The sequence below is a fragment of the Phyllostomus discolor genome, chromosome 3 (assembly GCF_004126475.2).
Source record: "Phyllostomus discolor isolate MPI-MPIP mPhyDis1 chromosome 3, mPhyDis1.pri.v3, whole genome shotgun sequence".
NCBI classification, from domain to species: domain Eukaryota; kingdom Metazoa; phylum Chordata; class Mammalia; order Chiroptera; family Phyllostomidae; genus Phyllostomus; species Phyllostomus discolor.
Window position 1 is genome coordinate 98960010 of NC_040905.2, and position 142228 is coordinate 99102237.

The following is a 142228-nucleotide window of genomic DNA, read 5'->3' on the forward strand; positions in this document are numbered from 1 at the left end:
CATTTCTTTTACAGCTAGTAAAATTGAACATCTTCTCATATATCTGTTGTCTTCTTAGGAAAAGTATCTGTTTAGGTCCCCTGCCCATTTTTAATTGTATTGTTCACTTTTTGTTGCTCAGTTGTATGCTTTTTATATATATTTTGAATGTAAGCTCCTTATGCAGGTATTTTTTGCAAATATATTCTTCCATTTGACTGATTGTCTTTTTGTTTTGTTGATGTTTTGGGGGGGTCTTGTTTTCTGGGGTTTGGGAGTCTTTTTGTTGTTGCTGTTTTTGCTGTACACAACCTTTTTAATTGATACAATCCCATAGATCTACTTTTGCTCTTCCTTCCTTTAACTTTGGGGGCCAGATCGATCAAATCTTCTGTCCGTAAGTTTAGTACCTATATTTTTTTATGTATTTTATTGATTCAGGTCTTATATTTATTTTTAATCCATTTTGAGTTAATTTTTTAAACATTTTATTGATTATGCTATTACAGCTGTCCCATTACCCCCCTTCACTCTCCTCCACCTTGCACACCCTCTCCCACCCACGTTCTTCCCCTCTAGTTCATGTCCATGTGTCATAAGTTCTTTAGCTTCTACATTTCCCATGCTATTCTTGCCCTTCCCCTGTCTATTTTCTACCTACCATCTATGCTACTTATTCTCCATACCTTTCCCCCCTCTTCTCCTCCCCCTCCCCTGTTGCTAACCCTCCATGTGTTCTCCATTTCTGTGGTTCTGTTCCTGTTCTACTTGTTTGCTTGGTTTGTTTTTGTTTTAGGTATGGTTGTTAATAATTGTGAGTTTGCTGTCATTTTACTACACGTTTTTTATCTTCTTTTTCTTAGATAAGTCCCTTTAACATTCCACATAATAAGGGATTGGTGATGATGAACTCCTTTAACTTGACCTTATCTGAGAAGCACTTTATCTGCCCTTCCATTCTAAATGAAAGCTTTGCTGATAAAGCAATCTGGGATGTAGGTCCTTGCCTTTCATGACTTGGAATACTTCCTTCCAGCCCCGTCTTGCCTGCAAGGTTTCTTTTGAGAAATCAGCTGACAGCCTGATGGGAACTCCTTTGTAGGTTACTGTCTCTTTATCTCTTGCTGCTTCTAGGATTCTCTCCTTCATTTTTACCTTGACTAATGTAATTATGATGTGCCTTGGTGTGTTCCTCCTTGGATCCAACTTCTTTGGGACTCTCTGAGCTTCCTGGACTTCCTGGAAGTCTATTTCCTTTGCCAGATTGGGGAAGTTCTCCTTCATTATTTGTTCAAATAAGTTTTCAATTCCTTACTCTTCCTCTTCTCCTTCTGGTACCCCTATAATTCTAATGTTGGAATGTTTAAAGATGTCCCAGAGGTTCCTAAACCTCTCCTCATTTTTATGAATTCTTATTTCTTCATTCTTTTCTGTGTGGTTGTTTCTTTCTTCCTTCTGGTCCACTCCATTGATGTGAGACTGAGCTTTCTTTCCATCACTATCAATTCCCTGTGCATTTTTCTTCATTTCACTTATTGTAGCCTTCATTTTTTTAATCTAATTTGCAACCAAAATCAACCAGTTCTGTGAGCATCCTGATCACCAGTGTTTTGAACTGTGCATCTGATAGGTTGGCTATCTCCTGGTTGTTTAAAAGGATGGGTTCTGGGGCTTTCATTTGTTCTTCTGTTTCAGCCATCTTTTTTTTTTTTTTTTTTTGTCTGGTTGCACCTGTTGTGTATGAGGGGTGGAGCCTTAGGTGTTCACCAGGGTGGGGCAACCCAGTGGCTGGGTCATGACATTATATGTGGGGATGGGGTCTGAGAGGGAATGATGGCACTTGCTCCACACTCTGCTGATTTCAGTCCCTTCCACCGCTTCCCCCAAGCAAGCTGGACCTTTCTGGTGCTGATTCCTGTGTGGGTGGGCTTGTGCACCCTGTGGGACCTTCCAACGACCTCTCCTGTGAGGCTGGGAGTCTCTCGCTGTGCCTCAATCCCCACAGGTATTTTCAGTCAGTGCCCCGAGGCTCTATTTCCCAGCACTGGGACCCTGGGTTGCTTCACAATTCCCACCTTGTTGGGTCTGCCAGTTGCCACCCTTTGGCCGGGGTTTGCCAGCCGCCGCTTGTGCACCCAAGTCCACCTGCTGTGGTCTTACGCGCCTGGGATGCCTTACCCCAGTCCCAAAGCTCTTTGTTCTGAGACCCCTCTCTGCCCAGCTTCCCAACTCCACCCCTCCTACTGGTCTGGATGAACATGTCTATTTTAACTCCTTGGTTGTCCAACTTCCATACAGTTAAATTTTCTGTCAGTTCTAGTTGTTATTCTGTTTCTAAATTATTGTTGTCCCTATCTTGGTTCTGCGAGGAGGTACAGTGTCTACCTATGCCTCCATCTTGGCCGAAAGTCTCGAGTTAATATTTTTATATGGTGACAAATAGTTGGTTTTACTCATTTGCATGTAGCTTTCCAATTTTCTTAGCATTATTTATTGAAAAGACTTTCTTTTCTCAATTGTATGTTCTTGGCTCTTTTGTCAAAAATTATTTGTCGATAAATATGTGTATGTATTTCTAGGCACTGAATTCCGTTGCTTTGGTTTGTGTGTCTTCTTTTCTGCCCATATCATACTGTTTTGATTATTGTCACTTCATACTAGATTTAGATGCCAGGAAGTGTGAAACTTCCACCTTTGTTCTTTTTTCTCAGGATTGCTTTGCCTATTCAGGGTCATTTGTGGTTCCATACAAATTTGATTATTTTTTTTCCATATCTTAAAAAATGCCATTGGGATTTTGATGGAGATTGCATTAAAGCTGTAAAATGCTTTGGGAATTATGGCCATTTTAACTATGTCAATTCTTCCAATGTATAAACACATACTATCTATTTCCTGGCATCTAATTTATTTTAATAACATCTTGTAGTTTTCAGTGTACAGGCCCTTCATGTACTTTATTAAGTTTATTTAAGGTATTTTATTCTTTTTGTTGTAATTCCAAATGGAATTGATTTTTCTTTTCATTTCTTTTTCTAAAATTTCATTATCAGTATACAAAACTACAATGGATTTTTGTACATTGATTTTGTATCCAGCAACTTTACTGTACTTTTGTATTGTTTTTAATAGTTTTGGGTGGAGTTTTTGTGGCTTTCTGTATAAAGAATCATGTCATCTGCCAAAAGTAACAGTTTTACTTCTTCATTCCCAATTCTAAGCCTTTTATTTAATCCTCTTTTCTGATTGCTCTGGGTAAGACTCTAGTACTATGTTGAACAATGGTGGTGAGAGAAGGGATCCTTGTCTTGTTCCTAATCTTGTAGGAAAAGTTTTCAGTTTTTTAGCCATTGAGTAGTATATTAGCTGAGGGTTTGTCATACATGGCCTTATCATGTTGAGATATAGTCCTTCTATACCCATTTTTTTAAGTATTTTTATCTTAAATGTTGTACCTTGTCAAATGTTTTCCTATATTTATTAATATTATCATATAACTTTTATATTTTATTTTGTTAATTTTGGGTATCACATTGATTGGTGTATGTTGAACCAGACTTGCACCCCTGAAATGAACCTCACTTGATCATGATGTATTATGTTTTTAATGTATTATTGTATTTGCTTTGCTAGTATTTTGTTTAGGATTTTTATACCTATATTCATCAGAGATATTGGTCTGTAATTTTATTTTGTTGCATTATCCCTGCCAGATTTTGGTATCAGAGTAATGTTGACCTCATGAAATGAGTTAGGAAGTACTATCTTTTCTTTAATATTTTGGAGAAGTTTGAGAAGGATAGGTATTAGACCTTCTTTAAATGTTTGGTAGAATTTACTAGTGAATTTGTCTGATCTTGGACTTTTGGTTTTTTGGAGGTTTTAGAGGACTGTTTCAATTTCCTTACTGCTGGTCAGTCTATTTAGATTTTCAGTTCTTCATGATTCAGCCTGAGAAGGTTATGTATTTCTAAGAGTTTATTTATTTCTTCTAGGTTATCAAATTGGATGGCATATAGGCTTTCATAGTATTTGTATATAAACATTTATATTTTTGCCCTGGCTGGTGTAGCTCAGTGGATTGAGCTCGGGCTGTGAACCAAAGTGTCGCAGGTTCGATTCCCAGCCAGGGTACATGCCTGGGTTGCCGGCCATGACCCCCAGCAACCGCATATTGATGTTTCTCTCTCTCTTTATCTCTCTCTCTCTCTCTCTCCCTCCCTCCCTCCCTTCCCTCTCTAAAAAATAAATAAATAAAATCTTTTAAAAAATAAATAAACATTTATATTTTTGTAGTGTCTCTTGTAATTTCTCCTCTTTTATTTCTGATTTTGTTTAAGTCTTTTCTCTTTTTTCCTTAGTGATTCTAACCAGTGGTTTTCAATTTTATTAATCTTTTCACAGAACCAGCTTTTTGTTGAATTATTTTTTCTATTATCTTTTGTTTTCTATTTTGTTTAATTGTGCTCTAATTTTTATTAAAGTGAAACCTTGGTTCTCAAACTTAATTTGTTCCAAAGGCTGTTCAAGAAGCAATTTGTTCAAAAACCAAATCTCCTTTGTTTGTCTCCTGAGATATGAAAGACTGATCATAGAGATGTCAACAAGAAAGTGTTGTCAGGTCAAGAACTGAAGTGATTTTCCACAGCTGAGACATTGTTTTCATGAACAACTTGGTTGAGATGGGAGACATTCCAGAACCAGGGTTTTACTGTATTTCTTTTCATCTACTAATATTGGGCTTCATTTTGGGGGACCGGGTATAGTGAATTTTATTGAAGGTGCATGACAAGATAGGGCTCCCTAAGCACCTCCCCTTCTTCAGGGGATCTGGGATAGAAACTGTGAAGTCAGGAGATTTTCAGTGTTGGGGAATTGACTTGGGACAAGGACTCCCCAACAGCTGAGGGCCTGTCTTCCTCTCACTGTGGCTGATGGTCCATGATACTCTTACTCCTTGGAGGCCTTGTGGACCATAATGTCCACCATTCTGTTGCGGTAGCCAAATTCATTGTCATACCAGGAAACGAGCTTGACAAAGTGGTCATTGAGGGTAATGCCCACCCCAGCATCAAAGGTGAAAGAGTCGGTGTCACTGTTAAAGTTGCAGGAGACAACCTAATCCTCAGTATATCCCAGGATGCCCTTGAGGGGGCCCTCTGATCCTCCTTCACCACCTTCTTGACATCATTGTATTTGCATCTTTCTCCAGGGCCAGGCCAGATCCACAATGGACACATTCAGGGTGGGGACATGGAAGGCCATGCTAGTGAGCTTCCCATTCAGCTTAGGGATGACCTTGCCCACAGTCTTGGCAGCACCAGTAGAAGCAGGGGTGATGTTCTGGACAGCCCCTTGGCCATCACACCACAGCTTCCCAGGGGGGCCATCCACAGTCTGCTGGGTGGCAGTGATGACATGGACTGTGGTAATGAGTCCCTCCATGATGCCAAAGTTGTCATGGATGACGTTAGTCAGGGAAGCCAAGCAGTTGGCAGTACAAGAGGCATTGCCGACAATTTTGAGGGAATTGTCATACTTGTCATGGTCCACATCTATCACAAACATAGGAGCATCTGCAGAAGGGGCAGAGATGATGACCTTCTTGGCTCCAACCTTCAAGTGAGCCCCAAACCTTCTCCAAGGTACTGAAGAATACCAGTGGGCTCCACAACATATTCAGCACCAGCATCTCTGCATTTGATGTTGACAGGATCTCACTCCTGGAAGATGGACTTTATACTGATGATACATTTCGTGTTCTTAGCCTTGACTCTGCCTTTGAACTTGCCATAAGTAGAATCATACTAGAACATGCAGACCATGCAATTGAGGTCAATGGAGGGGCCATTGATGGTGACAATATCCACTTCGCTAGAGTTAAAAGCAGCTCTAGTGACCAGGCACCCAATACAGCCAAATCTGTTCATCCTGAACCTTCACCATGGAGTCTCAGGGTTGTGGCTGGCACTGTGTGGGAAGACGCGCCTGTCTGTCGAACAGGAGGAGCAGAACCTTCTTTGTTCTTTTTCTAGTTCTTTAAAGTAAAAGGTTAGGTTGTTGCCCTGGCTGGTGTAACTTAGTGGATTGAATGTAGGCTCCAAACCAAAGGGTTGAGGGTTCAATTCCCAATCAGGGCACATACATGGGTTGCAGGCCAGGACTCCAGTAGGGGATGCATGAGAGGCAACCACACATTGATGTTTCTCTCCCTCTCTTTTTCCTTTCTTTCCCTTCTCTCTAAAAATAAAAATAAAGGCACTGGCTAGTGTGGCTCAGTAGACTGAGCACAGGCCTACAAACCAAAGTGTTGCCGGTTTGATTCCCAGTCAGGGTACATGCCTGGGTTGCAGGCCAGGTCCCCAATAGGGGGCATGTGAGAGGCAACCACACATTGATGTTTCACTCCCCCTCTTTCTCCCTCCCTTCCCCTCTCCCTAAAAATAAATAAAATCTTTAAAAATAAAAATAAAATAACTTACAGCCTGAATCACACTTTAAAAAAGTAAAATAAAATAAAATAAAGTAAAATGTTAGGTTATTTTGAGATTTTCTTGTTTCTTAGAGTAGACCTGTAATGGTATCAACTCTGGTATTACTGTTTTTGTTGTATCCCCAGAATTTTGATATGTTATATTGTCATTCTCATTTGTTTCTGTGTGCTTTTGATTTCTTTTTTATTTTCTCTCTGACCCAGTCTTTGTTCAGTGGCATGTTGCTTAATCTTCACTGAGGGGAGACCCAAAAATACCGAGGATTTACTTATTAAACAATTGTGTATTTATTCTTACATGTTTAAACTTTAGTCATCTTCAAAGTACTCTCCATTTGATGCAATATACCTATTGAGATCTTTTTTCCACTGCTCAAAACAGTTTTTAAACTTGTCAATTTTGATTCCTTTTTGTGCTGCCATTTTTTGTTTCACCTCTTCCACATCAGCAAAATGTTTCGCTCTAAGGACTTTTTCATCCAGGGAAACAAAGTTATTCAGTGTGAGATTGGGTAAATAGGGAGGGTGGGGCATGGGAATTAGGCCGTTTTTGTCAAAAACTGCTGAATACTCGGCATGGTGTAGACAGGTGTGCTCGTGAATCATACATCATGAAATGGGCAAATGCGCTGAAAGTGTTCAAAAAAATTCACTGAAGTGAAACACAGCATCTCACAACAACATAAGCTGGTACACTGATACAGATGGATTCCTAGAACACTCACTTAGTGGGGGAAGCCTGTACTACCAGGGTCCCATCATCCAGAAGATAATTCTATTTTTTGGGTCCCCCCAAAAGGTAACAAGAGACAGAGATGGGATTCTATAATGATAAATGGGCTGATGTGGCTCAGTTGGTTGGAATGTCATCAAAAAGGTTGAGGGTTTAATTCCCAGTCAGGGTGCATAACCTAGGTTTCAGGTTTGATCTTTGGGTCTGTATGGGTACAGGAGGCAACCAATTGATATTTCTCACATCAATATTTCTCTTTCTCTCTCTCTCTTCCCCTCCCCCTTGCTCTCTAAAAGCAATGAAAAAATGTCTTCATGTGAGGATTAAAAAAAGAAGACATAACACATTCATATATATGTGCCCAATCTGGGAGCACCAAAATATGTAATGCAACTACTAACAGAAGCAAAGGGAGAAACTGACAGAAATACAATTATAGGGGACCTAAATACCTTATTGACAGCTATAGATAGATCATCCAAAAGCACAGTAAGAAAATGTCAGCCTTAAGTCACACATTAAACCAAATGAATATACTCAATATCTACAGAGCCTTTCATCTCAGCACCAGATTATACATTCCTCTCTGGTGCACATGAAATATTCTCAAGGATACACCATATGTTGGGACACAAAACTAGCCTCAACAATTTAAGATTAAAATCACACCAAGTATATTCTCTGACCACAATACTTTTAAAATTTGAAATCAACTGCAAAAAGAAAGTGAACTCCCACATACACACACAAATATGAGGGGGGACTCTCCAAAAACAAGAATTATTTTCTGGAGGGCAAGCGCCTTGTAGTACAGGCTTCCCCCATTAGATAAGTGTTCTAGGAACCCATCTGTATCAGTGTACCAGCTCGTGTTGTGAGTTGCTGTGTTTCACTTCAGTGAATGTTTCTTGAAGACTCTTTCAATGTGTTTGCCCATTTCATGATGGGAGATTTACAAGTACACCTGTCTACACCATGCCGAGTATTCAGCAGTTTTTGACAAAAAACGGCCTAATTCCCATGCCCCACCCTCCCTATTTACCCAATCTCACACTGAACAACGTTTTCTGTTTCCCTGGATTAAAAAAGTCCTTAAAGGGAAACATTTTGCTGATGTGGAAGAGGTGAAACAAAAAACGGCAGCACAAAAAGGAATCAAAATTGACAAGTTTAAAAACTGTTTTGAGCAGTGGAAAAAAGATCTCAATAGGTATATTGCATCAAATGGAGAGTACTTTGAAGATGACTAAAGTTTAAACATGTAAGGAAAAATACACAATTTTTTATAAATAAATTCTGGGTTTTTTGAGTCCCCTCTCACATAGATATGACTACACCTACTTTACTCTGGATGCCATTTGCTTGAAGGATCATTTTCCACACCTTCACTTTGAGTCTCTGTTTATCCTTACGGCTGATATATATCTCCTGAAGCAGCATATAGTTGGGGTTTTTGATCCAACCCACTACTCTGTGCCATTTTATTGGTAAGTTCAGTCCATTTATGTTAAGGTGATTGTTATATGAAGATTTCCTATAGCCATTTTATCTTTTGTTTTCTGATAGCTCTGTTTCTCTTTTGTTTCTTTTCATTTATGTTTCTGTTATTTTCGTATGGTTTTATTCTATGATTGTTTTTCTGCCCTTTACTCTCTTTTTATGTTATGTGTCTCAGTTCTTGATTTATTTTTAGTTCACAGGCCGGTGTTCAATCCACTGAGCTACACCAGCCAGGGCAGTTCTTGATTTATTTTTATTGTGGTTACCATTAGGTTTATGCGAAAGAAAGTAGTCCTTTTTCTCCTGATTGCATCTATTTTTCACTCTCCTGTGCAAGTTCTATCCTTCCCACACCCCTTTTATGTTTTTGTTGTCACAATTATCTCTTTTTATGCAATGAGTTATATTTCCAAATTGCAGGACCTATTGTCTTCTTCTTGTTTTTAAAAATGTTTTATTTCCTTTAACCTTATCTTATATTTACATTTATATTACTCTATCTAAAGGAGGATTGCCATTTTCTGCTTCTCTCTGTTAGTCATCATACTCATAGTCCTTTTTTAATTTTGTTTTAGGTAGAAATCCTTCAATATTTCCTGTAATGCAGGTCTTGTGGTGCTAAATTTTTTCAGCTTCTGTGTGTTTGGAAGTCTTCATTTCTTATTCATATCTAAAGCATAACTTTGCTGGATATATTAATCTTGGATGGTGATTTCTTTCTTTCTATAATTTGATTTTTTTTCAACTCTCCTGGCTTGAGGATTTCTGCTGAAAAATCCAATTATAATCTAATGGGATTTCCTTTATAGGTTACTGTCTTCTTTTCCCTAGCTGCCTTGAGGATTTTTTTGTTATTCATTTTTAACAATTTCTTTATAATGTGTCTTGAAGAAGGCCTTTTTGGATTGAGATAATTATGTGTTCTATTTGCTTCTTGGAATTGAGAATCCAGTTCTTTCCACAGGTTTGGGGAAGTTCTGCCTGATTATTTCTTTGAATAAGCTCTATTCCCTTTTCTCCCTTCTCTCCTTCTGTTATATCTGTTTTTATGTTGTTCTCTTTGATGAAGTCAGCTCTCAAAGAGTTCTTTTGTTTTTTTACTCTCAAGTCTCTTTTCTTATATCTGCATCATTTCTAGATTTCTATCTTCAATAACACTATTTTTACTTCCATCTGGTCAGCCATATATTTCTAATCTAATTCATTCTCTATGTCTTTCATTGAGTTCTTCAACTCCAGAATTTATAGTTGGCTCTTCTTCATAGTTTCAATTTCTTTGGTAAATTAGTCCTTTTGCTCATTAATTTTATTTCTGAGTTCATTCAATTGCCTTTTGAGTTTTCTCATATCTTGTTGAGTTTTTCAGGCCTACAATCTTGACTGTCATTTATCAATAATCACATATTTCCCTGTCTTTAAGTTTATTTTATGGAGATTGTTCATACTCTTTCTGAGATACCTTATCTTGGTATTTATTTATTTATTTATTTATTTTTCCTGTGTCTGTCACACACATGCCCACTTTCTGCTTTGCTAAGAAAGAGGTGTTTAACTGTGTAACAATTTGCTTCCCACAGAGGAATGTCACAGCTGCCACCATCAGAACAGCTGCAGACCAGTAGCTGTGGAAGGTATTTTTTATTTTTAATATATTGATTTTATTGATTAAGCTATTGAAGTTGCTCATCCCCCCCTTTATTCCCCTCTGCCCTGCACACCCCCTCCCACCCCATGATATTTGATGGATTATTTCTCTGCCTAGGCATTTATGGGAATGAAGTTTGTTTTTTTAAAGAGTAATACTTTTCTATTTAGTAGGTCAATAAGGAGTCATGTTCCTTTTTTTAAGATTTTATTCATTTATTCTTAGAGACAGGGGAAGGGAAGGAGGACAAGAGAGAGAGAAAAACATTGATGTGTGAAAGAAACATCAGTCAGTTGCTTTTTGCACGCACCCCAGCCAGGGACCAGGCCTACAACCCAGGCATGTGCCCTGACCAGGAAATGAACTGGTGACCTTTTGCAATGCAGGATGACACCCAATCAACTCAGCCATGCAGGTCAGGCCAGGAGAGGTGTTTCTTTTGTTTTCTAGTAATTGGCACTGAAGCACAAGTTTTTTGTTTCTTTTTTTGTTTCTTTTGTTTCTTTTTTTTTATTATTTATTTTGGGACAAAAAAACACTTCACACCTGTCAGAATGGCCATCATAAACAATTCAACAAACAAGAAGCACTAGTGAGGTTATGGAGAAAAGGGAACCCTAGTACACTGTTGGTGGGCATGCAGACTGGTGTGGCCACTGTGGAAAACAGTATGGAATTTCTTCAGAAAACTAAAAACGGAACTGCCTTTTGACGCAGCAATTCCACTTTGGGATTATACCCTACGAATCCTGAAACACCAATTCAAAAGAGCCTATTCACCACAATGTTCATAGCAGTGTTATTTACAATAGCAAGTGATGGAAACAGTGTAAGTGACCATCAGTAAACGAGTGGATTAAAAAAAACAACTGTGGCACAATTACACAGTAGAATACTATGCAGCAGAAAGAAGGAACTCCTACACTTTATGACAGCATGGATGGAACTGAAGAGCATTAAGCTAAGTGAAATAAGCCAGTTAGTGAAAGTAAATACCATATGATCTCACCTATAAGTGGAACCTAATCAACAAAACAAACAAGCAAGCAAAATAGAACCAGAGACATGAAAATAAAGAACTGACAGTAACCAGAGGGGAGGGGTGAGGGGGATAAAAGGGGAAAGAAGGGGAAGGGTCATCAAGGAACATGTATAAAGGACCTGCGGACAACGTGGGAGGATTGAATGTGGGAGGTGGAGGTGGGTCAGGCAGGGAAGAGCAATGGGGGGAAATGGGAACAACTGTAATTGAACAATAATAAAAATATTTTTAAAAATATTTCTAGTAAGTCCAGTGCATGTGCTTCTTTAGGGATGGTTTCTGCCAATTTACCTTCATTTGAATGGGCTATTTTTCACTATTTCTTTGTTTGCCTTGTAATTTTGTTGTTGAAAATTGGGCATTTGAAAGAATCTATCTCTCCTAGTCTTTACAGACTAGCTCTTTGCTGAGCAGTCCTTCACTAGTTTGCTGGGTCTTCTGAGTCTTGGGGGCTCTAGGTGAAAGCTTAAGGTCTTCCCAAGTCTTTTTCTGAGTGAGAATCTTCCCTGAGCTTGTGTGGCTTTATCAGTTTCCCGTTATACATAGCACCTTTTGAATATCTTAATGTTCCAGAGTCTTATCCAGCTTCTCCTTGGTGCCTTAGTTGGTCTATTGTATGTCTCCACCTGTAATCGCTTGCTCCAGGAATCTGTGGGTCTGTTTCCCCCCTGCAACTCTCCTGAGCAGTGTCCACTTGTTGGGAGCCACCCTGCCTGGTTTCAGGAGCTGTAACCCCCCATGGCTAAGGCTGAGTGAGAGACCTCCAGACCAGGAGACACTAAGGAAACAAGCTTATCTCCCTGGCAAGAGCACTGCCTGCTCCTTGCCTGGCCCCCATTGCTTGGTCAGTTAGCCAATGATGGGTAAGGTTCCTCAGAGGAGGATGGACCCAAGACAGGCAGGGCAGGAAATGAATTTAGCCCCCTTAGTTCTATAGTTTTTTAGGTAATAAGTCCCCAACACAGTGTGAGCCCTTTTTAGCTCTTTGAACATTACCTATTTGTTTGATCCTCACCACCAGACAATGGTTAATAAGCTGTATCCATATTCCTACCCAAAACTACCTATTAAAAGCCTGTTCAGGCAAGATGGCAGGGCACTCTCCTTTGAGAGAGTGGCCAGGCCACTCTGAGGCACCCTCCCCTTGAGAGGGTAGCTGTGCCATCCCTATTCCTCCACAGGACTCGGTAGTCCGTGTGTATTTTTCTTATATCTTGATCATCCACAGCGGCCGCAGATACTGCTGGCCAGTATCTGCATCATCAACCACTTTTCACCTGAGCTTCAAGAGATACAAAACATATAGCAGTCCTTCAGCTCCAAACAGGTTAGAATGTTATAAATAAGGCCAGCTCTGCTCCCTCTGGTTCAAGAGAGAAAATTAGGAACTAGGCTACTGCCTCCTTCAAACCAAGACCATTACTGTGTATGGAAGAGGATGGTCAAGAGCAAATAAAAACAGCACAAAACTTCCTACTGTTTTGAATGGAACCTTTTCCTGAGTGCATACTTGCTTAGTTGCTGTAGACTTCTGACTGTTTTCCAGAGCTCCTATAGGGTTCCTTTCTGAGGTTTTTATGTTGTGTGTGGGGAAAAAAGGCTTAGAGATTCCTCACCATTTTGCTCATGTCACATCTGCTCTCTACATTTAGACTGTTCAAATGCTACCTCCTCAAAATGACCTTCCAACCCATGTGTCTGAAATATTAACTTGTGACATTCCCTGCTTCATATTTCTTAATTTCACTTACCACCAAAAGAGCTCATATATTACATACTTTTATTGTCTGTCTCCTCCCACTAAATATAAACTGCATGAGATCAGAGAACTTTATCCAATAAAGTCTAAAACAATATCTGGACATGGTTCATATTCAATACATTATTTTGAATAATGAATGAGGCTTAAAGAGCTATACAAATGTTGGGCTTCCAGCCAAGATGGACATGTAGGTAGATAACCTTTGCTTCCTCACTCAACCAAAAGAAGGATAACAACCAATTTAAAAACAAATAACAACAAGAACTGTCAGAAAATCAAACTGTATGGAAGTCCAACAACCAAGGAGTTAAAGAAGAAACATTCATCCAGACTGGTAGGAGGGGCAGAGTTGGAAAGCTGGGGCAGAGAGGACATGAGGCAAGGAAGCAGCTGGTGAACTGGGCAGGTGAAGCAGTGGCTAGCAGACCAGGTAGTCTCACATTTGCATGTGGATAACCTAGGAGGAACAACTGGGTAGAGAGACCACACAACGCACAGTTCCAGCACAGGAAATGAAAGCTTCAAAACCTCTGGCTGTAAAAACCTGTGGGGGTTGCAGTGGTAGGAAAAATTCCCAGTCTCACAGGAGAGTTCATTGGAGAGACCCACAGGGTCCTAGAACGTACACAAAACCACCCACCTGAGAATCAGCACCAGAAGGGTGCAATTTACTTGTGGGTAGCAGGGGAAGTAACTGAAAGGGGCCAGAGCCAAGCAAGTGGCATTGTTCTTTCTCTGACCCCTCCCCCACATACAGCACCACAATGCAGCAAAGTTGGTTGCCATGACCTGCAGAATGCCTAAGGCTGCGATCCTTATAACATAACAAGTGTGCAAAGACAAAGAAATATGGCCCAAGTAAAGAACAGATCAAAACTCCAGAAAAAGAACTAAACTACATGGAGATAGCCAATGTTTATCAGATGTGGAGTTCAAAGTATCAGTAATCAGTATGCTCACAGAAATGATTGAATACAGACACAGAAGGAAGAAGTGAAGGCTATACAATGTGAAATAAAGAAAAATACACATGGAACCAACAGTGAAGGGAAGGAAACCGGGACTCAAATCAAGAATTTGTAATGAAAGGAAGAAATAAACATTCGACCAGAACAAAATGAAGAAACAACAATTCAAAAAAAATGAGGAGAGGTTTAGGAACCTCCAGGACAACTTTAAATGTTCCAATATCCAAATCATAGGGGTGCCAGAAGAAGAAGAAGAGTAAGAAATTGAAAACTTATTTGAAAACACAATGAAGAACTTCCCCAATCTGGTAAAGGAAATAGACTTCCAGGAAGTCTGGGAAGTTCAGAGAGTCCCAAAGAAGTTGGACCCAAGGAAGCACACACCAAGACACATCATAATTATATTACCGAAGATTAAAGAGAAGGAGAGAATCTTAAAAGCAGTAAGAGAAAAAGAGATAGGGACCTACAGAGGAGTTCCCATAAGACTATTGGCTGATTTCTCAAAAAAAATCTTGTAAGCAAGAAGGAGCTGGAAAGTATTCCAAGTCATGAAAGGCAAGGACCTACTTCTAACATTGCTCTATCCAGCAAAACTATCTTTTAGAATGGAAGGGCAGAGAAAGAGCTTCCCAGATGAGGTAAACTTAAAAGAGTTCATCACCAAGCCTTTACTATATGAAATGTTAAAGGAACTTATCTAAGAAAACGAAGAAGATCAGAACTGTGAACAGTAAAATGACAACAAACTCACAACTAGCAACAACTGAGCCTAAAACAAAAACAAACTAAGCAAACAACTAGAACAGGAACAGAATCACAGAAATGAAGATCATATGGAGGGATATCAGCAAGGAGGTGGAGGGGGAGAAAGGGCAAAAGGGTACAGGGAATAAGAAGCATAAATGATAGGTACAAAATAGACAGGGGGAGGTTAAGAATAGTATAGGAAATGGAGAAGCCAAAGAACTTTTATGTATGACCCATGGACATGAGCTAATGGGGGGAATGCTTGAGGGAAAGGGGGTACATGGCCATGTGGGATAAAGGGGAGAAAAAAATGGGACAGTTGTAATAGCATAATTAATAAAATATAATTAAAAATAAAAATAAAATAATTACTGTTAAGGAAAAAAGGGCTATACAAGTGTTTATTCTCATTAATAATTTTAATGGTTTGGTTCTTTATATCCATACATGTATTTATTTAACAAAAAGTTATTTTACATCTACTGTGAGCTGGAGATGAAGGGGCAAAGGTGTGTTTGATCTTAAAAGGAACTAGACAAATACCCAGATAATGCAAAAGCATGAGTAAATGGGGAAGAGAGAGAGGTGTTGAATGTAAACTATAGCTAGGCCTGAGTTTGAAAATGAATATTATTCATCTTCTAATATGAAGGACCTCAGAAATAGCAACAAGTTCTGCTAAGGCCCAAATGCAGACACAGGAAATCACTGCACCATGGACCTTGGGCAAGCCATATGACCTAAATGAGTCTCCATTTCTTTTCCCATTACCTCATGAGTTAGTTGCAATGATTCATTAAGAAAGTAATAAGACAGAACTTTATAATCTGTGTGTAGCTATGCTAATACAAAGAGTTAAAGTCTACTTCTGAAGAATGATTGCTATTTGTTTATCCTGATTCTAGAGTTAAGAAACCACGAAACAAAATGCAAAGTCCATCTTAAAAATCTTATTACAGTGGACTTCCAGTTATCAAATGGCAGATAAAGAGCTTCCCAGACAACAAAAACTAAAGGAGTTCATCATCAACAAACCACTATTATATAAAATGATAAAGGGACTTTAAGAAAAAGATCAAAACTATGAACAATAAAATGGCAATAAAAACATACCTACTGACAATTGAAAAACTTAGCAAACAAGAACAGACAGAATCATGGATACAGAGAGCATTTTGATGGTCGCTAAATGCAAGGGGGCATGGGGGGATAGGTGAAGAGGTGAGGGGAGTAAGAAGTACAAATTGGGCCCTGGCTGGTGTGGCTCAGTGGACTGAGTGCGGGCCTGCAAACCAAAGGGTGGAAGATTCTATTCCTAGTCAGGGCACATGCCTGGGTTGCGAGCCAGGTCCCCAGTAGGGAGTGCATGAGGGGCAACCACATGTTGATGTTTCTCTCCCTCTCTTTCTCCCTTCCTTCCCCTCTCTCTAAAAATAAATAAAATCTTTTTTTTTAAGAAGCACAAATTTCACCCTGGCTGGCGTAGCTCAGTGGATTGAGTGGGGCTGTGAACCAAAGCACCACAGGTTCGATTCCCAGTCAGGGCACATGCCTGGGTTGCAGGCCATGACCCCCAGCAACTGCATATTGACGTTTCTCTCTCTCTCTCTCTTTCTTTCTCCCTCCCTTCCCTCTCTAAAAATAAATAAAATCTTTAAAAAAAAAGAAGCACAAATTGGTTGTCACAGAATAGCCATGGGGATGTAAAGCACAGTACAGGAAAAGTAGTAGCCAAAGCACTTATACACATGACCCATGGACACAAACAAAGGAGTGGGGATTGCCTGAGGGAGTGGGCAAGTGCTTGCTGTGAGGGCAGAGGGGGAAAATTGGGACAACTGTAATGATCAAAAAATATAATTTAAAATAAAAAATATAATAAAATTTTTTAAAAATCTTATTACAGTGACTCATTGGCATTAGCTTAGAGTCTTCAGGTAGGAAAGCAAGACAGATAGCAGCACCTGCTTTTAAATATCACCTCAGAAGCCTGAATGTCAGGTATGTTTAGCAATCTGTCTATGAACTGAAAAGTAATGAGTTCATACCAAGAAGCACAGTAAAATGGAAGAAACATTACCTAGGTGTCAGATCTCACTCAGTCTAGCTCTGCTTTTTATGTCATATAACCTTGAGAAAGCTGTGAAACTTTTCCTCATCTAGAAAATTGGAACAGTACTATCTCATAGGGTTCTTGTAAAGAGCAAGGAACATAATACACTCAGCATTAACATTGTTGTCTCTAAATCAATTTTCCACACTAAAAAGATCAAGGACTCCTTGGAGAAATGGCTGATTCCAGATCTGGGGCATAAGATGTACAGGATGAGCCTGGACATCTTAATTTACCAGAATACATTCTCCAACACTACTAGCTTAATGCCAAACGTACAGAAGAATCATATGAAGGAGCTCCCATGCCAAAAATGGAAAAATTGGAGAGTTAAAAAAGAATAAAAATGAATGAAATTTATTGAAACACATGGACTGTGTTTTTAAAAGGTCCATGAGTTCATAATGATTCTTAAGAAAAAAAGTTAAGTCCATTGGAACCCCTGGAAACCCATCTTTAAATGAAAAGAATTAAGCATTTGCCTTGCTTTTTCTTGTCAAAATGTATTTCATGAGGGAAAGAATTCTAGCTAATAAATGTGAAAGGAATGATTGAATTAGAAAACTACTATTTTACAACCCCTGGCAAAAAAATAGCAAATGAATATAATAGCACATAAAGTAATGAAATACAAATGAAACCATAAGAAAAAAGTTTAATGTGAAACTTTACAATTACAGGGACATGTTGTCACCACCTGAGTCCAATGATTAGGCATTACTAAAACTGGGACAATGAGCCATTGTAAGTCTTCTGGTGTGCTGCCAAAACTCACCACTTTCTAGGAAGTTTTCTTGGCCCCAAAACTGAACCTGAGTATAAACAAGCTTCTAGATCAAACTTCAATTTACAGGAAATATGGGAGAGAAAGGAATAAGTTAAATGACACCACAGGAAGCAGAACAATCCACATTTTACATGAAAATTGACCCAGTTTCTGCTAATAGGCAATGACAGAAAACTGAAAAAGGCAGGGGGACTGCTCTGACATCAGCGACTTAAAAGCCATACAAGCAAATTTCATGTGTAGATTTTGTAAGCATTCTAACTTGTATGTATTTCAATGACTGTTTGACAAATTTGATTTGGGCTGGGTGTTAGATAATAACAGGAACAGTTGATTTTTTTAATCGGGTATTAAAATGGCATTGCAGTTATATAAGAAATGTCTAGTGTTTTTAGAGCTGTATGTTGAGACATACTCAAATACGGGTGAAATGACATAAGGTCTGCAATTTGATCTAAAATGCTGAAGCAGAGGAAAACAGAATGTGGTACATAAAGCAAATGTGACAGGATCTTCATAACTGCTGAATCCTTGTGATGGGATATGGGAGTTCACTGTTCTTTTCACCTTTGAGAATGTCTGAATATTTCCATAAGGACAAATTCTAAAGAGATTTTTTTAAAAGAGATAATGTATGGGAGAGTTACTTAGGGATAAATATTAGTTTCTCTTTTTCCCAGCAGCAGATGTAAGACATGTGGGTGTAAGAGAAAATCCCCTCTGGTGTTTAATTAAAAACATTCTCCTGAGACTTGTTCCTTTAAGGTACCACCAAAAGTGCCCTCAGAGTGAGGTATGTAGGCCATGCCCCACCAGGAATAAGGCTTCATAATGAAGAAGAAAAACTCAAATCAGCAACTTGGTCACAGACAAACTCAGCAAGATCAAATACCTGGGAAGTTCTTTTCTTTTTTAATTAGAGAATTATTTTTAATCTATTAAAAAGAAAATCCCCAAAGGGGTGACTATAATTTGGTGGCAGTTGTCAATGTAAGAAAATTCCAAACCAGTAAAGAATGTTTATATGAGTTTATTTGAGACAAACAGACATCTGCCAGGGAGCAAGATTTTAAATGCTCTGGAGAATAACAGTTTTGCAGATTATTTTATGCATTTGAAATTAAGGAGTGAATTTAAGGAAGATTACATGGAGGTGGGAGAAGCAAGGCTCTCTTGCTTCTCATGTGCCCTCTTTAGGATGGTTACAATTTATTTCAAAGGTATGTTAACTAATCCAAATGCACAGAAACAATGGACCTGGCTTCTTTAAAACAAAGATAAGTTTTGTACTAAAAAGTTGTAAGCATGACTATCCACCATGACCTGCCCATTCAGGAAAGTAACCTCGTACTTTTTTTGTCCACATAGTTAAACCAAACCAAAACAAAACAAAGGCCTTCTTCCCAGTAACTAACTCTCAGCATTTACTGTTCTCAGTTCACCTGACTAGAGTCCTCTAGCCTCTCATGCTTTCTGGAGCACCCTCCGAAACGCTGCAGCTCAGGAATCTCAGCCCTCACTCCAAGTTGCCAACAGATCAAGTCATCAAACTTAGCACACCTGGGATGTTGGCACCTGAGGATAACCCGAAATTGTGCAGGTTCTGGGCCTTGCAGCAGGCAGAGTGCTTTTCCTTCTAATCACTCTCTTAATACAATTAACTCTTACTCTTCAAAAATATAGATTTGAGGAAAGGAAAAAGAACTTATAACCCTACCCAGTCAGAAATACTTTTAGCATTTTGATGAATTTCCTTTCAGTCTTTTATAGACAGATGTTTTAAAAATACGTTCTTGGGATACTGGAGGCATTTATTTCTTCAGAAGATTGTTTTTCACTTATCATTATTGAGCGCTTTCTGCTGACATCAAATAGCCTAACAAAATGTTTATTACTGATAAGCTCCCTCCGGGGGAATACGTAGGCCACATTTTCTTTAAGCAGTCCCTTTGGACACTTGGATAGTTTACTTTTTTTTTCTTAAACAACAGAAATTTGTCTCACACTTGTAAAGGCTGGAAGTCTACGATGTCAGCAGGGTTTGCTTCTCCTGAGGCCTGTCTTGCAGATGGCCACATTCTTGCTGTGTCCCCACGCAGCCTTTCCTGTCTGCATGTTAGTTTACCATTTTTTGACCAACACAAAAGAAATGCTCAGTCGGATTTTGCCAACCACCCCTTCTTGAGTCATGGTACACAGACCTGGGAACCGGAAAGGGTCAGGGAGAGTTTCCCCTACTGGAGCGCAGAGATCCAGAAGAGCGCACAAGCCGCGCTCTGTGAGGTCACGTCTAGGCTCCGCCTCTTAGGCGGAGCCAATCGCGGCTGGGGAGGGGCCTCCAAAGGGGCGCGCCTGCGCGCGGCCAGGCGGCGCGATGGACCCAGTCCATCCCAGTCCCCCTACTCAGGCGCCGCCGCCACCGCCACCGCCACCGCCAGTGGTGAGGCCGCGGGTGAATTCTGAGGAGGAGCTCTACGACTGCCTTGATTACTACTACCTGCGCGACTTCCCGGCTAGTGGGGCCGGGCACTCCAAGGGTCGGACGCGGCGCGAGCGGGAGCTGCGCACTAATTGGCCAGTGCCTGGTGGCCACGAGCGCAAAGTCACACAGAAGATCCTCAACGGCCAGCGCAAGCGTCGCCAGTGCAAGCTGCTGCCCCGGCCGCGGACTCGCCTCACCTGTGCGTAGTGGCTGCGACTGATCAGGGTCCAGGGAAGTCCCGTTAGCGCGCACGCGGGCCAAGTCAGTTGGTCCCCTACGACTCGACCCGGGCGACTCGACCCGGGCGTAGTCTCCCCTTTCTGAGGCGGTCCCGCGTTAGCGAGTGTTAGGTGGCCCCCTTTAGCCCTCAGGTTATCTTCTGACTGCAGTTGGACTGGTGGAAGAGGTTAGGAAACGTAGAAAACATCTTTTTAAAAAATTAAGTGAGGGGTTAACAAATGAGGGATTTATTTCCAGTGCTGATACTCGGGCTAAAGAAAATAATTGATTTTTGTTTTTTGTCTGATTTTCTGCAGGATACCGAAAGACCTGATAAAAGTATTTTCTCTGACTCCAGCTGTAACTGTGGTCCTAAGCGGGAGAGAGAATCCATGTTGGTCAACAGATTTGTTTCCGACATCGCTTAAGTTTAATGCTTCAGTATCTTTTCCTTACTGGTAGTTAATTAAGTGACATCCAAGTGGGTATGCCTTTTTAGGGTTTTTAATTAAAAGAGCAGCAGCAAGAGTGGCATTTTAACTCTTGGGGAGGGGGTTGGTTGCTATGGCAACTCGTTTCACGTCTAAAAATATTTGCGTTCTGTGTAAAGAAAAGATCACAAACATGAAAGGTGGGAGGAGAACAAAGATAGGCATTTGTGCAAGATTTCAACTCAAGTATCAAAGGCTACTGTGCATGTCTAATATTTGTTTTCCAAGAAAAGAGTATTTTCAATTGTAATAGTGTCTGTTGAACTTAGTTGCTAGGTTCTCTGCACTGCAGATCCCACAACAATCCTTTGAGGTAGACGCTGTTATTTCCATTTTATTTTATAGAGAGGAATCTTTTTTAAAAGATTTTACTTATTTTAGAGAGGGGAAGGGAAGGAGAGAAGGAAACATCAGTGTGGTTGCCTCTCCAGCGCCCCCTACTGGGGACCTGGCCTGCACCCCAGGTATGTGACCTGACTGGGAATCAAACCAGTGACACTTTGGTTGGAAGGCCGGCACTCAATGCACTGAGCCACATCAGCCACGGCTATAGAGAGGATTCTTGAGGATCAGAAGTTCTCACAACTTTCCAGAGATCACACAGCTGGTTAGAAAGAAGATGGATATAACATACTTTTGCATCACAATTTTCCTCAACTGCATACAATCTTCTGTGGTTCAGAACCACCCACAAATTCCAACTCCAAGGATAAGAGCTGAGTTTTAGTTTTAAAATTATGCAGAATATAGCAGGGTAGCTTTCCTTTTATCTTCAGTCCGCCTACAGTCAGGCCTCTGCACCCAGTTTTGAGTCCTTGGAGAGGAGAGAATAGTGTGAAATGGCAGGAGCAACCTTAGTATTAATCCCAACTATGACTGACCACCGCACTGGTGGTCAGCAAACTTCTGAGTGGCAACTCCTTTCAAGTTTCACCAAACTTCAGGTTTCTCATTTGTAAAATGGGAGTAATATTGGATTACCTTGCCAAACTGGATTATAGATAAAATATAGGAAACATCCAACAGAGTTGAGGGTCTGACACATAATAGGTGCACAGTAAGTGGTAATTATTTTTAAGTTTACAGAACACAATCCCTCTTCCTTTCTCTGTGGGCACAGCCTTACATTATTTCATTCACTACATTAATTCTTTTAAAACATCTCCAACATCAGGCAGTACGGTATGGTAGGAATCCTGGCTTTGGAGTAAACTACTGACGGGCAAGTTGCTTAAACTTGGATCTACCTGAAGACCGTTTTAATCATATAAAATCATCAACCTAACAGGATAAAAGGCCTAGATTCTCACATTGTGCTGGAATTTCTTAAAATTTGATCCACAATTTCCAAAAACACTGACCCTTAACATATCCGTCCTCACCATAATTCTGATTTTTTCATTTAAATCTGTGCTGTCCTATTTAGCATGCCCTTCCCCCTTTACAATTTTAATCCTGAAACTAATTTCACCTATATTTATTTAAATGGCGCTTTTTTCCTGAAGTTTTCACCACATTGAAAGTCCATTCCTTTCAAATTCTATAGTACTTCATGTAAGCACCATTTAACTACTTTTTCATATAGTATTTTGTATTTTTAGGTGAACAGTTAAAAAATGCATTCATTCTTTTTGTCTGATATGTGCAAGGCACTGTATATAAGTATGTCTTAGTTATTTAAAAAAATCTACCTTTAGAGTATAATATTTCAAACATTCTCAGTTCCTATACAATTCCTGCTGTGTAGCACACCCAGACAGACATAAGCCATGTTAAAGCAACCCTAATGTGTTCTATTGGGTTGGCCAAAAAGTCTATTTAGCTTTCTCCATAAAGACATGTTTTTCATTTTCTCCAATAACTTGATTGATTTGGGTATTTTTAGTATGTCAGCCATCTCTCCCACATGGTATGACATTGACTGTTCTCAATTAATGTCTCAATTTGATCACTATCAACTTTGACTGGTCTACTTGACTGTGGAACATCGTCCAGCAAGAAAGCTCCAGCACAAAACTTTGCAAACCACTTTTGACACATTTCAATAAGTCACAGCACCTTCTCCATACATTGCACAAATCTTTCTTTGCATTTCAGTTGCACTTTTACCTTTTTTGAAATAATAAAGCATAATACACCAAAAATGTTGCTTATTCTATTTTTAATATTAAAATGGCTACACAAAAAGTCACCAATTTGGTTTTTTTTAATGCATTCTGATATGAAAGCTGTCACAATCCAACCTAACAATTGTTTCAAATGAAGTTAAAGACAACTAAGTGCTACTAGAGCCATCTGATGGAAAAAAACAAACTTTTTGGCCAGCCTATCAATTTTTCTCATTTTTAGATACTATAATGTTTACAATTTAAATATGGTAACTAGAAATTGTGAGTTAGTTATTTATTGCTGTGTAATAAATTATTCCAAAACCTACTGGCTTAAAAGAAAGAATAATTAACGCAGTTTCTGTGGGACAAGGATTCAAAGTAGCTTAATTGGGTGGTCCTAACTCAGCCATGAGGTTGCAGTCAAACTGAGACCAGTCATCAGAAGGCTGCTTCCAAGTTTGCTTACTCACGTGGTTGTTGGCAGAAGGTCTCACTTCCTAGCTACATGAGACTCCATAGGCTGCTTGAGTGTCCTCACATGTGACAGCTGGCTTTCCCCAGAGTTAAGTGATCTGAGTGAACAGAGGAAGCCACAATATCTTTTAAGACCTAGTCTCCAAAGTTGCATACCATCACTTTTGCTTTTTTTTAAAGATTTTATTTATTTTAGAAAGACAGGAAGGGAGGGAGAAGGAAGGGGAGAGAAACATCGTGCAAGAGATACAACCAACTGGGAACCCGGCCTGCAACCCAGGCATGGCCCCTGAGTGAGAATTGAACTGGCAATCCTTTAGTTTACAGGCCAGCACTCAATCTCCTGAGCCACACCAGCCAGAGCCACTTTTGCTTTTTTCTATCCATTCAAAGTGAGTCACTAAATCCAGCTCACACTTAAGGAGAAAGGTGTTGGGGACCGCTCTGTGTGGTTTCGGGGATTGTAGCCCCTGGAAAGCAAGCTCTGAAAGGGGCTGGTAAGTCTCCCTGGAAAACCAGGTCATAATGCAGGTGGCAGGCATGACTCAATTCTAACACTGAGGGTCCCATGGGAATCGGGCCAGAAATGTACATTTTTGTCCTCTGAAGCAGGTTCTATGCAGTGATAAGCCCTGTTACTATAACCTGGATGCTTGAGTTCAAGGCATAAGGAGTGAAACTCCCTACTTCATGATACACGCCTATACAGCTATCTAGCACCTGCATGTCTCACAAACCCCAACCTGAAAAGATTTCTGTGTTTCTCTAGTTGTTATCTATAGATAGTGTTAGTTTTTTATGACTATAGCCTGTTAGACACTGATTGATAAGCTATGCACTATGCTGTATCCCTCTGCACTTCCCAACCCTAATAAAAGCTGTGTAAGAGAAGGTCTGGGGCATTCTCCACTAGAGGCAATCACCACCCCTTTTCCAGCAGGAGCAACAAGACTGCATCCAGGATGACTCTATTTCCATCTGCGGCAGCCCCTGGGAATCTTGAGGGCTGAAGTTCCCCTCAGAAAGGAGTCAGGCTCCACCTTTTTAAAAAAGGATTTGATTTTATTTTTAAACAGAGGGGAAGGGAGAGAGAAAGAGGGAGAGAAAAACATCAATGTGTGCTTGCCTCTCAAGCACCCCCTACTGGGGACCTGGCTGTCAACCCAGGCATGTGCCCTGACTGGGAATGGAACTAGAAAACCTTTGGTTTGCAGGCCAGTGCTCAATCCACTCAGCCACACCAGACACAGCAGTCTCCACCTTTTGAAAGAAATAATCAATTTGTGGATATTTTAAGCCACCATGGTATGTTTAATATAGATATATTCATTGAAGAAAAATTGGAAAATATGGACAAAAATACAGGAAGAAATCACTACCCAATGGATAATGTCACTCCTTGGTTGTATATAATGCCAGTTATTTAAAATATATAAATTTTCTCAAAATATAAATATACTATGTATACTATTTTGTAAACTGCTTTCACTTAACATATTGTGAAGATACCTTTCATGTCAAATATTCTTTCACAACATTTGAAATGGCTGCATAGCACCTTACATATATGTATAATTTATTTAATTCTATATTATAGGACACTTAAGTTGTTTACAGGTTTTTCCTATTTTACATATTTTGTTAAATGTCCTTATAACTAATTTCTTTTCACATATGACTATTTTTCTTTCTTTTTTTTACTGCTGTTTCTTACATTCCTAGACATGAAATTTCTGGAACAGAGTTTTCACTATTTTATTTCATTTTACAGGGGAGGGAATGCACAATTTCAAAACTTATGTTATCTACTGCTTAATTTGAGTAGAATTTTTGCTGCAATCATTGAGTCCATTCAGCCAAATGTCTGTCAAATATCTGTAATGTCTATAAGAGTTCTTTGTTCAAATTATGGTCACCATAAAAGAATTTGCTGAGACTGATTGAAATCACTATGAAATAAGAAGTTGTTACATAAACTTTACTAAAGACTGTACTTGACCACATCTCTCCAGCAAACTACAAGTGATATGTGGCAGAATTCCAGTATTTATTTTCAATTTCTGCTTTTTTAAACTAGCTTTAATTAACTTCTGGCAGGTTTTTGTTTTTTGAATAGAGGGAATACATTAATTATTCCCTTTATTCAAACAGAAACCCAAAGGATAGAAAATGTTAACAGTAAAAGTTCTACACCTGTGCCACAGATACCCAGTCCTATTGCCTGAAGGCAAGCAGCATTAACAGCTGCAGACATTTTATGCATATGCAATATGGTCTTTTCCATTTTACACAAACTATACTATACTTAATCCTGCCCCTTGCTTTTTTTTTCCCCTTGGTAGTTTATCTTGGAAATCATATCAATAGAGAAGCTTCTTTATTATTTTTTATATTGTGTGAATGCCATAATTTTTTAAGATTTTTATTTTTAGAGAGGGGAAGGGAGGGAGAGAGGGAGAGAAACATCAGTGTGTGGTTGCCTCTCACACACCTCCTACTGGGGACCTGGCCTGCCACCCAGGCATGTGCTCTGACTGGGAATCAAACCCATTGGTCTGCAGGTCAGCACTCAATCCACTGAGCCACACCAGCCAGGGCTGTGCCATGATTTTTGTATCCATAATTCTAACAGGATTATTAGGTTGTTTCCAGTTTTTTTTTTTTTAGATTTTATTTATTTTTAGAGAGGGAAGGGAGGGAGCTAGAGAGAGAGAGAGAGAAACATAAATGTGCGGTTGTTGGGGGTCATGGCCTGCAACCTAGGCATGTACCCTGACTGGGAATCGAACCTGAGACACTTTGGTTTGCAGCCCGCGCTCAACCCACTGAGCTCCGCCAGCCTGGGCTGTTTCCAGTTTTCTACTATCATAAAATAACCTTGTACAAACATTTAATATTCTCTCTTCAATTTGAATTAATGCTTAGTCAAGATATTAAAATTGCCTGTCTGTCTTAATTACCCAAAGTTCTCCCTGTAAGTTCTTGTGCCAGGGCGTCCTTTATTAAGTTCCTTTTCTCTGTCTCTGCATATGAATTATCCAAAGGCAACTACAAAGTCTTGCCATTTAGAAAGCTTTAATTTCTTTAGGAAGTCCTATGAAAATAGAACTTTTTCATGAAAAGGTTTTGCATGTACCCCTTGGTTCCACAAACATCCTGCTATTGCTGGAAAGGTTGTGTTAAACTCCATTACCTCCAGTAAAAGGGGAAATTTCTGGTGGACATCCAGTAGAAACGGAGATTCCACCTCAGTTTTCTCCACAAATCCCATCCCAGCTCCAAAGACCTTCCCATGAAATGTCACTAGTCCGCTTTCCCCCTACTGCAGAGGCTCTAAACTGTTATTGTTAAAAGCATTTCACATCAACTACTACTAAAGCACAGACCCTTGGGACCTGTGCAATTGCTCTTCCCTCTGCCTGGAATGCTCTTACCCTTCATAAACACATGGCTTGCTCCCCCACTTCAAGGACTCTGTTCAAATATTGCAGTCTTCAAAGAATTCAGTCCTCTTCAACATAAATCTCTCTTACCCTGCTTTTACTTCATGTCACCAACACCTGAGTTATATAGGTGTTTGTGCCTCCCTCCCTAAACTTGTAACCGGAAAAGACACCAGCGCTTGAGCTGCCTGTCATTACCAAATCCAATAAGCAATGACAGGGATTGAATCTTTTATGAGCACTTTATTTAGATGGCCGGCAATCCAAGCAGATGGTAGGTTCATAACCTAACAAACCATCTTCCATTCTCTTTCCTGGCCAGATCTTTTATAAGGGGGTGGGGGAGGACAAACAAGGTGCGGTGAGGGCTTTGAAATTCAGAAGCTGCAACATTCCTGTCGTGGGCAGTTAGCTGTTCCCAAGGGGTGGGGGTTGGTCACACAAAAGGTCCAGATGCCTCCAACATGTCCCCAGGCAGTAATCTCTATCTAGCCAATGCCCCAGGAGGTCAGCTGCTTTTCCCAGGAGCCAGGGTGGGCTTTAACTGTAGTTTCTGAAACAAAAGCTTAACATACACATTACTTGCTAGACTTAACAGCTTTTTACCTTAAGCTAAAATCTTCCAAGTTTTGAGTGCCCTATCAAACTGAGCTAGCTGGCATTTGATCAGAACATGTTTACCAGTGAATACTATCCCAATTACGGCCACAAATTGCAAAACACGAAACAGGGGTTGAAAGTGTATAGTATACATAATGTAAGGCACTATTACAGTCTGAAGCTAGCTTTTGTTGACTGGATCCACAGACAAAAGAAATGCACTCTGTACTGTCGATTCCTGCCTAAAGTTCAACTTCCTTCACTTCATATTACGGCCCCACTGTGCCTCAAAAAATATTATCCGAATCATGCTAAGAAAGGTTAAGTAATTCGCCCAAGGTCCAGTGATAGTCCCGACAGAGATCTCTCAAGGTTGGATTTGACGTACCACGTTAATAAAACAAATGTTTGAAGGAAGCAGCAATGGTCCTTATGCTAGAAGCAAACGTGCCAGCCCTTCTGACTCAGGCTAGGCTGGGACAGAAGGTTAACCCAGCAGTCACAGGCACTTCCGGTTTTCTAATCAGTCCCGGCGTCCAGCTCCTGACGCCACCGCGTGCAACGGAGACGCCACGCATCCTCCTGTTCTTCCAGTGACCTTCAGGACCGACAGAGACGTCGGCAACGGAAGAGCTCTGCCTGTTTGATGATTGGTTGCGCGCGGACAGCCCGCCTCCTGTTTTCCGTTCTTGGGCTCCAGAAGGCACCGGGGTCTTCTCCGAGTTTCGAGTTTCGCACTTGTAGACGCCGAGCCGCAGCGCAGTAGCGATGCCGCGTGGAAGCCGAAGTCGCACTTCCCGCGTGGCCCCTCCGGCCAGGTGAGGCCACTGTGGGGTTTTGGGCCCTGCGGACGCTGTGACGCAGAGGCAGGCAGCGCTAGGCCTTGGCGGGGCAGGCGGAGGCTAGCGAAGGCTGCTGCTGGGTGGGCCCGAACCCGCCCGTCGCAAGCTGGCAGTAAATAGGCTTTGGCTAGATTTTCTGTTAGTGGCAAATGCTCGTGAAGTGTTTAAAACACCTGATAACTCGTTTTAATTGAAAACAGAAGTTGTAAAAAGAAATGGACATTTGTAAGTGTCAACAGGCTGAAATGTCAGAGGCAAAAAAAAATGTAGAAGAAAGATAATATAATCGGGAAAGTGATCGAGTTTCAATTCAATGAATAGTCTTTGAGCACCTGTCTTAAGCAGTGAGCGATTTAGGGTCTCAGCCTAATTGGGGACGCAGTCATTAAGGCCCTCAACGTTTACATGACATTTTCTAGTTAATAACATAGCTGAAATATGTACTGCCAATGACACCTCATGGTTAACTCTAGAGATCGATGTTATTTCTACTTCAAGGAAATTAGGAAACAGAATAAATGACTTTTCCAAGGTCATACCTCCAGTAAGTAGGCAAGCCAGGTCTCAGACCCTGGCTTCCAGTGACTAATTTAGGACATTTATCACAGTTCCATCTTGCTTCACTGGATTACAATCATACAGTGTGCTAGGAGTGTAGGGGAGCAGTTCACTTAGGAAAAGAAACTTCTATCCAAAGGACAAGTAACCACATTTTTATGAAGTGAAATCATAAACTTTTGACCTGGCCTTATTTGGGGGAAGAACACCCAAGGAAACAATCTAAAAATGGGTAGAGAGAGTATAATATATGTGAAGATTTTTAAAGCAGCCTGGGACATATAAGTTAAATTATTGGAAGTGTCCAAACGTCCTACAGGTGAGAAATAGTTGAAATTAATTTTGGTATAACAGTTCAGGCAAGTCACTTCCAGTCAGTGGGCTTCAGTGTTCTAGTCGGAATTAAATTAGATTATTCCCCCAGATGACTACCTCCCTTGGCAATCCTTAAATTACAACATCCCACAACAGGCTCTTCTTCTCTTGATATTTTTGTTTTCTAACACGTGATGAATTCTGTGAGGATATTTTAAACTTGTAATATTTTCTAATTTTTATGAAGTATTGAGATAACTTATTTAAAGATACTGTGGGCTATGTGACTACATGGAGATGGTTGCCAAAAAGCAGAAAGAAAATAGTTTATAGCTGGTGATTACAACCTTAACCAAAGGTTAAAGAGAAAAAATGTAATGAAATAATTTAGGAAATTGTGTTCTGTGAAGTTTTTTTTGTGAATGTATATAGTATTTATGTTTAATAATTTAAAATGAAAATCTTGATACTTACTTTAATGCACAAGTTTTTTTTTAAGTTGACAATTTCCAAACCTGGTTGGAAGTAAAAACTGCATATTTTTTGTTTTTTTGCAGCCGGGCACCTCAGATGAGAGCTGCACCCAGGCCAGCTCCAGCAGCTCAGCCACCAGCGCCAGCTCCACCATCTGCTGTGGGCTCACCTGCTGCCGCCCCCAGGCAGCCAGGTCTCATGGCCCAGATGGCAACCACAGCAGCTGGTGTGGCTGTGGGCTCTGCTGTCGGCCACACGATAGGTCATGCCATTACTGGGGGCTTCAGTGGAGGAAGCAATGCTGAGACCTCAAGGCCTGACATCACTTACCAGGTAAGATTTTGGGCAGTGTTACCCTTCAGTGGTATAATTTATGAGAAAACCTAGTTTTTTGGTACGTTTCTTATGTGTAAGAACTGTTTATCCACAGTGCTGCTAACAAAAAAATGTTTTATCAAAAGCCACATTTGGCAGCTGAATTAGTGCCTTAGGCCAGCATCAGCAAGTACTATACAAATTGTATTTCTTCCCAAGGAGTAGAATTGTAGTAGTTTGACCTGATTCAGTGTAAAGCAGCCATTTTTCCTTATTTTAAATATTTTTGTCTTGGTTACCCTTAACTAATTCAGTCTCAATCTTAGTTAAGTATTTTTTAAAATCTCTTGAATAGCTATCTGCTCTCTGATCTCTTTTATCTGCCCCTCCTGAGGTATGTGAATTTTGCCTGAAGAGCATGGGTGTATACTGTTTTATTTTACTTTATAATAGTCCCATTTATTTACTCCATGAAACTTCACTAAACCACTGGTCATTAAATGTTCAGGTAGCCATTTCACTTTATTTGTACCTTTATTCTTGAGTCTTTGTGATTACAACTGGAATTCTGCTAAAGTTCATTTTCTGCCTTGAAAATATTTTACTTTCCATGTTATTAGATGGAATCTTCAGTTTGCCACTAGGTTAGTTCTGTTTGCCCAGTTAACCTCAAAGACAGTGGATGCTGCTCTTGTTCAATTGTGAATCTGATTTCCTTCCTAAACCTTCCTGAATGTTATGTCTTTGCAGGAGCCTCAGGGAACTCAGCCGGAATACCAGCAGCAGCAGTTTGGTCCATGCCACTATGAGATGAAACAGTTTTTGGAGTGTGCACAGAACCAGAGTGACCTTAAGCTTTGTGAGGGTTTCAGCGAGGTGCTGAAACAGTGCAGATTTGCAAATGGTAGGTGATACATCATTCCATGATTGAACTTGGCATGTGCTCGATTTGTTCAGTGGTGGTGCTCCTGGACCCTGTGAAACTTAGGGAATCGGTGTTTAATAAATTAAACCAACAAATTAGAGAAGATTTTGTTAAAATTACTCTAAAAATGAGCTAACTTCTAACTAGGAGCTGGTCCAGAGGTCATTTCCAGTCATTATCTTAATCTTTTACCAGTTATGTTTTGAATCTGATTCTTCCTTAAACAAGTATAGATTAGTGCGTCAGATCTTACTGTGGTTAATTGCATGTGAGTGATCTCAACTTAAGGCTATGAATACAAAATTCTATTTCACCAGAGTCCCAGGAATGCACATAAAGACTCTGATATTGCCATTCTACATGCCTCATCTGAGAGAGATAAGCTTATTAAATCATTCAGTGGAGCTGAGATTTAGGCTTTCTGGAATGTCATCTGGTTGTCATTTAATTTCCTTCTATCAACCTAAGAATTCACTATCTATTAAAATGCTATTTTCATTTTCCCACCTTCATTTTGGTAGGGCATAAGGGAGAAGTTACCCCTTTCAGGTGGTTGAACTATGGAAGTAGGAAGAGACTGTGTGTCCACTTTTATCAGAATTCTCTGGAGAAGCTACATCTAGCATCACAGTGGCTAAATGTCTGCTTCAGGACTCTGTCCCCAGAAGCACAGGTGCCCTGTCTCCTCAGTTGTGAATGCAGAGTTGAGGTTTTGTTGGTTTCAGGATACCTTCAGTAACTTACGAAAGAAACCTGGGTTTTGGGGAGGGCTTCTGTTAAGAATGTACAGCAAGTGCTCTTCTAATGTACTTTTTTTTTGTTTGCAGGATTAGCCTAATCGAGTTCATATTGAAGAAATGGAAAATCATCTCTCATGACCCAAGTTAATTTAGTATAAAGATATAATTGATAGTGAAAGTATAAGTGTACCAGTTAAACCTCTCCTATCATTAATAGTTTCCTTGCCTCAGAATTGCAGTGGAAGAGTGTTCTTACTATATAGAAGCTCCCTGAGGTGGTATTGAGTCTGGGGCTGGGCAAATATTTGCGTGGCCTCCTAAAACCAACTTTTGTGATGTTACTGTTTGTGAATCAATTAGAATAAAGTGAATTTCTTCCAAAATGGTGTCTGATAAATGTAAGTTATGGTATATGCATGTGGAATGTAAGTATTTTGCAGAAGAACTTAATTGTCTCAACATGTATTTAACTTTATCTAGTTTATAGTCTCTGGACAGTAAAGGAGCATACACCCAGAGGATCTGGTAGAGCTTCCTGAGGAACTTTTGTGGAGAAATAGTTACATAAGGAGTAGTTCACTAGCAAACACGCTGCTCATTAAAAAGGTTCCCATCACTCTTAGTCTTGGGAGTCAGTGTTCAATAAACTGAGCAGTAACAAGAAACTGTTTAAAATAATTGTTCCAATCAGGTGAATGATCGATAAATGGGTTCTCTGCAGCCAGGTCAACACTACATGTCACTGTTACCCTAGAACACCCAATTAGCTAGCCAGAGATGAAAACCATTCTATTAATGCAGGCAGTTCCTCTGCAAATGTTTTTCTAATGTTTGAGGCACATCATTTTTTTTTAAATGAACCAAGCTCCAAACCTCAAAAGAACTAAACATTTTATTCACTTAGGAATTGGCCTCTAAGCCTACATCTCGCTTCTGCACTTTTCCAACTTTAAAATGTAACTTTCAGAGGTTCTGTTTCCTGATTCTGCCCCCTGCCCCACCGCCAAGTCTTAAGAGACCTTTACAAGGTGAGTGGGTTGATGTTGGATGAGGGAATTACCGAGTTGCCTCCTATTCTCAACTGTTGTTAGAGTGCCATATTCCACCAAATCATCCAGTTCCAAAGAGGGGCCAAGACTTCCTTGACCTGAGCATCTGAATGACCACAGACAATTCACTCTTAGTGAGTGTTCCAGCATATACCCGCCTGGGTTTATGAGGAAGCTCCTTTGCCTGTTTTCTTGGAGGCTCAGGACCTCTAAATTCATAGTGTTAATGCCCTTAAGTCCAAGGTGTGATGGTGTGTAGTGAGTACCCAAATATTACCAGTGAACTTGTGAATCAAAGGAAGCTGAATCACTGACATCATTAAAGTGCAAGGGTCTGGCTGGCCTGGCCTCCCTGGTAGGAACCATGGGTCCACTGAAAAGGGCACAGGATAATCCTCTAGGTGCAGTGTCCTTTTGCCCTTAGGTCAGAAGGGAGTTTCTCATGCACTGAAAACAAACTAGCATGAGTCAAGTCTTACTAGCTTAGAATCAGGAAAAAAAAAAAAACAACTGACAGGAAGTAAAAGAAGGAGATGGAGATGTTTTCATCCCACATATTTTATCTCAAGCTGAAGACCTTTATGCATAAAGCTCATACCCTGAAGTCATTTTCAGTTTCTTTCTGTGTAGCAATATAGTGAAGTATTTCCTGAGTGAAAATTAGATGGTCAGCATGACAGAACACAGAGCACTTGGACCCACGTCTGGGGTTAACCTAAGTCCTCATTTAGTTTTTGATGGTGAACAAGTCACATTCTCCGGAAATTGGCTAGTTCCAGAGTTCTGAGGTCCAAGATAAGTGCTTTGTGAGATGCTAGTCAAATGGGTGATTATGAGCTCAGCTCATGAAGCACTGTATTGCCCCTCTTTTCATTTTGTATATTAGAATGGTTTGAAGAAATACTGCTTTAGAAATAGGGAGAGCAATAAACAAGTGTCTACTGTGTGCCAGCATGTTTCATACACTATTTTCAATTCTGTCAGCCTCTTAAGACTAGAGTCATACTGATGAGGACCCTCACCCAAAGATCCCAAATCACACAGCCCGTATGCTTTTGCTAGCACACAGAACTCTCTCCAGAAGATACTGCAAGCTGAAAACAAAATGAATCAAGGGTGAAATCATGGAGTCAGATCAGAGGCCAACTCCTGAAGGAGATGTTCCCTAATCTCTAAGGTTTGCAGTTTGTCAGGCAGCCGCACAAACTGTCCCTGAGCAGATCCTGATGAGCGGGTCTGAACACAGCAGTGTGGGTGCACCAGTGTGCTGTTTTCCTGATCACCGAAAACACAGAAATTGCTCCCAGAGAAGCAGGTTGGCTTTGTTATATTCTCTTGCAGCGAGACATTTCACATGGAGACCAGAGGACAGTTATTTTGTAGAAATTTATTTATAAGGCCAATTAGTTACCTGCGCAGGGGCGGACTCTTCCAAACGTGCCAGAGGCACTCAGCTCCTAAGAGCCACAACCGAGAGTCGCGCCCTACATCTGTTTCACCGGATTTTTATAGAGAAAGCGAGCAAGCAAGCCTGGTACAGAAGCTGAGGTGGCATTTAGCAATTGGCTACATTTGTACAATGCGGCATACAATCATTGGTTACTTCAGTATCAGCACCTGTAGGCAAAATTTCCTCTTGGTGGGCAAAGATGAGCAGCATTCATGCAATTAACTCTAATGCAATTTCCTAATTTCCTGAGATAATGCAATTTCCTAATTTCCTGAGATATTCTTGGCTCCCGACCAGGACCCATGCAATTTCACTGTTTAACTCTAACAGCTTTATATCCTCTGGGTCTGGAGGCAAAAAGAGCTCCAGAGGGAAGATTGGTCACCTCATGCTGCCATGCCTGGTCCCAAGTCACCCGAACTTCCCTCACCCTCCGCCAGAGGTCACCCCTGGTGAGACTTGGCCTGCATCCTGGGTTTGCAGTTGTGATTTATTTTTGGCACCTCAGCCTTGCCTCATCAAGTAGCAAAGCACGAAGGAGGAGCAGCAAAATATCCTGCTCCGGCCACGAGTGTCTCCTTGGGACACACTTCAGTCCTGTTGTCCCCTCTCCTCAAGGGGCTCTGGGACCTTTGTGATTCCCATCAAGTTCACTCAAGGGCCTGCAAGGACCTAACGGTGAGTAGCTGGTGCAGTGGTGGACAAAAGCCAGGTGACAGACAGGGAGCGGGAGAGGCTGTGGGGCAGAGAAGATAGAGACCCCAAAAACCATTAGCCCCACTCACCCTTCTGAAGGCAGATGGACAGAAGAGAGACAGCACTGGCTGTTGAAGCTCCCTCCAAAGGAATTTATCTATAGAAAGTGGGCCCCTGTGACTGTGTATTCAGACTCTGAGTCTGGGGGAGGGATGTTACTCCAGAAAGGACTAAACCCATTTGTCGACCGTTTTCAAAGGGGTCTAGGGAAGAGTGTGAGGGGAGCAGGTGGGGACAGTGAACGGAGGCACAAAATCAGCCCCAAGTTAGGCCTAGAGCAAGGGCAGGAGGCAAGAGAAACGTCCCCACCCCCACTCCCAGGAGAGAGAATGCAGTCAGAATTCACTGCACCTGGTTAATCTTGGAGCCTGATGGCCTGATGTCCCGGCTGTGGAATGGATCCCCCAGCCAGGATGGCATCCTGTGGTGGGTTCAGATAGACCCTCTGTCCATGGAGCAATGGGGAAAGGGAAAGAGCTGGTGCTACCCAGCTTTGGGAACTTAACAGGACCTGCCAGGAAATCAATCAACTTGTTTTTATGGAGAGAGGCTCGCCTGTGCTCAGCTGAAGTTGCTGATAGGGCAGAGGCAGCCTGTGAACAGCCCAGGCACCTGCTGCTGGCAGAAGAGACTGTTATTCCTATCCTTCTTCTCACAACCAGACACCCAGCAGTGGGGACACCAGGCTTCCTGGAACAGCCAGCCAGGGCTGCAGCTTGGCTGGTCAGCAGATTGGCCCCTCTGCCAGGCCAGGCCTTGCTGGGCCCTGAAAGGGCAGTAGAAGTGGGGCTAGAGGCAGTTTTGGCCCTGCTGAGTGGTAACTTGTGTCCATTGTTTCTGTCTGCTCTTCTTCCTATTGGTAGATGACTCTTTCCATTCCTCAAATCCTTCATCTGAGGTCAGTACACCAGGGGCCTCTACATAGCAAAGCAAAGCTGGCTGGCTCAGCTCCTCTGTGTCCAGGGCTGAGTGTCCTAGCTCTGTACACCTCACACTGTGGCAGGACCCCTTGGGGCTCGCTGGCCATTGTTAGGTAGGATGGGGGCTTTCTGGAGACAGGACCGACCGTGGATGAAAGGGATACCTCCAACAATCAACTCTCCTCTAGGGAGCCACACCTGCTACATGCCTGCACTGGACACCGAGGGGTGGGGTGGCTGGGGTGGGACACCCTAGAGAAGACCACAGTGTAATGGGGGAGATGACAGCACACACCAACAAGTGGTACCAGAGGCCGGGACCAGGATTTCCGCATCAAGCTCTGCATCCCTCAGAGCATCTGGCACAGTGATTTGCAAAGAGCATAGAAGAATGAATGGACAAGAGAGTAATTTGAAAGTCCAGGTTAAGGACAAAGTGAGTGAGGAAAGAGCACTGGGAAGGTCTGGAAGCATGTTCTGAAAGAAGGGGTGTTTTCAGATTCAGACAGTTAGGACAGGGGTAGGTAAAGGGAGGCTGTAAGAGCTGCTTATTAAGAAGAAATTGTGCTCTAGCCAGGTGGCTCAGTTGGTTGGAGCATCATTCCATACGCCAAAAGGTTGTGGGTTCCATTCCTGTTTGGGGTGTGTATGGGAGGCAACTGATCAATGTTTCTCTCTCTCATTCTCTCTCTTTCTCAAATCAATAAACATCTTTAGGTGAGGATTTTTAAAAAATAAAAGAAGGTGAAATTATGAAGCTTTTTGCCTTTTCCACTAGTGCAGAGAGCAGGCAGAGAAAGAGAAGCATTAGCCTCATCTCCTCACAGGGGAAAGGAAACAGCACTTTAGTTTGTCCTCTGAAGAGTTTCTCTGTGTTTTTTTCTAAAATCAAGGGTATGCCTGCTTCCTCAAGGCTAACCGTGGGGCCTGATTGCCTGATGTTCTGTCACAGCCCTGGGTCAGGGCCTGGGCCTGGCTGACTCTTGGTCTCTCTCCTACAAGGGGGCAGCAGCTTTCAGTGAGAATGTGCAGGGAGACACAGTCGCCTGGGCTCACAAGAGTTTACAGCCAGTGCGAAGACCAATGCTGGGCTCTTTTCAGAATGTTTTTCCAACTCAAAGTCATTTATTTTTAATATTCACAATAGGCCAGGCCTGTGCCAAGAAAGACAAAGATGGGTGAAAAACGGTTCCAGCCCTCAATGACTGCTTCTTTCTGTTCCCCTCTCAGAGCCCTTCAGGATCACCTCCACGGAGCTGAGCATGACACGGGACGAGGCACTGCCGGACTCACATTCCGCACAGGGTTTCTATGAGAACTATGAGACCAAAGAGATCCTGGGCAGGTAAGGCCCAGACTTTCCGAGGGAAATGCTGTCCTAGGCTCCAGCCAGCTCTGCAGGGTGGGCCAATCTCTGCTTGCCCCTGAGCACAGAGCCCATTTCCATCCCCAAAGCACCATGCACTTGGAGAATCCCTCAGTTGGGTTCTTTCCTGAACAGGACAGATAAGGGGGTATAAGGGTATGCAAATCAGAGACGTCTCCTGGCAAAGAGCTTCCCACAACCCTGACAGGTGCTGATGACAAGCAGGTGCAAAGTCAGCTTTGGGCCAGGGTCAGGAGCTGGGGGTCAGAGGAAGCTTTGGCCAATGTGTGAAAGAACACTAAACTGGGAATTAAGAGGCCTGACACCAGGCTTGTTACTCATCAGCTCTGGGCCAATTACCATCTCTGTGCCTTCTCACCTTACCGCCCCTAAGGCTCACAGGGAGTTTGGGGACAAAGCAGGACATCTCTGCTGGGGCCTGGACTTGGGACAAACCCTGGAGTGAGGGACCCAGGGACCATCTGTCCTCTGCACCTCCCAGGGGAGTTAGCAGTGTCGTCAGGCGCTGTATCCACAAGCCCACGTGCCAGGAGTACGCCGTGAAGATCATTGACATCACCGGCGGGGGCAGCTTCAGCGCCAAGGAGGTGCAGGAGCTGCGACAGGCCACGCTGAAGGAGGTGGACATCCTGCGCAAGGTGTCAGGGTACCCCAACATAAGTGAGTGATGGCTCCAAGCCACAGCCGGGTGCTCTGCCATTGCTCCTACCCTGATAACCCAAGTCAGGGAGTGCAGCCCCACTGTGCGGCTCTCCAGAACAGTTCAGAGTGCCTCCTGCACCCTGAGGCCCCACCAGCCCCATGCCCTGAGGCCTGAGGTTCCCAGCTCCAACCTCCAGGAAGACTTCTCTGGGATTCGCTCTCAGCCCCCTCTTGCAGCCAGACAAAAGGGGTCACGGGCAGGGCTGGGGCTGGAGGAGGGTGGGGGAATGGGGTGTGAAGTCCCTGAGCCTATCCCCTTGCCCCCATGGGCCTCCTTTGAGTGCCTTCCAGATACCCCCTCCACTTTTGAAGCCAGCTCCAGCAGCTTTAATCCCCCTGCCCCACTGCCTCTGCCCAGGCTCCTCTGCTCCCTGAGACAAGCCAGCCATTTCCATTTCAGTACAGCTGAAGGACACTTATGAGAACAACACTTTCTTCTTCTTGGTGTTTGATCTGTAAGTACCCAGCCCTGGTGCCAGCCATACCCTGAGGGCATAGCATTGTGGTCCCCCATTCAGGGCTTCCTGAGGACCAGCAGCCAGTCTGCTACACTGTGGATGACGAATAGGATCACAAATGCTTTAGGCAGATCAGGCCCTGGGGTCAGTCTGCCAGGTTTTACATCCTGGCTCCACTTATGCACTGGGTGTTTTAAGCACCAGTTTTCTTTCTCATCAGTATTGTGGGAGTAATAACAGCACAGTTCCTGACACCATGTAAATGCTAATAACTATTAGCTTCAACAATGATATGGTGGTCATTCAATACTTTTCTAGACATTGAGGATACAGCAATGAACAAGATAGATAAGGTTCCTGACTTCATGCAATAATTTTCCCAGGCAGTGAACAGAAAGCATCAAGCCACAATTCATACACGTAGTTATGTACATATATAATACATGAAGGTGAACTGCAGTTAGAAAGAGGCAGGGCTTCTTTTCTTTAGATGACATGGTCAGGGAAGGTTCTTCAACCTGCGTAGAGACCTGGATGAAGTGAGGGAGGACTCTGACCAAGGCCTGGAGAGGGAGCCTTCCAGTGGACAGAGTCAGAGCAGGGGCCCTGCAGCAAGGGGTCGTTGTGTTGGAGGGCTGGAGAGGAAGCCAGGGTTGGGGGAGTGGAGCAAGCTCGCGCTGATGGCAGGATGCAAGATCAGTCAGCACCACAGACCTGATTCAGCATGCCTTTTAGCCATGGTAAGGACTTTGGAGGGGGATATCAGGAGGGTAATGGGAGCTGATTCACTTTTGGAAAAGGTCCCACTGACTCTCAGGAGGCCAGAGTGGAAAGGAGGAGGCAGCAATATTGAGGCAAGAGACCCACCAGGGAGGCAGAGATTGTATTTGGGGTGCAGTTCTCAGACAGACCTCAGGGTCCTCTTCAGTGTCCCTGGTCCCCGGCTGCTGCACCAGCAGGGCTACTGACATGAGCTCCTCTGTTTTCTCAAGAAAGGACCAATGATACTGACCACTCTGCCTAGGTCACCAGTCTCTAAGCATCCAAGTTGAGCAACATGAAGTGCTCTGTGAATGGTGCATTCAATCATTATTACTGTTTTGTTAGGAAAGGGTCCCGAGGAAAGGAGCTCTCTGGCTCCTTCTTCCTCACTCCACTGAGTCCTCCCTAAAGAACAGAACTCTCTGCTGTGTGATTCACTGTTAAAGGATGTCTTGATCTCTCCAAACATAACAGCTAGTTTAGGGCTTTGATTTCCTGGGAAATTATTCAAGTAGATTTTGTACTGTTGTAACACTCTATGAGGTAGCCATGCCGAATGTAAGCAGTATTATTTTACCTGGAGAAACAATTTAACTTGGCATGTGTATACAATTAACCCACCAGCGCCAGGAAGGCAGGAGCCTGCTGATGCATAGTCCCCAGTACTTACAGGTAAATCTTTTTGCTGCTGCTGCTGCTATTGCTAATAGTGAGTCCTCCTAGTGTCTTTAAAGTGGAATTAAAATGACAAAAACTGGATTCACATGTTGCTTTTCAGGAACACAGTACAGGTATTGATTGTATAAAACAAGGCTCACCTCTGTCAATTCTAGGTTGTTTCCTCAAACAGAGCCCCCCTCCCTGCTCTAGCAGCTAAGCTCAATGGTTTCCTTGCCTCTGTGTAACACTGGCAAAGTCCCTTGTGCCCTAGGAATCTTTTGCTGGAGTGTGGGTGGGCAAGAGGGGGCAGGGTGCACCTTCCTGTTTATCCCTGGAAGACTTTCCCAGGGCCCTTCAGACTGGCCTGGCCTCAGCTGTCCCAGCTCTGCTCAGTGGCACTGTCCTTGGGGGCAGCTCAGATGTCTCTAACCTTTGAAGAAGTTGCTTGGGGAATCTATTTTTAATGCTGCCCCAAGTTGCCCTCCATGTTATAATGAGATTGTTCTAGCAGAGACCTCTTTATATATCATCCCAAGAAGTGAGAAGATTGAACTGCAATTCTTAATCCTAAAACAGACCAAACTGCTCCTCCAACACCTGTACTGCCACTTCTGTTTGTTCCTGAAAAAAGTCAGGATACTCCTGTCCTTCTGATTTGGGTCTGGGCCCTTGGGCCAGGGGGACCTTGGGCCAGTGTTTCACCTCCCAGTCCTGATACACCCCAGTCCACGCCGTCACTTCCACAGATGGGGGGAAACCCTCACACTGGGCCATCCCACCCCTCCAGCCTCCCTCATGCTTCTTCCAGTCTTCCCAGACAACCTGTCCACTCACTCCCCGCTGCTCCCTGCAGACCTTGGTCCTTTGCCTCTGGAGGTATTACGGTGAGAAAACAGCTCTCGGGAAGCAGGGTAAGAGGGAGTGGTCTTGGGACCAATCCAGCTACAAACCCTCTGTCCCCACAGGATGAAGAGAGGGGAGCTCTTTGATTACCTCACTGAGAAGGTCACCCTGAGTGAGAAGGAAACCAGGTGAGGATCCATTTGCCCCTCTCCCCCATCCCTGCCCGAGTCCTAGTGCCACAGGCACCAAGGGCTTAGAGGGGGAATGGAGTGCATGTGTCTGGGTGGGGGTGTGCACCACTGGCTTTTGTGACCTCCCTCCCTCCTTGGCTCAGCCTAGACTGTCCCAGGCTATCCTGAGTCCTCTCTCACGTGCAGTCTGGCTGGTATGTGGGCTTTGGTCTCCCGGCCTGCTACCTGACCCTGTAGAGTAGGAGATAACATGTGCCTGTCCTACCCCAGGAAGATTATGAGGTCCCTGCTGGAGGTGATCTGCACCTTGCACAAACTCAACATCGTACATCGGGATCTGAAGCCCGAGAACATCCTCTTGGATGATGACATGAACATCAAGCTCACAGACTTTGGCTTTTCCTGCCAGCTGGAGCCAGGACAGAAGCTACGAGGTCTGGTAACGTGGCCTTGGCCCATGCCAGGGGCTCAGGCTTTCTCATCAACTTTCCCAGGAACAGAGATTGCCCAGGTTTCTCCCCTACTTCCTCCTCCGACCCTCAGAATAAAAATCCTATCATTTCAAGGCTGGGTGTCTTTTCAGGCAGGACCTCTTCTTGGGACTGAGCTGAGCCATGTTCTCACTTCCTGAGTTCTAGGCCAGAATGGCTAGATGTAATCAGGGAACTGACAGGTCCCAAGTGGGTGGCCCTATGAGCCACCCCTGGTCCCTCCCCTTGGCCCTGAAGTTGGCCAGTGCTAGGAGAGTCCCAGCCCAAACACCATTTTGGTTCCATCTTATTTCTTTGCATCTCCTTCTTCCAAGTGCCCTGGCTGACCTATCTTGACGGTAACTATTTCCACAGAGATCTGTGGCACTCCCAGTTACCTGGCCCCTGAGATCATTGAGTGCTCCATGAACGATGACCACCCAGGCTACGGGAAGGAGGCGGATATGTGAGTGTGTTTGGGGAGGGGAAGGGATGCCATCATGACCAGAAACCCTGACTGTGGAGGGGGAGAATTGGCTGGGGCTACAGCCAGCCCTCCTGCCTTCCTCCCCACCCACCTGGTGCCAGGTGGAGCACAGGGGTCATCATGTACACCCTGCTGGCCGGCTCCCCGCCCTTCTGGCACCGGAAGCAGATGCTGATGCTGAGGATGATCATGAGTGGCAACTACCAGTTTGGCTCACCTGAGTGGGATGACTACTCCGACACCGTGAAAGACTTGGTGAGGGGCCAGGCCTGCTGGCTCCCGGGCTCAGGCAAAGGGGGAGATCTACCATGGCGGGAGGAAAGTATGAGAGTCTGCTAGGAGGCACCCTCTGTCTTCTGAAGTGCTACAGGGGATCCTGCCTTGATGTTTTCAGTCCCCGCCCACTTGTTCTCTCAGGTTTCCCGCTTCTTGGTGGTGAACCCTCAGAGCCGCCTTTCAGCAGAAGAGGCCTTAGCGCATCCCTTCTTCCAGCAGTATGATGTGGAAGAAGTGCGCCACTTCAGCCCCAAGGGGAAGTTCAAGGTACTGAGGCTCCCTTCCCACCCTTGGGCACTGGGGCCACTGCTGCTGCCTCCTCAAGTCCAAGCCTCCTCCAAGTCCTCTTCTTTCCCCCCAGGGACTAGTATGTACACTCCTGGGGTTTCCAAGGCATCCGCCCTTGCCCTCTCATCTACTCAGAATGGTTCTGGGAAATTTTTCTGGCTTTGGGGAAGACAGATGTCACCTGACTGGCTGATGGGGTAGTAATGGCAGTAACACTTGGAGGGGCCCAGCTGAAGCCACCCCAGCCTTCAAGGCAAACAAACTCAGGGCTTGCCTGCACTGGAGCGGGAGGAGACAGGCCTGCAGGGGCTGGCGCAGGCTCTCAGTCCTGGCCCTCCACAGGTGATCGCTCTGACAGTGCTGGCTTCAGTGAGGATCTACTACCAGTACCACCGGGTGAAGCCTGTGACCCGGGAGATCGTCATTCGTAACCCCTATGCCCTCCGGCCTCTGCGCCGACTCATCGATGCCTACGCTTTCCGAATCTATGGCCACTGGGTGAAGAAGGGCCAGCAGCAGAACCGGGCTGCCCTCTTTGAGAACACACCCAAGGCCGTGCTCCTCTCCCTGGCTGAGGAGGACTACTGAAGTGCTGGTGGCAGGGCTGGGGGAGTAAGGGGCAGGCAGGGAGGGGAAGCCACAGAAATGTTAGTCAAAGGGGTGAGATTGTGTGCTGGCCTCTCTGCTGAGGGCAGACTTGGTCCTAACGAGGCCTCCTGGGACTGGGACATTACCCCTCTCAGAGGCTCTGCAGGAGAGCAGGGCACCCCCATCACACAATGGGAAGTGCAGTTGGGGCCAGGCCGGGGACCAGATGTGGTCCGACTGCCAGGCGCCTTCCTGCTCCTCTTCTTGCCAGTTGTGCCACTGCCTCAGCTTCTCCTCACGGGAGGCCCAGAGCTACTGACACCAGGATGAACTTCCCTCAGGGTCCCAGAATGAGGATGAAGGCCAGGCAACAGTCTGAGATGCACCATCATGGGAGACTTTACTGGCCTCACAACGTCCATGGGAGCAGGTTCTTCTCAAGGGGACAGTTTTCTAGAAGCATATAGAAGCCCTTACGTAATTAACAATAGAAAGGGAAACATCTCACATTTGTCTTTCTGGAAGACTATTACTTTGTGACTTCACGATTCACAATTTGGCCTCCTGGCCCTTTAAAGACTGATGCTGTGCCTTAAAGAGTCCATGTTACTGCATTTCACATACAGCTAGTGGGAATCGGGTTCCTTCAGAAGCACATAAAGCACTATAAATGAGACAAATGAAGGAAGCATTTTTTTTTCTACAGCAATTTGCTGGGAAAACAGAGAACTGGGGAAATTCTACCCTGAGAAAATACCACCAGATCCCTGAATCAGACACTGAGATAGGGGGAGGGAACAGATTTAAATTTTTTTAACAAACTACTTTTAGGAGTACTCTGCCTCACTTGTTAAAGAATTTGGCCCCTATATGTTTAATATTTGACCTCTAAGAGAAACACCCAGCTCCCTGCCACAATCAGTGAGTTGGGCCCCTTCACCAAGAGACAGTGGCCTCCTCTGAGGTCAGAGGTCTCTCCTGCCCCATAAGAGGTATCTGTCACAAAGGGATGGGGGAAGGGAAGGCAGTCACTCCTGAGGCTGAGGGTGAAGAGCTTGAGTTTGGCTATCTTTGGAATGTGGCCAGGGAGCAGCACAGGTACCCCGGGGTGGGGGGGTCTTCTCCTTGGCTCTGCATGGCTGCTCACAGCTCCCCAGGCAGTCGGCCTATACCGGAAGCACAGCGGAAGCCTAGGTTGTCTGAGGCTGAATCTGGAGTGTTGCCCATCCTGCCACCAAAGGAGAGGAGAGTGAACATTTGTTGAGAAAGGGGCCTTGGGCCTTACCCAACTTTCCTGTTGCACCACCCAGGGCCTGCAGTGGTCTGGGATGCCTGAGGACTGCGAAGGGCATGGTCTGGAAAACAGCCTGGTCTGAGGGTGCCCCTGGGGACATGAAGTGGTGCTGAAACAGGGTGGAGAAAGTGAGAATAGTCCTGGGAGATTGTACTGGAGGGTAGGAAAGTCCATGACTAATAACTTTGACTGTTGGTAGTTAGGAATAACTCAGCCAAAGAAACCTGTCCACAAGAAGTAAGAATATCATAGGTCCTGGCCAGGTAACTCAGTTGGTTCGAGTGTCATCCTGATATGCTAAGGTTGTGAGTTCGATCCCCAGTCATGGCACATATAAGAATCAACCAGTGAATGCATTAATAAGTGGAACAACAAATCGGTGTCTTCCTCTCTTTTTCTCTCCCTTCTCCCTCTACCTACAATCAATAAATTCTTTTTAAAGTGAGAATATCATAGTGCCAGTCAGTTCTGCATGCTTTTCAAGAAATTTCACATATATTCCCTTATTTCCTATTTTCTAACTGCTCTGGCAAGCAGGATTTGTTCACCATTTTATAGACTAAGGATCGGACACTAGAAAGAGTTCAATTTTTTGCCCAAGGCCAACCACTGCTTCAGTGGCACATCATCAATGTCAAACCCAGTTTCCTGGTTTCTGGGCCAGTGCTTTTTCTACTTCTTTGTCCTTAACAAGGATGTGAGAGAATACAGGTGCCTCTATGGGTCAAAGAAACAAACACCTGCAAATCTGATATCCTGAGAATACAGAAATAGTGGCCTCTACAGTCTTTATGGAACTGAGGAGGAGGAGGAGGAGTTGCAGGGAGGTCAAATGAAATAAATCTACATATCAATGAAGTAGAAAGTTCTAGGAGACCAGGAGCCTGGGACTCTACCACTTAGGTGCCACCACTAACCATCTGTGTGCAATGAGCAAGTCTTGGGACCCACCTGAGCCCATTTTTAACTCAACTGTAAATCAAAATGTCTGCAGAAAATGATTTTTCATGTGCCCACCAGTCTGCGGCATCAATATTTCCATGACCCATGGCCATGACCTATTGATGTGGCCATTTTACTTCCCTGCCTCTGGACACCTACTTATGAGGACAGGAAGAGAAACTCATGTAATTAAGATGCTGGACACAAAGTCTCCCTTGGTGCTGAGAGCTGAGAGAAGAAAAGGCACAAGTTGTTCTGGACTGTTTTGTTTTTCCTGGCAAGTCTGCCTGTTTTCTTTTCAGTACCCACAACTCCTGGTGGGAGCAGAGGTGCAGAGGCAGTGCCAACAGCAGTTCTGGTGCCACCTGTGCTCTAGGAGCCCACATCCCAGACCTTCAGCCCCCAGCTCCTTACCTGGTGGTGACCCGGGCCCGGTGATTGGCGGAGCCATCAGATGTGTCGATCCAGGATGCCCCCCGCAGGACACGCATGTCCTGGTCAGCACCCTGGTATGGTGAAGCAGTCCACTCCCACACGTTGCCCACGAGGTCATAGAGCCCTGCAGCACAGCAGGTGGGTCAGATCCATGCTGGGAAGCACCACACCCACCCTGCTAGCCAGCAAAGTCCTGGGGAGCAAATGCTTCCATGTGGTGCTTTTGTGGTACTTCTTTCTTTTTCTTAAGTACATTTTATTGATTATGCTATTACAGTTGTCCCATTTGTTTCTCCCCTTTATTCCTCTCCATCCTGTATCCCCTCCTACCTGCACTCTCCATGGGTCATGTCCATGGGTCGTACTTATAAGTTCTTTGGCTTCTTCATTTCCTATACTATTCTTAACCTCCCCCCTATTTTGTACCTACCATTTATGCTTCTTATTCCCTGTACCTTTTCCCTCATTCTCCCTCCTTTCTCCTGCCTCACTGATAACCCTTCATGTGATCTCCATTTCTGTGATTCTGTTCCTGTTCTAGTTGTTTGCTTAGTTTGTTTTTGTTTTTTGTTTTTTAAGTTCAGTTGTTGATAGTTTGTTGTCATTTTACTGTTTGTATTTTTGATCATCTTCTTTTTCTTAGATACATTCCCTTAACATTTCATATAATAAGGGCTTGGTGATGATGAACTTCTTTAATTTTACCTTATCCGGGAAACACTTTATCTGCCCTTCTATTCTAAATGATAGCTTTGCTGGATAAAGTAATCTTGGATACAGGTCCTTCCCTTTCATGACTTGGAATACTTTCCAGCTCCTTCCTGCCTACAAGGTCTCTTTTGAGAAATCAGCTGACAGTCTGATGGGGACTCCTTTGTAGGTAACTGTCTCCTTTTCTCTTGCTGCTTTTAAGATTCTCTCATCTTTAATCTTGGGTAATGTAAATATGATGTGCCTTGGTGTGTTCCTCCTTGGGTTCAACTTCTTTGGACTCTCTGAGCTTCCTGGACTTCCTAAAAGTCTATTTCCTTTGCCAGATTGTGGAAGTTCTCCTTCATTATGTTTTCAAATAAGTTTTCAATTTCTTGCTCTTCCTCTTATCCTTCTGGCACCCCTATGATTTGGATGTTGGAACATTTAAAGATGTCCTGGAGGTTCCTGAGCCTCTCCTCATTTTTTTGAATTCTTGTTTTTTCATTCTGTTCACATTGAATGTTTATTTCTTCCTTCTGTTCCAAATCTTTTATTTGAGTCCTGGTTTCCTTCCCGTCATTGTTGGTTCCCTGTACATTTCCCTTTATTTCACTTTGCACAGGCTTCACTTTGTCCTGTATTATGTGTCCATACTCAACCATTTCTGTGAGCATCCTGATTACCAGTGTTTTGAACTCTGCATGTGATAGATTGGCTATCTCATCATCATTTAGTTGTTTTTGGAGCTTTGATCTGTTCTTTCATTTGGGCCATACTTCTTTGACTCAGTGCACCTGTTACATTGTAAGGGGAAGAACCTTAGGTACCCGCCAGGGTAGGGCAACCCACATCTCTGCACTGCAGTGCTGTATGTGGAGGAGGGGTCTGAGGGGGAATAATGTCTCTTGCTTAGCTCTCAGCTGGCTTTCAGTCACTTCCCCCACTACCCACAAGCAAATTGGGCCCCTCTGGTGCTGATTCCCAGGTGGGTGGGTTTGTGTACATTCTAGGACCCCATGGGTCTCTCCAACAAACTCTCCTGTGAGGCTGGGAGTTTCTCCCACTGCCTTTACCGCCACAGGTTTTTATGGCCAGAGGTTTTAAGGTTTTATTTCCCTGCACTGGAACCCTAGGTTGCGCTGTCTCACTCCCAGTTGTTCCTCCCAGTTTACTCACAGGCAAATGTGGGACCATAAGCCACCACCTTGCTGTGCATCCTCTCTGCCCAGCTTCCTGTCTCCACACCTCCTACCAGTCTGGATGAGTGTTTCTTTAACTCCTTGGTTGTCATAGTTCTATATAATTTGATTTTATGGCAATTCTGGTTGCTTGTTTTTAAATTTGTTGTTGTCCTTTCTTTGGTTGTGCAAGGAGGCAAAGTGTAACTACCTATACCTCCAAACTGGCCGGAAGTCCCTGTGGTGCTTCTTTCTGCCTCATCTATCAGGCAGAATGCTCCCGCCAACCACTTTGTGAATGTTGACAGCAGCCCAATATGCAATCTTACCATAGTTATTCTGTGGGGGGAAGGCATTCACTGGGGAGACTCCATGGAAGCCGTCCTCAGCCTTGTCACCCTTGGGGAACTTGCCCTGAGGGGAAGAAATTTAGGCTAAAAGATTTACCATCCTGTCCCATGGCCTGTATTCTTGCCTGCGCCCAGGAATACCCAGGTCATCTTGCTGTATCATCTGGAATAGGGGAAGGGCATTGGGTAGTGACCCAAGGTTCCCACCCTGAGCTCCCAAACCAGTTGCCTTATGTCCTCCTGGCTGGTTAAGAAGTGTGTGGTTTCCCCTGTGCCTGCAGTGGTCTGTGTCAAGCTCATCCCACTCCCACATTCTCTACTCTCACAGACCTCTGCCCCTCTGCCTCAAACCCCATGTGCTAGACCCCTTGGGAAGAAAGGTTCCTCCTCCCCTTCTCCATGCTGTGCACCCTCCACCTTCTCAGGAACCACCGATGCCTGTCCCATGCTCTCTTGTACCATCTGTTTCTCTTCTACCACCGACAGGTTTAACTTCTCTCATCTACCCAGACTCTCCCTTCCTCGTCTCTTGCTCCTTTACCACCAAAATTCTTGAAAAAGTAACCCATATTTGCAAATACAATTTGTTCAACTTGTTCATTCCTCATTAAAATTGGGCTCAATTGCCATGACTCTATGGAAGTTGCTTTTATGAATGGGAAGATAAAGAGCCTGTAAGTTACTCAATATCTCCTATGTGCTAGAGCTGCTACACTTGTCTTTTAATTGATTTATTTGTTATTCTCACCGGAGAACATGCTTATTCTAGAGAGAGGGGAAGGAGGGGAGAGAGAGAAGGAGAGAAACATTGATGTGAGAACATCAACTGGTTGCAACCTAGGCATGTGCCCTGACCAGGAATTGAACCTGCAACCCTTTGGTTTATGGGACTATGCTCCAACCAGATGAGCCACACTGGCCAGGGCTATATCTTTTGATTTAATATTTGCAAGGCTGTGAGGCAAGTATTTTCTCCCTTTAGAAAACTAGCAACTGTTTCTCAGCCTGTTCCTGCCTGTAAAAGGATTTTGAACCCCAACAGTAATTGGACACATGCCCAGGTTGTGGGTTTGGTCCCCAGTCAAGGGACATCCAAGAAGCAACTGATCGATATTTCTCTCTCACATGGATGTTTCTCTCCCTCTTTCTGCTTCCCTCCCCTTCTTTTTAAAAAAAATAATAAATAAAATCTTTGGGGAAAAAAGATGTTGAGACCCTCTATAACTTCCTAATCAAGTATGAGGTAAATGAAAAGTGTCAAATTAAAATTAAATTTAAAAATGAAAAACTAGCATCTGAGGCTCAAAATGGATAACTCATCAAAGGTCAAACAGTGTACGTCAGAAATCTCTTTCTGTAAAGCTCTGATCCCTAGATCTTCTAAAAGGTTAGTCTCCCCTTCAGGTCCCTTTCAATGCTTCCCTCTAAATTACGGATGCTGTGCTTCCCTCACTCTGCAGTCTCCTAGGGGCAGGAGGTTCATTCCTTCCTAAGGTATATGTTGATGACTCACAAGCCACTTGCTCTGACTCAGACCCTCTGTCCGAAGTTTCAGACTCATATTTCCAACCTCTGACCAAACATATAAATCACCCTAAGGCATCCTAAGCTAAGCTGATCCTACATTGATCAAGTTCTATCCCTCTGTCTCAACAAGAATCTTATCTATTCTGGATGATGGTAGCACCATCACTCTGTTGCCCAAGCTTGGATTCATGCTACAGTCCAACTCTCTTCCATCCCTCCACGTTTGATTAATTAATTACCAAACCCTATCTTTTCAGACATGCCTCTTCCATTTGGTTTCCTCTCTATTCCACTTCTGCTTAATTCAAGTGTTTATAATCATCTAGGCCATTGCCACAGACTCAAATCCAGAGAGCCCCTGCCACCACTGCAGCTCTACTTCATCTAGTCCCACACAAATGAGCAACAATCAGCATGCCTCCAGGTCAGCATCTGATGTGTTACTTCTCTGTTTAAAAACCTCCTTTGGCTCCCCACTGTCTAGAGGGTAAAATCTAAAACCATATCTTGGCACACCTGGTCCTTCAAAATCTGCCTCCAACCCACTGTCTACTTCATCTCCTAACACCCCACCCCCGCCTCTGGTTTGCCTATGCTCCAGCCTCTCTGAATTTGTCATGCTTCCAAACACACAGTGTCCTTTCCTGGTACAATGCCAGCACACTCATGTTGTTTCTGCTGTTAGGCTCAGAGCACCCTTTCCTCCACTTTTCACTTGGCAAACTCCTATCTGATCAGCTCAAATGCCATCCTGTCTATGAAGTTACCCCAGCACTCTCAGGCAATGGACAATGGGCTTACTCCTGCCCACACTCTGCACTGCCACCTAGTCTCCTGCTCCACCCCTTTACCGGTTGCCAGTTCCATCCCCTGGCCTAGCACAATGCCTAGCTTCCAGCAGGTCTCATTGCTTTGAGAAAGGACGAGAGCATGTCTTACCTGCCACAGGTTGGTGCGGTTTGGCTGGAACTGGTTTCCCCAGGGGTAAACCTGACCTGCCAGGAGAGCAAGGAGAGAGCAGGGGAGGGAGAGGTGAAGAGTTGGGAAAGACAGAGTGAGGGAAGCCACAGGAAGTCAGGTGGTGATAAGAAAAGAAGGCGTACTTACGCCCATCCCCTCCACTCCCTGCACTGCCTCAGGAGCCCCGGCCTCCTGTATTACTCCAGGGCAGTGTGATCCTAGGTGTGGTTCTGAGGGGTGCCAGTCTGTGTGTAAACTCTTTGTTACCAGTTCATATTGAGATCAGCACAGAAATTGAGAATAACCACTGAGAAACTTGTCAATTGGACTTAGACTGGCTAAATGAACAAGCAACCTCATTTATTAAATTCATAACTTTGTTGGTATAGCTGCTGTTCATTCAAAGAGTGTGTAGAGGTGTTGAATATGAGGAATTGCTATTTCACTCTCATAACTTTTCTTGTTAGGACTGCAGAACAACAAAGTTATGAGCAAACAGCAATTTTTAAAACATTAACCCCTATACATCTATGGAAAAGGCATGTAGTTTGGATAACTCTTCTCTTTTTTTCTAAGCTATATTGTTCTGATCATATTTTTTGAAATGTAACATGTCTTTGGAATCTGCAATGATAAAAATTTTTTATTATGTGTTTTTTCATTCAATTTTTCCAGTTATTAATTTTTATAGTATTTTACATAGTATTGGTCTGAGGTAGATTAGAAATGAAAATGGCAACAGCAACTGGTCCTTCACCACATGCTTTAAGACACACTACTCTAGGGAGCACGGACCCTTCCCACCCTCTAAAGTCCCCCATGCAGGGTAGGATAGAGAAGAAGAGGAAATCGCCTTGGTATCTCTTTACCCTTCAAGCCCCCTCGGGCTGCAAACTCCCACTCCTCCTCGGTGGGCAGCCGTTTTCCCCGCCAAGCACAGTAGGCACGAGCATCATTCCAGCTCACATGTACCACGGGGAGCTCCAGTCTCTCTCGGATGCCGGAGCCAGGACCTGCAGGCTGACAGCCAGGATGCAGTGAGACAGGCTTCTGGGAGCTCATGGAACTCTGAGGAAGGCTAGCCTTAGGGTACCCAAGTTCGGCATTTACCACTAGATGAAGCAAGGAAGTTGGAAGAGACAGCCTGGTGAGTGAAGAGAGGACCAGAGTCAGAAAGAAGAGACTAGCCCTGGCTGGGTGGCTTGGTTAGCTGGAGCATCGTCCTGTACACCAAAAGGTTGTGGGGTCGATTCCAGGTCAGGGCACATACCTAGGTTGTGGGTTCGATCCCCATTTGGGGCACATATGGGAGACAACCGACTGATGTTTTTCTCTCACATTGGTGTTCCCCTCCCTCTCTCTTTCCCTTCTTCTCTCTCTAAAATCAATAAACATATCCTTGGGTAAGAATTAAAAATAAAAAAAGAAAGAATAGACAACACATGAGACTGAAAAGAAAAATGGGACAGGCAAGGGGAACAAGAGGAAACAGGGTTGCTTGGCTGTTTTCCTGAACCATTCTGCCACCCTTTTAAACTCAGTATTCCTAGATGGGCAAGGGGTGTAGGGAAGTCAGCCTTCCAGAGGTAGAAAACAAGCTGAAGGAACCAACCCTTACCTGTCTCCAGAAAGCCCTTTCCACTGGAAGCCACCAAAGAACAGGCTACAAAGAAGAAAGAGCATGATTAAAAACAGGAGCATGGCTGGTACCTGCCTCCTGACACAGGAGGCAGAGCAGAGACTTTAGGCTGAGACTCTGGTGGTCCAAGTGAGGAATCTTTAAAGCATGACATCTCACAATCCTTATTACAGGTAGGCTTGTCAAGATGTTCTCCTGCTTGTTCAGGATGTATCTTGATCCCTATATGTATCTGGGTCTTTACAGAGTCTGCAAAAACCAGCTCAAAGTTCACTTCCTGGGAGTGTGCATTCATCTGACTCTTCCAAGGGGGGTTTCCCTCACTTCTCTCCTGCCTCCGGCTCTCAGGCTTGATTTCGACTGTGGCCCAGAGGACCCCATATCCCACAGGAGTCCAGGTGCAGGACCCACTCCCATTCCCTCAACCGCAAGCCCAGGTTTTCTCACCTTCATCTGCTGAGTTGCTTTGTTTCTAAGCTCGTCGGAGACAAAGTCCTCGAAGACAAAGCTCCACCCAAACTTCTCAGCCTCTCTCCGGTACTTTTTCTCCCTGACAAACTCCCTGAAAAGAGATATTTCACTTGGGTCAGCTGAAAGGGTTCTGTGCTCCCCGCTCACTGCCCCTGCTTCAGAAAGGCTCATATATCCTTATTCTCTAAGTCACACATCACAGACTTCTCATGAACTCCAAGAAATTAGCCTGAAACCCTGAGCAGATTTTCTTTTCCAGTCTGTTGCTGTATGTGTAATTCACATACAGTAAAATTGTCTTTTTAGTGTATTTTCTGGTGAGTTTTGATAAAGTATATAGTCACTGTCACAATAAAAAAAACAGAACAGTTTCACTAAACACACCCCAAAATTTCCCCATGCCCCTAAAACTATTGATCTGTTTTTCATCTCTTTGGCTTTGCTTTTCCTGGAATATAAATTCACATATGTTAAACCATACACTATGCAGTTTTGTGCTTCTGAAATTCATCCATATTGTTGAAGGTATCAGTAGTTTATTCCTTTTTATTGCTGAGTAGTATTTCATTGCATGGATATACTATATTATGTTTATTCATTTGCCAATGGCAGGTCATTTGGGTTATCTTCAGTTTTTTGAGATTGTAAATAAAGCTGCCAAGAAGATTCAAGCGTGGGGAATGGGTCTGCTTTCTAAAAGGTCTTCCCTACACACCCAATCTCACAACAATCATGGACGGAGGCAGAACAGATGTTATCACCACCCTCTAACAGAGGAAAGAAACTGCATCAAATCAAAATAAGTTGCTGAAAAAACAAAAAAAGAAAAAATGTTTAAAAATAGAAGAAAATTAGTTGCTGAGATTTGAGAATGGATTTTCACATAGTTTGGTACAGTTTAGCAAAAGTCAGCAAGCAGGTTGCTGGGGTAAGTGGATTGTTTTCATTATTGCCCTGTCTGTGCCAGCCCTCTGATACAAAAAGATGTTGTTCATGTATCAGAGGGGTGCTGAGAACAGAGGAGTGGGTTAGATTCAGTAGCAGTAGCTGTTTACCAGCCTCAGAGCATCTGAACAGTTTGAGAATCTTTGACCAGAAAGGCAGACAAATTATGGGTTCTAAGCAAAGTTTAGGGGCTTGCTAGAGGTGATATTATATTTCTATCATATACTAGGTCATAATTTGAAAGATAAAAGATGTGTACTGTGCATCTATTTTGGTTTGTCATGATATGGTACAAGACTCAGAAGTGATTTTTCCTTCAATTTTAATAACTTTCCTGTTAAAAAATACTTTTAAAAAGTATACATAGGCAGTACCCATGGTATTGGAGAATATGGGAAAATACTAGCAGGTAACAATAAAAAATTAAAATAATCCATTATCACATCAACTAAGATATATCACACCATATCTCCCTGCCTTCTGCCACCCCCTCCCCACGCCACCCTGTTTAACAAGGTGCTTCCCTGAAATTATTTTTATTTGGAAGCCACAAAAACATGGGCAAAATCTGTCAACTAATGCACTTCCACTTCTTTTTTATTTATTTTTGAAAGATTTTATTTATTTATTTTTAGAGAGGAGGGAAGGGAAGGAGAAAGAGAAGGAGAGAAAAAACAATGTGTGGTTGCCTCTCACGTGATCCCCATTGGGAACCTGACCCTCAACCCAGGCACGTGCCTTCACTGGGAATCAAACTGGTGACCCTTTGGTTTGCAGCCTGCACTCAGTCCACTGAGCTACACCAGCCAGGGCTCCACTTCTTATTTAATGCACATACATTCAATACACATAGATTTTTTTTAAATGAGCTCACACTGTACATTATTTTGTAAGTTATTTTCCTCACTTAACATTTCGTAACTCTCTTTTTGACAACAAGACTTTATTTGTCTTAAAGATTTGATTTATTTTTACAGAGGAGAAGGGAGGGAGAGAGAGAAAAACCATCAAAGTATGGTTTTCTCTTGCAAGGACCTGGCCCACAACGCAACCACATGCCCTGACTGGGAATTGAAACAGCGACCCCTTGGTTTGCAGGCCAGCACTCAATCTACTCAACCATACCAGCCAGGACAATAAGATGATTTTAAATGGCTGCTAAGTATTTTATTATGTTGATATAGTATGTTTAAATAATCCTTAAATTGTTAATAGTTGTTTATAATATCATCTTTTCAGCTGAGTGTATTGGACAACCTTGATTCTTTCCTTAAGACAAATCCCTAGAGGTAGAATCACTGAGTCAAAGGGCCTGAGGAGTATGTGTCTCCTGAGTCCATTTTCCCCCATCACCTTTTGTCTTGAAAAGCTGCAACTCCACAAATGTAACATTTAAGTCATTTCCCACATTTGCTTTATTATCTTCCTGTTTCGTCCCTTCACTCCCCCACCACCTCTCTATATATTTGCCCCTGTACCACTTAAAGGTAAGTTACAAAATGTATCACCTTGAGGAAACTTAGGCAGCTCAACTTGGCTTCTTAGAATACAGCACTCCTAAAACAAGGCCATTTCCCTCAGTAAATACAAAAGGAATTTAAGACACTGTCAGCTTGTATGACCTTTCTCCCAATCCCTTTTTCCCTGTTAAAGAGGTTTGTGTTGAGTGTCTCACTTTTGCCCACATTTCTTAGTGCTATGTCCAGTATAATGAAAAATCCACTGGCTCAAGAGCCAGGAAATCTGAGTTCCAGGGCCAAGTCTACCACTAACAAAGGGCAAGGTAAACCTCTTTGGACTTTAATTCTTCATCTGAGAAATCTAGGTAACACATCCCACAACATTACTGAAAAGATATGTGATACTAAACAAACAAGTTTCCTTTTAGATATTAAAAATGAAGATTAGAAAGAGCCTTGCCCTGCCTGTCATGCCTCAAGGGACTGGGTGCTGGCCTGTGAACCAAAGTGTCACTGACTCAATTCCTGGTCAGCAAACATGCCTGGGTTGTGGGCCAGGTCCCCAGTGGGGGTACACAAGAGGCAACCACACATTGATGTTTCTCTCCCTCTTTTTCTCTCTCCCTTCCCCTCTCTAAAAAAAAAAAAAAAAAAAAAAAGGGAGAAAGAGCCTTTACTCCTGGAAGAATACCTGATGTACCTGAAATCTTTATTGGTGACAGGAAATATGTCAATGGCAAAAGGTTTTATTGTCACTTCCCGAACAGGTCCTTCACCATCTCTGCCATCTGGTGAATTTGTTCCCATCTGGAATCTCCCACCTGGTAGCTGAACCATGTTAGTCACCTGACCATTCCCTGAAGAGGAAAAAAAAGAGCCATCAGTAATGCATGAATATATAAAAACAAATGGCAATATTTATTTTGGATCATATATAATACTCATAAAAATGAGTATTCATCAACAAAAAATGGAGGCTTAAAATTTTGGCTTTAAATTCTTGTTCTGCCACTTACTTTGCTGGGATGACTTTAGGCAAATTACTTAATCTGAGTTTCAATTTATTCATTTATACGATAGGAATACCATCTATCTCATAGGCATAGCTGTATGAATTCAAATAATGTGTAAAGTGTTGAACACATGGTAGGTTTTCAACAAATGTTTATTTCCTTACCACTTTATTCCTCTATACAACAACCCTTTGTCCCAGCTAGGTAAATCTAGACAGTATCTTCAAATATATCTAGTACCTTTCTACCCATACTTCCGCTCATGCTGACTTTGTCTCCTCTCCATGTTTTGAACTCTTATAAGTTCTTATCATTATATTATGTGCTCCAGAAAAGGAAGGACTACATCTGCTTTGCCAGTGTATCCGTGGCACCTAGCACAAGTGCACACTAATTATTAAATAATTGAATGAGCTCCTTCATACTTGCTGTTTGAGTGCCTCAAAAAATCAGATGAAAAGGATCTTTGGCTCCCTTATTTAACAGGAGGGAAACCAGGACCCCAAAAGAAAGTGACTTAAAGAGCTAGTTAGCAGGTGAAAGGACTAGATCCAGTCTCTTTACTGCCAGACCAGTGCTATCTCCAGCAAGCCATACTTCTTTGGCTTGACGTACAACTTTATGGAGTTATGTTTCTACCTAAGAACCTCAAGTTCCTTAAAGGCAGAGTACATGTCTTTTTATGTTCTTCAAGATCCTATTTTTGGTTCTCTTCTCAACCTCATCCTGATACACTCACACTGATTTCATTCACTTCAAGAGAAAAAAAGTGGAGCAAGTAGGAAAAGCTCAGAAAAGGGAATTAAGAAAAAACAGACAATTACAACATATAACATTTATTTTGACACTAATTCAACAAGTGAAGTACAAATTAAAAACACATTAGGTGAATCTGAGCACTAACTGGATGTTATTTTGTAGGTGGAAAATGTTATGGTATTTTTCTTTTCGTTACTTGACTTTTTGGATATTCAAATTGAATTATTTATTAATAAATTGTGTAATGCTTGGATTCACCTCATTATGACCCCAGGGGAGGGGAAAGTGGGTTACCAAAGCAGCAAGATTGGCCATAAATTTGCAAGTTTAAGCAGAATGATTTGTACATGGGGGTTGTTACAATTATAGACTGCTTTTACGTTCCAAAGATGTCAAAATGGTAATTTAAAAGTAAAAAGGAAGTAAAATACGACAAGAACTGTTAATCGCCTAGCTAGAAAGGCAATCTCTGCGAGGTTCCTCAGGCTATACTCCAATCTGGAGCAAAGGGGCCACGGTATCTTTTCCCACTGGGGCGAAGTGCCCCAGGACCCTTCCAGACGACTCCTGGAATTAATGGTCCCAGATGAAGGTGGACAGGCCCGCAGTCCCGCAGACTGACCTAGCTCGATCCACGGACCGGGAAGGAGCGGCAGCAGGGTCAACAACGGCAGCGAGAATCTCATGGCAGGAACACAAACCACCACAGCAGCAGGAACTCGGTACGCACGCCTAGCTGCCCTACTGCGCATGCGCCCCACAGGCAAAGCAGTCACCACCCTGGGCGCACTGCCCCCTTGCGGTTCTTCTAGTCAACTGAAGGGCGTAGGGAGCCCCGACGCCCGCAATGGGCGGGGACCTGAATTTAACGTGGTAGGAAGATAAGATGCAGCAAATCTCAATTCTCTCAGGGTTAGTGTTGAAAGCCCTATCATTTCAGAATCCCCTTCATAACCTTGTGAACATTTGGACTGGGTTCCTTCTTTTATATTCAATTCAGATTCCTTTTGTGCCTTGGAATACCACTGCAAGATCACAGAAAATGTTTCAAGCTAAACATTTATTGCACACTTACTGTAGGCAACTGCCAAATCCCCAAAATACAAAGTTTAGGAACACAATTTCACCTTCAATGACTGTACAGATACACCAACTGTATAAAAAACCATTTTTGTGGGAACACATAGAATAACTTAAAAAAAAACGACACTGCATATTTTTGGATGGGTATTTCAATATAAGCAAAGGCCCACGTGTGAAAATGTGAACACGGCCTACCTGAAAATCTCTTAACTAAGGCTTCAAGCCATCTTTTTACCTCCTCTATTTTCATTTTTGCCACTTTATAAATGTGTAGCCTTTTCAACTCTCTTGCTTCTAGTTTACCCATCTTTCTACCCACTTCCACTTAACTTTCCTGGGGAGCATTTTAGCAAAGCTACTTCAGTGCATTAAGTCCAATCACTTTACTCATAGCAATTTATACTAAGTGAACAGGGATGCTTTCAAAACCTAAGTTACTTACATGTTATTTATGAACATAAAAATTTTAATCTATTAAGGAAACTACTACATAAATTAAAATACATTAGAAGAAATTATTAAACCATTAAAGTTTGATTTTCAAGGAATATTTAATAAGGTAGTAACATAAGCTTTTCTAACATGTACTTTTACATCACAGAAGCTAAGATAAAACATCTTGTGCATGGGTAAAAACGGCCTGCTTTATGTGTATACACTGAGTGCAATTTAAAAAATACTGTAATTATAATTTCAGGCTTTGGAATTTGTATAGGTGGTGCCAGTGTTCTCCTTTCTTCACAGGGGACAAAAAATTCCTTTGAAAATCATTTGAGGCTAGGACAAAAATTCCATAGCTGTATTCTTAGTATCACTCTGAAGAGTCTTCATGATTCAGATGATAGAAGGGAAGCTTCAATTCAACTTTTTAGAGAAGACATTCCAGCTCGCATGATCTCATCGACCAGGAGAATGTTGGTGGCAATCACAGTGCTGAAAAGGGGGGGAAAGTATCAGATGGCTCAGATTTCAGATATGAGCCCTAATTAAACTCAATATCCAACTAAACCATGTAAATTATATTACTATTAAATGCCCCCCCCCCCCCAATTCAGGTTTTGTTTCTATACTTTCAATTTTTACATTTTTATGGGAGAGGGAAGGGAGAAAGAAATTAAACAGAACACATCAAATTAAAAAAGTATGCTGATTACTTATTTTGGTTTTGGCTTTCCCCAACTTACCAGGAGTGAAGAAGCTGTTTCTTTACACAATAGTTATCCCATATGCCTGCTTCTGCTGCTACCATTGGCTCACCTGACAAGTAAATCCATTAGTCTTAAAATCATATAGAGCAGGCTGTAAGATCAGAATATTGTCTTTTAAAAGAGTAGTTTGTGCTGCTTCGCTTATCACTGATTACTCTTATTTCTCCCAGTATTAACTATGAGAACCCACATTTCTTCAATTAACCCAATTTTGTACCCCAGACCACGATTCCTGTGCAAAGTATTTTTGAGTGACCAATCTCTACATAGAAGACTTCAGTGATAGGAATGATCTACTTGGTCACCAAATGTTTGAACATCGTGTTTTCTTGGACACATTCCTATTTGTCCATATGAAATTACAGCACTTGAACTATAATCTGCCCAAAATGGACTTATTATTTTCCTCATTACAGAAATCTTTTTAATTAACTTAAATATAAATGATGCTGTTGACGTAAGTCTTATACATATCAATTGGATTTATGTCAGTTATCTCTTCCACTCTGTATTTACATAATTTGTGTTCTTACACTGGCCTAAGACCAGGGCTTTAAACATTTCATTATATTTGGTTCCCTCTGCTAGCATTATTTGCTATCCTCAACCTTTTTTCATCAGTGAATATGATCATCTAATGTATTTTATCAAAATCACTGATAGAAAATTGAGTAAACCCAATGCGAAACCTTTCAATATTAACCTGAACCACCACTCAGCAACATCAATAAATCCATTCTCTTTGAAAGTATTCAAATGTATATAATCTATTCCCTTATTTATCTAGTTACTCTATTTCTGTACTGTATTTTAGAACCCAGAGTTTACTTCTAGGATTAATCATAAACTGCAAAGCATCTCCCCAAGATTCCTTTGATTCTTCCTGGCTTTACTTCACCTCTATTATCTAGTTTCTCCCCTACAAATAACTAAATTCTTTTACCTGTGTTCAAGTCCACACCCACAAGTTGACCTGATGCTGAATGTTCTGCTTGAACTTTAACTAGTGTTTCCTGAAGATCAAAACCAGAATTCTGAGCAAGAACCTAAAGCAAGAAAATTTAGTAATTTAAAATACGGGACCTAAGAATGGACAGTTAAGTATACAATAAATGGAACAGTATTTCCGATTAGTAATCAATAGAAAACTGTAATACCAATCATAGTTTAACCTAAACAATAAGCAAGCTTATAGTCAAATGCATCCCTTATATTGCAAAGCCTCTTAAAATAGTTGTCTATGGCCACCTGAAACTTCAGATATTCAAGTTTTTTATCTAGAAGAACCAAATAAATTTGGATGCTCTATTATTAGAGAGAAAACAGATCAAATTATTAAAAATCCACATTATGAAAAAATCTACATTATCAAAAGGCTTTGATGTTCAACAACTGAATCATTTTGATGTATTTTAGAAAATGGACTGTTGAAAGTAGTCGAACCTTGGGAATAATGAGCAATGCATCAGCAAATGCTTGAACTCCAAGCTGGGCCCTGCCCTTGACACTGGGCTTATGTTTAATCAGGGCTTCTGCCATTGCCACTTCCACTGCACCAGCCCCTGGAACTACACAGCCTGTTGGATGAGGTAGGGGAGAAAGACAGAAATGCTAAACTACAAAGAAAACTGTAGAATTACAAGAAAACATATAAATTATGACATATGTAAATGAAAATCATTAATTTCTTTAGAATTCAGTATAACGACAGCAGCTTTGAACAATGCATTTGAAAACAATACAAGCGACATATTGAATAGCATGATTAAATTTAACTAGAACCTGGAAGCTCTTACCAGCTCTTAACTCATTTACTTGTATCCATTTTTCGTAATGATATGCTATAAAGACACTTGGCATACCATCATAGCTACTTTAAAAGGGAAGATTTTTCTTTTGCATGGTGTCTGGCTGTGTAAACTACTGACAAAAAGAACACAGTATTCAGCCATGCCTTTCAGAGTAGCAAAAAGAATAGTTTGAGTAAAGTGAGGATCTTACCATCATCAATAGCATTTTTAACAGCCCTCAAGCCATCTCTTATTGCATCTTTGATTTGAGTGAGTGTGTGCTTATTTGGTCCTTTGATCAATAATGTGACAGAGCGAGGATTGTTACACTTCTCAATAAAGGTGAACTTCTCTTCTCCCTGTGTAGAGAATATTTTAAAAAACAAGACATAGTTGTACAAAGAGTGATCAGAGAATAACTAATAAGTAGTATATTAATAAAAAACAACCAATCGCCTTGAAGAAATTTCTTAAAAAAAAAAAAAAATCTCATGTAGAAGAAACTTGACTTTCCCACTAAAGGAGTATCACTGCTACACATAAACCATCAAAATGTTACGTAAACAAAGCATAAATATGAGCCTGAGTTTGAATGAGCCTTTACTCCTAAAGAATTCATGAACCCAAAAGTATTACCTTTGAAAAGAAAATACACTTACCAATGTGTACTCATAGACAAGTCCTGCATGTCCCAAACAATCAGGATTTAGGTCATCAAAAGAATTTAGAGCTACCCCACCACAAGCAAGAGTCAGCCTGAAATATTGAAGTATATCAAGATAAGTGACTTTTGTTAGTTACATTTAAAGATTAATAATTTTAAATAAACAATTTTCAGTTACTACTAAAATTATAGTTTAAATGAATTTTTTATAACCACATTTTATATTTTTTAAAGATTGTATTTCTTTTTAGACACAGGGGAAGAGGGAGAGAAACATCAACGTGTGGTTGCCTCTCACGCACCCCCTACTGAGGACCCGGCTCACAACCCAGGCATGTGCTCTACCTAGACTAGGAATTGAACCTGTGACCCTTTGATTCACAGGCCAGCACTCAAGCACTGAGCCACACCAGGCAGGCTAAAATGTATTTTAACTTAAGCCTTTCCATTTACCACCAACTAGCTGAAAACTGGTCTTTTCTGTTAACCCTCCATTTAAACCACTCTCCTCACATCAGCAGATACTCCTCTGATATGAAATCTGAAGGTGGAAAAGAGCTCTTTCTTACATTTTCCTGAAATCCTTCGATGCTCTCTTGACACTTAAAAATATGTACAAATCTATATCATAGTTAAAAATAAAACAATGTTTATAGTGGCATTTTCCTAATAGCCAAAAGGTAGAAACCCAAATAAATGTTGAATAACAGTAAATGGATAAAAATGGATATGGTATTATCCATACAATGGAATATTAGTCCTTAAAAAACAAACAAACAAAAAAAGAATGAGCCCTGGTTGGTGTGGCTCAGTGGATTGAGTACTGAGTTGCAAACCAAAAGGTCACCAGGTTCAATTCCCAGTCAGGGCACAGGCCTGGGTTGTGCAGCAGGTCCCCAGTTGGGGATGTATGACAGGCAACCAATCAATGTTATCTCTCACATATTGATGTTTCTCTCCCTACTTTCCTTCCCTCTCTAAAAATACATAAATAAAAAATATATTTAAAAGAATAAAATTCCGATACCTACAACATGGATGAACTTTGAAAAAGTTCATATTATTTTCACTATGCTAAGTGAAACAAGCCAGACCCAAAAGGTCAATTATTGTATGATTGACTTATATGAGGTACCAAATTCATAGACAGAAAGCAGAATAGTTTTGTATGGATAAAGGAGAAATGGAAAGTTAGTGTTTAATAAGTACAGAGTTTCAGTTTGCAATGATGAAAAAGTACTGAAAATTGGTAACTGTGATGGTTGCACAACAATGTAAATGTAACTTAATGGCAGAGTTCTTTTTTTTACACTTTAAAAAATCAGTAAAAAGGTAAAATTGTATTATGTGTATTTTATCACACTATAAAGAAAAAAGAAAAAGCAAAGTCAAGTCGGGGTGGTGAGTGCCAGTTAACTTGCACAAATTCATGTTCACTCAGATAATCTGCTATCCGTACCGTTCCATATTTCTCTTTTTAGCTCTCCGCAGAGCTACTATGCCTTCTTTTGCAAGAGCATCTAAGGAAAATGGGTCAATTCCCTGTAACAAAGAAAAATTAGTTTCTCAATATATTTCACCTGAAAAATAAAAAATGGATACAGACTAGTTTATAAAGCAAAATTCATTCTCACCTTTTGATTAATAACAACAAATCCTTTATCTGTGTCACCACAGACTTTCTTTTTTAGTTCTATTATTTTTTTAACTCTATCTTCAATGAATTTTCTTTCAGCTTTTACTAATTTCTCTCTCTCTTCTGCACTCTTGTAAAAAAAGCCAGAATTCACTTCTCTATTAAAAAAAAAAAAAAGAGTATGGGGGAAAGAATGTTTATTTTTTGAGAAGCCAGCAGTCTCAGAAACTGGGTTATCAATCTTGATTTAACAATTATTCACGTAATTCTGATCCTGCCCCTGGTACATTCAGTTTATTTCACAGAATTCTCCCAAACCCAACTGAGGCATTATAATTGTCCATACAGTGAGAAACTGAGTCTCACAAAGAAGTGACTTGCCCAAAATACCAAGTTCCTCCAATTCCTGATTCCCTTTATAAGAGGATATAAACTCACGTTTTTTCATATTCTAATGACACATTGCATGTGAGAATGTACGCATCTTCTACTCTTTTTTTCATATCAGGATGTCGTGCACCATGGTCCAAAACAAGACCTCTGATTAAGCTGTTAAAGCACATAAAAATTATGGCAATCACTTTGTAAGGTATATAAACATCTAATCACTATGTTACATACCTGAAACTAATACATTATCTGTTAACTATGACTAAAAATTAAACTAAAAGAAAAAGTCTATGTGATTGACTGTCAGATGGGATATAGCATATGCTAACAAAAGTAAAACAATGAATGGAGACCATATGGATAATTTTCACACAATCAGCTTTATTTCTTGAGTTATTTGAACAGGACTTCTGAGTGAAACCTAGGTAGGGTCAATTATGAAAAAGTAATATTCCAGGACATGACAAAAACTTATCTTGTACAGAAAATTCTGCAGAGAAAATTTCTCAACTGGTAGGCTATCAAGGTGTTTTTAACCTTTTTAAAAAAATGTTTTCAAACTAGATCTTTGAAATATATTTTTAAATTCCCCAACAGTCTCCTATTAAGCTTTGTGTCCAACACTTCAATAAATGCCACACAACTGATACAACTCAATTTTCTGAATCATTCTGATTATAAATACATCATACCATTAACTTTAAGAGGAAATATTACTGAATAAACTGCTCACCTAGGCAATATGTATTAATTCAAGGCAAAAAAAATCAGCCAAAATAATGTTATATAAAGCACCTGTAAATTTGTAAACACATTTTCTAAGTATTTTATAGTATTCAACGACTTACCTTGTATCAGTTTCAGATTTATGTTTCATCTCCATGATCTCAACCATGAAGAGGTCAATAGGCTCATCTTGTTTTTTAATGGCCAAAATGGAGTCAACCACAGCCTACAGTAGAGTATACCATTAAATGAGTTACACAAGATACTCATTGTTACTTGTTCTACAGAGAATTTTAGACAGATTTTCAACTTGAAAGTCTTTTGAATTGATCTAAGTCTTTTTCTATGAGCTAACAGAACACATGTGTAAAGGGCTGCAGTCATTTACATTTCTGAAATCTCAATTTGTCAAGTTACTTAAAGAACCACTGAAATCAGTCCTAGCTGTTTGATTTAAAATGTTGACAACAGGAAGCTTTTTAATAATGTAATCTACATTTTATAAACATTTTAATGAAAGCTGATTATACCTTTATAACCTGGTCAGGTATGTGATTATTTTTCTCATTTAACTTTTTTACAGACACATATCAGGTAATCATTGCCACAAAAATAAATCTACTTATTTACAATATGATACTGTGAAGACTTTAGAGAGCATCCTATAATTGAAATCGGTAAGTGTCTAACATCAGGGGTTTTAATTCAACACATACCTCTGTTAAGACATCAGCAAGTTCAGCATGAACTTTAGTACGCAGAGATGTCCTGGCCACATCTATGAGTGTTTCTCTGTCCATCTCTTTGCTGACTTTGACTTGTTCCAAAAACTGAAGTGCCTTTTCCTTTGCAGCTTCAAATCCTTCCGTTACTATTCTGGGATGAAGACCCTATAATAGAGATGATGACAAAACCACCGAGTCTCTCAATTAGATGCAACTACAGTTCACAATAAAGTACATTTTTAGAGATTTATTCTGGGCCATTCATAATCTTTAGTAAAATATAATGTGCTGACTTTCTGAATACATTTAAAAGGATAAATAGTCCTTTCAATGCAGAGGAAAAGGACAGACATTACTCTAGCACAGAGTCAAAGCCAAGGGAACTATAAAGCACACTTGGGTGTTCACTGTGCCAACCATAAGGAATGACAAAAACTTAATGTGTCACAACAACCTACAATTAAAAGGACCATTATATCTTTCCCACAGGTAATCTGAAATAAAATTCACATCATTTACTAATAAAAAGTAGAAAGGAAGACTAAATCTGCCTCCTTTGTCTTCCCAAGAAGTTCTTCCTGGCATCAGATTAGTCTTCATTGAGGTTTGCTTTACTTTCAACCTACTCAGGGATAAAAAAAAAGTTGTAGAACTTTTATTTAAAGTTAAGTTTTTGGTTAGCTTTTTCCTTATAAATATACCTGGCCCCAAACATCCCGGTTTTAGATGTCAATTATTAATCTATATTATAGACAGATATAAATTACATATATGCCACTTAATAAAAAAAAAAAGAAAAGAAAAAGAAAAGAAAATACATTCAGGCCAAGGAGAGTTCTTTAGCTTGTCCAGGATAACAATAAACTTGTGTCAGACCCAAGATAAATACACTGGTTCCCAGGTTTAAGCCCCCTGGCTCTTCAAAATCTATATATGGCCTCAGTTACTATTAACACATTGACATGTAGAAATAAAACTCAGATAATTTCTTATAAACAGTATTACAAATACAAGAATCATGCATACCTCAGAAATGTAGAGATCCGCCTGTTTTAGCAGTTCTCCAATGATTAGGACATTGGAAGTGGTACCATCACCAGTGATGTCATCTTGGGCTGTTGCTACTTTGGCTATTAAGGAGGCTGTCGGGTGCTGAATTTGCTGAAAACAAGAAAAAAACAGCTTAAAAGAATCCAAATATACCTTAAATGTGTGAAACCTTTTCCTTAAAGTGCTATGTACATAAATTGCCAAAGTGTTCAACCACATATTACTTCAATTAAAAACTCACCATTATTTTGCATTAGTTTCTACTGACCAAAACATTGTCATGTGTAAATGTGTATAGTTTTCAAGATTATTTTCAACTTACTGATATGAAAACCTGAGGTTCAATGTTTACTTAAGGGGACAGAGCTAACAAGTAACAGTACCAAATATTTTCAAACCTGTGTATGTCTTCTTATAACAAATCTAGGACATTCTTGAGAATAATCCAGGTACCTTTTAAAATGAAAGCCCAGCAGCCTCCAGTATTACTTGGCACTGACTAAATAAAGTTAAAAAAAAAAAAAAAAAAAAAAGCTCTGATAGCAAAGACCATCAGTGGATGCTAAATCACTGCATGGAAAGGCTTTGGAAGAACAGAGTATTCACCAAGTCTCCACAGTCTAAATTACAAAAGATTCAATGAAGGCCCCCACAATGCTTTTTTAGTTTTTATGTCTCCTTATTCTGCTTTAATCTAGAACAGTTCCCTAGCCTTTATGTCTTTGGGGACACTGCCAGTTTTTCAGAATCCAGCCTAGTCATCTTGCAGACTATCTCATCTAGATTTGCTGATGCTATTTTTGACACTATACAGATGATACTGTATACTTCTCACTTTGTTTTCTTTATAGGTTCTTGTTAAACTGTAATTGTTTAAGGTGCTCCTCTGTGTTTATGCTGCATTTCACAATTTCAACAAATCAAGTGAAAATTAAAGTCATGTAGATTTATTTTTTCTGACATTAAGTTTAAACTGTGACCCCAATTGTTACCAGGTAGCATAGGCCACCATTTAACCCACCAAAAACTAACAAAAACTCTACCTTCTAGGTTAGCTGGTCCTTACTGAAGATATTTACAAACACCTAGATGTTGAAGGCAAGGGACCCTACTATTAAAATCCCAAATTTTATCCTGAACTCAAGACACAGGTAGGTCATTTCCTTTTCCTGGATTTGAACTGCTAGGTTTGGGAAGTTTAAGGATGTGTAAAAAGACGAGCCTTCTCAATAATCTCATATTCTTGGCCACGGGGACTTTTAAAGTGATTAAGGAAGGAGTTTTACCTCCCCTCCAGCTGGAGGTGGAGAGATGAGATGTAACACAAAAATCAAATAGCTGTTTTTTAAAAAAGTGTAAGCAACCTATCTCACTTTACCTGATTGTGTCACTTAGTTTTTCAGATTTTATTAGATTTTAGTAATTACAGTCCTTTAACCCAGGCCTCAAATGTCAGGAGCAGAGACTAAAAAATAAGTATCAAACTCCGGCGATCCTCACTTTACTATCACTACTATTACTGATTACATTTCTTCTCCGCTTCCTCCGTTGAGAGACAACGAATATGATTCCCTCCTACCTTGAAAACAAACAAGGTCTCCCTACAAATTGAGTGTACTATGGAAAACCAAGACGTTTTTGACCGAGTATAGCAGCCTCTCACCATTTCATGAAGCAGCACATTGCCATCTTTAGTAAGCTTGATGTCTCCAGCACCAGAAACAAGCCTGTTCAATGGGCAGAAACGACTTAGTGTGACTTTTTCAACGGAGACCCAACTGATTCCCACTAAAAGCAGTGTCCACCCCCTCCCTTCTGACAGTCTGCTGAGTCCCCAGGTTGCTGAAGCCCCAGAGCACGAGGGAACGCCGCGCACGCGGGCAGCTTTGTTCTCCGCGGAGACTGCACCGACTACAAAAGGAAATGGTCGGGCCAAGAAACATGCCCGACAGCGAAGATCGCGGGAAGAAGAGACGCGGCGGCTTGAGACCACGACTCCCGTAATCAGGCCCGTGGCCGCTCGAGGTGCGTGGTGCCCGGTGCCCGCCCGGCCCTGCCCTCCAGCCCCGCCTTACATCTTCATGGTGCCCTTAGGCCCCAAGTTGGTCCTCAGTACGTCCTGCAGCCCCCGGGCCGCGCTGATGTTGACCGCCAACGCTGCCTGAGCCCGGGCCACCTCAGCTTTGGGGTTCAGGGTCTTCACGGCCGCCATAGCTGCGCCAACAGAAAAAGAAACCCAAAACGAAGAACACCCAAAGCCGGCTCAGCGTGGCCGGGAGGCGCTATCCGGGTATTCTGGAAAAGTCGAGCGCATCCTGCCCGCCTCCAGCGTGCCGACGCGCCGACGCGCCGCGCCATTGGCCGCGCGTCCGCTGGCGCCGCTCATTGGGTCATAGTCCTGAGGCCCCGCCTCTTGCTCTGGGGTTAAGGCGCGGTCGCGCAGGGGAGGAGTCTGTTTCCCGGGCTGTAGGACCTGGCGGGGCTGGGGTTACCGCCCGTTAGGGTCCTTCTTTGGCCAGCTCGATCCGTGGGCGAGGGTGGGCTGTTGGCCCGCATTCCTGCACTTTACTAGGGAGCGGGCGATTCTTCTCGGAGGTCTCTGACATGAGGGTGTAGGGTGGGTTTCCTCCTCTTCCAATCCCTATTTATGCCTGTCACCAGCATTTTCTGGACTATATACTGTGACAATGTTCCAGGTCCTGTGGGGATACTGTAATGAATCTGATTAGGGTCATGTATGAAAAAGGGGCTATGCAATAGACCTCATAAGCATGGGGATGGAGAAGGGGTTGTCACATTGCAGGCCTGACAAGCGCAGTAACCAAAAGTAAGCGCATAGGATGGTCTGATCACAAATTCCTAACTGGGCAGGTCATAGAGGTAGTCACATCCCAGGCCTATAGTTTCCTTAGCAAAGGTCAATCGTTACCTTAAACCTTAAGCGAGCTCTGGCCATTGATCTTATACATCTAGGATAACAGCTTAGAAATGTCTTTTCCTGCCTCTGAAAGACACAACCGCAGGCACTACAGAACCCCTCATTACATTGTTCCCCTGAAAACCATCTTTATGTACTGTAAATGTTAATTGTTAACTATTCCGTATGCACCAATGAAAGAGAAATATGTTTCTCCATTTTGCCTTTTACCCAATCCTAGAAATTTCCCTACTATGCTTTCTCCCGCCTCCTTAGTTTACCACCGACATATTTCACGTAACCCTCCTTACTATCATTTTTTAGATTATAGTGTGTAAAATAAGCTTCAAAACTGCCATTCTCCAAAACCTTTCGCAATCCATTGAGATTTTGCTTCCTGGTATTGTGTTGTCACTGTGGCTTAAATAAACTCATAGAAATTAGTTTTTTTAGGTTTGGACATTTCTTATTTCGACAGGACACTTGCCTAGTATCTTATGTATTTTAGGCCTAGGGAAAATGAAGTGATGTAATGCAAGGTGCAGAGTGTTACATGCCATTAGAAAGCTACAGGACTGGTGTGGTGGCAATTCAATGTTCAGACACAGAAGACACTGCTGAGACCTAAGGCTCTCAAGGCAGGTTTGAAATCTCAGACTTGATTGCAAAATGGTGTCCAGCTTTTTTTTTTTTAATTTTTAAAAAAGATTTTATTTATTTATTTTTAGAGAGGGGAGGGAGGGAGGGAGAGAGAGAAAGAGAAAGAGAAACATCAATGTGCGGTTGCTGGGGGTCATGGCCTGCAACCCAGGAACGTACCCTGGCTGGGAATCGAACCTGGGACACTTTGGTTCCCAGTCCGTGCTCAATCCACTGAGCTATGCCAGCCAGGGTGGTGTCCAGCTTTTGAAAGAACTTTTTCTGTTTAAGACAGAAACATTCTGAAAGATGTCCACAGTTGTTTTCTAGTTATCTAGTATCCTCCCAAATAGTAAAGTTTTATATTTTATTTTTATAAGTAATCATGAAAATTGTTCAGAATTCAAAAGGTGCCAAAGGGTATAACAATAAAAAGTTAAGTTTTCCTCCTCGGGTGCAACTTTCTCCAGACAAGCACAATTACATTTAGATGCTCCAAATTCTCCCAGATGCTTTCTGAATGTATAAATAAATATATAGGTATAAATAAAGATATTTTTCTCCACACAAAATGGCAATTTGTAATACACGCTGTTGGGTGTATCATAAAAGTATCTTGAGATTGTACCATATCAATACAAACAGAATTCCTCATTCTTATTAACAGCAGAATAATACTTTTTTGTAAGAATGACATAATTAAGCATCTACTGGTTGATGTGTAGGTTGTTCTCAATCTTCTGCTCTTAAGGCTGCAGCAAATATCCTGATATATAATGCTTTTATGCGGTTGTGTATATTTGAGAATCACAAGAGAATCTATGTAAGTTTGAGTAATAGCATAAAACAATAGAAGGAGACTCATGATGTTACTTGCTATGCATGCAGATTTATTTAACTACTGTTAGAGACAGTATGTATGGGAAGACATAACAGAGATGAAGTATGTAGAACTTTAGGCATCTGCTTACAGGTAGGGAAAGAGGATATGGACTTTCACTCTCCTGAGGTGCAAAATTTAAGGGGCACTAAAAACTCAGTAGTGGAGATCAGTAATATTTTAATGCAGTATTTTTAAAAAATCAAAATGCATGCAAAAATCCAGTGAATAAATATCGCAATTTGAAATTAGGCATCTCCACTAACATATCAGGCATTAGACAAAGTCAGCAAAAGAGAAGTATCCTCATGATTCCTCTAGAAGCAATCTATTTGCATATATCATTTTACTAGTCTTGGTTATCACACTTTCAAGCAAATTATTTTTCATTATATGATATAAAATAGAGTAGCAAGGGAGTGTCATCTGTGTGCTACTGTATGTATAGAATAGGAGAACTTTAGAATGGCTTTTGAAGAGTTTTAAACAAAATGTTACATTTTGGGAGCAGATCCATTTTAGTTCATGATTGAAAAAATTAAGGTGGCAGCAGGTGTTTAGCTGTTTGATTCAGGAGGGGTGTCAGTAAAGGAGAACATTGTAAGGAAAGAACCCTAATGAGGCAGAGTAGTGTGTTAGAATTCCAGAGTCAAACAATTGGAATTTGAATTCTAATTTTGCAGTGTTTACCACTAGGTGACCCTGGACAAGTTACTTAACTTTTTTAAAAAAAATTTCACTTATTGGCCCTGGCTGGTGTGGCTCGGTGGATTGAGCGTGGGCTGCGAACCAAAGGGTCACTGGTTCGATTCCCAGTCAGGGCACATGCCTAGGTTGTGGGCCAGGTCTCCAGTGGGGGCCACTCGAGATGCACCACACACTGATGTTTCTCTCCCTCCCCTCCCCCCACTCTAAAAATAAAATATTTTTTTAAAAATTTCATTTATTGATTTTTAGAGAGAGAGAAGCGGGGGAGAGAGAGAGAAAGAGAAAGAGAGATTGGTTTGTTGTTCCAATTATTTATATATGCATTGGTTGATTTTTATATGTATTCTGACCAGGGATTGAACCCACAACCTTGTCATATTGGATGAATCTCTAACCTACTGAGCTACCTGGCCAGGGCTAAATTACTTAATTTTTATTTATTTATTTTTTTAATATATTTTATTGATTATGCTATTACAGTTGTCCCATTTCCCCCCTTCTCTCCCCTCCACCCTGTACCCCCTCTCCCACCCACGTTTCCCCCCTTTAGTTCATGTCCATGTGTCATACTTATGAGTTCTTTAGCTTCTACATTTCCCGTACTATTCTTACCCTCCCCCTATCTATTTTCAACCTACATTCTATGCTATTTATTCTCTATACCTTTTCCCCCTCTCTCCTCCTCCCACCCCCCTGCTGCTAACCTTCCATGTGCCCTCCATTTCTGAGGTTCTGTTCCTGTTCTAATTGTTACTTGGTTTCTTTTGGTTTTGCTTTAGGTGTGGTTGTTAATTGTGAGTTACTGTCCTTTTACTATACATGTTTTTTAAAAATCTTCTTAGATAAGTCCCTTTAACATTTCATAAAATAAGAGCTTGGTGATGATGAACTCCTTTAACTTGACCTTATCTGAAAAGCACTTTATCTGCCCTTCCATTCTAAATGAGAGCTTTGCTGGATAGAGCAATCTGGGATGTAGGTCCTTGTCTTTCATGACTTGGAATAGTTCTTTCCAGCCCCTTCTTGCCTGTAAGGTCTCTTTGGAGAAATCAGCTGACAGTCTGATGGGAACTCCTTTGTAGGTTACTGTCCCCTTATCTCTTGCTGCTTCTAGGATTCTCTCCTTCGTTTTTACCTTGGCTAATGTAATGATGATGTGCCTTGGTGTGTTTCTTCTTGGGTCCAACTTCTTTGGGGCTCTCTGAGCTTCTTGGATTTCTTGGAAGACTGTTCCCTTTGCCAGATTGGGGAAGTTCTCCTTTACTATTTGTTCAAATATGTGCTCAATTTGTTGCTTTCCCCCTTCCCATTCTGGTACCCCTATAATTCAGATGTGGGAACGTTTAAAGGTGTCCTGGATGCTCTTAAGCTTTTCCTCGATTTTTTGAATTCTTATTTCATCATGCTTTCCTGCTTGGTTGATTCTATCTTCCTTCTGGTCCACTGTATTGTTTTGAGACTCAGATTCCTTCCTTTCACTATTGGCTCTCCTCCGCGTATCTTCCTGCATCTCTTTTATGGTAACCTGCATCCTTTCATTTAAATTGCGCCCAAAATCAATCAATTCCGTGAGCTTTCTGATCACCAATGTTTTGAACTGTGCATCTGCTGGGCTGGCTATTTCTTAGTCGCTCAAAAGGATGAGTTCTGGGGGACTGATCTGCTCTGTTGGAAACATATCTTTCCCTGTCTCTCCTTTTTTTTTTTTTCCTGGTCTGGTCACTCTTGTTACGGTGGGGGGCGGAGCCTTAGTTGTTCACTGGGGCTGGGCACCCCAGTGGCTAGATTGTGACATTATATGTGGGGGCGGGGGCAGGAGCGGGGACGGGAGGGAACAATGGCGGTAGTTCTGGTCTCCTGGGCTCAGACCCTTCTCAGGGATCCTGGGCTGCGAGCTCTGCCCTGGTCCACAATCGCTGCCTCACTGGGTCTGCCAGCCGCAGCTTGCGTACTCAGGGATCACCCCTGCGTTCTTGCGCCCCAGATGGCTGTCGCGCCGATTTCGCGCCAAATTTCCCCCAACCTCCATGCGCCTCCGACCTGCGCCAGCCCCGCGCCCGCCCGGTTGGTCTTCTCCTACCAGTCTGGATGTACGGGTCTACTTCAACTTCTTGGCTGTCCGACTTCCACTCAGATAAATCCTCTGTCGGTTCTGGGTGTTATTCTATCTGTAAATTATTGTCGTAAATTATTGTTGTTCTAATCTTGGTTGTGTGAGGAGGTACAGTGCGTCCACCTATTCCTCCATCTTGCCGGAAGTGCCTAAATTACTTAATTTTTGACTCAATTTTCTAACTTATAGAGTTAGTGACATCTTAGAGAAAATTAAAATGCATCTGTAATGTGTAATATTGTGCCAGACGTGGAAGGTGTTAAGTCAATTGTTATTATTGCATTCATACAGTGTAATTAACTATTTTATTTTCATAACACCTTCACATGCAGTGTCTCATTTGATCCTAATATGGATCCTTTGAAGCGGAAAGGTCATGTACTAGTTTCACAGATGATTACATCAACACAGAGGTTTAATGACCAACTCAAGGTCACACTGTATTAGGGTAGAGCCAAAATCCCAGGTTTCATCTTTGACTAATTCCTTTTCTTGGGTCCCCATATCCACGTACTCCCTGAATGTTTTCATGTTTACTTTCTCATTACCACCTCTCTCCACTCCATCAACTTTTTTCTGCCCCCATTTCCACCACTCAGGTTTGGGCTGTGATTATTTCTTTCTTGGATAACTATCCATAGTGCCCAAATTAATTGTTGCTCTGCCTTTATTTCCTGTGATGCTATTGGAGCAATCTATCAAAAGTAAATCTAAAAGCCACAGCTCTGCTTCTAGTCCTTCAGTTGTCCCCGAGAAATTAGGCTGAAATCTAAACATCTTTTTTTTTAACTTTTATGTTACTGAAATTTTATTATTAACTAGCATCCCTCTCTAATATCAAAGTTTCTTCTAAACTAGTAAACTAAAAGACAAAGAACCTAAGAATGAATAAAGATTACATATCGATCATTTCTTGCTGTGTAACAATATTTACCAAGAACCTAGTGGTAATATACCTTTATACATTAAAAAAATTTTTTTCACTTACAGTTTACATTCAGTATTATTTTGTATTAGTAGCAGGTGTACAGCATAGTGATTAGACAATTATGTACTTTTACAAAGTGTTCCTCCTGGTACTTCCAGTACCCAAGAGGTACCATATGTAGTTATTACAATATTATTGACTATATTCCCTGTACTGTAGTTTACATCCCCACAACTATTCTGTAACTACCAATCTGTACTTCTCAATCCCTTTACCTTTTTCACACAGTCCCCCAACCACCCTCACATCTGCCAATCATCAGTCTATTCCCCAGATCTATGAGTCTGTTTGTTTTGTTTGTTCATTTATATTGTTCTTTAGATTCCACATATAAGTGAGATCATATGGGATCTGTCTTCCTCTGACTGACTTATTTCACTTAGCATAATACCATCTGGGTCCATCATCTTGCAAATGGTAGAATATTGTTCTTTTTTATGGCTGTTTATTATTCATGTTTTTATATTTTTTGCTTCTTAAAAAAGCCCTTTAACATTTTTTGTGATAGTGGTTTGGTGGTGAGGAACTCCTTTAGCTCTTTCTTGTCTAGGAAGCTCTTTACCTGTCCTTCAAATCTAAATGAAAGCTTTGCTGGGTAGAGTAATCTTATTGAATGTAGATCCTTTCTTTGCATCACTTTTAATTCTTCTTGCCAATCCCTTCTGGCCTGCACAGTTTCTGTTGAAAAATCAGCTGACAGTCTTATGGGAGCACCCTTGCAGTCAACTAACTGCTTTTCACTGGCTGCACTTAAGATCCTCTCTTTGTCTTTGACCTTTGGCATTTTAATTATGATGTGTCTTGATGTGGGCCTGTTTGGGTCCATCTTGTTTGGGAGTCTGTGTTTTCTGGACTTGTATGTTTATTTCTTTTTTTTTAAGTATGTAATCAGTTTATTTATTTATTTTAAAGAAAGTTTAGGGGTTTTTTAAAGATTTTATTTATTTATCTTTAGAGAGGGAAGGGAGGGAGAGAGAGAGAGAGAGAGAGAGAAACATCAATGTGCGTTTGCTGGGGGTCATGGCCTGCAACTCTTGCATGTACCCTAATTGGGACTCGAACCTGTGACACTTTGGTTCGCAGCCCTCACTCAATCCTCTGAGCTACACCAGCCAGGGCGAAAGGTTAGGATTTTTAAAAAGATTTTATTTATTTATTTTTAGAGAGGGAAGGGAGGAAGAAAGAAAGAGAGAGAAACATCAATGTGTGGTTGCTGGGGCCGTGGCCTGCAACCCAGGCATGTGCCCTGACTGGAAATCGAACCTGCAATGCTTTGGTTCGCAGCCCATGCTCAGTCCACTGAGGTATGTTTATTTCTTTCACCAGGTTAAAGAAGTTGTAATTATTTTTTCAAATAGATTTTTAATTTCTCGCTCTTCTCCTTCCAGCACCTCCATGATGCAAATGTTGGATATTTGTATTTTATGTAAAACAGGCCTTACACACTTAAAAAGTATTTAAAAAGTTCCCCCATGTTTTCTTTTGTATTTTAAAGGTTCTGTTTTTTATTTTAATCTTTGATTCATTTGGAATTTATCTGGATGAAGTGGGAGAAAGAAAAGAATGAGATCAAGGATTCAAATTCCCAGTTCAAGCACTGTATAAATGACCTGAAAGCTTCTGAGTTTATCCATCCTGAAAGAGACTTTTAGCTTCTGTAGCTGCAGAGCTCAGATTCCTGAAAACCAAACCCAGAATCCCATCCCATGAGTGGCTAAATTGCAATGCAAATTGAAAAGTGAGGGTATTCATGAGGAAGGAATGGGATCCTGAAATTTGGATTGGGACATGTGAGAACACCCTGATGAAGTTAAGGACATTGACTTCCTAAACCCTGTTGAAGCTTCTTTGCCAGAAGTAGCCTCTTTATCCCTGTTTGAGAAGATTTACCCTGCATTGCCCTATGAAACTGTAATGGCCTCCTTGAGGCCGTTCCCCTGCAAAACACTGATTCTCTTCAGGACTCATGCCCTCCACTCCTCTTTGCTTCTAGAACCATAAGTAGACTAAGTCCCAGCAGGCCATGGAGGCACATATAAATTACATGGAGGATTGGCCCAAATATCTGTAATGCCAACTCCTGCTATCCTACCTCCTTTCTCCCAGCCTGCACCTACGGCCTCATAGAAAGTTTGTTGTGATCAGTTGACAGAGGAAGAGAAAACTTAGGTCTGATTTACAGAGGGTTATGCAGGCACCACCAAAAAGTGGACAGCTGCTGTTTTACAGCCCCTTTCTGGGACATCTCTAAAGGACAATGGTAAAAGGAAATCCTCCCAGTGGACAGAACGTCAAGCAGTGCATCAAGTTATTTATTTGCTTGGAAGGAGAAATGGCCTAGTAAGTAAGTGATCATATACCAATTCATGGGCTGTGGCCAATGATTTGGCTGAATGGTCAGGTACTTGGAAGGAAAATAATTAAAAAATTGGTGACATGTCCTGGCTGGTGTAGCTCAATGGATTGAGGGCTGGCCTGTGAACCAAAAGGTCACCGGTTCAATTCCCAGTCAGGGCAGGTACCTGGGTTGTGGGCCAGGCTCCCCATTTGGGGGCACGTGAGAGGCAACTGATTGATTTATTTCTCACATAATGATGCTTCTCTCCTTTTCTTTCTCCCTCCCTTCCCCTCTCTTCAAAAGTAAATAAACAAAATCTTTTTTAAAAATTAGAAATCTAGAGATGGGTTGCTGTTGGTGTTGGGAGCAATGGTGCAATCATTTCATAGCTAGGTTGCTAGCACTCTTAATTTTTCTTCATGATTGCAACATGACCTCTGTGCCTTCTTCAGTCACCTCATTAATATTTAAAACAACAAGAAATAAGAAGGGACTTAAGCCAGTGATGGGTTAAAGGGACATTGAGAATCCTCCTTGTTTATGCCTAAGGCTTGACCTTTATTGTTAGAATGAAATATAGGCATGCTCTCTCCCAGGGAGAACTGTCCCTTCTCCCTGGAGGATTAGTATTTTTAATATTTAACTGTTCCTTTGGGGAGAACTGGCCCTTCTTCCAGAGGGACTTGTTGGTTAACTAAGTCACACAAGGCCCTTGGCGCGTAGCCACTTTTGTCTAAAACATGTTTCAGCATAACCCCCATAGTGGGACTTGGGAATCTCACTGGAGGGAAGGACGCTTTGCTTGAGATGTTCCCAGTTGACCCTAATGCTGTGTCTGGGATTCCCTAGCATCTATGTTCGGGTGTTGGTGAACTCCTGTCTGGTGATGTATGATCTTGATTCTTGCTTTCCCTTTGCTCTCACTTAATGAAGTGCTTAGTTATTCACATTTGACTTGGGGTTTTTATTGTCTAAGAATCTGAATCTCCAGATTAAATGGCTATGGTCTCATATGTGCCCCTTAACAGCACAAAATTGGCATCACAAACAGGATTCAAGGACAATATGCCCTTTTTCCATAAGCCCGAAGTGAAGTGTGTGGTTTGTGAATTGCCGGGCTGGGAGGACTTGCCGTGCTCCTAGGTCGTGCAAGAATGGGCTAGGGAATGGCCACTGTGAGGGTTGGGGATGCAAGGTGAATACTGGGCAACTGCCCCAGTTGGTAGAATGCCTCCAGGCAGTACCCGATACTACAGTTTTAATTGAGAGGGTACAAAAGTTCCCTGGACAATGGTGTGCTGTCATTGATTTAGCAAATTTTTTTTCATGACCCCTGTTGACTCTGTACAGTTCACCTTTACGTGTCAGGGGAGATGGTACACATTTATTTGGTTGCCCCAGGGTTACCTGCAGAGCCCTACTATTTGTCATCGAATTGTGGCTGAGCACCTGTATAACTTTCCTTTGCCTTCCTGGGGCCCAGATTTCTCACTACATTGATGACATTATGATTCAAGCAGAATCTCAAGAGATAGCAGATCAAATTTTATAGGCCCCAATTCAGTAAACGAAGGGGAAGGGTTGGGAGATCAACTCTGCCAAAGTACAGGGGCTGATGCAGCAAGTCAAGTTTTTAGGAATCCATTGGAACCAAGAAATACTAACCAAGGCCAGACAAAAAATTCTTGATTTTCCTCTCCTATGCAGTAAAAAGGAAGCTCAGAATTTTGGAGGTCTCTTTGGATATTGGAGGACCCACATTCCACACTTAGGGGCAATTCTCTAACCTTTGTATAAGGTGACCAGAAAAAAATATGAATTTGAATGGGAGGAGAAAGAGGCCGTGGCCTTTGAGGAGGCTAAAAGGGCTATACAGACTGCTTTAGACTTGTGTAGCACAGCCAGCTATGTTATTCTCCTCATATTGGGAAAGCAAAGGCTTTCCCAACCTCCTCAACATGTTTTTTTTTCTGTCCAAATCTCAATAGTCAAATCAGAAATGCACCATCACCCTAAGTAGAAGGGAAGCTGGGGAAGTGGTGAACAGGATTTCATAATTGGCTGAGACCAGCTAGCAGCTTTAGACAACTTTTATGGATAACCAATCATTTGACTTAGCTGTCTGAGCCATTTCTTTATTTTTATTTTTTTACCTTTTTGGATTTTATTTTGTTATTTACTATACTTTTATTCTATAACTGACATATGAGTATTACATTAGTTTCAGGTGTACAACTTAATGATTTGGTATTTGTACATATTGCAAAATGATCACCAGAGCAAACACCTGTCACTACACAGTTACAATTTTTTCTTGTATGAGAACTTTGAAGATCTACTTTTTTTTAGCAACTTTCAAATATGCAACACAGTATTAACTATAGTCACTTTAATGCCCATTACTGTAAGATAATAGAAAATATATATTAGTCTCTACCTCTGATTCCTGGCACAGAGCTCCTAAAACCATTGTAACTTACTAAGTGATAAGAACACTAGAGCCCTGGCTGGGTGTCTCAGTTGGCTAGAGCATCCGCCATCCTATATACCAAGGCTGTGGATTCGATCCCAGTGGGGCACGTACAAGAATCAACCAATGAATGCATAAATAAGTGGAAAAACAAGTCAGTGTTTTTCTCTCTCTCTGTCTCTCTTCCTTCCCTTCTCTTTCTCTAAAACATCAATAAATGAAATTTGTTAAAAAAGAGCACTAGCAACATCTCTTCTTCTAGTGTTGGTTTTTAACCTCTGTTCCTGACAGAGAGCTCCTGAAACCCTTGTAGTTTTCTGGGTGATAGGAGTATTAAAGACCAAGCCGAGATTCGAAACTTGGAATTTTCAGCCACTTGTCATTCTCATGTGAAGGGAGAAGGGATGAAAATGGAGATAATGATCAATCATGCCTCTGTGATAAAGATTCCATAAAATCCCTAAAGTGCAGGCTTTGGAGAACTCACAGATTGGTGAACACATCCACACCGAGAGGGTGATGGACCCCAAATCCACAGAGACAGAAACTCCTGTGCTTGGAACCCTCCCCGACCTCACCTGTGCATGAGTACTCTTGTGAAACTAGGTCCTTAACCTGAGGGATCTGATGCTGCAGGCAGATAGTGTCAGAATTGAGTTAAATTATATGATACCCAGCTGGTGGAGCAGTGAATTGTCTGATGTGGGGAAAAACCTCCACATGTTTGGTGACTAGAAGTGTTTTGTGTGAGTAGTAAAGATGACACAGGAGAAGAATTGGGTTTTTCCCTACATAGGAAGGAAAAAGTTGAGTTTTTTTCTATGGTAATCACATTCCCATAACTTATTGATCTTATAACTGGCAATCTGTACATTCAATTACCTTCATCTATTTTGTCCACCCCTCAATCCCTGAGGCATTTATTTTAATTGATTTGTAAATCTTGACAAAAGTAATATATGTTTTTAAACTAACTTCAATCAATATGAAACCAAAGAAAGTAGAAAGGCAAATTTTTGCCCTGATGGGTGTGGCTCAGTGGATTGAATGCTGGCCTTTGAACCAAAAGGTTATGGGTTTGATTCCCAGTCAGGGTGCATGCCCAGGTTGTAGGCCAGGTCCCTGGTCGGGGGTCTGTGAGAGGCAAACCAACTGATGTTTCTCTCACACATCGATGCTTCTCTCCCTCTCCTTCTCCCTCCCTTCCCCTCTCTCTTAAAATAAATAAACAAAATCTAGAAAATAAAAATAAAGAACAGACATTTCTGTCTTTTTTTAAAAAAGCAAATTCTTCACTCCATTTACTCCCCAGAATTAACTACTATTGAGTCTGGTATATACCCTTTTATAAACATATCTAGACATAGATGTATAACCATATACTGCACATGTATATAGACATACACAGTTTTCTTTGTTCATAAATGGAAATCAAACTCTATATATCATTCTGCAGCCTGCTTTATTCACATATCATGGACACATTTCCATGGTGTGGCTCATGTTGAATGTCATTGTTTATATTAAATTGTATTTTTTCTTTAACTATATTCTTCTAAAACATTTGACATTTTATTGTATCAGTATTGAATATATTGATGTAAACAATTACAGGTGTTAGAACATATTCTATATACTACACACAGATACAAAAAGAAATCTCAATACCTACTGCCTTCAAACAAAGGAATGTCATCAACATCATGAGAAAGCTCTTTACATAACCTTGTCCCAGCCTCATTTCCTCTCCTGTCCCCAGAAGCTCACTACCATCCTGAATTTTATGTTGTGAGTTATCACTTATGATATTAAATTCTCTCTTTTTTTAAAAAAATTTTTATTTATTTATTTTTAGAGAGGGAAGGGAGGGAGATAGAGAGAGAGAGAGAGAGAGAGAGAGAGAGAGAGAGAGAGAGAGAAACATCAATGTGTGGTTGCTGGGGGTTATGGCCTGCAACCCAGGCATGTACCCTGGCTGGGAATCGAACCTGGGACACTTTGGTTCCCAGCCCGCGCTCAATCCACTGAGCTACGCCAGCCAGGGTTTAAATGCTCTTTTTTAAAAAAGATTTTATTTATTTATTTTTAGAGAGGGGAAGGGAGGGAAAAAGAGAGGGAGAGAAACATCGATCAGTTACCTCTCATATGCACCCTGATGGGGATGGAACATGCAACCCAGGCATGTGCCCTGATGGGGAATCAAACTGGCAACCTTTTCGATTTGCGGGACAATGCCCAACCAAACTGAGTCACACATGTCAGGGTGATACTCTCTTTTTTAAGTTTTTGGTCAGTGGTCATTTCTATATGTGTACATTCTATGTGTAACTCCTGGTACTCATGTACAAGTTTCTTTTGAATGCATTTCTGTGGTGGAATTTCTGTGTTATAGAAAACATGCATGTTCAGTGTTAAGTGTGTTTTCTAAAGTAATTATTGGAAATGGGTAGTTTTTAAAAAATATTTTATTTATTTTTGAGGGAAAGAAACATCAATGTGGGAGAGAAACATCAATTGCTTGCCTCTCACATGCCTCCAACTGGGGACCTGGCCCACCACCCAGGCATGTGACCTGACCAGAAATCAAACCAGCGACCCTTTAGTTTGCAGGCTAGCACTCAATCCACTGAGCCGCACTAGCCAGGGCAATTAACTACTATATTTTAGAAGGCTATTTTATTAGTACTGAATTACTTTTTAAAGAAAAACAGTACTTGATTCTAACATAGTTAATCATTAGAAAACTTGTTAGCTTATAAAAATATGATCTATGGAAAACCTTTCAGGAACAGTTGTATAACCTGCACTACTTTTTAATGACTAATTATGATTAAAGCTTTGCAAAAGATTTTGTTAATGTTTTTATTATGACTTAATTATACTGTATTGTACTTGGTTCATATTTGCTCCTTAACAGTATTCCAGAAGAACAACAAATGAAGCACATTATGATCTGTTTATATTTTATCCCTTGTCTGGCAAGATTACTTCCTCATTTTTACATGTACCCATGGCCACCCTTTTTTTTTTACTTTAGAAATATGTCTTTTAAAATTTTATTTTATTTTATTAAGATTTTATTTATTTATTTTTAGAGAGAGGGGAAGGGAGGGGGAAGGAGAGGGATGAAAACTTCAGTATGTGGTTGCCCCTCATGCACCCCCTACTGGGGAGCTGGTTTGCAACCCAGGCATGTGCCCTGACCAGGAATAGAATCTTCCACCCTTTGGTTCACAGTCCCACACTCAATCCACTGAGCCACACCAGCCAGGGCTGTATTTTATTTTTAAAAATATTTTATTGTTATTCTATTACAGTTGTCCCAAATTTCCCCCCTTTTCCCTCCTCTGCCCAGACCAGCCCCCTCCCACAGTCATTCCCCCCAAGTCCGTGGGTCACTAATGTACTATATGCTCTAGCTAACAGTGCCTACAACACTGCCATCTCCTGTCCGAAAATGTTAATACAGGTGTGAACGTGAGGTAGGGCCTATGAGCAGTTGACTTATTTTATTCATTGTAAATATTTATTTGAAACCTATTTAATATTAATCATCTATAAAATATAAATAATTGCAGAAATGAACTCCTTTACTCTTTCACATTTATTGTACTTGGGTTTCTTTTCCCCTTTAAATAAATTCTCATTTACCATTTGTATTTACATACAAATATGTGGTGTTTAACTTCTTGTTTGCTTTATTAGACTTGTTTCTAAATTACCACAAAACATAAATGGGTTCTTGACTAGATTGTTATTGTAAACACCCTTTATTTTGCCCACCCTCAGTAATTCTATAATCATTTACCTCATATTTCAAAACATCAAAAGTCCTCTGCATCTTTCCTCAGAACCATTTCAGGCATATCTGGGAGAAATCAAACCGGGTGTGCCCCAAACCTACAACCGTTTTCTTATTAGTGAAATCTGAGAATATGGTACTTAAAAGGTACATATGAATAGAACTGTGGTTTTTGAGGGGTTCCGTAGCAAAGGGCAGGGAATAAACAGGTGACCAAGCGTTTTGCTCTAGCAATTGCATGCCCTCTGCCTGAGTGACCATCTTGAGGAGAGCGTACAGAGCTGACTGTCAGCATCTGAGGTTTCGAGGTGTGTTTAGGGTGGGATTTCACTGCCTAGTTCCAGACAGCTGTACTCAAAGGTAAATGTTTGGGGGCAGTTTTACTTATTGTAGTATCAACATAGAAGTAGCTGGGCAAGTGGCAGCTAGAAGAAAATAGGATGACAAAAAAAAAAAAAAAGGAAGAAAGAAAAAGGGGCGCAAAGACTCACTTTGCCACTCATGGTTTTCTGCATTTTAGTTGAGAATATAAATGATTTCAAACATTCTCTTGGGACTTATGTTCTTACAAGAGCATAATGTCAAAACAGGCCCCTTAGAGGCTTTGGTTAATGGCAGTCAGTTCAGAGGTCCCTCGTTTCTCTCACGTACCCTTATCCCCAAGTGGTGATGACCGTGGGGAGCGCTTCTGAAAGTCGGGTGCTCTTTCGCGCCACCTCTGTAAAGTGGAGGTGATGCTCCTTTTTAGCAAAGCGTCCGCCGCCTTGGAGTGCAGGTCTTGGTCAGAGGGGCTGAGCCCAGAGAAGGAGGAGGGGCGGGCTCCGGGAGCCCCTCCTTGGGGGCGGGGCCACGGGCTTCTTCCCAGCCCGGCTCTGCAGTTCTCAGTTTAGGTAAGCACTTGCAAAGCAGACCAGAAATCACCACACTTAGCAGCAGATCTCAAATGGTTGTTTGATACAGAAAGGCTTTGCCGGTCTGCCTAGGTCACCTCCCTCGGAACTGCGAGCCTGAACGCGACTGAACGTCAGAGCCAGCCCTCAGCCCCTGCAACAGTCGGAAGGTTCCAGCCGCGGGAGTCCTGGAGGCGGCGGCGGCGGCCCAGGAAGCAGCAGCAGCAGCAGCAGCACCAGGGTGAGCCCGGGCATGTGTTTATCACTTGGTGTGCCCAGCTTTCTGATTTACCCGTCTGCCTCTTCCACATCCAGGGCCTCTATGATTCTACATTTATTTTTCTTAATCGGGATAGGTAAAATATTTCGTGGGATTTCAAGGTTTTCTTTTCATCAATTTACTTTTATGTACTTTTGGCTTCTTTTATCCTACCTCTGCCTGTTAACAAACTGCATGAATGAATGATGCAATCCTGCATGGGGGAATCATCAATACAAGACTAGGAAAATCTCCAAAATTTAGAGTTGTGGTGTCTGACTTTGTCATCTTCTTCCCCATTAGAATTAGAAGTTTAAATAAGTGCTTACCAGATACATTGTTGTATTTGTAGAAATACAGCTTCAGAACGAGAGTTAAATTTTTTATTCATAAACTTATTTACTCTATTTTCCTTATGTGACTTGCACATTATGGTTACTCTTTAAATATCTGACCGGTATTGGAATGAGGATCAGGAAAGAAAATAATGAAATCCAAGGTTTCTATATTTATTACAACTGCCTGCTAGGTTTTCATTATAATAATGATCATGGTCCTGTCACTTTCATTGTTGAAACAAAGTAGTCGGTATGTTTTAAGGTTTTAAATAATTTGATACATGCCTGATAACTTTTAAAAAAGTATATATATTTATTTTTTTAGAGAGAAGGGAAGGGAGGGAGAAAGAGAGGGAGACACATCCATGTGAGAGAGAAACATCTATGGGTTGCCTTTCCTCCAAGCCCTGTCAGGGATGAACCCACAACCCAGGTATGTGCCCTGATTAGGAATCGAACCCAGAGACCTTTCACTTTGCCGGACCATGCCCAACCAAATGAGCCACACCTTCCAGGGCCTAATAACTTTTTAAAGCTAACATTTAATTGATGTATAAATTCAGGCAATAATACGTATACATTTTAAGTGTACATTTTCATTAATTTTGACAATTTTATACACACTTAGTCGCCACCACAGTAGACTACTTCCATTTTTCCCAGGGCCTCTTTGTGCTCTGGTCCCGCCATCGCTAGCTCCACTGACCTGATTTTTGTCTTTTGTATAATGCATTTGTTTGCATTTTCTAAGTTTTCATATAAATGGAATATATTTCTATTTACCTTTAAAAATTTTATTTTATTTTATTTATTTTTTTAAAGATTAATCTTTTTTAAAGATTTTATTTATTTATTTTTAGAGAGGGAAGAGAGGGAGAAAGAGAGAGAGAGAGAAACATCAATGTGCGGTTGCTGGGGGTGATGGCCTGCAACCCAGGCATGTGCCCTGACTGGGAATCAAACCTGCGACACTTTGGTTCCCAGCCCCTGCTCAATCCACTGAGCTACGCCAGCCAGGGCTATTTTTTATTTTTGATTTAGAGAGAGGGGAAAAGAGGGAGAAAGAGAGGTTAAGAGACATCCGACTGGCTGCCTTCTGCACTTGCCCCAGGGGACCGAGCCTGCAACCAGGTGTGTGCCCTGACCTGTAATCAAACTTATGACCTTTCAGTTTATGGGAGGAAGGCTGACCAACTGAGCCACACAGGCCAAGACTGGAATCATATTTTTTGATATCTATTTTATAGCATGTATCAGCAGTTAATTCCTTTTTATTGCTGAGTAGTGTTCCCTTGTGGGGATATACCACAATTTGTGTATACAGTTATCTACTGATGGACATTCTAGCTCCTATCACAGATAAAGCTGCTATGAATATGTTTTCATTTCTCTTTGGTAAATCTCCTGGAGTGAGGTTGCTAAGTCTTATGGTAATTGTATGTTTAACTTTGTAAGACACTGCCAAAATGTTTTTACCATTTTTCATCCCCACCAGCAATGTATAAGAGTTCTAATTGTTCCATGTCCTCACCAATACCTGGTATTGTCAGTCTTTTTTATTTTAATCATTTTTCTTTTGAGTTTATTTGCATTATCTATCTTCTTTTTAGAAATGTCTATTTAGCCCTGGTTGGTGTGGGTCAGTGGATTGAGTGCTGGCCTGTGAACCAAAGGGTCATGGGTTCGATTCCCAGCCAGAGCACATGCCTGGGTTGCAGGCCAGGTCCCCAGTAAGGGAACGTCGAGAGGCAACCACACATTAATGTTTCTCTCCCTCTCTTTCTCCTTCCCTTCCCCTCTCTCTAAAAATAAATAAATAAGAAATGTTTATTCAAATCTTTTGCCCAGTTTTTAATGTTTTTTTTTTGTCTTATTATTGAGTTGTATGGCTTCTTTGTTCTGGACAAGCTCATTGCTAAATATATGTATTGTGAGTACTTGTTTTTCCCATTCTGTGGGTTGCCTTTTCTTTCTTTTCCATAATGATATCTTTTGAAGGGCAGAAGCTTTTCATTTTGATGAAGTCCTATCACTTTTTCCTTTTATTATTCATGCTTTTAGGGTTTTGTTTAAGAAAATTTTGCCTATCTCAAGGTTGCTATATTAGCTGTTATTTTTATTTTTGTTTTAAGTTTAGGTTCGGTTTTACCCCTACCAGAAAATGAAACAGATGCTTTACATCATAGATATTTTCACAAATCTCTCGGCATTTCATATGTGTATACTTCCCTTCTGCCCAGAGACGAAGTAGTTCTTGGGCCACGATGCTGCCCTATATGGATTTGCCAGCCTTTTGTTTTAAAAAAATTTTTTTAAATATTACACTTGACATACAGTATTATATTAGTTTTGGGCGTACAACATACTGACTTACAAAGTAATCACCCCAGTAAGTCTAGTACCCATCTGATACCATACATAGTTATTACAATATTATTGACTATATTCCCTGTGCTGTACTTTACATTTCTGTGACTGGTTTTTTATTTTAAGATTTTATTTATTTTTAGATAGAGGGGAAGACAGGGAGAAAGAGAGGGAGAGAATCATCAACGTGTGGTTGCCTCTCACCTGCCCCCTACTGGGGATCTGGCCCAAACCCAAGCATGTGCCCTGACTGGGCATTGAACCAGTGACCCTTTGGTTTGCAGGCTGGCACTCAATCCACTGAGCCACACCAGCCAGGGCAACTGTGACTGTTTTTGTACCTGGCAATTTGTACATATTAATTCCTTCTCCTCTCTCACCCATCCTGCCAACCCTTCTCCCAACTGGCAACCGTCAATTTGTTCTCTGTATCTATGTATTTGTTTCTGTTTTGTTTGTTGGTTTATTTTGTTTTTTAGATTCTACATATAAGTAAAATCATATGATATTTGTATTTCTCTGTTTGACTTATTTCAGTTAGCATAATACCTTCTAGGTCCATCCATATGGTTGCAAATGGCAACATTTCTGCCTTTTTTATGGTTGAGTAATATTCCATTATATATACACACCACTACTTTAACCATTCATTTATACATGGTTACCGAGGTTGCTTATATATCTTGGCTATTGTAAATAATGGTGCACTGACACAGAGGTGCATATGTCTTTTTAAATCAGTATTTTGGATTTCTTTGGATAAATACCTGGAAGTGGAATTACTGGGTCATGTGGTAGTTCTATTTTTAATTTTTTGAAGAACTTCCATACTGGCTACACCAGTTTACAATCCCACCAACAGTGTATAAGAGTTCCCTTTTCTCCACAGCCTCGCCAACAGTTGTTTGTTGATTTATTGATGATAGCCATTCTGGCAGGTGTGAGGTGGTCTCACTGTGGCTTTCATTTGCATTTCTCTGATAATTAGTGACATTGAGTATCTTTTCATATGTCTCTTGGCCATCTTATTTCCTCTTTGGAGCAATGTCTATTCAATTTTTCTTTTTTAAAGTATATTTTATTGATTGTGCTATTACGATTGTCTCACTTTTTCCCCTCTTCTTTATTGCCCTTCCCTCTGCACACCTCTCACCATTATTCCCAACTCCCCCCGCCACCTTAGTTCATGTCCATCGGTTGTGCATATAGGTTCTTTGGCTTCTCAATTTCCTATACTATTCTTAACCTCCCCTTGTCTATTTTGTACCTACCAATTATGCTTCTTATTCCCTGTGCCTTTTTCCCCATTCTCCCCACTCCTCCTGCTGATAACCCTCCACGTGATCTCCATTTCTGTGATTTCTCCATTCTAGTTGTTTGCTTAGTTTGCTTTTGTTTCTGTTTTTTTTTTTTTTAGGTTCAGCTATTGATAGTTGTATGTTGTCATTTTACTGTTCATATTTTTTATCTTCTTTTTCTTAGATAAGTCCCTTTAACATTTCATATAATATAGCTTGGTGATGATGAACCCTTTTAACTTGACCTTATCTGGGAAGCACTTTATCTGCCCTTCTATTCTAAATGATAGCTTTGTTGGATAGAGTAATCTTGGACGTAGGTCCTTGTCTTTCATGACTTTGAATACTTCTTTCCAGGCCCTTCTTGCCTGTAAGGTTTCTTTTGAGAAATTAGCTGATAATCTCATGAAACTCCTTTGTAGGTAACTGTCTCCTTTTCTCTGGCTGCTTTTAAGATTCTCTCTTCATTTTTAATCTTGGGTAATGTAAGTATGATGTGCTTTGGTGTGTGCTTCCTTGGGTACAACTTTTTTGGGACTCTCTGAGCTTCCTGGACTTCCTGAAAGTCTATTTCCTTTGCCAGATTGGGGAAACTCTCCTTCATTATGTTTTCAAATCAGTTTTCAGTTTCTTGCTCTTCCTCTTCTCCTTCTGGCACCCCTATGATTTGGATGTTGGAATGTTGAAAGTTGTCCCAGCAATTTCTAAGCCTCTCCTCATTTTTTTGAATTCTTTGTTCTTCATTCTGCTCTGGTCGAACATTTCTTCCTTCTGCTCCAAACAGTTGACTTGAGTCTCAGTTTCCTTCCCTTTGCTGTTGGTTCCCTGTATATTTTTCTTTATTTCACTTTGCATAGCCTTCACTTTGTCCTCTGTTTTGTGACCATACTCAATCATTTCAGCGAGCATCCCGATTACCAGTGTTTTGAACTCCATATCTCATAGGTTGCCTATATCCTTGTTACTTAGTTCTTTTTCTGGAATTTTGATCTGTTCTTTCATTTGGGCCATATTTCTTTGCCCAGTGCACCTGTTACATCATAAGGGGTGGAGCCAGGGCAGAGTAACCAACTTAGAGAAGGGAGGAGAGGGAGAGAGGGACAGAAACATCAATGTGTGGTTGCCTTGTGTGCACCCCTTACCAGGGTCCTGGCCTGCAACCTAGGCATGTGTCCTAGACTGGGAATTGAACCAGTGACCCTCTGCTTTGCAGGCTGGCACTCAACCACTGAGCCACACCAGCTGGCCCAGATGGTGTGGCTCAGCCTTTATTTCTTATTTTAAAGATCCCATTTATTTATCATTATAGAGAAGGGAAGGAAAGGAGAAAGAGAGGGGGAGAAACATGGATGTGCGAGAGAAACATTGATTGGCTGCCTCTCACACATGCGCCAACCAGGGACTGGTCATGTGACCCAAGCATATGCCCTGACTAGGAATTGAACCTGGGACCTTTTGCTTTGCAGTATGATGCCCAATCAACTGAGCCTCACTGGTCAGGGCTAAGTTTTTTTCTGTTTGTTTTTAGTGTATAGAAATGCAACCAATTTTTGAATATTAGTTTTGTATCCTGCTACTTTACTAAACTGCATTTATAGTTTTAATAGTTGGTGGAATCTTTAGGGTTCTCTATATACAATACCATGTCATCTACAAATAATGACAATTTTACTTCTTTCTTCCCACTATGGATGCTTTTTTTTTCCTTTTACTTGTCTTATTGCTATGGCTAGGACTTACAATACTATGTTGAGTAAAAGTGGTGAAAGTGGAATCCTTGCCCTGTACCTGATCTTAAAGAAAAAGCTTTTAGCTTTTCACCAGTATAATGTTAGCTGTAGGTTTGTCATGTGGCTTTTATTGTGTTGAAATGTGTTCCTTCTATTCCCACTTTGCTGAGACTTTTTTATCATAAATGGATGTTGGATTTTTAAAAAGATTTTATTTATTTATTTTTAGGGAGATGGGAAAGGAAGGAGAAAGAGAGGGAGAGAAACACCAATGTGTGGCTGCCTCTCATGTGCACCCTACTGGGGACCTGGCCTGAAACCCAGGCATGTGCCCCAACTGGGAATTGAACTGGCAGCCCTTTGGTTCACAGGCCCGCACTCAATCCACTGACCTATGCCAGCCAGGGCGGATGTTCGATTTTTTAAGTGTTATTTTGCATCTATTGATATGATCATATGATATTTCATTATTCATTTTGTTTATGTGGTTTATCATGTTAATTGATTTGCAATTGATATTTAATTGATATTTAACTAACTTTGCATTTGGGAATAAATTCCACTTGATCATGGTGTATGATTTTTTTAATGTATTGCTGGATTTAATTTGCTAATATTTTGTTGAAGATTTTTGTTTTTGTGTTAATCTGGCATGCTAATTTTTTTGTAGTGTCTTTTTCTGGTATTGGTAGGTGGTAATGTTGGCCTTGTAAAATGATTTTGAGAGTGTTCTATCCTCTTCAATATTTTGGACTAGTTTGAGAGGGATAGATATCAACTCTTCTTTGAATTTTTGGTAAAATTCATCTGTGAAGTCTTTGTTCCAGGGCTGGGTTGGCAGAGGGTTCACCAAATAGCAATGGCACCTGTCCTGGTTGGGTAACTCAGTTGGTTAGAACATTGCCCTGATATGTCAAGGTTGTGGGTTTGATCCCTGGTCAGGCAGGGCACATGCAGGAGTCAACCAATGAATGCATAAATAAACGAAACAACAGATTGATGTTTTTTTTCCTTTCTATCTCTAAAATCAATCAATCAATCAATCAATCAAAAAACAATTGCACCTGCCAGCACTTCTATCACAGGAGAGAGCTGCCCTGACCATTGTTTCTGAAGTTTGTTAATTCAGCTCCTCCCTTTATGTCCCTGGTGCTTTTTGAGCTGCTGGCCCAGCATTTGGAGCCCAGAGTGAGTGAGCCTGTGAGTGGGTTTGTGTGTGGTCCCTTTAAGATCTGCAATGCCTAGGTCTCCAGCAGCCCTTTGTATTCCTCAGCCACAATTCCTGCTGGTTTTCACAGCCAGCTGTTATGGGGACAGAGCTCTGAGCTGGAGAGCCCTGTGTGGGCGTTGGGACCTCTGCTTCCTCCTCACAGTGTTAATATCCCTCCTGATTCTTAACCATGGGTGTGAGAGCCGCTCATTTCCTGTCTCTGCTTTTCCTACCAGTATGAATGAGGCTTCTTCTTTATAGCCTTAATTATAGAAATTCTGTTCAGCTAGCCTTCAAGTGGTTCTCAGTGATGACTTCTCTATAATTTAGTTGTAATTTTGATGTTGCAGGAGAAGGTGAGCATAGCATTAACCTACTCTGCCACTTTGGTCAGAAGCTATCAACAGACATTCATTTTCTCACAGTTTCTGTGGGTCAAACATCTGGAAGCAGCTTAGCTGGGTGGTTCTGGCTTAGGGTCTGTTAAGAGGGTGTAGTTAGTCAAGATCAACTTATTTGAAAGCTTTATTAGGGGAGGATTGGCTTCCTAGCCCACTCACATGTCATTGGCAGGATTCAGTTCCTTGAGGGTTGTTGGACTGAGGCCTTGGTTCCTGACTGGTTGTTTGCTAGAGGTCCCTCAGTTCTGTCACAGGTGCCTGTCCTTAGGGCAGCTGCCTAGAAGGCATCTGCCTTCCCTCAGAGCAAAGTGGGAGGAGGGGCAGAGGCCAAATAGAAGCCACTATGTTTTGCTTTGTTTTTGAGATTAGCTCACTTAGAAAACAAACAAACAAACAAACAAACAACTTTTCTTTAAAAATAATTTGAAGTGGTTATGGATTCACAGGAGTTTACAGAGAAATATACAGGGAAGTCTCACACACTCCTCTTTCCCCGATGTCCCTTCCCCTGAGGCCAGTATCTCAAGTAACTGACATTGGGACAATCCATAGAACTTCAGATATCACAGTTATATATGCACTCACTTATGTCACAGTCTGATCTAGCAAGCAATATCCTGTCACTGCCACCTCATTCTAGTCACTGGAAAAGAGCCACTAAATCCATTCATAATTGAGGGCAGGGGGTTACAGAAGGGTCCGAATTCAAGGAGCCATTGTGGAGGCTGCCTACCACATTCACGAAATTTTTCTCCTACGTTTTAGAAGTTTTATAAAAACTTCTTTGTAGCTTTGTATACAACTTATGTTGTAGCTTTTATTTTACTTTGCCTTGTTTTATTTCGAGTTAATTTTTGACATTGGAAATCTATGAATTCAAAGATTTCTATATTTTATTACAGCTACCAGGTAGGATTTCAATATAATAATGATTATAGTCCTGTTATTTTCATGCTTGTGAAACAAAATAGAAGGGATTTTTTAAATTTTCAAATGATTTAATACATGCCCAATTAAAACAAAAGTCAAGTAGCAATGTATGAATTCCAAATTAGAAGGGAAATATGGCAGGCCTTTGTAGTTAACTATGGCACAGGTGGCAAACACAAGGCCCACAGGCCAAATCTGGCCCTCCACCTTGTTTTATCTGGCCTGGCACCTTGTTTCTACTGTTAAGGAGTAGTTACATGTATACAGTCCTAAATTACATTCGGCCCTTTGAAGGCAACCACGAGGCTGATGTGGCCCCCGGTGAAAATGAGTTTGACACCCCTGAACTATTGTCTTTTAGATGTAAATGGTATCAAAGAATGAGTAAACTATACTAAAAAAGCAAATTTGAAATACGACTTTGGTTGCCCAGCCATTCCAGGCAGGGGGTCTTCTCTTAGGCTTAGCAGCTCTCTGGGAGGCTTCCCTAGGCTGCAGCTCTCCCCTGCAGTAGGGGAGTAGGATTTGGAACACCCAGAGAGGCCAGTCACACTTAGTGGAATGGGAGAAGAGATGCTAGACTTGCCCCCCCAGCTACTGGGCTCTTCCCCTTCAGAAGAAAGAGTACTACCCCATGTGACTTGGGTGAGGGGAGGGGTACACTGGACCCTTTTTGAGTTCTACATTTGAACCTTATGAATTATTTATGTCCATTCTGTCTCCCTTCCTTCTCAACCTCACCTTTCCCTGGTGTTGTTAACCATTTCTTGTTATCCTTTGTTTTTCTTCATAGATTTTGCACTTTTATCCATGTCTATTGACAGTTTTAATTATGAGGACTGTAATTCAAGTGGTTGCCTTTGTTCCCTTGTTTTCTGGCAGCAGGACTCTTGTCTGACTGTTCTTGGAATGCTGTAGACTTTGTCTCCTCATTTGGAAGACAGCAGGGGCTGTTTGGCAGCCTGCAAGTACCCCTGTCCACTTGCTTCTCTGTGTCTGCGTTTTGTTCTCCCGGTGGACCCTCTTTCCCTTCTCCTCGCCTTTGTACCCTGCTAATCAGGTGTAGGTAATTTCCTGTCAGACCTGAAGCTTTTGCAGAGTCAAAGCTACAGAACAGAATGTTTAACTCCTCTTTAGTGGTAGAAGGAGGCAGAAGTCAAGTGCGTCCCAAAGGAAGCAGCCTCTGGAAACGCTGCATTGGACTCTTTGTGCCAGTCCTAGGAGGAGGGAGAGTGAAGCCAGTCTCCGTCTTTCTAATCACGGGTCTGGACCTGGAGGTTCACTTCCTGGTACTTAGTTTCTAGGCTCTTCTTGCTGTTGCAGAATTCATGAGATCTCTCTCAAAGGAATTTGTCGTCAGAACTTTGTGCTGCATTTCTATTGAGGAACGAAGCAGGAAGAGAAGTGTCTCCTGGGAATCCAGCACTGGAGACCCATGAGTCGGATTTGTCTTATTTTGTGTTTGTTTTATGTTTGTCCATCAGTTAGCAGTCTACTCTTTACCTAAATTTTAAACGTTATCTGCTCTAACTGATGTGGTATGCATAAAATCTCAGGTTCCCCAAAGAATAGTTGTTCTTTTTTCTTTTATCCTAAAATATAGTATAAGTTGTAACCCTAATCCTAGTTACAGGGAGTAGTTTGGATTCTGATCCAGAAGCTCTCAGACTGCATTTGCTCATTGTTTCAGCTGCCCGGAGGGCCTGAAACAGAGCAGCGTCTGCTGCCAAGGCTGCCCAGGTGGAGCCCATCTAAGCTGAGAAAGCTTTGTTCTCTCAGCTGTGCTTGACCTCCACAATCTCTGTACCAGCTTGTGTTTGTTCTCATACGGGTCAAGGTGAGGGGTCTCTCCTAACAAGAGGGGAAGTTGGTGCAAGTTTTCCAGATGCCGCTTGTAAAATGCATAGATGGAGAAGTTGGAAGAGAGATTTCTTGGGTGAGGAGTTTTCCCCTTCTTTGAAATTGGGCCTCCTAAGGCTGGCCCTGAAGAGAAACTTGCTTTTGTACTTTTTGAGCTGGGGGAGAGAAGGAGTTGTCAGTGGTGGCTTTTTTTTATCAGTTGGCCCTCTGCTTTCCCTGGATGACCACCTGGGGCCCAGAAGCTCCAGCGGGGCTGGGGTCCTATTCTGAGCCACAGAAGGCAGTGAGTGGTCCAGTGGTCAGACTGGGCCTGGAAGCTGCCACGGCTGAGCTCAGACCCACCCACCAGGATTTCTTTCACCCCTATTCCTGTCCTGTCTCCCCTGAAGGGCCATCTATGAGGGATTCAGAGTTCATTCTCCAGAAATAATTTTCTTGGTGTGAAATTCTAGTATAGACAATTTTCTTTGAAGCAACTGAATTTAACTCAGCAGACCCCCCCCCACCCCCCGCAAAGCTATGAGAATTTTCAATAGGTATGAATTATGAGTCACTCCTGGTGGAAATAATGAAAGAAGAGGGACCCAGAAGTGAACAAGGAGGCAGAGCACTTGACAGTGTGGGTTGAAAGCAGACCAGAGCCAGAAGGGCAGTCTATGGGCTGTGGAGAGGGGGGAATGTGGAGCCCCTTGGATTTCCTGGCTTGGGGAGAATTTGACAGCTTATGAATCCTGTCTGTTTGCTGGTCTCCTAAAGACTGTGGAGACCTTCTTCTTTCACTGTGAGTGAATCATCACTCACTGTGTTGTATAGCTAGCAGAACTTTGGTCTGAATTCTTGATGAAAATTTTGCTATTTCCTGGGTTCACCTAAGGTTCTTATTGATGTTTAGCCTTATTTAGCTCTGCTTAATTTACCTACCTCTTTCATGTTGTCTCTGTGCATTTGAGCTCCAGGGTTTAGTTTTTTAGCCATCACTTAGGAGCTGTGTGACTTCAGATAAAGCATTTAACTTCCTTATACCTCTATTAGTTAATCTCTGAAATGGACACATTAATATTATTCCTGCAGAAAGGCATGGGACCCGGCCCAGATGATGGCTCTAAGGTTTCTTCCAACTTCAGCAAATGATGATATTGATTCTGTGTAGTCAGTATTGCTCTTTAAGGATTTTATTTCTTTATCTTGAGAGAGAGGGGAAGGGAGGGAGAGAAACATCAACGTGTGGTTGCCTCTTGCATGCCCCCTACTGGGGACCTGGCCTGCAACCCAGGCATGTGCCCTGAATGGGAACCGAGCCAGCAACCTTTAGGTTTTCAGGCTGGTGCTCAATCCACTGAGCCACATCAGCCAGGACATAAGGGCTTTAATTATAGGCTATGATAGCACACTACATTGGAATTGTTTTATTGAGAATAATATTCAGTTCTGTGTCGAGTTCTCAATAACTGCTTAGATTTGAGTCTGTCTAATTCACAAAACATTTACATAACACCTGGCTACTAGAAACAAAAATAGATTATTCAGTCAAGGTCCCTATTCTGAAGAAAGTAGGAGAGAAATGGGAGTGATTAATTAATTAATTTTGGACAGGAAAGGGGGAGAAAGGGTACAGTATAGGGAAGGTCATTTAATCTGCACTTTGAAGAATAAGTAGGAATTTGCCCATTAGACTTGAGGGATTGGGTGATTTCAGGCAGAGGGAACACCACTTGCAAAGGCGTAGAGGACTAATAAACCATGACATATTTAAGGAACAGGAAGCCTTTTGAATTCTTGAACATGGGTTGTGTGCATTGGGGGGAGGGGTGAAGAGCAATGGGGAATAGATTGGTGAAATGGATAGATTCCAAATCACGAAGGGCATAAATGAACTGAATAACAAAGACTTTTAATTAACTTATATTTTAATGGTGGGGAATGGATTAGCAAGAGCATCACTACGTCTTTTGTGATGTCTTAAGCTGATTTGATTCCAAAATCTTCAGCAGCCAAACCTGAATACAGGCAGGTATAGTAGTATTATAATGCAAATGCCCATGTTAAAAAAGTCTTTACCTTTTAGAAATATAGACTGAAATATTTTTGTATGAGATATGATTTACTTTGAGATAATGAGGGAAGGTGGTTGTGTGAGGGTGTGATATTGTGATTTACATTTGTAGCAAGAAACAAATGTTTGGTCTTTGTCAGAATTCCTTGCGACCGGTGATAAAGGTGCCTCTTGTTATGTTAATGCAGTGACTTTGGGACTATACCTTAGGACAGGGGTTATTTGCCAAGAGAGCAAACTATGTGATTAGAGGGTTGAAACTTTCATTCCCACACCCACCCCCACCCCATTCCTAGGAAGGGAGAGGGTCTGGAGCTTGCGGATTGGTGAACACTGGGAGTTGCTGGGAGAATCATGGGGCTGGAGAGGGAGGGCATCTCTTCCACCTGGCTGTTCCCAAGTGATCCTTTTATAATCAACCAATGATCTACTAAGTACCATATTTTGCTGTGCTTAATGCACACCCAGGTTTTATGTGCATTATACATGAGATTCTTGCTCTCACAGTGTGTAATCATTATACCCATGTATAATGTGCATCCTTATTTTTTCTCCTCAAAAATTTGGGCAAATAGTGTGCTTTATACATGGCATAATACAGTAAAATGTTTCTCTGAGTTCTGCAAGCCACTCTAGCAAATCAATCTAACCTGAGGAGGAGAGGTGAGGGAACCTCCAATCTATGGCTGGACTTGTGATGGGCATCTGAAGTGTGTATGTGGTCAGTCTTGTGGGACTGAACCCTAAGCGTGTGAAATCTGATGCTCTCCTTGGGTAGGTATCGTCAGAGTTGGGTTGAACTGTAGGACACCCTGATGGTGTTCGAGAATTGCTTGGATGTGTGGGAAACCCTCTCCTATGTTGAGACTGGGTGCAGAACCCTTTTTAGTAGGGTTGTTGATGAAGCCAGATTTTTTATGATTGTGGAAGCATACTTTTGTATGCATTTAAAATTTTCCACAATAAAAAGTTTAAAAAATGGGCTAGTTATGGCAATGTAATCCATTTGTCCCTCAGAAAATAATTGAGAGTCTATTAAAAAAAGGCTGAAATTGGTGTTTTGGAAAATTTTGGATTTTAGTATAAAGAGCTTGTAAACCAGGGGTGGAGGTGACATGTACGTAAATAAGTTTAAGATAAGTCCGAATATTGTGAGTTCCATATATTAGAAACAGGTCTAGATAAGGTACTGTGGAAGTTCTGGGGAGATAGAATGAAGATGGCATTGACCTTTACTCATTCACTCAGTGCTACAAACACTTCGGGCTTGGGCTTCACAGGCCTCACTGTGTCTGTTGCAGCTGCTCAGCTCATCTGTTGTGAGCAGCTGTGGTCACGTAAATGAGTGAACATGTCTATATTCCAATAAAACTTTGTTTATGGACACTAAATTTTGAATTTTCTGTAGCTTCACGTGTCTGTGAAAAAAATATAGTTGGAGTCATTTTATTTTAATGAATTTATTTCTTTAAAAGATTTTATTTATTTAGAAAGATGGGAGGGGAGGGAGAGAGGGAGAGAAACATCAATGTGAGGGGGAAACACTGATTGGCCCAGCCAGGGACGGAACCCACAACCCAGGCATGTGTCCGGACCAGCAGTTTAACTGGAGACCTTCTGCTTTGTTGGACGGCACCCAATCAACTGAGCCCCGGGGGGTCAGGGCCAATTGGAGCCACTTTAAAATAGGGTTGGAGCTGTCATTCCAGAGGGACTGCCTTGCCCAGCGTGTCTGGAGGCTTTGTAATGTTAAAACTGGGCCAAATAACCTTTGGACTGGACCTAAAGCAGCATTGTACCCAAAACAATTGTTTGCAAAGAGAGCAAGAGAGTAGATACTGTGACTCCAGGGACTGGCTGGGCTGAAAATCAAAAACCATTCTTTAGAATTAGAGCCATTTATTAGTCTATCTGCACCTATAGAAATTCCTTCCTTCCATTGATGCAGTTGTTCCCCTTCCCTTTCTCACAAGTGCTTCTTGGCTTCTAATCAGAACACTGGGTTTCCTTTTGAATCACTGCTTCCCAAATACCTGTGCTTTTGGGTCTCAAATGCTTGTTGCTTTTACTCTGGCCTTTTACCTTTAGGTGACACATCACAACATATTATTCTTCTATTTATTTTTTCAACTATTTAAAATGTAAAAATCATCCTTCATAAGCCAAACAAAAACAGATGGTGGCCTGGATTTGGCCTACTGCTGTAGTTTGCCAACCCCTGCCCTGGCTTAAAAGTTCCTCATCTCAACTTTGAACTGGGTCATTCTGCCAGATGCGTTGGTTAGAAATCAGTTACAAAGTGATTCGTCCAGCTTCTGCGAGTCTGTTTTTGGCCTATTCTAAATATAGATTATTTCCATCTTTCATGTGGCCTGTTCACAACATATTAGCGTCTCTGATGGGAAACTGGTCTAGATCTAGACAATCTCTGGGATACTGTTCACCCTGATGATTCTAGCCCATTGATTTTCTTAAATAAAAAACCTGCCCTGGCTGGTGTGGCTCAGTGGATTAAGCACTGGCCCATGAACCGAAGGGTTGCTGGTTTAATTCCCAGTCAGCGCACATGCCTAGGTTGTGGGCCAGGTCCCCAGCAGGGGGTATGTGAGAGGCAACCACGCACTTATGTTTCTCTCTCTGTCTTTCTCCCTCCCTTCCCCTCTCTCTATAAATAAATAAAATCTTTAAAAAATGTTTAAATTAAAAAACCTCAGAATTCATTTTGAAACTGTCTCTCATCGCTTCTGCAGCACCGTGGTCTCTCAGAGTTTCTTCGTGTGACCTTTCCTTTTCATTTTATTTCCCAGGCTTCTGACTCAGATGTTTCATCCCTGTGGGCTCTGTCCCTGCCTTCTCCTTTTCTCCCTCTTCTCCCCTGTGGTGACTTTCATCAGTCCATGCTTTCAGTTACTGACTCTACACTAGTGACTCTCTTCTGATGCATACTTACAGCCTTTCAAGGTTTCCCATTACCTAGAAGTAAAAATCCAAACTGCTTAGCCAGGCCCAAGGCCTCTCTTGGTCTGAATTCCTTGTGCATTGCCTGGCAGCTGGACTGCACCAGTTGGCAGCTTCCAGCATGTTATCCATTATTCTTCCTCCATGCCTTTGGCCAGGCCTTTCCCCGCTCTGCCATCCCTGCCCTCTCTCCTTGCCTCCATCTCCCTCCTTCCTGCTCCCAGCACACACCAAATTGATACCTTGCCTTTTAAGAAGCCACTCAGAGGGCTACTTGCCATTTAAGATTCAGCTCATATGCCCATGCCTCATGGAAGCCCTGTTTCATAGACCAGATTAAACATTTTCTTTGTGAGTCCATAGTACCTTATGTACATTTCTATTTTAGTACTTGCCTTATTGCATTTATTACTAGGTCAGAAACAGTTGCATACTGGTTGAACGTCAAATGCGCTGCTGCCTTCCCTAGGCTGAGTTGCTGGGAACAGACCTTTGGGTCTGCTCATCTTTGTAACCCGAGGCTGACCTTTAGAAGGTACTTAATTTGTGTTAAAATAATGAGTGGCATGCTTTTTTGGGCTATATTGAGTTTGATACAAATCAAGCACTTTGGCATTAGTAGGCAAAATTGGACTATTTATACTTATATTTTATGTCTTGAAGTATATTTATCACTTTTTGTTGTAGGAGGAATATTCTCCTAAGGATGGTCTCCCACTCAGAGCTGAGGAAAGTCTTCTGCTCGGCGGATGCAGTCTGCTTTGATGTCGACAGCACGGTCATCAGAGAAGAAGGCATCGATGAGCTGGCCAAGATCTGTGGAGTTGAGGACGCTGTGTCAGAAATGTAGGAACAGTGTTTATTCACTGTGGGAAATGACAAAGAATTGTAAAAGAGATTAACTTTGGATGACAGGCAGGATCAGAGCCACAATTCCCTGATTATAGTCCCTTGTTATGAAACATGGGCTCTAGGCTTTTCTTCCACCACTGACGGCTGAATCTGGTGATGCTCATCACCTAGTCATCCATTTACATGAATGTGGGTAAGACGCTCTCTTAGTCTGGGCAGGGGCACGGTGACCATCACCTACCAAACAGGATGACTTGGGTGGGTCCTCCAAGTGTCCGGTGCTTTGTGGCATGGTTGGAAGCGTGGCCGTGGTGGTTTGCTGGAAAGCTAGTTTAGGTTCAGAGTCTGTCACTGGATACCTGGATGACCCCTCCCGCCCTCCTTGTGCTCTCTGTAGTCACCAGGTCCTGAACCATTTCATGTTCAGCTGCGTTTGATACAGGACATGGCTTTAAAATATTTATGTGATTTTCAAGCACACCTTCAGTGGTTTGTTCTCATAGCGTCATAGCTTGTCTGTTATACAGGGGCCAGGCAGCCCCTTCCTCGTGGGTGGGTGTTGTGAGGAGCTGGGGGGTTAGGCATATAAACTTTGAGAACAGCTGACTTGGCGGGCCTGATTGTTGGGTGTTCCTCCTAGGACAAAGCGAGCCATGGGTGGGGCGGTGCCTTTCAAGGCTGCCCTCACAGAGCGCCTAGCGCTGATCCAGCCCTCCAGGGAACAGGTACAGAGGCTCATCACAGAGCACCCTCCACACCTGACACCTGGCATAAGGTAAGAGGATATACCTAGTCTGGGTATATTGTCTTCCTATTAGCACCTGCATTTTGGGGCACGTGCTCCTGAGGGCATCTCACCATTACTTTATTTATTTATTTATAAGATTTTATTTATTTCTTTTTAGAGAGAGAGGAAGGACGGGAGCAACAGAGGGAGAAACAGCAATGTGTGGTTGCCTCTTGCACACCCCGCACTGGGGACCTGGCCCACAACCCAGGCATGTGCCCTGACCAGGAATCAAACTGGCAGCCCTTTGGTTTACAGGCTGGCGCTCAATCCACTGAGCCACACCAGCCAGGGCATCACCATTACTTTAGAGCTCCCTTCTGTGTGGTTCTTTCGGCACTTACATAAGTGACCCTGCCCATGTCTGCCTTCCCTTTCGCCCCAGGGGGAGCACAGCCTCCTCTTTATCTTGCGTTTCTAGGTCAAAGGACAGATTACAGCTGTGGAATGGTTTCCTAAAACAGCCGAGCCCCATCCTTTAACTAATAAGTGCATTTAGAAAAGCATATATAAAACATTAATGCACCAGGCAATGTATACTTTATCCGACATATCTTGGGCAAATGCATTCAAGAGGAAAAATATATTTATGTTTTGATTTCTTTTTTATGTTTTCTCTTTTGTATTACACAGTGTTTGGTATTTTATATTTCTTTTTTACAGGGAACTAGTAAGTCACCTACAAGAGAGAAATGTTCAGGTTTTCCTAATATCTGGTGGCTTTCGGAGCATTGTAGAACATGTCGCTTCAAAACTTAATATCCCATTGACCAATGTATTTGCCAATAGGCTGAAATTCTACTTTAATGGTAAGACTTTGATAGTAACATTTTCCCTTTCTTATCAGTTTTAGTTTTCACTATCCTAGGCAATGTCTGTTGGAATGCAATATCAGCAAGGAGGCATCAGGGTTAAATACTAAGATAAAGACTTCTCTTGACTGATATCTTTTGCTCCTTGGTATCCTTTGCTCAGTAAAATAGTGTTGGGTCATCATTAGTATGTAAATACCTGTACTGAGTACAATGTTCATTTCTGTGTAACTCACATGATTTATTTTGTCATGCGTTATAGTTCAGTGTTATGAGAGCTCTCTTGTATTTAGACTCAGGAAGGAGACTCAGTTCATTAGCAAGTCACAGGGCTGCAGCTGCCTCTGGAGGTGCCTCCGGCCCCTTTAAGGGCCATCACAGAGGCCCAGCTGTGGTTTTAGATGTCTCCACATCTAAGGTCAATGGTAGCTGACATCAATAAAGCCAAATAATACAATGGGGACATCTGAATGGTGTTGGCAATAAAAATAAAGAAAAAATATTAATTTAACAATCTAAAATGTGCTAATAGAACACTTTCAAATGGTCAATAGCTAGAGGTCATTAAAAAAAGTGGAGAATGAGTGTAGTAGTTACTGTATGAGTGGAAATAACTGATTGAATGTAAGTTGGGATCTCCTCTGACATGAAGTTATATATTAACTTATTTTAAATTTACTATATTACCATTTCATGGTGTTCTGCTACCTTCACAAGGTTTGAGAACTACTACACTGGAAGCTTAGAGGATAAAATGAATTTACCCCAAGGTGTTTATGGTGTAAAGGAGCATTTGCGGTTTAAAAGCGAAGCTGGTTTACGCTGAGGAACAGGTGTGGGAGTCCAGGCTGTGTCCCTTTTCTGAGGACCACTCTTAGCTTTCTTGGTGACATTACGTAAGGCTACTATCTATGCAAAAAGCTGACCCTACTGATATAATTCTTTCTATCTTTAACCCTGTTTTAACTGCTCTTTTAAGGTGAATATGCAGGTTTTGATGAGATGCAGCCAACAGCTGAATCTGGTGGGAAAGGCAAAGTTATTAAACTTTTAAAGGAAAAGTTTCATTTTAAGAAAATAATCATGATTGGAGATGGAGCCACAGACATGGAAGCCTGTCCCCCTGCCGTATGTATTAAGCATACATATCTTTTCCTGGTTGTACTTCTGTTTTAGATGGCTGATGTAGAATTCAGTAAGATTTATGAGAGTTAAACAAAAGAACCTACATATCATGGTAAGATAAAAAACAATAAGTAAAGCAAATTTAATTTTACTATGTCAATTTATTTTTTGCAAACCCAAGAAAGGTTGCAAATAAGGAACTGAAAATCTTTTCATCTTTCAGCAACCTCTTGTCTGCGCCTCTCAGCCCCAGAGTGTGCTCATCAAGGTTTGGCTTCATTTCCTCAAATAACACCACAAATAATACAGCTCCTGCAACTATAACCAAAGTTTTTATGTCACTGTATATTTGATAGACTGTCTCCTTACACATTGTCTCATTTAACCCTCATAACAACCCTGTCAGGAGAAGTGTCATCGCCTTTTCACTGGTTGGAGAACTGAGGCTCGTGGAGGCTCGATAATGAGTCTATGTGAGTGATTCTGTTCTTCTCAGTGAATGCTGTTTTCTGAGACTGGCAGGAGACAGGTGCTATGTAGCAAGTGTACTAAGTATCGAAAGTGTCCATTTCACATAGGCCTTTGCCTTTCTCATCTCATCTCCTTCTATGAAGGAAAACTGAACTAAAAAATATAGTGGTGAATTTTTTTACTACCTAATTTCCTGAGATCTGAAAATCGTAATTGCCTTTGTAAATGATTCATCAAAAGTGATTAAACATCTTTTTGGAACCTGTTAACATTACTCGAATCAGTTAAAGGTAATGCATTCTTAGATAATTTACAACCGACACTGGGGCAGATGAAGTAATGAGCACTGGGCTAGTTGAATGAGGTGTACACAGACATAAGTGCAGAGTTCTCTCTGGAAGCTCCCGATCCGTGTTGAGATAGGACAAATTATACATTCTATACATTCTAGTAATTTATAATTATATTCCAAAATTATAAATAGCGTGACTGAACCAAGAGAAAGTGGCATGCGTGAGGTGTGTAGCCCTTGGGGGGTGGTCAGAGGAATCGGTGATCTAAAGGAAGGTTCGCAGGCACCCTGGCAGGGCTCAGGGGAGGAAGTTTCTGGAGGGACAGGAGGCCGCAAAGCAGAGTGGGATGTATGAGGCATAGTTCTGGGCTGGTCAGTGGGTAAGGACCAGCAGGAGTGGGTTTCTCATCACCAAACCAGTGAAGACCTTACGTTTTACCAGGCACTTGGGGTGCCTGGGAAGCCCTAGAAAGCTTTTGGAGAGAGGAGGAATGAGTCCCTGTGCTGGCCTGGCTGAGCTGGTGCTGGCAAGTGGAAAAAGCTGCCTGTGGCAGGATGCTCAGTTAGGAGGCTGTTTAACTGGAAGGGTACAAATCTACAATAGTGACTTTCCCCCCCGCTACTGTGGCATGAAAATTAAAACTAAGAGAAAGGGAAAGTAAGAGAATTTTGTACTTACCATTTAGTGTATATTGTGTCTATATCCTGCCAGAAATGAAGAAAAATACCATTTTAAAAGAGTTGGAAAAGGGCCCTCACCTGACCATGGTGGTGCCCTGATCTCAGGCTTCCAGGCTCCCAATCTGTGAGAAATAAATTTCTGTGGTCTATAAGCAAAAAAAAAAAAGAAAAGAAAAAGAAAAGAAAAAGACCATTGAATAACAGAAGGTATGACTTAATAGGAATTGAGGAAACACTGTAACTTTAAACAATTTTAAATGATGAAAGTAGAGTGCTTCCAGCAGATTCTGGGGCTGTCATCTCCCTCAGGCCAAGACTGACACACCTGCCAGGAAGGGCAGAAGAGGGAGGAGGGAGGGAGGGGCCAGCATCTCAGGTTCCTGCAGGGCACAGTGGGGAGAGGCCTGCTGTGGTCCAGATCTGAGGCACTGGGTGAGTTCCCCTGCACCACAGGCTTCTCTTTGATCTTCCCTCTTTGAAATTTCCTGGACCGGGTGTGATTGCTGAAGTCAGACATTTACCACCTGCTGTGATTTTACCTCTGTAAGCAGTTGTCTTGGTGGTAAGAGAGCTTCTATTCTCCAGAAGCCAGCAGTGTCCAGGGAATGGGTATGCAGTGGGGTCGTTCATTCCACTCATTCCGCAGGTGGGAGGCTCACAGGTTGCTCTGGAGGCACTGGACTGGAGTTGGCCTCACCTCTTTGCTTGGTTTATTCTTCCAAACAACACTTCTTGCCCTAGGTTGCTACTGCATGTTTTTCTTTTTTAAATAAAACTATCCCCTACCCCTTTCTTCCTTCTTAGGATGCTTTCATTGGATTTGGAGGAAATGTGATCAGACAACAAGTAAAGGACAACGCAGAATGGTACATCACTGATTTTGTAGAGCTTTTGGGAGAACTGGAAGAATAATCAATTTTTATATAGTTCACAACTTTGTATTTTTAAAAGTTATGCAGTTTTGTACCGTTTGCTTAAAATTGCCTATTACAACTTAATGGATAAATTTGGTACCGATTATCTGTACTTCCAAATAAACTATGATTAGGGCTTTTAGAAAGTTGCTTTAAAAAAAACAAAACAAAACAGAACTATAGTTCCAGTATTATGACCATCAATTACCTGGAGAGTTTTATAATCTGAATTCATTATGTATTTTCCTATCTTTATTTTATTTGAAGCTTTTTTAAAGGTGGAGAGTAAATTACCATAAACACCTTCCCTATTGAAAACATGATTAGGCGGTGAATATTAGTTTTCCCTTTGGTATACAAATAAAAGTTTATCCGTATATTAGAAAGAATTAGGGGAATTTTTATTTCTGCCTGTCATGTATTTCAATATGCAGTATTTCAAGTACTGTAGGTGTTTGAGTAGAAACAACCTGGAGGCAAAGGACCGAGGAACAAAGTGGAGAGCCCTCTGAGCGCAGCCCCCCAGCCGCCCCCACCACTCAGCCCCCACCAGCCCCCACACGGAGCGAAGGTTGGAATTTGTCATATATGGAATTGTTACAAAAGCTTTAAAAAAAGAACAATGGAGTCTTAAATGAAAGTGGATATTTGATAATGACAAGAAAGAAAAGAACTAAAAACAAATTTTATTCATCCCAAAGAAAAGTAGCCCTTCCCCCAGTGAGTGAAGAAATAACTCCTAAGAGCACATATGAACCATTTCTCTCTTACAGGTGACCTGGAAAGACTTGGATGCCAGGTTCATGGTTCATTCTGAGTGGTGCCAAGAAAGAGAGATTTCAGAACATTGGCTTTAAAAGTATGAGATTATATACCCTACCTCATGGAAAAATTGAGGAGGATAAAGACACAGGTTTAGGTAGAGGCATGTAGTGGATATCGCTGGATAATTAAGTAGAAAAGGCCAAACTGTTTAATATTGGACATTATTTGAAAAATTCATAATTTAACCTAATCTAACTTGGCCAAATAATCAAATCAGATGAATCAAATTTCCCTTGAAACCGGAATTTCTGCCCTGGCTGGTACGGCTCAGTGGACTGAGCACCAGCCTACAAACCAAAGGGTCACTGGTTCGATTCCCAGTCAGGGCACATGCCTGGGTTGTGGGCCAGGTCCCTAGAAGGGGGTGCCACGTGAGAGGCAACCACACATTGATGTGTCTCTCCCTGTCTCCCTCCCTTCCCCTCTCTCTAAAAATAAATGAAATCTTTTAAAAACACAACCAGAATTTCTGTGGGAGAGATGTGAAATAGGTTTGGCAACATTTAAATGAGATCACCAACAAGGAGGCAGTTGTTCCCTGACTGTGAATGTTTCCTGGCAGCTCTCCTAGATGCAGTTTTGTGCATTTGCACTTCAGGCAGTGCTGTGTTCTGGGCAGGACCAGGCAGGCCAGGTCTTCGAAGGGTGCTGCGAGCAGCCTGGGCCTTTGCCACCACACACTGTGCATGAGCTGAAGCAAGCCTTCCCCTGGAGCGGGGGGCCTGAGAAGCTGTTGGCCTGTCAGAGCCTGCCATCCACAGGGCAGCGGCCTGAACAGGAAGTGTACGTGGAACTTGGCTCCAAGGAGTTTGATCTACTGAGAAGTTGTGATACCAAAATAAACCTTTTATGCCAACTACACACCCCCTCCTCTGGCCCACAGTCTCCCCAGCTCTCAGCAAGCTGCACAAAAGCACTCACAATTCCTTCTTTGTTGTGTTGGAGGGGTCAGTTTGAAGTGGGCCAACAGCTGCACTCACCTCTTTCATGCTTTTCCAATTCTGGACTCCTGGGAAAGCTACAGGGTGGCTCTCCTGGGAGTCATGGACGTGGTTCCACCCGGGAAAGGGACTCAGAAAGAGGTGGCGGTGTTACATGGCTTCCTATGCTTGAGGCCATCTTTCCTGCTGCTATCAGCACTGCTTATGTAAACAAAAAAGGGTAAGAGTAGGGGGTGCAGAGAATGGAAATTCAGTTGAAACAAGTCCCTTGAAACTTTCATGTGCTCAAACAACAAGGCAACTCCATGGCCTTCATCCCCTACTCCCACCCCCATCTCTAGGTTTGACTGCTGCTATGATTCTTCTGTTGCTCTCCTAATTGGAGACAAATGTTTCTCCATGACGCACAGGGAGTCCCACCCGGCTGCCACCTCCAGTGCAGGGCGCAGGATTCTAGGTCTGGGGCAGGGCTGTGGCCAGGGATTCAGGTGGTTGGCCTCAGTGGTGGCACAGGCATGATGACTTCTGCCTGTGTGACCCTCAGGATCTTTGTGATCAGGTTCAGAAAACCCAGGGTATGAACTGACCACAAGTCACACTGCAGATTTTCACATTTTCCAAGGTGTTTTCTGTTTCCTCATGATCCTCACAACCCCGAGGTCAGCAGAATAGATACCACTGTCCTTTTTAACAAATGGGGACCAAGCTCACAAAAGTTAATGAGTGCTGTGGAGTCACATTCAGAGCTGGGACACAGGCCACAGCCTTCATTATCTGCGTTACTAGAGAGTTAACAATTTACTAGAGCCAGGAGGTTTCACCCTAAGTTAGTACTTATTAACATTCTGATCACTGGTGTAATATATATTAGTAAGATAACGTTTTCCTTCCTAGGATGGCAGGCCTTTATTGCAAAAAGTTTAAATTTTTTTTTAATGGTCACTGAACACTGGAAAAAGTAAGTTTTAGTACTAGTTAGACGATGGTTCAGTAATTTGCTGACCCATTTCCAATTCAGAATGTAATTTTATGTTTATTGTCTTACTTTTGATTACAAAAATTGTTTTAGTGGTTAAATTTTACTTGTTTAATCCTTATCCGAGGAATAAATGAATATTTAAGAGAAACATTGAGAGAGAAACAGTGAGAGAGAAACATTGATCGGTTGCCTCCCACACACACCCGGCTGAGAATCAAACTCGCAGCCTAGCTGTGTGCCCTGACCAGGAATCAAACCTGCAAGCTGGTCAGGGCTGTTTTCCGACTAGAACTGACAGTCTGCATGCTTTCTATCCCTTTCTCCCCTCTCTCCCTCTCTCCTTTCACATCCTCCCTCATTCTTTCTATTGATTCATCAAACATATCATTGAACATCTGTGTCCCAGCCAGAAACCTAAAATACACATTTAGGAAAAAAGTATGTAGAACTGAAAAACAATCTCTCTCGGGCACTTGTGAGAATAGGAGACAAGAAGCAGGTTCTGTCGAGTGGTAGTTTGGAGCAAAGTGTGGTTCTCTGAGGGCTTTTTAAAAGTAGTAGGTATGCCCTGGGGGGTGTGGCTTAGTGGACTGAGTTCCAGTGTGCGAACCAAAAGATTGCCTGTTCAATTCCCAGCCAGGGCACCTGCCTGGGTTGCAGGCCAGTTCCCCAGTTGGGGGCGTGTGAGAGGCAACCAATCAGTGTTTCTCTCCTTCTCTGCTTCCCTTCTCTCTCTGAAAATAAATGAAACCTTAAAAAAAAAAGCAGTAGGGCTGATATCACATGAATGATAATAAAAAATGTGTTGATTTATATAAGTAATATTCATCAGACTTATACCCAATGAATGGAAAATGAGATTGGACATTTTAAATATTGCCAATGAAAATTAATAGTGGGGCAAATAATACAATTTATTTTACTTCAGGGGTTTAATAAAAAGACTCCCCCAAGTGGGCAGAAAGTGCTAAAATAAAGTGATAATTTTATAAATTAGCTTAATAGAATGTTTTTGTCAAAAGTCGGCATGTTGCTAAATTAATGACCAGTTTTCAAACTTCATCCAACCCAACCTTGCAGCAGCATTTGACATGGGTGACCTCATCCTTGATGGACTTTCTAAACTTGGCTTTCATAACATCCTACCTTCTTCAGTCTCTTCCTGTCTCCCTGGTGGTTTCTCACTCTCCCTTCCTGGTTCCTCCTCTCCTACTGCCTCCCATGGCACCAAGAGCCAGTTACAGAAATTCTGAGCCAAAGGAATCTTAAATCTGGTGTTCAACCTCCTCATTTTACAGATTAAGGAACTCAGAGAGAGTAAACACTTTGTCAAGGAGCAGAGTCTGGACCTGAAAAAGCCTGTTCTTCTGCGGGCAGCCCCAAGCCCGCAGACACCATGCTGCTGGCTCTGGGACACGAATGCTTGTTCCCCAGGACACCCCACCCAGCGGCCAAAGGGAGCTGCTGACAAGCTGATTCAGTATTTTACTCTATAGACTCATATAAGCCCACTCAACTGGGACGAGGTCTTTTTCAAGAGTGAGAGGGTCATTCTCAGCACAAGTTCATAAAAAAGATCACAAACATGTAATATGTGAAAAGTCAGAGAATTTTATTGACTTTTATATGTTCTTGGAGAAAACCATTCACATGTAAAAGTTTGAAATTTGATATGAGATTTATTCACACTTTGTTACACATAAATTATTTAATTTGAAAGCAAGATAATTTTTCATTTCAAGAGGACTTCTACATGATTACATTCACAAAATTGGCACACTATATTAAAAAACAAAATCAAACAGAGCTAGACAAGTATACAGCTTTATGCCAATTTAAATGTCAACACACACACCCCTCATGCATGATCATGGAAGTATCTGCTGTGAGCTTATCAGAATATTAATAGAGAATGCCTGAGATCATGAATGATTGTTTACAAAATAAAACCTTTTTCTAGTGCTTGTTTTGTTATAGAAAAATACTACAAATAAAAATTAGTGCTATTCAAGGTGTTCATTTTAAAATCACATATGATACACAGGTTCAAGCCATTCTTCCCCCTCTCATACGGAGACACCGCAACACCCCATGTGAGGGCTGAATCACTGATTAAATCATCTTGGCAGCCACGACCAGCTTAGCAACGACACGTTTACTATGCCGAATGATTAAAAATGAGAGTGCATTAAAATGTACTTAGGTATGAGGTTCACTCATAATTTGTTCCTAGTCTGAGACTCAAAAACACTGCCAGAGAAACATGACAAAATTTGTATTTCTTCCTGATACAAGAAATTTGTCTAAAAATCTGTAGTTATAAGACAGATTTGCTTTTTTAAAAGAAATGACTTTTTTTTTCCCATGATTAGATTCTTATTTAGAGATGATTCGAATTTTAGTTTGGGCTCTCTTTTCCTGGAGGCTGGGAAGGGGGGTTCAGTACTGTGAGGATATTCAACACGCACAGGGATGTTTCAAAGAGGACTGCAGAGCGCTGTTACAATCAAACTGTAATAGTTTCCTTTCTTGTAATTATGTAAATTTTAAAGAAAAGAGGTCTCTCATAAGCTATATACAGCAGTTTACATTTCAGCGTTTTTCACTTGATATACAATTAAAATTAATTCATGACAAATACTTGTCACAGAGATTCCTGTAGGCACATCTAAAGTCGGTTGCTTTACTGGAGGGGTGAGGTCTTCAGGGGGATCATGATTCTGGATTCCATTTCCTGAATAAGCGGAACTGAAAACAGGAGCAAGATTACTGTGCGTGTTCTTTTCTAAACAGGTGACGGTCAATACACATTAATAAATAGGTTGCTGAGCATAGTTGGAAGTTGTGCTGCTTGAAATCACGGAATGTTGGAAAGTACAGGACTGATCTCAGTGTCAGGAATATAAAAGATGATGACAGATCAGCTAGCACCCTGTAAGACGTTACTTTAAAATTATAACAGATTCTGTCTGGAGATGTGTTTCATTTGCAGGAAATTAGGCAAGTCCATATTATGAGAAGGATAGTGCTTTCTCAAAAGGTTCTTTGAAGTAAAATAGATTTATATAAAACTAAGTAAGATTGCATTTGACTTTATTCCCACACAGCACCGTAAAACTCACTGCAGAGTAAAACATGCCTCCGAAAGCTGATGAAAGTGTAAGAATAAGCAGTGAAGTCACATACAGTTATTTGACTTTTTGAACTAAAAATACTTATTTTCTAGAACAAATCAGTCTTTGATATTCTTGGTAGTACATGTACTTAAATATAGTGGACATGCAACATGCTGGCACTTATTACCTGCACCAGTGTCGCTGGGTTGTATCAGCACTATTGGTTTTCTTATAATAATCAAGCATCCATGATTTCATAGTATATATGTGCACGCACATACATGCATGTACAGGTATACATGTATATGTAAACACACGTGTAGAAAGTCTAAATATCAAATTAATTTTCAAAATTACTATTTAATTGCTGTTTTATACTTTTTTTTGGTGAATGAACAATTTTGATGTGAAAGGGACAGCTTAGAAAAGATTTGTTACAAATTTTCAGAGAATGTAGAAATGTCAAAAAAAAGTAACGATGTAAAATCACACATGGAAGGGTTTGAACACTGTACCAGGCAATATACATAAAAGAATGAGTATTTTTTATTGGAAAGAGTCATATAATTATTAAAGGAGAATCTATACTCTCTCTCTTCCCCCCAACCTTATCATTCACCATCAAGAGCAACATACTATTTTTAAAAAATACATATTAGCTTCAAGATGAAAGATCACAAAACAGTAAGGTGAGAAAAATAAAACATCTATGCCTGTTAAAATATTACCTGTATAATACACCAATTCTTCCCAGCCGTGTTTATGCCATGCTGCATTCCGTATGTCTTCCCTTGTCTGAAGATCTTTGTAAGCTAAAAATAACCACACAGAAGAAATAAGACTTGAACCAGGAATGTCCAACCTACAGCCCATGTAGCCCAACACAAAATGGCAATTTACTTAAGAAAAGTACTTCTCAGATAAGTCAAGTTAAAGGAGTTCATCATCACCAAGCCCTTATTATATGAAATGTTAAGGGGACTTATCTAAGAAAAAGAAGATAATATACATGTACAGTAGAATGACAGCAGACTCACAATTATTAACAACCACACCTAAAACAAAAACAAAAACAAACTAAGCAAACAACTAGAACAGGAACAGAACTACAGAAATAGAGATCACATGGAGGGTTAGCAACAGGGGAGTGGGAGAAGGAGAGGGGGAAAAGGTACGGAGAATAAGTAGCATAGATGGTAGGTAGAAAATAGGGGGAAGGCAAGAATAGTATGGGAAATGTAGAAGCTAAAGAACTTGTAAGTATGACACATGGACATGAACTAAAGGGGGGAATGTGGGTGGGAGAGGGTGTGCAGGGTGGAGGGGAATGAAGGGGGGGAAATGGGACAACTGTAATAGCATAATCAATAAAATATATTTTAAAAGAAATGAGATTTTTTGTGATTATGTGTTGCAATGTCAGGTGAAATAAACATACATATGCTCTTGCTATTTGTACGCATGCATGGCTTAAGTTTTACAGTGATGCGCAGCTTCTAAGCATGTTATCTTCCAAGCGCACAGAGTAGAATTGACACCATTAGATGTTACATGTGCTCATGGTGACTTAGCGAGGCAGCAATTATCAATAATATTTCATCCTGCCATTGCAACGTTAGGTGTTTAATGTTATTTAGAAGTCAGGTAAGCTTTCTTATTTGACTATTAAAAGGTACTTCCACACCTCAGTGGCGCCTCACACACTGCCTGCCACACTTTAGAATTGGCCTTCCACCTCGCCCTGCATCAGCAGCCTAGAGGCCTGTGGAGGTGCCCAAACCTTGCTTTCTATTTTTCTGTCAATTAATTTTCATAATAAAAGTAAATAAAGACCCTTATCTATTATTATTTTTTAAATCCCAGCATGGCTTTTACAGTGTTGCAAAAGAAAAAAGAACCCCCCTAAAGAAAAATTACTGATGAAGGAAGATTGTTCAATGAAAAGTGGACAGATGACTACTTTTTTTGTCGAGACAAATAGTAAGGCACTCTGCTTAATTTGTGGGGAATTTGTGCAAGTTTTCAAAGACTATAATTTGAAAAGGCATTGTATACAAAAGCATGCTGCCAGATTCAATGCATAGGAAGGACTGTGTCATAAGGACAAAATAGCAGAACTGAAAAAAAAGTCTGTCTTCTCAACAAAATGTTTTCAAAAAGTTAAATCTCAACAAAATTTTTTTTCAAAAAGTTGCAACACTGTAAAAGCTAGTCATGTGGTAGCACATTTAATAGCAAAAAAAATCAAAACCATTTACTGATGGTAAGTTTATCAAGCAATGCATAGAAAGTGTGGCAGATATAATTTGCCCTGAAAAAAAGGGGGATATTTCTAAATTTAGTTTGTCTCACCAGAGTATAGCCAGGCAAATTGAAGAAACTGGAAAATCTATTGAAAGAAGTTTGGAGAGCAAAGCTGCTAATTTTAAATTTTGTGCTTTGGTGATGGGTGATAGCACTGATGCTACAGATACAGCTCAACTTGTCATTTTTGTTAGAGGTTTAGATGATGAATATAATGTCACTGAAGAAGTGGCTTCTTTAGTGCCACTGAAAGACACAACTAAATCAAGAGATTTATATGAAGCCGTAAAAAATAAAGAGATTTTCTTTGTCCCTTGTCCACATACCTGGTATAGTGACTGATGGTCCCCAGGCAATGTAGGTAAAAGAGAGGGACTTGTAAGATTAATAGAAGATGATGCAATTGCTGCCCAAAATTCCCATTTGGTGAAGTATCTTTGCATAGAACATCAAGAAAATGCCCTGGCTGATGTAGTTCAGTGGATTGAGCATGGGCTGCGAATCAGGCATTGCAGGTTCGATTCGCAGTCAGGGCACATGCCTAGGTTGCAGGCCATGACCCCCAGCAACTGCACATTGACGTTTCTCTCCCTCTCTCTCTCTCTCCCTCTCTCTCTCCCTTTCTCCCTCTCTCTCTCTCTCTCTCTCTCTCCCCCCACTTCCCTCTCTAAAAATAAATAAATAAAATCTTAAAAAAAAAGAAAATGTATGTATGAAAGCTTTAAAATGGATAACATCATGCAAATCATCATGAAGACTGTGAATTTCATAGAGGCCAAGGGATTAAATCATCGCCAATTCCAGGAATTCCTTAAAAGCATTGATGGTGACTATGGAGACAACATTTACCTTTCAGAAGTAAGATGGCTAAGTGGAGGCCAAACATTTAAAAGATTTTATGATTTGTGACATGTCGTGAAGTTGCTTATGGTATCAAGAAACAAATTTGTACTGGAACTTCATGATGAAAACTGGCTTACAGATTTAGCATTTATAATGGATTTAACCTCTCATTTAAATGAGTTGAACAAGGCCATGTTTCAAACCATAACAGCACTCTAAATGAAACTGAAATTATGACAAGCTCAAATTAAGGCAAACAATTTTATGCATTTCAGCATGCTGGCTGCTAAGCACAGTCCTGTGAACAGCAAAAAATATGCAGCCTTGCTTTTTTATTTGATACAAGAATTTGAAAACAGATTTCAAGATTTCTGGGAAAATAATATTTTACTACATCTGTGACTCCATTTCCAGTTGACATAAATATGTTACCTGTCAATTTTCAAACGGAATGCACAGAGCTGCAATCTGACTTAAAGAAAAATTTGACTGTGTCTCTTTACTGGACTTTATAGGTCCTGTCTTCCCAGAGACAAATACCCCTTGCTTCATAATCATGCCTTATTCATGTCACCATCATGTGGCAGCCCCTACATTTGCGAGCAACTATTTTCAAGAATGAACATGTTAGAGTAAAATCAGAACCAAAATATCTGATGACACCTTAGGAACTCACTGAGGACTGCAACTACTTCTACCAAACCAGATATTGATGCACCAGTTTCTCAACTATGTCAAACATCCCACTAGTATTATGTTGCCCAGTTTTCTTTTGCTTTTACAATAATTTTTTTTTAAATCAATGATATTTTATTACTTAGATATGTACATTTTCTATATTAGTGATCACAAACTTGGGACCTGCTTGACGATTCTAAAAGATTATCAAAAGGGCTGCTGCATAATTAGGGTTATTATGTGAGGACTTTTTTGCTTATCTGCAGTGGCGGATATCATGAAAATTATGCATGGACCTTTTTTTGCTCACCAGTTTTCGTTAGTGTTTGTGCATTTAATGTGTGGCCCAAGACGCCAAAAGGTTGGACATCCCTGACTTAAACTGAACATAATGCCCTACATTCTACTAGTACACCCATTAAATATGGATTCAACTGCTCACCTTTCTCAGAGACTACTTTGGGAATTTAGTAGAAAGCTGGGATAACTGTGAGCTGGTTATTCTGAGCAACATTATGTTAGGCCTTGTAGGAGAAGCAAAACAATGCACTCTTAAAAATAATCTGCCCTTAAGTTTTACACTCCAGTGGGTCCAAGACATATATTAGAGACCTAGCGAAGTTCTTCAATAACATGTCAAACTCATAACCAGAAACTGTCAGACTATAGATAAGCAATGTTAGATTTGATTCTGCTCAATACTTATAAAATGCTACAAAGATCTGGGTGAGACTGTGTTCAATGCAGCGGAAAACACAGACAAGTAAAAGGAAGGTCAATCCCCACTGAGCACTGTGGTATCCCTGAGAGCCAAGCATAAGAGAGGAGACTGGGAAAGCTGCCTGGAAGGTGTGATTGGACCAGGTGGACCTTGAAGACTGAAGAGGAAGCATCAATATACAGGAATGGAGGAGAAAGGTGCTCGAGGTGAAAGGGAGAACACGGTCAAAGGCATCCATGTTCTTGGAGTCATGTGGTAGAATCCACAGATATCTCATCTGGGTTCCTTGGTTTCTGAATCCCAACCTTCCAGCTACTTCTCCTGGGCATCTCGACAGTGTGTGGGTATCAGTCAGACTGGACGACCACTCAGGGCTGCCTGCTTGAGTTCTAGTTTGTTTTGGGACTACCCATTTTCCCCTCGGGGCTTCCTTCTCCCTACGAGAAAGATCTACTCTCTGTAGGTCTGCCAGTTAAACTGTAAAGACAAAATTTCCCTTTACTAGTAATCAAGTATAAATTTAAAGTTTTGAAGATGCTGATAAATAAAAGGAAAAAGAAACCTCTGACATCTTACCACCCAGAGGAAAACACGGATAACACTCACGTGAGAAGCAGCAGCATTCTCACTGAGGTCAGGCTGACCCTCGTAGGGAAGCAGGGTTGGGGAGGCCCTTTTTGCTTTCTTAATTAAGAATTTTTCTATTGTATAATATACATAAAATTTACTATTTTAACCATTTTAAATGCATAATTTAGTGGCATTAAGTATACTCACATTGTGCCACCATCATTACCACACACCTCTAATCAATTCCAAATGTAAGCCAAACCGTAACTCCCCCTCCCACCACTCTGACCTCTAGTCTGCACTCCGTCTCCACGACCTTGCCTGTTCCAGGTGCCTCACACGGGTGCAGTCACATGATGTTTGTCCTTGTGTGCCTGGCTCATCACACTTAGTATGTTTTCAAGGTTCATCCATGATGTAGTATCTACTAGAATTTTGTTCCTTTTTTATGGTCGATTACTGTTCTATTACATGTACATACCACACTTTTCTGTTCATCTGCTGACAGACATTTGGGTTCGAAGAGAAAGATGGTGGGCAGCTGAGTATGTTCACACACTGAGGGGAGGAGGCCACAGACAGGGAGGTGGTGGAGCAGCTGGACGAAGCTGGGCCTTGAGGAGGGGAGGGGGGTGTGGCACCGAGTGCTCTGAAGCAGACACAGCGAGGTCTGAGCCTGGCTCAGCTACAGAATTGTTGTGGGTTCTGCTTGATTCTTTATGGGACCACAAATGAATTACAAGTATCTCATCTGTGGTGGGTGGTTGTAAGGGTTAAAGGAAATGATGCATAAAATAACCAACATACTAGATGTGCTTGATAAATACTGTTTTTTTTTTCATCTTAAAAAATGTGGAAAAGTGAGGGTATGTTTTAGAAACTGGTGATTGAGAATTTGCCTCTGCCTATCTCAATACTTTTTTGTGTAAAATAGGAAGTGGGGAGTGAACACTCGGGACCCTGACTGGGACTACGAAGGAAGGCGCAGAAGGGCCTAATAACAGATACAGGTGCTGCAACCTGGCCACCCTCAGAGGCTAAAATACCATGCCGTTCCTGGCTTCTGCACCTCTGCGTGGAGCAGGACCTTGGGGGACTTCTCATCTTGCTGTCGCCCTGTGAAGCCTTGAGTCTTCCCACGGGCAGAGTGAAGGGCTCTCCCCCGTTTCACCACAGCCTGTCAGAGCTGTGCCACTCACGCCCCAGTGCCTGCTGGTTTGTAATCCCAGACTCCTTCAGCTGGGAGTCCCTATCCAGACATGCTGCAGGCACTGATGTGAACAGAGAGTGTGCGTGGCTTGACCTCCTCCTGGGAGCCAAAGCACAAGCTGATCCTGACCCTTCAAGTCCCTGTGCTCACACAGGTACGGACTGCGTGTGGGAGGGTGAGCAGGAGCCACCCTCAGAGGCCTCTCCAGGCTCAGAGGAAGGGGAGGGAAGGGTAGAGGCCTGCCTTTTCGTTTTATAGCCTCTGGACAGACTGTATGCTATTTAAAAAATAAAAACCACTTCACCCCTAACTCAAGTCCATAACAGTTAAACTAGATTTAGCATATTCGTAGAAGGCAGAGACACAGCACCTTTATTAAAGACCTGTTCTGAAACCTACTACAGTTGAAAACTCTGATGCTTAGGTAAACTCTCAGCCAGGACAACGCTGCCCCTGCCATTCTGCAGCTGAGGGTATCTGCAGCATCTGTCATTTGGTTAGGGGTTTTCAGCCTCTTAAACACCAAGCTGAGGTGATGGCCTGGTTGAAGCAGTGATTGGTAGGGGCAAGGGTGGGGGTGTCCTCTCCAGACCTTGAAGGCTCAGGCCCAGGAAAGGGGGAGTGGGGGTGGGTGCAGTTTCTAGGAACACAATGTAAAAACTACTTTTCTTGCCTTAACTTACCCATTCAGACTTAGGTCCCTGGCAGATATTCTACCATTTAGCCAGTCTGAATTATCTGCAGTTTTCTGAGCTCTTTTTGTAATTTCCCATGTCCCCATCACTGTCCTAGCCTTTCCTTCCCCTCTTTACTTGTCTGTCTCATCTAGATCCTGAAGTCCAGCTAATATCCCACCTCTTATTAACTTTTGCCACATATGGTAACTTCATATCCCTTTAAGAGTTAGGAGTACCCTGATCACACACTGCCTCGTGGTGTGTCACCCGTGTTTGCTTTACCTTCATTAGACAGGTCACCAAATTCACCGTATCTTTGTAAGCCTGACATGCTAACACAGCAGGCAGACAGGGTGTGGCACTTGGTGGGACTAAACAGGTGAAGCTAACACCTCACTTCATTGATATGGTCTGGAAATAAGTTATGCTTTTTTCTTTCTTTGTTTTATTCTCACCCAAGGACATGCTTATTGACTTTAGAGAGAGAGGAAGAGAGGAAGAGGCAGAGAAAAACATTTATGTGAGAGAAAAACATCGATCGGTTCCCTCCTGTTCGTGTCCTGACCAAGAACTGAACCTGTGACCTTTCGTTCATGCGATGATGCTCCAACTGACCCACACCAGCCAGGGCTGCTTTTCCTTTTTTAAACTTTAATAACCATTTACAAACGTGCCCAGAACATCTGGCAGTATTTATACAAGCTGTTACTGAGACCCAGTTCCCGTTCTAGCAGGGAGGTGGATACAAAGGTCACAGCTGTGACTGCTGTGGCTCAGGAGCACCGGGACATTCACTTGGGGGGCAGGGAAGGGAACATGAGTCAGGCCTGAAAGACACCAAAGATGGAAAAGCTGGAGGAAAAGGCCTTTGGGACGATGGAACAAGACCCATGGCAGGCAGTGAGTTCACGTACAGGGAGCTGTCTGTCAGAGTACAATGCAGGGCTGTCTCTGAGGCAGCAATGGAGCGTGTCTAGAAAGGGTGGTGGGGCCACTCTGTGCAAGGCACTCGGGGCTTTATCATCTGCCTCTGCCATGTTTGCTGACTTCACCTCTCTCACTCCTTTCACTATTATTCCCTTTGGACTATCAGTTTACCAAAAGTCTATGGACACTTTTGCTCTTGACCTCTTGTTCTAGACAGCCCTGTACTTCCCTTCCACCTGTGATGTCTGAATTTGCTACAATGTTTACGCTTACTGACTTGAGATACACTTTACGGCCTATTTCAATTTATTTAGTAATGAACTGTGAAATCCAAGTAATGCAAAAATGAAGGAAAAATAAATACCCCAAAGATGATGCACCATATACAACTGCCCAATCTGAGAGAAGAATCCTCCTACAGCTTCATTGCCGTCCTGTCTGAAGCGAATTGCACGAGCCCTGTAAAAAAGAAAACAATGTTCAGAGACTGAATTAGTATGTTAAAAAGAATCAGTTGATTTCCTCCATACTCTGAGCAAGCTTTTCAGAATGAACACTAATTGTTTATCAGATACAATCAAGTTTTTAATTATGTAAAATGTATCTTTCTATAGCTACACTAGCCATTTTTGTGAGCAGTTAAATGACTATGAAAAGAAAAGTGTGAGGATATGTGGTCGCACTGCTGATTCTTCACGAGTCAAGAAAGTTGGCAGAGGACAGGACCAGTAAACAGAAGATTGCTTGTTCAAGATTTCACTGAGAAACTGAGGGAAACCTGGATACGAAAACATCTAAGATGTCAGAGGAAGACAGGGACCGCCTCTCCAGAATGGGGTTTAATAAGAGATGAAGGAACCACACCTTCAAAGCAGCTGGAGATAGTGACATCTGAGAAAGGTGTGAGCTCTCTGAACTGTAAAGGTGATCTGCCACCTCTTGGGAAGCATATGGGGCCATGAAAGTGGAGCTTCTTGGCTATACACCATCACAATCAAAACTGAAGATACCTCTCGGTTTTTCTTCTTACCGGTGCAGACCATTAGGAAAATGAGTACCAAACGGCATTCATGATACACTATGTGTGAAGGAAAGGGTGTAGGTATGTTGTGACTGTGTGTGTAAGATGAAATTGTGATTAAATTGGTTAAAAGTTGGCACGTCTTCAACTTCCCTTAAGATTTCCTCTTGCAAAAGGTATCAGCTCTTCAAACACTTTTCCACGTTTGTTCCAGGTACTTTATTTTTATATTTAGTGATGCATCTGAAACCCTAAAAAAGTTTTTAAAATATATGTATTTTCCCAAAAGCAGTTTTTAGAATTAAAGTTAAAAAAATTTGTGTCAGCACTGCCCAGGCTTTGACCTGCAGTCTCAGTGACATTATGGTCCTGAGCTGATGGGACAGGGGAAGATGCGCTGGTTCTAACTCATTTTACAGAGCCGGAGGCACGTGAACAAGCATTCCAACCTACGGGTGTGTACGGGGAGATACATCAGTCTCCAGGGACAAGATTTGAGTTGGCTTGATTAGTGCATTCTGTTCTTGGAGGCAAACATCATAGCAACATCATTTCAAAGGGGCCAGGGGAGTGTGGGACCAGCGCGGGGCAGCCTGCGGCGGGGGTGTGAAGCCGGGTGCTCCTCAAGGCCACTTGGGGATCCTCGGCTCTCATCCGCCATGTGCTCAACTCCATGAGGGCGATCCAAGCTTTCAGGCGACGGAGGGATCTCTTGCTATTGCCCCCAAGGGCTACCCACAAATGATATTAAATTTTAACTTTTACATTTAAAATTAATTGATCAGTATCTTCACAAAAATTACAAATCTGATTGGTAAATTATTGAGATTAATCAAATCACATTAATGTGCATTCTAACTCAGAAGGAAAAACTACTCTTTCATTAATAGTGATATTCAGGATTATTCATTTCATTTTGAACTTTTACAATTTAGTTACAGTAGGCAAAGAAGACATACTTGCCTCAGCCTGGTAATAATCAGAAGCATGTACTGAAGAGGAGATCACCATCTTAAAATAGCCACCTATGTGCCAAAATATAAATTGAACGCTGAACTGACTTTATAAATAATTTTTAACGTAACTGAAGAATAACCTCAGAACTTCCTTGTGGATTCCATGGTGGGCGAGATTTAATCAGTAACATACAAAAAACAGAACTGTTGAGTAATCCTGCTCTATGGACAACTGAATTATTATATATAAAGCCCCCTTTAAGCACCTTAAAAAAGTGATGCCTATAATAGTGGTATTTGAGGGAAAGCAGAATTTCCCACTCTAAAATATGCCTTTTGGGACACTATTTTAAGCTGATTATTTTTAAGAAATGGAAGACTCAGGAAAAGCCTTTGACCTTCCCCCTAACTGCCTACAAGAACTCAGAGGCGCTGCCCGCTGCCCCAGGGAGGGAGCTAGGATCACAGCTGACTCCAGTGTAACATGAAGCCAGGGCAACAGGCAGGGAGGGCCAGGGCCCAGCAAGGCCCGTCTGATCAAAGTCCTCTGCATCCCAATGTTAAAGAAGGTCCAGCGAACATTTATTTACCAAGTGTTTGCCTTTCCATCTCCATGTGAATTGCCTTCCTGCCTTTTGAAGTCCCAAATCACAACTCCCTTCTTTTTGGCTCAAGATGGCATAGAAGCCTTCACTGCCAGATCTATCCTGGGGTCTCACATTCCTCTGGAACCTCCATGTGTACATACATAATAAATCTGGACATTTTTGCCTGTTCATCTGTCTCACATTAGTTTGATTATTTGTCCAGCCACAACTTAAAAGAATAGGAAGAAAATTGTCTTTCCTCCCCCATATTTACAATAAAATATTTCTTAGTTTTCAAATTAAAAGAAACTCCAACTTGCATTCTTTAACCTTTGATGACCTAAGAGGAAGATTCATTAGAAAGGAACATCACAGAACCATTCTCTGGAGCTGGAAGAGATCTTAAAAGTTATCTAGTCCAGTGCAAGAAATTCCATAATGGAAACAAGACCATATGTAAGTTGAGAGTAAGTAAAAGTCACAGGTCCTCTTTTAAAGGTAAAGATGAACCAAGGCTCAATAGCTGACCAATGGCTAATAATCTATTCTTGTATCCCTCGTAATCATTGAGACTTTGTATTATTTTATCTTTGACTTGTCTTTTCTCTTACTATTATAATAGTCAGGGCTATAGAAAACAACATAAAATACAATGGTGAAAGCTGGTAGTATTTTGTTTTAATGGTAATAGGCATGCTTCTTGTGCTTCACCATTAAGTTTAACGAAGCTGTTAAAATGGAGAAACGGGTGGTTTTATCATGTAAACCAGGGCCAGCAAATCACAGGCAAATCACTGGGAGGAAGCCCACCCACCGAAGCTTGTTTTTATGGCCCAGGGGCTAGGAATGGTTTTCACATTTTTAAGTGCTTGAACAATTCAAATTAAAATTTTATTTCATGACACATGAAAATAACGAAACTCAAATTTCAGCATCCATAAATAAAAGTTTTGCTGGAACACAGTCACACTTACTCCTTTCCTACTCGCCCATGTTTGCGTTCCCATGACCACAGCAGAGCTCAGTGACTGCGACCCAGCACGGCCCACAAAGCCTGCAGTATTTACTACCTGGTCCTTTACAGAAAAGTCTGTGCCAACCCGTGATTTAGGTAGAATATTCTCCATTCCTAATTTTAAAATTAGGAAGTGGTGTCTCTAATAAAATGTGTCAAATCTGACCAAATGCCTTCTGAACATGAATTAAGATGTATTTTAATTGTTTTTTAAATTATGAAATATTTCAACCATCCCAGTCACCTAGGTTTTTAAAAAACATGCACACTTTGTATTTGCTTCAGATCTTTTCAAAAAGACATGAACACTGCAGCTCCCTTTTATTCCTCATCCCCACCCCCGTCTTTCCTCCTTACCAGTTACTCTTGGGAAGTAGTGATCTTTTTTGAATACAAGTCTTCTTGTCCATGGTTTTATGTCTCTAATTCATATGAATGTATCTATGAATAGTTATATCTTTTTATACAGCTCTTGTTAAATATCTTATTTATGTAATTCTTTTATCTTTTATTTACATAAAAGACAACATGTAATACATATTCTCCTCAACAAGTTGCTTCTGAGATGGATCGTTAACAGGTACTAATCAGGTTTACTTTGACCACTGGATAAAATTCCACCGCATGAATATACTATAATCTTTCCACTATGGCATACAGCTTTACACTTCTGGCAACTGCAACTGACTTTTTTATGTGACCGCTAGTTTCTGCCATCCATCCAACATTTACTCATGACCAGGACCTGCCGGCCTTTGCAGACAGCCGCAGACCTGAAACTGGAGCGTTGCTGGGCAGTGTGACTGCTCTGACACGGGCATGGCAGTGATGTGTCGGGGGCCCAGAGGCCGGAGCACGTGTGCTGGGGACCTATTCCAGCCTCGACTGTATGTGTTACATTAATTGATTTCCTCACTTTGAGTCATCCTTGGATTCATGAATAAATTCTCTTTGGTGAGGTATGTCATTAGCATCTTTACCAAGGCATTTCTTACATATCATAAAATTCACCTAAGTGGGCAATTCCATGCTTTTAAAGTAAACTTACAGGCTTGTGCAGCCATCACAATCTAACTGTGCTAAAAGATCCCTTGTGCCCACCTGCAATCTTTCTGTTCCCACCCCCAGCCCTAGGCAACCACTAATCTTTCTGTGTCTAGATCTGCTTTTCTGGACATTTCATACCAATGGAATCACAGACTCTGCTCTCCTTTGTACTGGACTCTTTCATATTGCATATTTTTGAGGTTCATCTACATTTGTGGCATGTATCAGTAGTTCATTCCTTTTTATTGAATAGTATTCAATTATATACATATACCATATTTCTTTATTTTTTTGCTGATGAGTGTTTAGCTTGTTTCTATTTTTTGGCTATTATGAAAAATGCTATCTATGATCACTGTGTGTAAGTTTGTATGGATATATTCTTGATTTCTTAGGTATTTACCTAGGAACGCATAGTGGTGCCCTGGGTCCTATGGTAACTCCATGTTCAATATTTTGAGGAACTGCCAGACTATTTTCCAAAGTGGTTGTACCATTTTATTTTTCTCACCAGTAACTTATGAGGCTCCCAATTTATCCACAACTTTACCAATCCGGTATTATCTGCCTTTTTACTTACAGCCATCCTACTGGGTGTGAAGGTGTATCTCACTGTTTCACTTTGCATTTCCATAACAACTAATGGTGCTTAGCACCTTTTCATGTGCTTATTAGGCATTCACATATTTCCTTTGGTAAAATGGTTATTCAAATCCTTTGCCCATTTAAAATATTTTTTTAAATTTATCGTTTTCCTTATTTACTTTTATTATGGTAAAAAACACATACATTAAATTTACCTCAATGGTTTTCAACTGTATAGTTCAGTTGCACCAAATCTATTCACCGTGTTGTGCAACAGATCACCAAAACCTTTTCATTTGATAAAATCAAAACTTTATACCCACTAAACACAGTACCCCTCCTCCCAGTCCCTGGAACCACATTTTCATTTTCTGTGATTTTGAGTACTTTAGATACTTTGTATTAGTGGAATCATACCGTGTTTGTCCTTTGTAACGGGCTTATTTCATTTAGCTTAATGTCATCAGGATTTATCCCTATTGTAGAACATGGCAGGATTTCCTTTTGAAAGGCTTCATAATACTCAACTGTATGTATATACAGCATTTCCTTTATCCCTTCATCTGTCAATGGATATTTGGGTTCTCTTCCCCTTTTAGCTACTGTGAATAGTACTGCATTGAACATGGGTGTGCAAATGTCTTTTTCAGATGCTGCTTTGAATTCTTTTGTATACTCAGTACTGGGATCATTGGATCATATGATAATTCTCTTTTTAATATCTGAAGAACTTATGTACTGTTTTCTGTCATGGCTGCACCATTTTAATTCCTATGAACAGTGCACAAGGTTTCTAACTCTCGGGAACTTTGCCAATACTTATTATTTTCTGTTCTTTTAATAATAGTCATCTTAGAGTACACTATATTTCATAGTGGTTTTGATTTGCATTTCTCTTATGATTAGTGACGTTGAGCATCTTTTCATATACTTTTTGGCTACATGTATATCTTTGGAGAATTACCTACTCAAGTTCCTTGCCCATTTTTTAAATGGGGTTGTCTTATTGAGTTGAAGGATATTTTTATATCTTCTGCACACAAGTCCTTTATGAGATATATGATTTGCAAAATTTTCTCCAATCTGTGACTTGTCCTTTAATTTTTAAAATGATATCCTTTTAACTACAAAGGTTTTAAATCCTGATGAATTGTATTTTATCAATTTTTTTCTTTTGTGGATTGTGATTTTGGTGTTATCTAAGAACTCATTGCCTAATCCTAGATCACAAAGAACTTCTCCTATGGTTTTCTCAGAAAGTTTATATTTAGGTCTATAATTCATTTTTGATTAATTTTTATATATAAAGTAAGGTAGGAGTCTAAATTCATCATTTTGCTAAGATATCCAGTTGTCTTAGCATCTTTTGTTGAAAAGACTATTTGTCCCCATTGGACTGCATTTATCAAAAACTAATTATTAATATCTGTGAGTGTTTATTTCTGGACATTCAATTATATTCCAGTGATCTGTCCACCGGTCCTTATGTGAGTACCATATTGTCCTGATTGCTCTAGCTCTGTGTCAGTTTTGAAACAGAGAAGTGTGAGTCCTCCAACTTTGTGCTTCTTTTTCAAGGTTGTTTTTACCTATTTTGGGTCCTTTGCATTTCCAAAGCCTGCTGGGAGATTTTGATCAAGACTGTGTTGAATTTATAGATCAGTTTGAGGAAAAAACTGGTATTCTACTAGTTAAACAAAGAAGAAAAAAGTAGCAATCCTATCATCTTGGTGCTTTGTTTATGTGACAAAAAGCAACATTTCAGAAAAGATAATGTCCAAACAGAATATAAAATAAACTCATGCAACATTGGGGTTTTGTTTGGGAAAGTAAAAAGGAGTCCTTATGTCTTAGAGAGATACACTAAAATATTTATGGACAAAATGGTATGTTGTCTGGGATTTACTTCCCAATAATCTGGGCTGGGGGAGTTAGACCTAAGCAAGATTGGCCATGTGTCGATAATTACTGAAGCTAAGTAATGGGTATGGAAGGGGGGATCTGTGGTATTATTCTTTCTAGTTTGTGTATATTTGAAAAATTTCACAATAAAAATGTCAAACAATACACATCAAATCACAGCATTATCCCTGGAATTTATTACTAAAATTAACACGATGGCCTCAGATAATCTATTAATAAGACTTACAGTCCCAGCTGGTGTGGCTCAGTGGATTGAGCGCTGGCCTGCAAACCAAAGGGTTACTGGTTTGATTCCCAGTCAGGGCACATGCCTGGGTTGCGGGCCACGTCCCCGGTGGGGGACATGTTAGAGGCAAACACACATTGGTGTTTCCCTCCCTCTATTTCTCCCTCCCTCCCTCCACCTCTCTCTAAAAACAAATAAATAAAATCTTTAAAAACAAAAAAGACTTACAAACTCACCATCTAGTAATATACTCACCAGTAATTGCCCCATTCAATCATAGTTCCTGGCTGAAAAGAGATTTGGATTTTGGTTTGTTAGTTTTTTTGTGAAGAGATATGGAAATGTAAACAATAACAAATGATAAAACTAACTAAAAAATTAACATTTAATAATGTGAGGTGTAACAAATAAAAATGTACAAAATAACATTATTCACTGTGTTCATACCTATCCTCTGGTGGAAATAATGTTCTATGGTTTCATATAATAAGACAACATACAGTGTGGGGTAATAGTAGGTTTACAGTAATGAGTACACGAAACCCAGTATTGATTTGTGCATTATTATTTTTTAATTATTGTATTATTTTCCATAGGAACAACTGTAAACCTACTTTTGCCCTATCTTAAGTCAGCCAGTTATCAACGGTTATCACAACCATAGTTAGGCCCATCCTCCAGATGCACTTAAGTATTAAACTGCTGGCACCCATTCAGACTTTATTGTGACTTTTTAAAAAATTCAATTTAAGTAAACTTAGTAAGGATATCACTTTATTTTTTCCAGTAGAATGGTGACTGTTAGACCCCGAGATCGACCGATATGTATTCCTTTGAGCAATGTTGCTATCTGTGCCTTTCTTGCTAGTAGTGACTCAGTGGGCAAATATCTAGAAAGTCTTACAAAACATTATTTATTCCTTTTAATCTTATAGTGGTGTACAATTTATTCAACAGCCACATGCTTATTAGTTGTTCTATTTCAATTACAATAAATGCTATATATTGTACCTCGTCCTGCATCTGAGGTCTTTCCTTTTAAAAATAGAATTGCTACATATACCAAATAATAACTTTTATGTTTAAAATTATAAAGACAAAAGAGTCTAGCAGAAGAGAAGGGATGAGAAATTAAGAAGAAGAGTTTTTTTAAAAGGTAGTAAGAGAAGGACTAGACAGGCGAGAAAACCAGCCAATCAAAATACACTGCCAAACACATCACAGAATGTACATTCAACTGTTTCTGGTCAGCATTAAGGGTACTCATGCTTCTTTGCAGAAGAATGAGGGACAGTTAACTCATATTTCAGTACTTACTCGAAGCTGGTAAGATCTGAGTTCATATATATTAGGTCCTGGCCGTGGAACAGGCTCATTCCAGAAACTGAATTCTAATAGCAGCTGATTCTTCCTAGAGAGAAGCATGTTGCTTCTTGCCTTCCGGAATTCCAAAAATTCCTTTGAGTGAAAAAAGGGTGCTCATGAACTCTTCTCGTATTTACATATTAGCCTACGTTAGTAACAGTTATGTTCCTCCTATAATAGAACACTGTTATAAATAGTGTCTCAGTTGTCCCTATCAGTATTCCCTTTCACCAGCAAGTGTCCAGGTTCAGGAGACAAGCTACATGGTCATCCTAGTTATTTAAATGACAACATAAACAAATGTAATCACTCACATTCTAGGTTCTCCTGATAGTGTTGGACAGAAGCATAATAGAGGTGACATGGAGACTACAAAAATGTCAAATAATCCAGGAGCACCTGAGATCTTGCTTCCTGTCATGTCATCAGTTTTGCTCAGATAAACTACTAAAAGTTCAAAAACAAAGACACAAAAAACTTCAAAGAATCCAAAAGCCATTTTTGTTTGGACTAGGAAGCTATACAAAAGGTTTTCTTTCCTAATAACGTGTAGCTGTTAAAATTCTCTCCACTAACATGAGACTATTAGTGAAGGGAGGGACAGGATAGCAAAGTCAGCTCAAGGTCAAGCATATGTGGTTGGACACTCCCGAAGCAGACGTGTGTTAGCTAACCCAGGCTGATTCTGTCTACCATGCTGACTTACTGGTTTCAAAGATCCAGCTTATCATTTTCTAAGTACAACTGACTTTCACAATAAGAACTGTTATTTTAATAGTATTACCATGGGTTACTTCATGTTTGAATACATCTTCAGAGTGTCCAAATAATAAAATTTATATTACAGAAAGTAGTTTACCAATGGTAAAAAAACTGATGACAGAAGAGTTATTTAATTCTGTACTAGCATCTACTATATTATTAATGTAAACAAGTAGACAGTTTTCAAAATTATTACCTGATTTTCTCTGAGTTTACTCATGACCTCCGTGAGGGCAGGATAGCCTCCTTCATACCTCCAGAGGTGGACTGGAATATATTTTAAAAGATAACACACATTTAGCGTTTCATGATACTCCTGCCTTGAAAATATTCTAGATATGCATAGTATTAACATGGTACAAATCTGTAATGTGCCACAGGTTGGCCTATGAGTTACACTATAAAGTTACAATAATAGATTTAAACAATGAAACAATAAAAAAATGCCTGCAATGAATTACTGGAGAAATGATTTTAACTATACAACCAGACCGAAACTTGGAAAGCTTTGATTACTAAAAATAAGCACTAAATTAAATATTATTTAAAGGCTTAAGGAACAGTGTGTATCCCAAAGACTTCTACTTCCTACCAGCTTGATCCTGCTCGCCATACCACGTGTTCCAAGTCCCCACCAAAGTGCAAGGGTAATGTTTGTCTTCGTGGATCTTCAGCAACACCTCTTGACTTAAAGAGAAGAAATAGCAACACTAATTAAACAACCAACAAAAATTCACCAGGTGTACAACACGTGATCAGTAACAGGAAAAAGGCCATCTACCCCATGTTCTGACAACTGACCTCAGAATATATTTATGATAAAACCACATGCAAAATTAACCTTTTACCCGAACTCTGTTCTATTGGTATCTCACTTATCAGAAGCTTAGGCTTCTGATACCTCGAGATGTATCTAGAACATTGGACAGCAACTCAAGAATAGTGATAAAAATGATAAAGAAGAGCCAAAGGTTCCAAGATTCCAGGAATGATGAGTCTTCTATTTGCCATTCCAGAAACTATTTGAGAATGGTGACGTTTATAAAAGCTAAGTTTTGCTGATTTAAAAGATAGGAAAAACAAGGGAAATGGGAATAGAGAACAATGGAAAAAATAAGAAAGGGAAGAAAGTAATGTTCAAGGTGAGGAGACAATGGAAGTGGCACAATCAGGCAGAGGTAACGGGGCAGAGAAAAGCTGGCCTTAAGTAAGGAGGAAGAAGACACAGGTAGAACACAGCGCAACTCCGACAGTTCCAAAGGGCATGAACGTGATAGAAGAATCCAATGAAAGATACAGCATAAAGCAATAATTAGGTTCGACTGAATTCAAGTGAGGGGATTTGAGAGGTAGCACACAATTACATATCGGACACACCACCCATTTGGTGACCACCGATCGTACAGCGGCAAAGGCAAGGCCCTGACAGGCAGGGCACGGTATTAACTGAACAGAGGTATCGGAGCTTGGTTATATGGAAACCTTTCTATAGCACAGATTCTAATGTACAGGGAAAGGCAAGGGAAAGAGACATAGCTATGCCATGCCAAGAGAAAAGCTAAAGCCGGTATACTTTTTGAATAGAAAAATTATGATGAAAAAGTACAATATAGATTCAACAATAGATGCAAAAAGACATCAAGAAATGGAACCTGTTCAAGTTGTTTGCTGATGCTGAGCAATATGAAACCAGCAATCACCACTAGAGGCTGGGGTACTTGGAATGGGTGTGTTTTAACTGTTAACAGAGGAGAGGTCAGAATGGTCTTATGTCTAACTAAAAACCCATAAAAGCAAATGCTATCCTTCAAAAAATACACATGGTGTGGTCTTATACTGGCTCATACAGACTTACGTTCGGAACTAAGAGGAGATTAGTGGAAATTGGGGTTGGGGAAAGACCATTAGGGAAAAGGGATTAGGCCTCCTTTTTGTCATATGACACGAGCAAGAAGTAAACAGCCCTGAACTGGAGCCGATGTGGAAGAAGGAAACCTGTACTAATGACCCAGGTGGGGTCCACGAAGGGGCTGAGGACTGACATGGGCGCAGGTTTTCAATACAAAATCATATATGGGTTTGCAGCCAATCCTCTTTGTTGAAAGCCCTAAACCTGCTCTTGGAAGCCCTGGCTTTACCTGACTGGAGGTTCAAAGGCAGGCAATATCTGTGCCCAGGACCGGGTGGGTTGGGAAGAACCTCATTATTGGGGCCCTGACAAACCAGGCAGGAGTTAAGTATTGACATTGCTGAGAACAAGGAGTTGCTGAAGTTTCAGAGAAAAGAAAAAAAACATCATGAAGGAGAAAAAAGAACTCAAGCAGATCAACTTGATAAACTTTTGGGACTGCAGGCTGGGGCGGAAATACAGGTACAGCTACGAGTCCAGGAAGGAGTCAGAAAGAAGGCTCCTTGGAAACAGGGCTCAGCGGGCTGGGAAAGGGAGATGGATAAGACGACGAGCAAAGAGAACCAAAATACGTGTTAGATGAAGAATGGAGAGCCCTTAGTGACTAATCATGAACACGTAGGAAAGGGTTAAATAAAACCTCTGTGAGTGACACACACAGGGATGTTGAAAGCAAGGTAATCCTACCTGCTGAGTCTGAAGGAAGAGCAAGACATCCAACAGGAATATGAACAGATGTATCTGAGACAGGAGATGAAGTAATAAAAACAGGACAGGAGAGATAACCCAAGGAAACATCAGCATAGAGAGATAATTTTGTTTTATGAGAAAAGATTTAGAAATTAGTATCTGCTTTATTTTAGGGCAATTTTTTAAATAAAGAAAACTGTGCCATGGTAAGAAATTCTATACTAATGTTTTATTTCATAAGCCATGTACAAAAATAAGACTTTTGCTTCTGAAAATTATACTGATTATGATGACAGAATCATTTGTTTTCTCATGAAAGTAGCAGATATTAAAGGTAAAAAATGCTTTTTAATTACAATTGCTCAAAATTGACCATTAAAATACTATTTCTATTAATTTAATTAAGAAATGACATAGGACTTCCAGGCAAGATGGCAGTGTAGGCAGACACAGATCACCTCTTTGCACAACACATCAAAATTACAACTAAAATACAGAACAACCATCACTCGGAACCATCAGAAATTGAGTTAAATGGATGTCTGATAACTATGGAATTGTTGTCAGAAACCACATCCATCCAGACTGGTAGGAGGGGTGTAGATGCGGAATGGGCTTGTCCCATATCCATGCATGGTGGATAAAATTCGGGAAGGATATCTCAGGAGTGAGGATGCCTACCCCCACAGTAGACTCCCCCATCCCAGGGTTCCAGTGTCAGGAAGGTAAGTCCCCACAACTTCTGGCCACAAAAACCAGAGGGGATTGAGTCTGTGGAAGAAACTGGTGGAGCCCCAAGCAGTTCCTCTTAAAGAACCCACACTAACCTACTCAGAATCACTCCATCTGAGCTCTGGCACTGAGGTGGCAGTTTGGAACACACCAGTGGCATAAATGGAGGAACTGAAGTGTATGGCATCAAGGCAAGCAGAGGACATTGTCCCTTTTCTAAACCCAACAGAGCCAGCAAGCTGGTGCCATAACTGAGAATCCATCAACCTGGTTAACACTGTTTGACCACCCTTGGAGATCCCCAGAGACTCTAACCCACCCAAGGTATGGGCCTACAAAAGCTGCTTTTCCATATGAATGGCCGGTCTTTGCTCATGCTTCACTACTTCCTAAACCCTATCAAACAAACAAAGAGTGACCTCAGTGAGCCCCAGGGACAGCACTAGCAGTAGCCAGCCCACATTCACAGCTTGGCTTCCCCTGGGAATCTCCCAGACCAGCACAAGTGGCAGCCATCTAAGACTAATTTATACTTCAGGCAAGGTGGCCCTGGGCAAAACATAGGGGGGGACTGACCCTGACCTGTACCACCTGGGAAACCCCAGGGCCACTGCACCCATTGGACAGCTACAGACCATGCCAGAGCACCACCACCCTGCCCCTGCACAGCTGATCCTTCATGGAGGGCAGAGATTAGTGGTCAGTGGTCACAGCCAGTCCTTGCAGCTGACTGGCCTGGGTAAATCCCTCCCACTGATCTGCCAACAGCAACCAAGACTCAACTACAAGATGAGGGTGTACTCAGTCCACACAAAGGATGCACCTCGAGTACCCAGCTTGGGTGATAGGGGAGGCTGTGCCACTGGACCCTATAGTACACCTAGTACATTAGGGCACACTACCGAGACAGGGAGTCAAAGCAGCTCTAATACACAGAAACAAACACAGGGAGGCAGCCAAAATGAGGAGACAAAGAAACATGGTCCAAATGAAAGAACAGATCAAAATTCCAGAAAAAGAGCTAAACGAAATGGAGATAAGCAATCTATCAGATGCAGAGTTCAAAATACTAGTTATAAGAATGCTCAAGGAACTTAGTGAGGACCTTGACAGCATAAAAAAGATCCAGTCAGAAATGAATGATATACTATTTGAAATAAACAGTTTACAGGGAAACAACAGTAAAGTGGATGAAGCTGAGAATCAAATCAATGATTTGGAACATAAGGGAAAAAAAAAACAACCAATCAGAACAACAAGAAGAAAAAAGAATCCAAAAAAAATGAGGACAGTATATGCAGCCTCTGGAGCAAAACTTCAAGAGGTCCAACATTTGTATCATAGGGGTAGCAGAAAAAGAGAAAGAGCAAGTAATTGGAAATCTATCTGAAAAAAATTGTGAAAGAAAACGTCCCTAATTTGTTGAAGGAAATAGACATACAAGTCCAGGAAGCATAGAGTCCCAAATAAGATGGATGCAAAGAGGCCTACTCCAAGACACATAATTAAAATGCCAAAGGTTAAAGATAAAGAGACAATATTAAAAGCAACAAGAGGAAAGCAGTTAGTTACCTACAGGGGAGTTCCCATAAGACTGTCAGCTGATTTCTTTAAAGAAACTTTGCTGGCCAGAAATACTCGAACTCATGAAAAGTAGGGGCCTATAGCCAAGATTGCTTTACCCAGCAAAGCTATCATTTAGAATCGAAGAGCAGGTAAAGAGCTTCCCAGACAAAAACTAAAGGAATTCATCACCAAACCATTATTATATGAAATGGTAAAGGGACTTATTTAAGAAAAAGAAGATCACAACTAGGAATACTACGATGGCAAAAATACGTATCTGTCAACAATGGAATCTAAAAAACAACCTAAGCAAACAAGAACAGAGACAGAATCATGGATAGGGAGAGAGTTTTGATGGTTGCTGAATGGGATGGGATGTAGGGGAATGGGTGAAGAAGTAAGGGGAGTAAGAAGTACAAATAGGTAGTTACAGAATAGCCATGGGATGGTAAGTACAGCATAGGAAATGGAGTAGCTAAAGAACTTATACCCATGACCATGGACATGAACAATGGTGTGGACATTGCTTGAGGAAGGGTGGGGGGGTGCTGGGTGGAAGGGGGCAAAGGGAGGAAAAATCAGGACAACTGTATTAGCATAATCAATAAATTAAATTAAAAAAAGAACTGATGTAATTTTCTCTTTAGTCTAAAAGTTTATAAATTCTATAGGAGCATATAGAACTCAGATCATGAGAATAGAGCTCAAATAATGAGAATCTGCTGAAGGAACTTGAATTCTGGCAAATGGAAGATTTGGGAAGAAATGGCAACTACATTCTAATACACACAGGACTTTCATGTGGTAGTTTTACTTAGAAGTAAAACTGGAAACAATGGAGGTCATAAGGACATGAGTTCTAATTCCTAACCATCATAGCTGTCCAGAGATGATGGGATGTATGAATGTATTTAAGCACAAGCAGTCAGGAAGGTTTGCAGAAGAACATAAGCACTGGATGAGCTGATGGACTATACAGCTTTGCAAGGGTCCTTCTAACCTTAAGAGACTGGTAACATTCTAAGGTTTGATAGCTTATGTGATAATGTAGTGTATGAGTGACTAAAATCTAAATCCCTCTGGTAATCCCATATAGAGCTCAACTTAAGGGTCTCTGAACATTTAGCTTTAAGAAAATGAAACAAAGATTTCATTCTGCTATCAAGTGTTAGCTGAACCAACAAGTTATTAAAATCATTATTTTTCCCCAAGTAAAGGATAGTTTGGTATACATACCAAATTTTGTTGTATGCTTCTAGGCATTCCGGTTTAACATTGTGAACTGAAACAAAAGAAAATTCAACAATGAACTTATGAACAAAGGGGAAAAAAGTCAAATAGGAAGACAGCAGACCCATCACTCACACTGTAATTTGTATAGGCTGCTTGTTTCTTTTTTGGCTAGGAGATTGGAGTGAGCATCTTTTCTTGGATCAACTTTCCGGACAAATAAGGATTTCAACCAGCTGTCTTCTCGAAGTCTGTTACTGGAAGATGTCAACCTCCTACGGAGTAACAAACAAAAAATGTGAGTTTCATCAGAAGTACAAAAATGTTAGTGTCCTCAGGTAGTATCACATAATACACTGTTTTCATAAATCCATCATCCATTCAGCAAACGTGCCTTGGGCACCTGCTCTAAGCACTTCACTAGAACCCGGGCTACCACCAAAGGTCTGCTTTCCATTATGCACACTCTGAACAGCAGGAATAAAGTATTAAGAAGTAACTTGTCACTCTCCTAACACAGTTCTCATGCTTATCTGCAATTTCCACTATGTATTTTTCCCTCTTGCAAAGCAATTTTTGATCTAGAAAAAATAAACATGAAAACCTAGAGTAGTCAAATTCACAGAGGAAAAAAAGTAAGGTGGTTGTCAGGGGCTGAGGGGAGAATGGGTAGAGAATTTCAGTTTGGGAAGGTGAAAGAGTTCTGGAGATGGCTGCACAATAATGTGAATGCATAATGCCACCACTGAACTATATGTTTAAAAATGATCAAAATTGCAAATTTTATGTTACCTATATTTTCCAAGAATAAAAAAATGTGAAAATATACAGGACAATGAATTATTTAATTTTTAATTTTTATCCTTACCTGAGGACATTTTTTAAAAAGATTTATTTATTTTTAGAAAGAGGGGAAGGGAGGGAGAAAGAGAGGGAGAGAAACATTCATGCGTGGTTGCCTTTTGCACGTCCCCTACTGGGGACCTGGCCTGCAACCCAGGCATGTGACCTGACTGGGAATCGAACCAGTGACTCTTTGGTTCACAGGCTGGCACTCAGTCCACTGAGCCACATCAGTCAGGGCTTGAGGACACTCTTTTCATTGCTTCTTGAATATACAGGGAGAGAAACATTGATGTGAAAGAGAAGCATTGATCATTTGCACCCCATATGCACCTGGAGTAGGGATCACATGGTCCTAGACCAGAGATTGAAGCTGCAACCTAGGTATGTGTCTGAACAGGGAACCAAACCTGCAACCTTCTGGCTATGGGATAACACTCCAACCAAGCCCTCAATTAGCCTTAGAATCAAGATTAACTGTCACCTAGGAACAAGTATAAAGGACACATGGACAAAAACTAGGGGCAGGTGGAAATGGGAGGGAAATGGGGAGGTCTGGGTGGGTGAGCTGGTGTGGGAGTAAAAGATAGAAAATTGTATGTACTTGAACAATAATTAAAATTTAAAAAAAGATTAAATGTCACCAAAACCTAAAAATACAAACTTCACTAATACATAATTTGCTAATTTTCATCTTACAACAATTTCTACTATACATGCTGTCAGAAAGTGAGGATGTTTGATTGGAATAACAAACTATACTTTAACCATAAAATTTTTCTTTTTCTTTTTAATTAAACTTATTGGGGGAACACTGGTCAACACCATTACATAGTTTTCAGGTGTACAAGATTATAATTTGACATTTGTATACTCTATTGTGTGTTCACTGCATGAAGACTAGTTTCTTTCTGTCACCATATATTTGACCCCCTTTACTCTCTTCACCCTGCCTCCCATCCTGCTTCCCGTCTGGTCACAACCATTCATTTTGTTGTCTGTGTCTGTGAGTTTTATTTATTTATTTAGAGAGACAGAGAGGAAGAGAGAGAGAGAGAGAGAGAAACAACAATGTGAGACAAAAACATCGACTGGTTGTCTCCTGTATGCACCTCGATGAGGGATTGAACCTACAACCTAGATGTGTGTCCTGGCCAGGAATTGAACTAGCACCTTTTCTGTGTACTGTACAATGCTCTAACTAACTGAGCCACCCGGCCAGGGCTGTGAGTTTATTTTTAAGTGCATGTACTTCCACAGCTTGCAAGTGGAATTACCAATCTATGTAACTTGACTAGAGGGCAGTGCGACACTATCTATATCGAAATTAAAACTGTAAAACTATGGCCCAAATAATTGCACTTGCAGCTATGTTTAGATAAGTGCACAGAGTCAAATGCACAAAAACGTTCATAACTGCCTTGTTTCCAGTTTGTTCCTGGGACAGGAAATTTGGATGCCCATTAATGGGACTGGTGAAATGAATTAGGGAATATCCAAAATCAGAAAAGTAATCATTAAAAAGAATGATAGATCTACATGCATATATGTAAAAGAAATTATGGGAAAAAAGCAGGCACAGAATAGTACCATAAATACACACACAAAGTGAACTGCTAATAGTGATGATGGCTACCTTTTCCTTTTTTGGCTTTAAGAATATCTTTTAATTTAAAACTAACTCATGAGATATTATCACAAACAGCTAAGAACCAGATAAAAAGACCTTTCAATGATATAAGGTTACAAATACAGAAACATAAAACACAAATATAAAATTAACAATGTTTTATATAAATTATCAAGAAATATAAAAGTACTTTTTCAAATCCTTTAAAAATTACATAGCTGCAAGTGTACAGTAAACAAGCAAAATAAGTCAATACCAGTCATGCAATTTTTCTTATAAGCGCAAAGGAGAAAAATACATAATCTTACCATTCTTCTATTTTGCTTTTACCATGTTAAAATTTGATAGAATTAAGAACGTGTTAATGGTGGTATCTCTGAGAGAGGGACAGTTAAAAAAATTAAGTTTTTAAAACCTTTTTTTTTCAATAAAACAAACTTTTAAATAAAAAAAATAGCCCTGACCCGTGTGGCTCAGTTGGTTGGATGTCAGCCCTCAAAGCTAAAGCTTGCCAGTGTGATCCCTGGTTGGGGCCGCCTGGGCTGTGGATTCAGTCGCTGGTCAGGCACGTGCAAGAGGCAACTGATCAATGTTTCTCTGTCACATCAGTGCCTCTCTTCCTCTCTTTCTCTCTCCCTTCCCCTCTCTCTAAAAACAAATTTTAAAATGTTAAATAAATAACATATAAAAACTATTAGCCTTTTACTCCAAACCAAAACATACAGTATTTATTTCTGTTTTCAATTCACTGGTTGATTATACAAATAAACTCGTTCTGAAGAAGGCAATTCTTCAAATGAATTATGTTAAAATTTATTTCAATAAAAATAAAAACATTTTGTCAATTTGTTTTAAACACAACACATTTTAGGATATTTGCATTATATTATCAAGCAATATGTCAAGTATACAAAATTAATGATTTACAAAATATAAAGTTTTATGATTTTTTTAAGTTTTTTTTTATTTTAATCATTGTTCAAATACAGTTTTCTCCTTTTTACTCCCAATCCAGTCCCCCCTCCCATCCCTCCCCACTTCCCTCCCATTACCACCCTCCCCTTAGTTTATGACCATGTGTCCTTTAAGTTTGTTCCTGTGAACCCTTCCCACTGTCCCCTTAAATTCCCTCTACTCTCTTCTGTGGGCACTGTCAGCCTGGACTTTATTTCAGTGTCTTTGGTTATATTTTGCTTGTTTCTTTGTTTTGTTGTTTAGGTTCCTGTTAAAGGTGAGATCATATGGTATTTGTCTTTCACTGACTGGCTTGTTTCGCTTAGCATAATGTTTTCCAGCTCCATCCACGCTGTTGCAAAGGGTAGGAGCTCCTTCTTTCTTTCTGCTGCATAGAATTCCATTGTGTAAATGTACCATAGTTTTTTGATCCATTCATTTACTGATGGGCATCTTGGTTGCTTCCAGCATCTAGCTATTGTAAATTGTGCTGCTATGAACATTGGGATGCATAGGTTCTTTTGAATTGGTGTTTTAGTATTCTTAAGATAGAGTCCCAGCAGTGGAATTGCAGGGTCAAAAGGCAGATCCATTTTTAGTTTTCTGAAGAAGTTCCATACTGCTTTCCATAGTGGTTGTACCAGTCTGCAGTCCCACCAGCAGTGCACTAGGGATCCCTTTTCTCTACAACCTCTCCAACACTTGTTGTTTGTTGCTTTGTTTATGATGGCCATTCTGACTGGTGTGAAGTGGTATCTCATTGTGGTTTTAATTTGCATCTCTCTGATAGCTAGCGATATTGAACATCGTTTCATGTGTCTTTGGATTTTCTGTATGTCCTCCTTGGAGATGTGTCTGTTCAAGTCCTTTGCCCACTTTTTAATTGGATTCCTTGTCTTCTTAGAGTGCAGTCTTGTAAGTTCTTTATATATTTTGGAGATCAAACCCTTGTCTGAGGTATCATTGGCAAATATGTTTTCCCATACAGTTGGTTCTCTTTTAATTTTGATACTGTTTTCTTTAGCTGTGCAGAAGCTTTTAATTTTGATGAGGTCCCATTTGTTTATTCTTTCCTTTATGTCCCTTGCTCTAGGAGACAAGTCAGTAAAAAGTTTCTGCGTGAGATATCTGAGATTTTCCTACCTACGTTCTCCTCTAGGACTTTAATGGTGTCACATTTTATATTTAAGTCTTTTATCCACCTTGAATTTATTTTTGTATATGGTGTATAAAGTTTTATGATTAATGGGACTTTGTACAATTCTTGTTTTTTCTTTAATTTAGATTTTAAGTCCACTAAACAGAAATTGTGCTTAATTTTTCTTGGTTACATACATTGTAAGAACCTAGGAATAACAATTATGAACAATTAAGAGATTTCGCAGAAGTTTCAAAAAATATTAGCAGTAGGAAATTTCATTTGAAACATAAAATACTCATCACAGCAACTACTACTAACAGCTTTTACTGTATCCTTCCAGAAATGTATATACAAGCATACACATGTTGACATTTAATTTCTATGGCATTTAATATATTTTTTTTAAATCCTCACCTGAGGACATGCTTATTGATTTTAGAGGGGGGGGGGGAGAAACATTGATCAGTTGCCCCTTCCATGTGGCCCAACTTGGGACCCAATCCACAAGGTGGGCATGTGCCCTCACCAGGAATTGAACCCATGAACTTTCAGTTCACGGGACAATGCTCCAGCCAACAGAGCCACACTGGCCAGGGCAGCATTTAATACTTTATAAAATAAAAGAGCATAATAAACAATTATTGGCAGACTAAATCTGGAACAGAAAAAATCCCAAAGTAATTTATCTCCTCCTTCTCCTTAGAACTTAGGGGGATTAAAAGTTAATGTGTACATATTTCCTGTTAGGTACTGGACTAGGTAGTTTGTCTATGTCCTCTCATTTAGTTCTTAGTCCTCAGAACAATCTAGCAAAGTATGTAACAATGAACTTTAAAGATTGGCTCAGAGAGGTTAAATGACCTGAGCTAAAAGTGGCAAAATAAAAGTATAAACGTAGATCTATGAAGTTCAAAATATTTTTACTATTAAGGGATACCTCCCAAACACAAATCTCCCCAACTGAGCATTTGCTCCAGATTTTAATAATACCAAAGGGATATATTATAGAATGAGTAAAATGAAGTCAGATATAAATGTTTTGTAAACTAAAGGTATATCTGAGAAATGCTATCACAGGACACACGCAAGAACTGGAATGTTGTTTGCTCGTGAACTTGGGTAGCAACTGTCTGGACAAATGAAAAATAGGCTGGCCAGCATTATCCCCATCTGACTGTGAAGCTCTGAAATCTTTTGAGTGCCAGGTGACCACAGCTGCCTAATGTGCCTGGGTCCCCCAGCTGTCCAAACTGAATCATGGAAAGGGGTAGAAGCAGTGATGTCAAAAGCTGTCAGGGTGGTAAGATCCGGTTTCAGCTGGGGTTAATGATAGTGACAAACATCACCACCAGTTGTCTTTATAAGATCATATATATGCTGTGCAGCACTTCACAGAGGGTAGGGTAGGGAGCAGCACATTCTACAAAAGTCTACAGCTATAGCACTCTGAACCCACCCAGTCTCATCTGATCTCAGAAGCTAAGCAAGGTTGGGACTGGTTAGTACTTAGATGGGAGCACTAGATTTTAAATAGAACAAGCATCATGTGCCAGGCTCTGTGGATATAAAGATGAACCAGATGCCTAGCCTGTTCAGTCTCATGGGAAAAACCGACCTGTCAACAGCCAGAGTGGTCATGGACAGATACTGTAGGCTTATTCTCACACTCACACACACACACACACACACACACACACACACCCCAGGAGCTCAAGGGAATGAAACATTAGCTTGGCTAGTGAGGAGCAAGAGGGACTCCAAGTGGAGACATTCTGGCTCTGTCTTGGAGAACAAGACAGGTGATAATTCCAAAAGGAACAACATGTCCAGGGGCATGGACTCATGAAACTGTATGGCATGTGTCTGGAACAGCAAAGAGTTCAGTAAGGCAGAACAGGGTACAGGAGGGTGGCAACTGAGATAGGAGTAGGGCAAGGGGACAAGGTGGTTAGGCTCTTATGCACCACGCATGTCCGTCAGCTGAATGCTACTCTGTACGTGGTGTGATGCTAGCAAGTTTTCAAAAAAAATTCTAGGTGTAAAAAGCAGCCTGGGTGGTATTATGGCAGATGGACTAGAGCAATAAGGCAGAGAGCATGTTTCTGAGAGTTGAGCTAGGGGAGTGGCAATAGAGAAGGCAGATTGAAAATGCGCTGGAGGTAATGGGAGGGAGCAGGAGGAGATGGGCTTGGAGAAGACCTTCTGGTTTCTGGCCTGAGCCACTAATTGGGAGATGTTCCTTAACTGGGGACAGAAAACCCAGGAGAAGCAAGCAGGCTCTGTAGGAGGAAGATGAGTTAAATTCTGCACATATAAGCATCTTAAACACTAGTTGGGCAATAGTGCAATATGTACTAAGTAGCTGGAACTCTGGGCCTGGCACTGAGCAGAGCTGAGGAAGAAGTGCTGGTAAATAAGTGTTCTAGGAAGACTTCCTCCTTTCCCTTTGAAATCACTCCTGCAGATCACCCATAATACCCCTGTTGGCAAATAGTTTTCTTCTGTCACTTTAACCTTTTAGCAGCATCTAGCACAGGTGACCCATTCCTCCTTTAAATACCTCCTCCTGGTCACTGTCATATAACAATGACCTCACTGGCTGCCCCTTCTGTCTCCCTTGCCAGCCTCTTTTTCCTATCCAGCCTATAAATGTTGACACATCCCATGGTCTGTTTCTCAGCCCTTTCTCTATTCACAATCTCTCCAGCAATCTCATTGATTCCTACGGTTTAAAAAAAAGTTTTATTATAAAAACTTCCAATTGAATGCAAAACAGTATACTGAAACCCACACATCTATCAATATTTAGCATTCCTATATGCTGACAACTCCCGAAGATTTTCTGTAGCCGACATCTCCTTTGTAGAGTTATGTGGGTTAAGCAGGCCAGCTGCTTCCTTGGCCTTTTCATCTGAGTAGTTCACATCCATCTCAAACTTTGCCAGGTCCAAAACTGCGCCTCACCCCACACCTGTTGCTCCTTCTCTAGACTATTAGCAAGATGGCGAGGATCCTGCGTGCCTTATTCACTGTTTCCAATAGCACCCAGCATATGGTGGGCACTCATATGCCTATATGACAAATTACTCTCAGTAAATGGCATAAGCTTCCACCCAGTTTGTCATCACCCTTGATTCTGTCCCCTTTCTAAAGTCAGATCAACCTTTGAAAACTGAAGATCTGATC

The 142228-nt window shown here is 41.2% G+C and overlaps 7 protein-coding genes, 1 long non-coding RNA gene, 3 other non-coding genes and 1 pseudogene across 14 annotated transcripts in view; 5 read left to right on the forward strand and 7 right to left on the reverse strand.

Moving 5' to 3' along the window:
- Positions 1–4901: 4901 nt before the first annotated feature.
- On the reverse strand, positions 4902–5909 carry LOC114500510 (annotated as a pseudogene).
- A 4293-nt stretch (positions 5910–10202) lies between these two features.
- LOC114514444 lies at positions 10203–10335 on the reverse strand. The gene has a single exon (XR_003686061.1). It is a non-coding gene; the product is annotated as a small nucleolar RNA SNORA41 (small nucleolar RNA).
- Positions 10336–20032: 9697 nt separating this feature from the next.
- On the forward strand, positions 20033–23723 carry NUPR2 (nuclear protein 2, transcriptional regulator). The gene is made up of 2 exons (XM_028524593.2): positions 20033–20453; positions 20791–23723. Coding segments are annotated over exons 1-2 (309 nt in total). The 5' UTR covers positions 20033–20146; the 3' UTR covers positions 20793–23723.
- A 4460-nt stretch (positions 23724–28183) lies between these two features.
- CHCHD2 (coiled-coil-helix-coiled-coil-helix domain containing 2) lies at positions 28184–32144 on the forward strand. Its single transcript, XM_028527820.2, has 4 exons — positions 28184–28410; positions 29865–30114; positions 30847–31000; positions 31849–32144. The coding sequence occupies exons 1-4, from the start codon at positions 28361–28363 to the stop codon at positions 31857–31859; spliced, it is 465 nt and encodes a 154-aa protein (XP_028383621.1). The 5' UTR covers positions 28184–28360; the 3' UTR covers positions 31860–32144.
- A 2556-nt stretch (positions 32145–34700) lies between these two features.
- On the forward strand, positions 34701–43748 carry PHKG1 (phosphorylase kinase catalytic subunit gamma 1). Its single transcript, XM_036020867.1, has 11 exons — positions 34701–34938; positions 37167–37281; positions 37805–37983; positions 38426–38480; positions 40871–40936; positions 41210–41373; positions 41785–41875; positions 41998–42151; positions 42314–42439; positions 42803–43049; positions 43320–43748. Exons 2-10 carry the CDS (start codon positions 37199–37201, stop codon positions 43046–43048), a joined length of 1164 nt encoding a protein of 387 aa, XP_035876760.1. The 5' UTR covers positions 34701–34938; positions 37167–37198; the 3' UTR covers position 43049; positions 43320–43748.
- SUMF2 (sulfatase modifying factor 2) lies at positions 43432–57498 on the reverse strand. Of its 3 annotated transcripts, XM_036020869.1 has the most exons (10): positions 57337–57498; positions 55634–55799; positions 52514–52628; positions 52046–52090; positions 51297–51447; positions 50407–50462; positions 47920–48004; positions 45699–45843; positions 44161–44276; positions 43729–44125 (listed from the first exon to the last, which is right to left on the reverse strand). In XM_036020869.1, the coding sequence occupies exons 1-9, from the start codon at positions 57464–57466 to the stop codon at positions 44192–44194; spliced, it is 978 nt and encodes a 325-aa protein (XP_035876762.1). In that variant the 5' UTR covers positions 57467–57498; the 3' UTR covers positions 43729–44125; positions 44161–44191. The 3 variants fall into 3 exon arrangements, with proteins under 3 accessions (XP_028379138.2, XP_035876762.1, XP_035876761.1); XM_028523337.2 differs by having other exon boundaries at positions 43432–44276; positions 55643–55799; positions 57337–57492; XM_036020868.1 differs by having other exon boundaries at positions 43729–44276; positions 57337–57497.
- A 259-nt stretch (positions 57499–57757) lies between these two features.
- CCT6A (chaperonin containing TCP1 subunit 6A) lies at positions 57758–68313 on the reverse strand. The gene is made up of 14 exons (XM_028511620.2): positions 68062–68313; positions 67650–67713; positions 65963–66097; positions 64928–65101; positions 64334–64437; positions 63534–63644; positions 63094–63253; positions 62919–63001; positions 61455–61551; positions 61007–61154; positions 60449–60582; positions 59949–60051; positions 58982–59054; positions 57758–58730 (listed from the first exon to the last, which is right to left on the reverse strand). Exons 1-14 carry the CDS (start codon positions 68196–68198, stop codon positions 58658–58660), a joined length of 1596 nt encoding a protein of 531 aa, XP_028367421.1. The 5' UTR covers positions 68199–68313; the 3' UTR covers positions 57758–58657.
- LOC114514414 lies at positions 60819–60959 on the reverse strand. Its single transcript, XR_003686056.1, has one exon. It is a non-coding gene; the product is annotated as a small nucleolar RNA SNORA15 (small nucleolar RNA).
- On the reverse strand, positions 65218–65351 carry LOC114514513. The gene has a single exon (XR_003686071.1). It is a non-coding gene; the product is annotated as a small nucleolar RNA SNORA22 (small nucleolar RNA).
- A 15369-nt stretch (positions 68314–83682) lies between the features above and the next one.
- PSPH (phosphoserine phosphatase) lies at positions 83683–105449 on the forward strand. 2 transcript variants are annotated; one of them, XM_036020870.1, is made up of 6 exons: positions 83683–83972; positions 99823–99981; positions 100628–100762; positions 101438–101583; positions 102566–102714; positions 104960–105449. In XM_036020870.1, the coding sequence occupies exons 2-6, from the start codon at positions 99842–99844 to the stop codon at positions 105065–105067; spliced, it is 678 nt and encodes a 225-aa protein (XP_035876763.1). In that variant the 5' UTR covers positions 83683–83972; positions 99823–99841; the 3' UTR covers positions 105068–105449. The 2 variants fall into 2 exon arrangements, with proteins under 2 accessions (XP_035876763.1, XP_028370072.1); XM_028514271.2 differs by having other exon boundaries at positions 99826–99981.
- Positions 105450–109473: 4024 nt separating this feature from the next.
- The window catches only part of NIPSNAP2 (nipsnap homolog 2), a 34916-nt gene continuing 2161 nt past the window's right edge, over positions 109474–142228 (reverse strand). Inside the window, exons 2-10 of the mRNA XM_028519298.2 lie at positions 134610–134749; positions 134481–134526; positions 128940–129034; positions 128544–128614; positions 127538–127678; positions 126476–126507; positions 119225–119319; positions 111659–111742; positions 109474–110562 (exon numbers count right to left, since the gene is read on the reverse strand). Of these exons, the coding sequence (XP_028375099.1) occupies positions 110498–110562; positions 111659–111742; positions 119225–119319; positions 126476–126507; positions 127538–127678; positions 128544–128614; positions 128940–129034; positions 134481–134526; positions 134610–134749 (769 nt within the window). The 3' untranslated portion in view covers positions 109474–110497. The remainder of the gene's footprint in view (positions 110563–111658; positions 111743–119224; positions 119320–126475; positions 126508–127537; positions 127679–128543; positions 128615–128939; positions 129035–134480; positions 134527–134609; positions 134750–142228) is intronic.
- LOC118499557 lies at positions 111709–113302 on the forward strand. Its single transcript, XR_004902052.1, has 2 exons — positions 111709–111839; positions 112317–113302. It is a non-coding gene; the product is annotated as an uncharacterized LOC118499557 (long non-coding RNA).

Excerpts from the sequence above, each read along its gene's own strand:
- NUPR2 (XM_028524593.2), top strand. The coding sequence starts at position 20,147 with ATGGACCCAGTCCATCCCAGTCCCCCTACTCAGGCGCCGCCGCCACCG.
- CHCHD2 (XM_028527820.2), top strand. The coding sequence starts at position 28,361 with ATGCCGCGTGGAAGCCGAAGTCGCACTTCCCGCGTGGCCCCTCCGGCC. Across the intron at positions 28,411-29,864 it reads CGCGTGGCCCCTCCGGCCAG|CCGGGCACCTCAGATGAGAG; the intron begins GTGAGGCCACTG and ends GTTTTTTTGCAG. Across the intron at positions 30,115-30,846 it reads GGCCTGACATCACTTACCAG|GAGCCTCAGGGAACTCAGCC; the intron begins GTAAGATTTTGG and ends ATGTCTTTGCAG.
- PHKG1 (XM_036020867.1), top strand. The coding sequence starts at position 37,199 with ATGACACGGGACGAGGCACTGCCGGACTCACATTCCGCACAGGGTTTC. Across the intron at positions 37,282-37,804 it reads ACCAAAGAGATCCTGGGCAG|GGGAGTTAGCAGTGTCGTCA; the intron begins GTAAGGCCCAGA and ends TGCACCTCCCAG. Across the intron at positions 37,984-38,425 it reads GTCAGGGTACCCCAACATAA|TACAGCTGAAGGACACTTAT; the intron begins GTGAGTGATGGC and ends TTTCCATTTCAG.
- SUMF2 (XM_036020869.1), bottom strand. The coding sequence starts at position 57,466 with ATGCGCAGTAGGGCAGCTAGGCGTGCGTACCGAGTTCCTGCTGCTGTG. Across the intron at positions 45,844-47,919 it reads CCCCCCACAGAATAACTATG|GGCTCTATGACCTCGTGGGC; the intron begins GTAAGATTGCAT and ends GCTGTGCTGCAG. Across the intron at positions 44,277-45,698 it reads CGGGCCCGGGTCACCACCAG|GATGGGCAACACTCCAGATT; the intron begins GTAAGGAGCTGG and ends CTTTGGTGGCAG.
- CCT6A (XM_028511620.2), bottom strand. The coding sequence starts at position 68,198 with ATGGCGGCCGTGAAGACCCTGAACCCCAAAGCTGAGGTGGCCCGGGCT. Across the intron at positions 66,098-67,649 it reads ATGTGCTGCTTCATGAAATG|CAAATTCAGCACCCGACAGC; the intron begins GTGAGAGGCTGC and ends TCTTGTTTTCAG. Across the intron at positions 64,438-64,927 it reads TTGCTGATGTCTTAACAGAG|GCTGTGGTTGACTCCATTTT; the intron begins GTATGTGTTGAA and ends ACTCTACTGTAG.
- PSPH (XM_036020870.1), top strand. The coding sequence starts at position 99,842 with ATGGTCTCCCACTCAGAGCTGAGGAAAGTCTTCTGCTCGGCGGATGCA. Across the intron at positions 100,763-101,437 it reads CACCTGACACCTGGCATAAG|GGAACTAGTAAGTCACCTAC; the intron begins GTAAGAGGATAT and ends TCTTTTTTACAG. Across the intron at positions 102,715-104,959 it reads TGGAAGCCTGTCCCCCTGCC|GATGCTTTCATTGGATTTGG; the intron begins GTATGTATTAAG and ends CTTCCTTCTTAG.